Raw genomic sequence first — 144,179 nt, forward strand, 5'->3', positions numbered from 1 at the left:
TGACGATGTGGGCAGATTTGAATAGTCATCTGGCAGACGGATATCAGCACAGGTCATTTCCCGCAACAGAGGCAGCTTGTGCAAATCACGTCGAGTCACGTGATTTTCAAGATGTGCTATTCTAGAAGGTGAGGGACCTCATGGGACACAGAAGGAGGCAGGTAGGTGGGGATCAAAACTTGGCGGACCGTGTAGACCTCTATTGCAATGCCTGTGTATCCTGGTCCTGTTTTTATTTAAAGACCATCTTGTGACTGATGGACCAAAATGAAAGATACCAGGTTACAAGATACAAGGCAGAGACCAGAAAGCCAAGAAAAACAATGGCAGGGAAGGGAGAGATGAGGGTGCAGGGTTGGGACTGTTCCCAACAGGTCAGCTGGAAAGGAACACATGGAAGATGCTGGTGGGCCTAAAAAATTACAGGTATTGATCAATTTGGATGAAGGGACAATTGTTGAGTGCAGCTAAGAAGCTGGGGAAGTGACCAAGAAAGCACATAGAGAAAAGAAAAGAGGGATTTGGTGAGGTGGAGTGCAGATTAATTTATCTGTAGACAGTGAAGTTTCAAGAAGTTTTGAAACACTCAAGACATGAATTTGGTTGACTCCGTCTCAATGGGGGAAGGGTCACAGGGAGGTTAAGCTTTGCTTCTTCCTAACATGCAAGCTACCACCTCTGCTGCCTTCCTCACAGCACTGAATAAAAGCCGTGAATATGTGTCTGGTATTCTCAAGATCTATAAAATATAGGCCTTTTACTTCGGAGGGGGTAGAAGTGAAAATGTTGAGGCCTAGGCAGAGCAAGAAGCAGCAGAGGCAACAGAGAAAGAATGGAGCCTGAGAAATTGCAGTGTAATTAGGACTGTGTTCCAGACCCACAGAGACGAGACGCTCTAGGGAAGAACTGGTAAGTGGCTCCTCTAGCCAGGGGCAGACTCCTGCAGTGTGAAGTGAGAGCAACCAGAAAAGCATAGAGTTTCCCAAAGGAGAGTGAGTGAGGCCCTGTGCTCAGTAGATCACAACAATCACAGGAGCTGAATGGATCAAACATAGAGGTGATACTGGCATATGGGCACACATGGCCCACTGGGATTCCTTGAGTCATTTAAAATAATGTTTAAAATGGAGTTACACACAAAAATCACAGGAAATTTTGTTTTAAATAACCGAATAACTTAATAACAAGCTAGACCCCAAGAATTCTGAGGCAACTGTTGGGGTAACCCGGTGTTCTAAGGAAGGTTGGGATGGTATGAGTTTATGTGTTGAGAAGAAACAAAGATTCTGCTGACAAGCAGAGTGTGACAAGACCTCACTGTTATTCTCAAGTTCCTAGATATGCTAGACAAACTAAAGAGGAAACTCCCCAGGGAAAGATAGATCATGACCCGTCCCCATCTTCCTCTGTCTCTGTCTCTGTCTCTGTCTCTCTGTATCTCTCTGTCTCTCTGTCTCTCTGCCTCTCTGTCTCTCTCTATCTCTCTCTCTCTCTCCCTCCCTCCTTCCTTCCCTCCTCCCTCTCTCTCCCTCCCTTCTTCATGACCACAGCCTTCAGCAAAGGTAGAGAAACATTGTCATGAGAAATGGGAACTTCTACCAGCCACAGCGACCTTCACCTCACCTTGGCCACACTTGCCTCTGCCCATTGGCACCAGATATCCATCAGACACTGAGTACCTTCACTCTGCCTTTTTCTCTGCGTTCAGAATCAAAAGAACAGAGGAGAGCAGAACTCACATGCATGCTGTGTATCAGCTGGGGAGAGGGCGATGTGAACAATCTAGAAAAAGAGGGCACCTCCATGTGGTGGAGCTGAAGACAAATGCTAGCAGAGAGGTCAAGCATGACACAGAAGGCCGCAGAACAATGGGAAACATTTTAAGCAGAATTTTCACTTTGAATTGTACCTTAGTCTAGGTCAATAAACATCCCCCCTCCACTTCCTCATAGACTCATCATCCTCTCTCTCTCTCTCTCTCTCTCTCTCTCTCTCTCTCTCTCTCTCTCTCTCTTTCACTGCTAAGTTGGGGCCACATGATGAGAAGAGAGGGGATAAGGATGAGGACAGGCTGCATTACAGCACAGCCATGCAGAGGGATGGAAAGCATCTGTTGCTGGCTTAGAAGGACACCTTTCCTGGGCTCCTCCTTTCCATGTAAGAAACTCAGTCAGTTGGCTGTCATGGCCTCGCCCACTCCGATATGAGGAGATGTTTTAAATGGAAACAAATCTGTTTCTGAAGCCTGTCTGTTGTCTCCTAGAGAATCTGGTCCAATAGAAACACTGTGTCATTCTGGTTTCCTTCTAGAAAACTGCAAAGCACAATTTTTAATTTCTTCAGGGAACTGGGTAGCTCCCCTTTATGAATAATAAATTATAATGTGGATCTAGACATAGAGCAACAAGGAACTTCAACTGGCTAATATGCAGACATGGCTAGGATCTTCTCTGGAAGATATTCACAGTAAAGTAAAACACACATACAAACACACACAAAAACACACTCTGAGTAAAAGTCAAGAAAAGAGGGAGCAGAGACAAGAAAGGAGGGGAAAGGAAAGAAGGATGTAGAGGGAGAGGGAGGGGGAGAGGAACAGAGAGGGACAGAGGGAGAGGGAGAAGGAGAGAGGGAAAGAGAAAATCACATACCTAGGCTTTTTTGTATTGAATCATAAGTTAATAACCACAGCTTCCTCTTCACAGTGCTCCCATATGACAATGAGACAACAGAGTTCAAGAGGCCTGACAGAGCTCCTGGGATGAGGCCGCTTGCCTGTGGTCACACAGCTGCAGCACCTCAGGTCTGACCCAAATCTCTGCACTTCTGTGATCCTGCACAGGCTACGTGTCTCTGTTTATAGTTTTGGCCCTGTATCAGAGCAGAACTATTTGGATTTTTACTTGGGGCCCAGAAAATGTCTGAGACTTACCTGCTGTGTATGGAGTAGTATTTCTTGTGAGCAAAGCTTCGCTGATCAGCAGAGGCAGAGGCATGGACTTTGGAGAAGACCAGATCTGCCACTCTTCCCTTGTTCACTGGGGAACCTGAAGCAAGGTACTTTACTTCCGAGCCTCAGTTTCCTAATCTGGAAGGTGGCTCTGGTAGTAGCTACGGCCTCGTTAAGTTGTCAAAACTATCAAACTAAGTCAAGCACACTTGTAGGTGGTAAACTGGTCACTCCTCAGAAAAGGTTTGCTCTCCTCCCTGCTTCAATTTGAGGAAATTACAGGGGCAACCACAGGAGCAGTGACTGCACCTCACACACAGAAGCTAAGCAATGACTCCAACATAAAGGCCGAGGGGGTAAAGCTATGCTTCCTTTTGACTGGGAGAGGGGGACAGCAATGAAAGCCAGGCTTCCTTTGGGAAAGGGTTTCCTTCGTTGGTGAGTATCAGTTCTTCAGGAGAACCTGAACAATGCCAAACTCTTTGGTAGGGGAAGGAGGCTGCGACTAACAGATATTTGAGCTATCCTTATTTTTTTTCCTACTGAACTAGGTAATAGATTTATCCTAAAGCCAAGTTACTAAAAGAAAATAAGACTCTCTCCACAGCAGTGCAATGGTCTAACAAGAGGATTTCTCAAAGCCTTGCCAGTGGCTAACTGATTGGAAGCTCCTGACTGGAGCATTCAGGTTTCTCTAAGTTGACTCTTCTCTGCTGTGTGGAGTCATTATCTCTGCAGAGGAGAGAGATCCAGTTCTGCCCCTAGGAAGTTAACTCACTTACTCCGGCCAAGAAGACTGTTGTGACTCACATAATCCCATTACTTGCCCTGCGGTGCTTATCTGGCCTTAAATGGGAGCTCAGGGAACTTAAAGCATGCTCCTGGAGAGCAGCAATGCCCTATGCCTCAAGGCTCGGCCTTCAAGAGTGTCGGTGTTTCAAATACCACCACTCTGGGTTCAACCAAGAAGGTTACCCTGTCACTTTCCGAAAAATAATGAGTTCTATGAGGACAAGAACATCACTAATCATCTGTCCTTCAGCTGGAGAATGATCCGCACACAGCCCACACTACAGAAGAGATGAGAGAGAGAGAGAGAGAGAGAGAGAGAGAGAGAGAGAGAGAGAGAACCAAGATCATGTCTGCTGAGCAGTGGCCTCATGCCTGGCAACAAACAAGAAGGGGGCATTGCAAGAGGGACAGTGAAGCTGAAATTAGCTGAGAGTCCTATCTTTAGTGTTGTGTATGTGATCTTGATACCAGTGATACCAGATATCACTTTCAATGGACAGAGAACATCAAAAGATATAGCCAAGGATGGATGTGTTTGGACATCATGTTCTGTTGCTGTGATACTTAATGAAGGCCATCAGCAAAGTAACTGATAGAAACCCACTAATTACTATAGTGGCCACTTAATGAATGGACAAACAACGTTTCAGAGGCGAAGTAATTTGCTGAAGTGATTTATAAGCATGTAAGAATGTATTTGGAACAGTATCTTCTGAGTGTGTGCTGTTTGCTGGGTATTTAACAGACATTGGCTCTTTTGATATTTGGATCAACCTCATTGAATGAGGTTCACCTACCTCACAGAGGGGGATCGTTACTCGGGGCACATTGATTTGCATCTTAATCTCATCCAAAAAATTCCAGAAACATTGATTAGAAGCTCTATAATGGTGCACACCAGAAGATGCACATAAATGAAAAGAGGCGTGGATTTCATGGAATAGAAAACTTACTATTGCAATCAGGTCTATAACCATAAAATTCCTTTACAGAGTCAATGCAATTCCATCACAATGGCAACAAATGTTTTTCACAGAAATCAAAAACAATCCTAAAGCTCACATGTATCCAAGATATACCAAAAATCAATAAAGCAATTATGAGCAAAAAAAATATAACCGGAAGTATTGAAGTACTATAGTATGTTTTGAGAGCAAAACATACTATAGAGCTATAATAACCAATACATCATGGCGGTAACATAAACAGGACTTACAGGTTGCCCAGAAATAAATCCTTGTGTCTACAGTCAGCTGCCAAGAGCATACAACTGATTTTCCCTAACAACTGATTCTGGTAGAATGGGGTATCTACATGCAGAAGAAATAGAGTGTATCTTTATTTTGTCCCATCTACAGTAATTAGCTCAAAATGGATTGAAGACTTCAACCTAAGACCTAAAACTGACATTTTCCCGGAAGCTTTGCAGAAGAAAGCATGCTGACTTAGGCCATGGTAAACGTATGAGGAGGACTTGACACCAAAAGCACAAGCCACAAACCCAAAACTGTCAGGGACTACACAGAAATGGCCAAAGGGACATAAACACCCCTCAAATTCACTTAGAATTCAAAGGCAAGTTAAAGCTTCAGGCATTGTCTCACATTTGTTAGAATGACTTTTATCAAGAAGACAGTGTAGAGCTGGAGAGAGATGGTTCGGTGGTCGAGAGCACGTGTTGCTCTTTCTGAGGACTTGGATTTCCAGCACATATGGGATGGCTTACAACCATCATTAACTCCAGGTTCCGAGGCTCTGAAGTCTACTCATGACTTCCTAGGGTAGCAGGCACATACCTACATACGGGTAAAACATAAAATAACAAGTCTTAGCAAGGTTATAAAGAACAATGGCCTGTTACATTGTGGATGTAAGTGTAACTAAGTTCCTCCTTTTTGGAAAGCAGTACTGTGTCTTCCAAAACCATTAAAAAAAAAAAACAAGAACCATCACTTAATCTCATAATCCCACCACTGCACATCTATCCAAAGACATGCGGTAGGAAGGATACTTGGAGAGCAGGGGAGTTGGAAGAAAAAGGGGACGTTTCAGCTGGTTCCACCTCAACTGGGAACATGAAGGCCAGCCAGCCAGCTGGTGATGACTGAGCTCTGTGTGCTCTCACAGACACACACAGGCATGCACAATTGTGCCCAACACGATCCATGTCCTCATGTCAGCCTCTGGCTTCCCCACACTGTGTATTGTTGGCCTCCTCAAGAACAACCATGTTTAGGAAGCTGAGGGAACCCAACAGAAAAGTAGTAACCATAAGAAAATACATTCCTGCCATCCTGGGATTGAAAAAATAAATAAAAAAAAACCAAAAGACGGTGTTTTTGTTTGTGAAAATGTGTTTATTTCAAGCTGGTACGATGCTGGAGCCGACGCTGTAAGGGTAAAACTTCCCACAGTAGAGGTTGCTGCAGACCGCTAGTCCACAGTTTGCTCCAATTCAGTAAAGTGGGACGATAAGGAAGGGGCAGCCCATGCAAACCAATAAATCTCCCTGGGAAGAGGCCTTTTATCTATGAAAAAGGAGGCTAGGAAGGAAATACATAATTTGAAAGCAGTAGCCTGGTGCATTTCCTATAGATAACTGAATTTTCCAAAGACGTAGCATGAATTAATTGAGTGCTCACGCTTAAAAGGCAGATGTTACCTCCAAACCGCTTCTCCCCACTTAAGATTTAGAAATCACGACGTTCCCAGTAAGAATCGAGATAGGTGCGTTGCTAAAGTAAATCTATTCAACAACTGCCAGACGCTGAAACTCTACCTGTTCAGCTACCACTTTGCAGACAATACATCAAGGGGACGACCTGAGAAGGTTCTAAATATGTACGCTTTCATTGTATTTAATGCCAAACAGAACTCTGAAAGAGACGGCGAGGCCATAATTCATCTACCAACCCGGGTGTCTGTTCTCCAGACATTCTCACCAGGAACTGTGCAGTGACTGTGCACACATTGTCTTTATACCTGTCTATCTACTCGTTTCATTTGCATGATTCGAATGTTTATAAATTTGTAAATTTATGGCCTACAGACACAAGTGCAGCAGTGAGCTGCTGATAATCCTCCTGCATCATCCTCACAGGGCGTGACAGGGCTAACTTGGCTTTTAGCCAATACCTCCCAGCCTGCATTTTGCAATGTTGATAAGCATTTTTTTTAACCAGTACAAGAAGGAAAGCTAAGACATTATTGCCATCGTGTGAAAAGGGACCAAAGACTTTTTTTTTAATTATTTTTTGAGATTATAATTTCCCCTGTCCTTTTCGTCCCTCCAGGCCCTCCCATACACTCCTCCTAGATTTCACACGCATGGGCTCTTTTGTCACTAATTGCTACGGCTACATATACATTTATGTCACACACACACTTACACACACACACACACACACACACACACACACACACAAGCATTTCTGAATACATAGATACAACCTGTTTCGCCTGTCCATGTAGTTTTCAAGGCGGACTGTTTGGTACTGAAAAACGAATCAGTGGGCTCTTCCCTGGGAAAAACAATTCCCCAGTTCAGCAGTCCTTTAGTTGCCTGTAGTTTTTTGCGTAACATTGATGGCTCTTGATCTCTCCTCCAAAGTCTAACATATCTGTTGTTGTCCCTGTTCAGCTCTCATTTGGGTACCATGTTGGTGAGACTGAGTGTAGCTTCTGACATTCCTAAGAGACGGTCTCACAGCAGACTTTGACTCTCACAGTCTTTCTGATTCCTCTTCCCCAGTGATCCTAGAGTCAGTCGTAAGGGCAAGTAGACATTTCCCTCAGGAAGAGGCTCCACATCCCTGCATTTTGATCTAGTTTTCTGTAATGGCCTCTGACTGTTGCAAAGGGAGAATTTCTTGATTAGGAATAAAAACTATACTTTAGGTATATGGACAAATATTTAGAACATAATTAGGGCTGATTTAGTGGAGTGGCAGTTGTAAGTTCTTCAAGATCCATGACATCACTAAGCCTGAGGAGTTAGCTAGGCTGCCAGTACCAGAACTGATTTTTCTCTTGTTCAGAAGGTCTTGAGAACAAGCAAAGAGTTGTTGATTACCATCAAGATGTGTGTGCCATTACTGTGCCTTTAGGGTTATCTTGACATGCTGGTCACTGTTATGGTTCTTAGGTATCATAATAGGGTAGGAATTTTGTTTGCTTCCCTTTGGAAGCTTAAATGGCATCTTCAGTTACCAGGCAAGCTAGTCCTCAGGGAGGAGGCTTTTAAGTCAGTTCCAGTTCAGTGTCCTCTGGGTCCTGTGTGTAAAGTAAATGATGTTGTCAAGAAGTAAAGGCTTACTTTCCACATCTGGGGCGCCAAACAAGGTCAGTGCTATAGTCTATAATGTTTTGGGAGTCACTTAGACAACACCGACTAACAACTCAAAAGAAGGCTTCTAATGCATGGTGTTGGACTTTTATTAGATTGCACCTGAAAGGAGCAATGTCAGCCCAGAAGGGAAAGTTTCATTTAAACTATCTACGTATATTTGTGTAGATAGTTAGCAGTATAATTCCTTATGATGTTTTTAGAAGTTGTTGTGTTTTTTTAACAGTCCCCTTACCTTCCCTCCTGCCCAAATACAGCCTTCCTAAACACCCAATTATTTGCACCCTACCATTCTCCTCTCTATTTTCCCCCACTCCCACCCTGCAATGGTCCTTTTTTACTTTTCTGGTTCTGCAGTTATTCTAGACCATTTACTCACACCTCAAAATTTGGATCTAGGAGCCTCTTTTAGGAGAGAACATGCTATGTTTGTCTTTCCAGATCTGGGCTACTTCACTCAATACGATGTTTACTAGTTCCATCCATTTACCTACGAAGTTCTTTATTCTATTTTTCTTTACAGATGAATAGTACTCCATTGGGTATATTTACCACATTTTCACTATCCACCCTTCCGTTAAGGACATTTAGGTGTTTCCATTTCCTGTCTCCTGTGAAGAGAGCAGCTACTCTCTTGGCTAAGCAAGCATCTGTCAAGGTCCTTTGGGCAGATGCCAAGGAGTGGCACAGCTAGGTCATACGGGAAGTTCATTTTTAGCTTTGTGAGACCTCTCCACACTGATTTCCAGAGTGTATCCATTTGTAATTCCACCAACAGTAAAAGAGGGTTCCTTCTCCTCTTATCTCCACCCAGTGTTTCTTGTCAGTTGTATTTTTATTGATTTTGCCATTCTGACTAGAATGAGATGAAATCTCAAAGTTGTCTTGATTTGCATTTTTCTGATTGCTAGAAGTGATGAACATTTTAAAAGATATTTCTTAACGTTTTTTCTTCTTTTGAGAAGGGGTCATTTGGGATTTTTGAGTTATTCATATATTCTAGATATTATTTCTCTGTCACGTATGCAGCTGGCAAAGATTCTCTCCCATTCTGTGGCCTTCCTCTTCACCTGATTCTTTCTTTAGCTGTGGTGAAGCTTTTTAACTTTATGAATCTTGCTTATCAACTATTGGCCTTAATTCTTGGGCCAATGGAGTCCTTTTGAAAATTCTTCCCTGTTTCTGTTTTCTTCCAACAGCTTCAGTGTTTCTGGTTTCCCATTTCGGTCTTTGGTCTATTTGGAGTTAATATTTGTGCAAGGTGATAGATATGGGTATAATTTCATTCTTCTATATGTAGACATTAATATTTCCAGTATCATTTGTTGACAATGACTTATTCTCTCCAGTTTTTTGTTTTTGTTTTTGTTTTTTTGTTTTGTTTTTTTTTTGGTTTTTTTTTTTGCAACTCTGTCAACTATTGAGAGGCTGAAGCTACATGAGTTTATATTTGGGTCTTTGATTTTGTTCTATTGTTCTACATGTCTGATTTTTGCTGGTGACATATTGTTTTTATTGCCATGTCTCTGTGATACAGTTTAAGACCTAGAATAATAATCTCTCCAGCACTGTCTGCTTTGCTCAGTATTGTTTGCACTCCCTGAGGTCTAGTTTGAGTCCAAATGAATTTGAGGATAGTGTTTTTCTATTTTTGTGAAGTATGAGATGGGCCTTATCATTTTCAATGAAGACACAAAGAAAAACCTCAATGAAGTTAAGGAGCATAAACCCGAATGATGCCCAAGAAAGCACAAATATAAACCTGATAGACAGGATGAAGACAATCCAGGGCTTAAGAACAGAATTTGGTAATGAAAAAGAAGCATTGAAGAGAACACACTGAAAGAAAGATGGACTTGAAATACCCAGCAATTCAACTAGGAAACCCAAAGGAACAACTTAAAAGTAGATGATTCAACCAGAGGACAGAGTATCAGGACTCAAGGATAAAGTAGAAGATCTAGGATCTAGACCAAATAACAAGATATACAAAAATTAAAAATAACAAAAACTCAGAAAGGCAACATGCAGGAAACATAGAACACCATGAAATGACTAAGCCTTCAAATTATAGGCATAGATATGGGAGAAGCACCCCAAGATCATAGAAGATAGAGATTAAAAAGATGCTAGAAAATGGTAAGATATTTTATGCTCATGGATTGGTAAAATTAATATTGTGAACATGACCATTCTACCTAAAAATAGTTACATATTCAATGCAATTGAAATGGAAAGTACCCAGTCAAATGTTTCTGCATAAGTTGGTCTGTTCCTTTTCTCTTCCCTTTGAGATTCTCCCATGGCAGAAGGGGTTCCATGAGTCCACTCCTTGGAGCAGGTCCAACCATTACTTTTTCCTCCAGTCAGCAGTATGACCAGGTCTAATGACCCTAAGCAGCCTGTTTTCATCTTCAACTTCTTGGATGTGATCACCTCTTTGTACTTTTTCAGATCAAGGCAGGAACTGAAGCAGAAAGCTTGGAGGACTGCTACTTGCTGGCTTTTGTCCACTAGCTTACTCAATTTCCTTTCTTACATAGATGTAGTCAATCTACCCACGAAAGTCACCATCCCGCAATAGACAATCTCCTTTCATCAATTAGCAATCAATAAAAGGCCCCATGGACATACGCACAGGTCAACCTAGTGGTGAACATTCCTCCATTCAAGTTTCTTCTTCCAATGCCTCTCTTGACACAAACTTGACACAAACTAACCAGTGTGCTCCTCTACATAGTGACATCAGACTACAGCTCTGACCTACAAGGTCTGCAAAAGAAATGGAAGCCACATTGACTCTCAGAATCAGAGACAATGAATGCTCTCTCTATGCCTCTTCTGGTTCTTACTGGCGTGTGTGTACATGCATGTGTGTTTTATGTGGACAAGGGAATTTTCCTTAGATCCATGGCAAGACTGATGTTCATGTTTGAGATTAGAAGATGCAGTGGCTACAAACCTTTTATTTTGCTCGGATTCAGGCTTCCACTTGTGAAGGACCCCTCGTAATCCCAGAAAACATTCAAAGGAAACTCCCCCTGAATCTCTCTACTTCAGAGTTCATAAAACTCTGTTCTTTGTAGCAACATATGTAGTCAGTGTCAGGGCATGCATTCCACATGCTGGCAAGTGTATCAGCTATGTTGGCGTGCCCATGGATGCATATCTGTTAGCTATGCTGCAAACAGTGAGAGTCAAATGACAGTCCTCGGGAAAGGAGTTCTCAAGAGTCATTTCCCAAAAATGTCCTTACTGCTGAGAGAGCATTTAAAAGGCCTACTGAGTACCTACTGAGTACCCTGTGGAAGGTGTATTTTAGGAAAATAGCAGAATTCCCAGAGAAAGGGCACTCTGGAACAAAGGATACACATCTACCTTCCTAGGAAGCTGTCATGGGCCTTAATTTGGTGGCTCCTAGATTGAAAACCCAGTGAAGTTAGGGCTCTTTACCCCAAACCAAAACAGTTTAGATGCATAGAACTTGGATTGCTTCTATCCTGCCCTGTTCTTCTTGTCTTCTAGTTAGATTTCTTTATAGCAAATCTCTTTTTAGGAAATGGGCACCATCACAGAAAACCATAACTGACCATAACACAGAAATAAACAGGTCATGAAGAGCCCGGCCTCAAAAGACACATTTGTATCAGCTTCTGTAGCTATGACTCAAGGGACATCACAGAAGGGGAGGCAGAAACACTGTAATAGCCAGAAAACCAGGAAGTCTGCTGTGAATCAATCTCTCCAGAAATGGCTGCATAAACTAAACTGGAACAATACTGCTCTCAATCTACATGTAAATGGGGAAGGGGGAAGTTTCTCAGGCCCTACACCTAGACAAAAAACTACAGCCAATTAATGACTGCTAGGAGAGGGAGAATTAGCATATTAGTGGCTCGCAGGAATGAGCCCCTTTTTTGGTTGCCTAATGCAGAACGGTCAATCATGAAACTATATACATACAAACAACTCAGCAAGTTGTGTGTGTGTGTGTGTGTGTGTATGTACATATGTGTGTAGGTAATGATAAAAAACAAAGAAGCATAGAGTATGCACTTGAGAATGCACATGGATGGGGTTTGACAAGGGTTTGGGAGGAGCTAGAGGGAAGAAAGAGTGAGAGGAAAGTGATGGAATTCTATTTCAGGATTAAAAAAGATTTCTTTATAGCAACATCAGTGTCGGGGCATGTATTACACATACTGGCAAGTATATCAGCTATGTTGGCATGTCCATGAATGCATATCTGCTAGCTATGCATCTGAGAATTGGGGAATACTACATAACGTATTTCAGCATAAAGATAGTTTAGAAAATAGCCATACTGACAGGAAGGCAAGTTCACACCCTTGGACTTACTAGTCTTGCTATCTGTGCCAACCAGTCTTTACAGATCCACTAAGTAAAGGACATTTCTCAGTTCTGAGACTTCACACAGACGCAAACCTGATAACATCAGCAGCATCAAAACGGTACTGACACTATGTATAGAACACTTATTGGATACAGTGATTAATTTGTTAGGAAATTTGCACCGCTTGTAGAAAAATCAAGACCAAGGTTGAGTTGGGAAAGTATGTGCACAGCATTCACAAGGTCCTAGATAAAATTCCCAGCATGCACTCAACACACAATGCCACAATACCACCATGCCCTCATGCACACACATGTGCCCGCACACAAAGTCAAGCCAATTAACACATATAATAAGTATTTATTTTATTCAATGATATATATATATGCCTATAAACTATGTGTGTACAATACTCATGAAGGCCAGAAAGAAAATGCCCTGGAATTGGAGTTACAGACTGTTGTTAACCACCATGTGAGTGCTTGGAACCAAATCTGAGACCCACAGAAAAGCAACAAGTATTCTTGACCACTGAGCCATCTCTCTAGACCAAACACATTTTTAAAACTGTCTAGATACACAGATCCTTAGAATTAGTGTAAAATTGGCAATGTTATTTCTAGAAATCCAACATTAGAAATTGTGTCCTGGCCATACCACAAGAAGATCTACACAGTCAACTAACCAGGGCCCTTCGGGGCTCAGAGAGACTAAACCACCAAGAGTATGCACAGCTGGACCTAGGCACCCTACATGTTGGTAGCAAATGTGCAGGTTGGTTCATGCGGGTGCCCTAACAATCGGAGAGGGTCCGTCTCTGACTGTATCATCTGCCTCTGAATCCCCTTCCCCTAGCTGGGCTGCCTTGTCCGGCCTCAGTGGGAGAAAATGTGCTCAGTTCTGCTGCAACTTGATGTGCCAGGGCAGGTTGGTACCCATGGGGGCTTCCCCTTCTTTCAGGAGAAGAGGAAGAAGTATTGGGAGAGTGGTTTGTGAGAGTGGGACTGGGAGGAGAGAAGGAAGGGGGGCCTGTGATCAGGATGCAAAGTGAACAAATAAATTAATGAGAAAATAAATAAATAAATGACTGCCAATGCTGAAAGAAAAGAAAAAAGAAATTGAATCCTGCTCATCACTAAAAACTTAGTAATCAGTATAGTATAGTATAGTATAGTATAGTATAGTATAGTATAGTATAGTATAGTATAGTATAGTATAGTATAGTATATTCATTATGGGATAAATGGTTTGGGATAGTGCAAAGGAGGAGGATGATAAACTTAGGGCTTGTATATGTCAGACAAGAATTGTACCACTCCCTGAGCTGTATTCCTAGATGTTTCCTAGACAGCTCCATGGAAAGGAACAAGCATGGGGGTCAGGGATGGAGTTGTAAATTCCACTACTCTAGCCATGCCTCCTCCATCTAATGACCAACCCTTTCCTAAGGTTGCCTAGGACTCCAACCATTAGCCTCATTAGCATACAAAAGGCATTGTCTTTACTTCAGAGCCCTCAGAGGTCCTCTAGGACCTCTAAGCTTGGGTCAGGAGTCAAAACAAAATTGTTTTCTTTCACTCTGATTACATGGAAACTCACAGGACTTCTAGAAGCTCCCAGTCAGAAACTGGGGAAGAACAGGGTGAGACAATACTTCTTATTGTGCCACTTACTATGTGGAGGCTTAAAGACATAACACTTCCTCAGGAAACCCGTGAGGCTGATCCTCAAGCACTGTGTAGAGTTAAACAGACTTCGGTTGGAACAGGCTGGGTTTGCCGCTGTGGGTTGATAGTTCTCAGAATTTTCTGAAAGCAGGAGAAAGGCAACATGAGCCCATCTTCTAGATACAACTCAAGCAATGTAATTATAACTCACAGGAAGTTTGATACTTGTATGAGGTCCTCCAACTGCTCACATCACAGAGGACTAGGAAATTAATGCATGTCTTGGGAGGCAGAGACTGAATGTGATAGACAATGTCCTCTCCCCAGTGAATTCCAGGACTATGATACTTAGAGATATCTCCTTCCTTAGCCATGTCCCAGGGGAAGGCTTAGCAGCTTGTTGGCAGCATCCTTCTAAGACTGAGAAATTTCTGAGGCTGCAGTTCCCAGCTCTGACATAAATCCGTTAGGAAGGCAGAAACCCACTGAGGCCCACATCACATCACTCCGTGGAATTAGTGGAGTGGGGTTGGCAAAGAAGACAGTTATGACATGCTGTGTCACGTGCTAAAATCTACCCAAATGTACTTGGGTCATTGTTTTCCTCTCTGACCAAGAAACATTATTAGTCCCTTCAGCACTTTGATAGCTACCGAATGACTTGTGATAAAAGTTTGTGTTTCATAGATTTGAAGATTTTACAATCATGAATGAAGCATCATTCTCCACTGATAATAACTTACCCTTTTACTTCACTCTGTCCAACCTTTCCCCCTTTTTATTAATCCTCTTCCTGCGTCAGCGTCCTTTTGTTTGTGTCCCTCTGGGTTTAACCAAAGTAATCGTTTGCTTTTTGGATTGTAACTGTCTGTTGTTGTCTGATGTGTACATCAATGGTTACACAACTGAAGACAGTGGGTCGGTCCCCTTTCCCAGAGTCTATCAGTAGCCTAGAATTCAGCAATAAGAGCTAAGGTCCCATGAAACCTTACCCGACCCATGAGTAAGGCTGACAAGGCCTGTCTTGTGCAGGCCTACTAAGAATAAACACAACTGCTGATCATAAATGCATTGATTGTGTCTTGTAGAGACGATGGGATTGTGTTACCTTTCTCCCCATCCTCTGTATTTTATGATCTCTCTATTCCCACTTCCATAATATTCCTTGCTCTATGGACTTATTTACAATTAGCCCCTCATCTGTCGCTTTTCCTCAGCATCTTGGGCAACCACGAGTCTTTGTATTCACTGCCATTAACTCCATATAGAAACGTTTCTGGTTAGGATTGAGAGTGATATTTGTGTAGCTATTTAGAAGGCAGTTACAAGGGGTTGGAGGTTTAGCTCAGTGGTAGAGCACTTGCCTAGCAAGCACAAGGCCCTGGGTTCAATCCCCAGCTCCAAAAAAAGAAAAGAAAAAAAAGGAGGCAGTTACATCTACTTAGCTAAATACCAGTAGTAATATTCCTCATAAGGGTCTATGACCTGTTGACGTATTAATTTTTTTCCAGACTCACAGTACCAGGCATATGATTCTTTCTGTGGAACAGGTCTCAGAGACATTAAGAGAGCAGTTGGTTGTCACAGTGGTCTACTGTTACATATATGGGTACATTATGTGTGGCAGATTGGTGCTGTGGTCATTGGGTTCACAGCAGGGTCACCCTCCCCAACATATGTGCTTAGCATTTTCTGGAGCTTTCAAAGTGAATCTCAAACTTTAACAGGTATGCTCACTCAATCTAGGGCAAAACTGCCTCTGACAGGTGTTGACTTCAGGAAAAAAGTCTGCCAAGATTTTGACTGAATGCTGATGCTCCAAAGACAATAGAGAGAACGGGGCTTGGCTGGGCTGTTTTTCCAGTCAGACATTCCTTCTTTCCAAGGAGAAGCCAGCGGAACTGTACAGTAGAGCATCTATCACATGGACCGGAGCTGCAAGACTCAGCAGAAAGTATTCTGTCCCTCACCAGAACACTATTGGTCTAAATCAGACACCATAGAGTATTCTGTCCCTCAGCAAAATGCTATTGGTCTCAATTAGACACCATTCTCCTAGTCCTCAGCCTCCCAGCCATGCTTCTCTGACAAACTATACCCAGAAAGCAGCTACCTCAAATAACCGACAGTGTTGGGCCTCACCCACTGACTATAGAGATCTGACATCAATCCTAGACCACTTCCCTCTCTACCTGCACATCTGGTAGACACCACAGGAAGAATCACTTAGAAGTGGCTCTGTGGGCCTCCTCCATGCCCTGACTGTCTAAATTGTCTATCTCTTGGCAAAGGCAGCAAGAGGCTTAGTCCCACTAGTTGTGGTTCTCAAGATTCTCTAACCTCACTGCTTCTGCCTGCTTCAGGAAAGTTCTGGGATTTATTCACACTGATTTCTGAGAAATTGAGAAAACAACTCCATGTCCTGCACTGAACTTCAGTTTTATTATAACAAAGCTAAAGGCTGCATCCGTTGGAAGAATCAGAGTTTTCTGAGAGATGGCCAGAGTAAGAGGCTTCTCAGAGTTCCCTATGCACAGCAATGTGCAGAGGGCTTTGCAGGAACTGTGTCTTTGAGCCCATGCAAGAGGACACACTGTTATTACCACTCATCAGCAACCCTAGGCTCTGTTGAGTTAACCCAATGAAAGACACACAGCTCCACAATGCTAGAACTGAGCTGGAGAATGATTCTGTGGGTCCTGTAGGACCTGGTACTGCTTCCAGCCCTCCTGCTGTGCTTGCATAAGGATCTTTCAACAATACCCATGCTGATCCGTGCAGATCTCTTGCTGTTTTGAGTTTATTTTCCTGTTGGTAAAATGGAGTTGATGCATTCTTTTTTTTTAAAGATTTATTTATTTATATAAGTACACTGTAGCTGTCTTCAGACACACCAGAAGAGGGCATCAGATCTTATTACAGATGGTTGTGGGCCACCATGTGGTTGCTGGGATTTGAACTCAGGACCTCTGGAAGAACAGTCAGTGCTCTTAACCACTGAACCATCTCTCCAGCCCAAGTTAATGCATTCTTGCATTGAAAAACCATGAGGATTTGACCCTGTGATTGTAGAACTGGACACAGTCTGGAAAAGTATAGCTCACACAAAATAGATGAGAGTATAAATGGTTCCTGTAACCATTCGTGGAACCTGTAAAATATAAAGAAATGACATAATTCCCAGCCCTGCCTCTGCCTCCTGTGCCACCCTGGAGAGGTCAGTGTTATCCTAATTCTTCCCTTGATGACTCCCAGCCAGATGTTGGCTGAGCCACCATCATTGTTTCACCCGGCCTTGAGGGTAAGGAAGCCCTGGCCTTCCAGCCTGCAGAAGGAGAACCCGTTGGCACCCACATTTTCCATTTCAGAAATAGCCATGCCTTCCCAGTATGTCCTGAGCAGCGGTGTGAGACTGCTGTGTGTATGTCCTGAGTGGTGGTATGAGACTGCTGTGTTTTGATTTCAGCAGCGAACATGCAAAGCTACTTAATTCCCCCACTTAGCAAACACTCTCCCTTGGCTGACTTCCTGAGTCTAGAAAGAAGAAAGATTTTAGGGCAGCCAGTGAGTCATTTTGTTTTTAAAATATATGCTGACAGGGCTCTGGCAAGAAGGAACAGGAATTCGGTTTGGGTTTAGGAACAAAACCCACGTGACCCTCATTGCATACCAGACACACAGTAAGGCTTCCTCCCTTCCTCCGCCTCCCCATCAGCCAAGGAGGAACCACTGTCCTCTGACTACTGCATAGGGGAAAGGAGCATGTGAAGAGGCTAAAGGCTCTGCCGTGGGCTTGCAGATACCATGTTCTAAGACTGGAGTCTGAAATCGCCTCGCACATCAGTAGCCTGTGATTCCAGGGCACTTTGCTTGGCTGGATGACCAGCTTGATGAGCAAAGAACAGAAGTGCCAGCTCTTTACATTTTTATCTTCGAAGTGTCCGTGGACATGGCAATGTTCTGCCATGGTAGAGAAGTAGTGAAGGGGCATTGACTTTTCTACCTCACCATGCATAGCATCCAGCAAACGCCTTAGAAACAGATACAGCTACCCAATTTCCTTGATCCATTTGTCCTCAGTTGCTCAATTGCTTGTACACATGATGATGCTAAAATGGGAAAGATCTATATTTCAGGACGAGTAGGTCACTTACTAGAGGGCATGCCTCTGAGCCTGTGCCCACCCTTGCTATTAAACCAATGCCCTTCTGGGAGGAAGGCAGGTCCTAAAACAGCAGCCACAGGCTCAATGGCCCTGCCTCTACAGCCTTCAAGGAATACCCCATGAATATTTTCCTTGCTGGAGAAAAGTTATTATCCGAAAAATATTATCCGAAAGAATAAGGAAGGAAGATAATGAAGGGAATGAATCATTTATGTAGGGAGAATGGAAACACAAGTGACAGTCAACTCCTTCTTTTTGCAGGTAGTGGTATTGTTGTAGAAAGTACAAAGATTGTGTTATACAATCTTTCATTCATAGATAGATAGATAGATAGATAGATAGATAGATAGATAGATAGATAGATAGATGAGATGAGATGAATAGACAGACAGATAAACAAATGTCACATCACTGGGTACTTGGTATATGGTAGTCATAGGTCTGTCCCTCCACTTGTATTATGTGGAATGGGGTTCTCATTCCAACCAACACTGTCCACACACTGATGCTTTAAACGAGTCATAGTAAAATGGAAAAATAAGAGGGAAAAAAGGTAAGAAACCAAATTCTATTCATTGCGCATACATGTTCCAGATGTAGATGTTAGGCATGCTACAGGCACTATAGCAGCTCTTATCATGTTTAGCCAGCAAGCCATGGATAAGCATGATTATCCCATATGACGGATGAGGAAGCCATAGCTCTGATCATTAGCTTAGCCATGGTCAACTGCTAACCAATCAGCTCGCTGACTTGGTTCGATACTGATCAATGGGAAAAAACATTCTATGAGGGAGAGAAGAGGATAGTTAGTTTGGTCCTGGAATAACAATTTACTATGGCAATAAATTAGAGTTGTCTTATGTTACGGGGATATCCACCCTCCTTATGAACTTTGGTATTTTGGTTTCAGGGTCACATGTATGTAAATCTGTAATACCAATCCAGGTTATTTCCCATCTATTAATATTTTTGTACTTTGAACAGAGATCTAGCAAAGTCAAGTCCTAACCCTAAAATTCAAAGCATTCCCACAATAAACACTTCCTAAGAACAGAGCAGCACCCAAATTCTGGAACCCTACCTCCACTTCCTTTCAATCACTCTCTCCTCAGAGTAGCTGTGTTTCTAACTTCTAATGTTGTAACGTTTGCCCATCTCTGAATTTTGTGCAAATGAACACGAGTAGCATTTTGCATGACTTTTTTTGATCAGCATCATTACTGGTAAGATTCATGCGTATTGCTAAAGGGGAGGGGTTAACAGATGCCACTGCTTACTCAGGAAAGTGGGTATAAAGTCAGAATCTGGCTGACCACATGTCTCCTTCCAATACCATTTGGCTTTTCCACTCATAAAAGCTCAGTCACTTTCATGCAAGCCATTTGTGGGTTGCCTGATAAAGGGAGATGAGACACACTAGTTATCTGGCAATCTTTCGTGCTGTCACCCATGTCCCCATTGGAACTGCTACTCCCTTAAAACAAATCCCAAACTTCACTACTCATTGAGATGCCCCATCAAGGGATTAGAGCAAAATCAGGGAAGGTACAAGTTAGGCATGTGTAAACTGTAAAATCTGTAAAATAAAAACAAAAGCAATGCCAAGTTACAGGCACCCAGCTGTCTCTCAGAGCTGTGGATCTGTGATGGGTGACAGAATGGGTCTCTGGATCCTTAGTGTGTGGCAAGCCAGCAAAGTGTGGCACACAATACTCACATGTAAGTCAGACTTAAGCCAAAATCTGCCTTCATTCTGCTGTGGTCCCACATGGCTCAGGGCAGAATTTCTCAACTGTGAGTAATGTGTGACTTGTGTTCGAAGTTATCCACTGTCTTAGATAAGGTTAGTATCACCATGACCCACGTAACTTGGGAAGGAAATTTTATTTAGTTTACATATCCTGAGGAAAGTCAGGACAGGAACTCAAGCAAGGCACGAACCTGAAGGCAGGAGCTGATGCAGAGGGAGGGCATGGAAGTCTGCTGCTTACTGCCTTGCTCCAAGTGGTTTGCTCAGCCTGCTTTCTTATGGATCCCAGGACCATTAACCAGGGATGGCACCATCACAATGGGCTGGACCTTACCCATGAATCACCAATTAGGAAAATGCTCTGCAGCCTGATCTTGTGGAGACATTTTCTCAGTTGACGTTTCCTCCTCTTAGATGACGTTAGCTTGTGTCAAGATGACAACACACTAGCCAGCTCACCCACATAGGCAGTGCAGATGATACATATGACCTATCTGCAGCTCACACTCAGATCAAGGGAACGGAGCCAAGTTCACGCTTTGCCTGAAATTCCATGAAGTGTTTTAGTAAAATGAAGTCATACAGGGCACAGAGTTTGGATGACAAAAGGTATGTGCGCATTCCTCAGTTATGACCTAGACGCTTATTATGTGCTAAACATAAGTTTATGGTATGGGGGGAGGAAGATAATAAAGTTCTATTTGGTTTTGCTTTTTGCCAAAGAAGTCACTGATCGGAAAATGCCTTAAAAGTAGCCAAATCAAAGGGGCAGACAGTAAGACAGTTGGATAAACTGTAAACAGTGTTTGAAAACTAAAAACAATAATGCTACTGAGGCACAAGAAGAAAGTGAAAAAATTGACAACAAGTGATAAAAGCTACTAATCCCCTTGCCTGACACCAGTGAAAGGCTCCAGACAGGTTCCATGGGATCATGTGCATGCACAAGTGCTGCTGGGAAAAACCACATGGAAACATATAGTCATGTATGTATGTTGTATATAACATCCATGTCGAGAAATGGAAGGCAATGCTTTGCACACAGACTTCCTGATGCAGGCGCCGTTACCATTATCATGTATCATTTCTTCAAGTCAGCATTTTGATGAGTCCGCCATGAACTAAGTAAGACAATAGATGACCAATGGTTTTCTCTTACTCTAGGACACAGTAGTTTAACAACAGGCCTTTGTCACTACCATGGGAAGAAAAATGTCTTTGTGAACTATTCCACATCCATGTTTTAAAAGACCTGGGGAGAGTTCGTGTAAAAACTAACTAGAGAGTTACTGTCTAGGGCAGCTGAATTCCATTTAGAAAAGGCAAAAATCTAGGGATAAATCCTGAGATATCTGTTGTTCACTGAGATAGCTTATCTGTGCAGTTGACCCTCTGTACACAGGAGTTCTACAACCATGGTTCAACCCAACTTCAGTTTAAAAGAAAGTTTACTATTGTGTTTTAAGTGAACACATACTTATGTTTCTTTAGTCATTTCCCCTAAACAGCATAGTATAACTATTCTTCACACAAAATATCTAGCCATGCTGGGTATTATAAACAGTTTAGAGATGATTTAAAGGATAGGAGAAGATGTTTAGGGTACACACAAACTCTATACACTCTACATATGTGGCAAGCATTTAAGGATTTTGCAGTTCTTGGAGGAGGGGCTTTTTCTGTCCTTGGAGGAGGGGCTCTAGAACAAACTTTCTTACACTGAAGGATGATTTGCTCAATAGTCCTATGCTGTTTCATTTCTTCAGAGTTTTTATTTATTATTATTTTTCTACTCTTGTTGTAGTAACTATAGAAACTTTCCATAACTTTATAAGTAAACCTTAACTTGAGATCAACACAAACTATAAATTATAATCAGAGGTTAAAAGATCATTGCACATAATTAAGAAGACCTAAGACTGCAACCAAGTGGCCAGATTTTTAGCTTTCGCAAACTCCCTCTGTATTCCTCTGCAAGGCTTTTGACCTCTTGAGTGGAGTCATCTCATCTACAGAATAAAGGGCTCTCAAGAGCCGTATTTGTCTCTTCAAGATATAGCCCTTATGATGCTTGTATATGCCTGGCCCAGGGAGTGGCACTAATAGAAAGTGTGGCCCTGTTGGAATAGTCATGTCACTGTGGATGTGGGCTTTAAGGCCCTCATCCTAGCAGCCTGGAAAGTCAGTACTCTGCTAGCAGCCTTCATATGAAGATGTAGGACTCTCAGCTCCTCCTGCACCATACTTGCCTGAATGTTGCCATGTTCCCACCTTAATGGTAACAGACTGACCCTCTGAACCTGTAAGCCAGCCCCAATTTAATGTCATCCCTAAAAGACTGCCTTGGTCATGGTGTCTGTTCACAGCAGTGAAACCCTAAATAAGACAGCCCTCCATTAGTACCATGGCTATATGATTTCGGCTTAGTTCTGTATTACACAAGAGACTGTCTGTTACCCTTTGCTGGCTCTCCAGATCCAAAGACTTGTTTTCTATCACCCATCACAGATCAGGCTGGAGAGGTAAGGCTGATTCTCAGACTCTTTAGCACTTATATGGAATGGCCATGTAACTGCATGCTAGACAATATCATGATGTCTCGAGAAGAAACTTCCAGAAAAGCAGGCTCCACTTTGGTACCCCTTTACCCATTTCTTCCTCTTTTGTCTTCCTCTTTATGACATGGCCTTGATCCTGAATCCTCAGTCTTTGATGGTGAGGGACAGGTCTGAGGACTAAGGCTATAATATAATCTGCTATGAAAGAACAGGAGCAATGGAAAAAACTGGACTTGCAAACATCTCTCTGGGCCATTCCCACAGATCCAGATGGCGACAATCACTTCTGTTATTCTAACCTAATGAATCTCCACCTGTTGGAAGCACTATTGCAGGCTTTTATAGGAGCTACAAATAAACGCAGCCCAAGTAAACCCCAAACATAATGATTCTTCTGGGACAGGAATTGTTCTCAAATATAGTTTATTAACTTTGCCAGAATGGCCAGCCTGCACCCTGTGGCTTATGTGCAGCCCAAGGTGCCTATGAACTTGGCTCAACACAAAATTCTGAACTTAAAACATCAGGAGAGCTCTACTTACCCTCCCCTTCAGATTCACTCCTTTTTTGTCTCTCATTAGAAAAGAATAGGTGAATCTTGGATTGGCTCCCCATTCCTCAGCCCACAGCTCTCCCTGCCACCAGGGAGGACTGCTCCCACCAAGGACAACCAGGTGAGATACCCACACTCCAATCCCCTTTCAGAGTTTTGTCTTCCTTCAAGACCATAAGTCTACCTGCAATTGCAGATCGATGCTACAATCCCCAGCCCACAGCTCTGCCTGCCTCCAGACCTGCTCCCACCCAGGAAGCTCCAACTTCCATATCATACCTCTATATGTAATCAAGGATCTACACTCCACACCCCAGCCCACAGTTCTACCCGACTTTTGGGAGGCTTGCTGCCTCTTGGGACAACTGCTCCCAGAGGCTTGCAACTCTCAGACACTACCAGTCCAGCCAACACCAAAGACAGCCAGATGGCTAAAGGCAAGCACAAAAATACAATCAACAAAAACCAGTGCAATATGGCACCATTGGAACCTAACTCTCCTACTACAGCAAGCCCTGGATATCCTAACACATCTGAAGAGCAAGACTATGATCTTAAATCTCATTTCATGGGCTGGAGAGATGGCTCAGTGATTAACAGCACTGACCACTCTTCCAGAGATCCTAAGTTCAATTCCCAGCAACCACATGATGGCTCACAACTATTTGTAATGGGATCCAATGCCCTCTTATGGTGTGTCAGAAGACAGAAACAGTGTATTCACATATATAAAATAAGTAAATCTTTTTTTTAAAAAAAGACATGTTAAATCTCATCTCATAAAGATGATACAGGCCTTTGAAGAGGTAATAAAATGCTTTAAAAATACAGGAAAATATGATTAAATATGTAGAATCCCTTAAAGAGGAAACAAATGAATACCTTAAAGAAATACAGGATGGGGTTGGGGATTTAGCTCAGTGGTAGAGCGCTTGCCTAGCAAACGCAAGGCCCTAGGTTCAGTCCCCAGCTCCGAAAAAAAGAAAAAGAAAAAAAAAGAAATACAGGACAACACAATCAAACAGGTGAAGAAAATGAGTAAAATTGTTCAAGACCTAGAAGTGGAATTAGAAGCAATAAAGAAAACACAAATGGAGGCAATCCTGGAGATGGAAAACCTAGGAAAGAGAACAGGAACTACAGATGCAAGCATCACCAAGAGAATACAAGAAATGGAGGAGAATCTCAAGCATAGAAGATACAGTGGAAGAAATTGATGCATCAGTCAAAGAAAAGGCTAAAGTTAAAAAGGTTTTAACACAAAACATCCAGGAAGTTTGGAACACTATGAAAAGAACAAACCTAAGAATAATAGGAATAGAAGAAGAAAAAAATCCAAATTCAAAGGCCTAGAATATATCTTCAATAAAATCATAGAAAAAAACTTCCTTAACCTAAAGAAAGAGATGTCTATAAAAGTACAAGAAACTTACAGAGCATCATATAAATTGCACCAGAAAAGAAAATTCTCCCACCACACAATAATCAAAACACTAAAAGTACAAAACAAAGAAATAGTATTAAAAGCTGCAAGGGGAAAAGGCCAGGTAACATATGAAGTCAGACTTATTCAAATTACACCTGACTTCTTAACAGAGACTCTAAAAGTCAGAAAATCCTGTGGGGATGTCTTGCAGACCCAGACTTCTATACCAGGCAAAACTTTCAATCATCATAGATGGATAAGCCAAGATATTCCATGACAAAACTAAATTTGAACAATATCTTTCTACTAATCCAGCCCTATAGAGGAGACAAGAAGGAAAACCCCAACACGAGGGTAACTACACCCAAGAAAATACAAGAAATTAATCATCCTACAGTAAAACCAAAGGGAGAGACACATGGAAACAGGTACACACACACACACACACACACACACACACACACACACACACACACAAACAACCAACATCAAAATAGCAGGAACTAGCAATCATTGTTCATTAATATCTCTCAATATCAATTTATTGCTCATTAATATTTCTCAATATTAATGGACTTAATTTACTAATAAAAAGACACAGGTTAACAGAATGGAGACATAAATAGGATCGGATCCATCATTCTGCCGCATACAAGAAACATACCTCAGTAACAAAGATAGACAAAACATGGACCTTAGAATTAAAAAAAAAAAAAAACAAAGATAGACACTACCTCAGAGTGAAATGCTAGGAAAATGTATTCCAAGCAAATGGACTCAAAAAAAAAAAGAGGCTATAGTAGCCATTCAAAATAGATTTTCAACCGAAAGTAATCAAAAGAGATGAGGAAGGGCACTTCATAGTCAAAAGGGGAAAAAATCTACCAGCATGATGTCTCAATTCTGAATATCTATTCCCCAAATGCAAGGACATACACCTTCATAAAAGAAACATTACTAAAACTTAAACCACACACCAAACCCCATACAATAAGAGTGGAGGACTTCAACACCCCACTCTCACTAATGGACAAGCCATCAAGTCAGAAACTAAACAGAGAAATAATGGAACTAACAAATGCTATAAACCAAATGGATCTAACAGATATCTACAGAACCTTTCAGCCAAAACCAAAAGAATATGGCTTCTTCTCAGCACGTCATGAAATCTTCTCCAAAATTGACCATATAGTCAGGCACAAAGGAAGCTTCCATAGATACAAGAAGGTTAAAATAACCCTTCGCATCTTACCAGATCACCATAGATTAAGGCTGGACTTCAACAACAACAGAAACAACAGAAAGCCTACATATTCATGGAAACTGAACAATTCTCTACTGAAGAGGAATAAAGAAAGAAATTAAAGACTTTCTAGAATTCAACACAAATAAAGGCACAACATATCAAACTTATGGCATACAATGAAAACAGTTCTAAGAGGAAAGTTCATAGCACTAAGAGCCTTCATAAAGAAACTGGAGAGATCTCATACTAGCAACTTAGCAGCACATCTGAAAGCTCTAGAACAAAAAAAAAAAAAGCAAACACATCAAGAAGAGGAGATGACAGGGAAATAGTCAAACTCAGGGCTGTAATCAATCAATGTGAAACAAAGAGAGCAATACAGAGATTCAGCAGAAGCAAGAGCTGGTTCTTTGACAAATCGACAAGATAGACAAAGCCTTAGCCAAACTAACTGAAAGGCACAGAGACAATATCCAAATCCACAAAATCAGAAACCAAAATGGAGACATAGCAACAAAAACTGAGGACATTAAAAAATCATTAGGTCTTACTTCAAGACCATACTCCATAAAATCTAAATGAAATGGATGATTTTCTAGACAGACACGACTTACCAAAGACAAATCAAGATCAGGTAAACTACCTAAACAGTCTAACCCCTAAGGAAATAGAAACAGTCATTAAAAATCTCCCAACCAAAAAAAAAAAAGCCCAGGTCAGATGATTTTAACACAGAATTCTATCAGACATTAAAAGAAAAGCTAATACAGATATTCCTCAAAGTATTCCACAAAATAGAAACAGAAAGAACTCTGGCAAAAATCATTTTAAGAGGGCACAGTCACTCTAATGCCTAAACCACACAAAGACTCAACAAATAAAAAGAATTTCAGACCAATTTCACTTATGAACATTGGCACAAAAAAATCTCAATAAAATTCTTGCAAACTGAATCCAGAAAGACATCAAAAACATCATTCACCATGATTAAGTAGGCTTCATCCCAGGGATGCAAGAATGGTTTGTTATATGAAAATCCATCAATGTAATCCATCATATCAACAAACTGAAAGAAAAGAAATTACATGATCATCCCATTAGATGCTGAAAAACCCTTTGACAAAATCCAATGCCCCTATGTGCTAAAAGTCTTGGAGAGATCAGGGAAACCAGTTGCATACCTAAACATAATAAAGACAATATGCATCAAGCCAATAGTCAACATCAGATTAAATGGAGAGAAATATAAACCACTAATATCAGGGACAAGACAAGGCTGCCCACTCTCTCCCTATCTATTCAACATGGTACTTTAAGTTCTAGCTAGAGCAGTAAGACAACTAAAGGAAATCAATGAGTTCAAATTGGAAAGAAAGAAGTCAAAGTATCTCTATTTGTAGACAATATGGATATATCCCAAAATTTCAGCAAAGTGACTGGATATAAAATTAACTCAAAGAAATCAGTAAACCTCCTTTAGACAAATTAAAAATGGACAGAGAAAGAAACTAGGGAAGCAACACCCTTCACAATAGTCACAAATAATATAAAATATCTTGGTGTAAGTCTAACCAAGCAAGAGAAAGATCTGTATGACAAGAACTTCAAGTCCGTGAAGAAAGAAATGATAAAGGTGTCAAAGATCTCCCGTGCTCATGGATTGGTAGGATTAGGATAGTGAAAACTGCCATCTTACAAAAAGCAATCTACAGATTCAATGCAATTCCCATCAAAATCGAAATTTCAACACAATTTTTTACAGACCTTGAAAAAGCAATTCTCGACTTCATATGGAAAAGCAAAAAAAAAAAAAAAATCAGAATAGCCAAAACAGCTCTGAACAATAAATGAACTTCTGGGGAAATCATCATCCCTGATCTCAAGCTGTACTACAGAGCAATAGTGATAAAAAAAAAAAATGTATGGCATTGGTATAGAAACAGAGAAGTTGATCAGTGGAATTGAATCATTACCCAGAAATAAACCCACAGACCTATTGTCACTTGATTTTGGACAAAGAAGCCAAAACTATATTATAGGGGAAAAAAGACAGCATCTTCAGCAAATGTGCTGGTCTACCTGGATGTCTGCATGTACAAGAATGCAAATCGATCCGTATTTATCGCCCTGACAAAACTCAAGTCCAAGCGGATCAAGTACCACAATGTAAAACCGGATACCCTGAAACTCATAGAAAAGAACAAGGCAGATAGCCTGGAATGCACTGGTACAAGAGACAATTTCCTGAACAGAACATCAGTGGTTCAGGCTCTAAGATCAACAATTGATAAATGGGGCCTCATGACACTGAAAAGCTTCTGTAAGCCAAAGGACACTGTCACTAGATCAAAACGGCAGCCTGCATATTGGGAAAAGGTCTTCACTAACCCTAAATCTAACAGAGAGCTAATAATCAAAATATTTAAAGAACTCAACAAGTTAAATTCCAAAAAACCAAATAACCCAATTTAAAAATGGGGTACAGTGCTAAATAGAGAATTTTCAACAGAGGAATCTCTAATGACTGAAAAGCACTTAAAGAAATAAATAATGTCCTTAGTTATCGGGGAAATGCACGTCAAAAGCCATCAGAATGGCTAAGATCAAAAACTCAAGCAACAGCCCATGCTGGTGAGGATGTGGAAAAAGGGGAACACTCCTTCATTGCTGGCGGGATTGCAAACTTGCATAACCATTCTGGTAATCAATCTGACCATTTCACAGAAAATTGGAAATAGTTCTACCTATATACCAGGCTATTCTGCTCCTGGGCTTATACCCAAAAGATGTTCCACAAGGACATATGCACCACTATGTTCAAAGCAGCTTTTTTTTTTTTTAACTTGAGTATTTCTTATTTACATTTCGAATGTTATTCCTTTTCCCGGTTTCCGGGCAAACATCCCCCTAATCCCTCCCCCTCCCCTTCTTTATGAGTGTTCCCCTCCCCACCCTCCCCGCATTGCCACCCTCCCCACAACAATCACGTTCACTGGGGGTTCAGTCTTGGCAGGACCCAGGGCTTCCCCTTCCACTGGTGCTCTTACTAAGATATTCATTGCTACCTATGAGGTCAGAGTCCAGGGTCAGTCCATGTATAGTCTTTAGGTAGTGGCTTAGTCCCTGGAAGCTCTGGTTGCTTGGCATTATTGTTCATAAGGGATCTCGAGCCCCTTCAAGCTCTTCCAGTTCTTTCTCTGATTCCTTCAACGGGGGTCCCATTCTCAGTTCAGTGGTTTGCTGCTAGCATTCGCCTCTGTATTTGCTGTATTCTGGCTGTGTCTCTCAGAAGAGATCGACATCCGGCTCCTGTCGGCCTGCACTTCTTTGCTTCATCCATCTTGTCTAATTGGGTGGCTGTATATGTATGGGCCACATGTGGGGCAGGCTCTGAATGGGTGTTCCTTCAGTCTCTGTTTTAATCTTTGCCTCTCTATTCCCTGCCAAGGGTATTCTTGTTCCCCTTTTAAAGAAGGAGTGAAGCATTCACATTTTGATCATCCATCTTGAGTTTCATGTATTCTATGCATCTAGGGTAATTCAAGCATTTGGGCTAATAGCCACTTATCAATGAGTGCATACAATGTGTGTTTTTCTGTAATTGGGTTACCTCACTCAGGATGATATTTTCCAGTTCCACCCATTTTGTCTATGAATTTCATAAAGGTGTTGTTTTTGATAGCTGAGTAATATTCCATTGTGTAGATGTACCACATTTTCTGTATCCACTCCTCTGTTGAAGGGCATCTGGGTTCTTTCTAGCTTCTGGCTATTATAAATAAGGCTGCTATGAACATAGTGGAGCATGTGTCTTTGTTATATGTTGGGGCATCTTTTAGGTATATGCCGAAGAGAGGTATAGCTGGGTCCTCAGGTAGTTCAATGTCCAATTTTCTGAGGAACCTCCAGACTGATTTCCATAATGGTTTTACCAGTCTGCAATCCCACCAACAATGGAGGAGTGTTCCTCTTTCTCCACATCCTCGCCAGCATTTGTTGTCACCTGAGTTTTTGATCTTAGCCATTGTGACTGGTGTGAGGTGAAATCTCAGGGTTGTTTTGATTTGCATTTCCCTTATGACTAAAGATGTTGAACATTTCTTTAGGTGTTTCTCAGCCATTCAGCATTCCTCAGCTGTGAATTCTTTGTTTAGTTCTGAACCCCATTTTTAATAGGGTTATTTTAATAGGGTTATTTGTCTCCCTGCGGTCTAACTTCTTGAGTTCTTTGTATATTTTGGATATAAGTCCTCTATCTGTTGTAGGATTGGTAAAGATCTTTTCCCAATCTGTTGGTTGCCGTTTTGTCCTAATCACAGTGTCCTTTGCCTTACAGAAGCTTTGCAGTTTTATGAGATCCCATTTGTCGATTCTTGATCTTAGAGCATAAGTCATTGGTGTTTTGTTCAGGAAATTTTTTCCAGTGCCCATGTGTTCCAGATGCTTCCCTAGTTTTTCTTCTATTAGTTTGAGTGTATCTGGTTTGATGTGGAGGTCCTTGATCCACTTGGACTTAAGCTTTGTACAGGGTGATAAGCATGAATCGATTTGCATTCTTCTACATGTTGACCTCCAGCGGAACCAGCATCATTTGCTGAAAATGCTATCTTTTTTCCATTGGATGGTTTTGGCTCCTTTGTCAAAAATCAAGTGCCCATAGGTGTGTGGGTTCATTTCTCGGTCTTCAATTCTGTTCCATTGGTCTATCTGTCTGTCTCTGTACCAATACCATGCAGTTTTTATCACTATTGCTCTGTAATACTGCTTGAGTTCAGGGAGAGTGATTCCCCCTGAAGTCCTTTTATTGTTGAGCATAGTTTTAGCTATCCTGGGTTTTTTGTTATTCCAGATGAATTTGCAAATTGTTCTGTCTAACTCTTTGAAGAAATGGATTGGTATTTTGATGGGGATTGCATTGAATCTGTAGATCGCTTTTGGTAAAATGGCCATTTTTACTATATTAATCCTGCCAATCCATGAGCATGGGAGATCTTTCCATCTTCTGAGGTCTTCTTCAATTTCTTTCTTCAGAGTCTTGAAGTTCTTATTGTACAGATCTTTTACTTGCTTGGTTAAAGTCACACCGAGGTACTTTATATTATTTGGGTCTACTATGAAGGGTGTCATTTCCCTAATTTCTTTCTCGGCTTATTTCTCTTTTGTGTAGAGGAAGGCTACTGATTTATTTGAGTTAATTTTATACCCAGCCACTTTGCTGAAGTTGTTTATCAGCTTTAGTAGTTCTCTGGTGGAACTTTTGGGATCACTTAAATATACTATCATATCATCTGCAAATAGTGATATTTTGACTTCTTCTTTACCGATCTGTATCCCCTTGATTTCCTTTTGTTGTCTGATTGCTCTGGCTAGAACTTCAAGAACTATATTGAATAAGTAGGGAGAGAGTGGGCAGCCTTGTTTAGTCCCTGATTTTAGTGGGATTGCTTCAAGTTTCTCTCCATTTAGTTTAATGTTAGCAACTGGTTTGCTGTATATGGCTTTTACTATGTTTAGGTATGGGCCTTGAATTCCTATTCTTTCCAGGACTTTTATCATGAAGGGGTGTTGAATTTTGTCAAATGTTTTCTCAGCATCTAATGAAATGATCATGTGGTTTTGTTCTTTCAGTTTGTTTATATAATGGAACACGTTGATGGTTTTCCGTATATTAAACCATCCCTGCATGCCTGGGATGAAGCCTACTTGATCATGGTGGATGATTGTTTTGATGTGCTTTTGGATTCGGTTTGCCAGAATTTTATTGAGTATTTTTACATCGATATTCATAAGGGAAATTGGTCTGAAGTTCTCTTTCTTTGTTGGGTCTTTGTGTGGTTTAGGTATAAGAGTAATTGTGGCTTCATAGAAGGAATTCGGTAGTGCTCCATCTGTTTCAATTTTGTGGAATAGTTTGGATAATATTGGTATGAGATCTTCTATGAAGGTCTGATAGAATTCTGCACTAAACCTGTCTGGACCTGGGCTCTTTTTGGTTGGGAGACCTTTAATGACTGCTTCTATTTCCTTAGGAGTTATGGGGTTGTTTAACTGGTTTATCTGTTCCTGATTTAACTTCGGTACCTGGTATCTGTCTAGGAAATTGTCCATTTCCTGCAGATTTTCAAGTTTTGTTGAATATAGGCTTTTATACTAAGATCTGATGATTTTTTGAATTTCCTCTGAATCTGTAGTTATGTCTCCCTTTTCATTTCTGATTTTGTTAATTTGGAAACACTCTCTGTGTCCTCTCGTTAGTCCGGCTAAGAGTTTATCTATCTTGTTGATTTTCTCAAAGAACCAACTTTTGGTTCTGTTGATTCTTTCTATGGTCCTTTTTGTTTCTACTTGGTTGATTTCGGCTCTGAGTTTGATTATTTCCTGTCTTCTACTCCTCCTGGGTGTATTTGCTTCTTTTTGTTCTAGAGCTTTTAGGTGTGCTGTCAAGCTGCTGACATATGCTCTCTCCTGTTTCTTTCTGCAGGCACTCAGAGCTATGAGTTTTCCTCTTAGCACAGCTTTCATTGTGTCCCATAAGTTTGGGTATGTTGTATCTTCATTTTCATTAAATTCTAAAACGCCTTTAATTTCTTTCTTTATTTCTTCCTTGACCAGGTTATCGTTGAGTAGAGCATTGTTCAACTTCCACATATATGTAGGCGTTCTTCCCTTATTGTTATTGAAGACCAGCTTTAGGCCATGGTGGTCTGATAGCACTCATGGGATTATTTCTATCTTTCTGTACCTGTTGAGGCCCATTTTTGACCAATTATATGGTCAATTTTGGAGAAAGTACCATGAGAAGCTGAGAAGAAGGTATATCCTTTTGCTTTAGGATAGAATGTTCTATAAATATCTGCTAAGTCCATTTGGTTCATGACTTCTCTTAGTCTATCTACATCTCTGTTTAATTTCTGTTTCCATGATATGTCCATTGATGAGAGTGGGGTGTTGAAATCTCCTACTATTATTGTGTGAGGTGCAATGTGTGTTTTGCGCTTTAGTAAGGTTTCTTTTACGTATGTAGGTGCCCTTGTATTTGGGGCATAGATATTTAGGATTGAGAGTTCATCTTGGTGGATTTTTCCTTTGATGAATATGAAGTGTCCTTCCTTATCTTTTTTGATGAATTTTAGTTGAAAATTGATTTTATTTGATATTAGAATGGCTACTCTAGCTTGCTTCTTCCGACCACTGGCTTGGAAAGTTGATTTCCAGCCTTTCACTCTGAGGTAGTGTCTGTCTTTGTCTCTGAGGTGTGTTTCCTGTAGGCAGCAGGATGCAGGGTCCTCATTGCGTATCCAGTTTGTTAATCTATGTCTTTTTATTGGGGAGTTGAGACCATTGATGTTGAGAGATATTAAGGAATAGTGATTATTGCTTCCTGTGATATTCATATTTGGTTGTGAGGTTATGTTTGTGTGCTTTTCTTCTCTTTGTTTTGTTGCCAAGACGATTAGTTTCCTGCTTTTTCTAGGGTGTAGCTTGCCTCCTTATGTTGGGCTTTACCATTTATTATCCTTTGTAGTGCTGGATTTGTAGAAAGATATTGTGTAAATTTGGTTTTGTCATGGAATATCTTGGTTTCTCCATCTATGTTAATTGAGAGTTTTGCAGGATCCAGTAACCTGGGCTGGCATTTGTGTTCTTTTAGGGTCTGTATGACATCTGTCCAGGATCTTCTGGCTTTCATAGTTTCTGGCGAAAAGTCTGGTGTGATTCTGATTGGTCTCCCTTTATATGTTACTTGACCTTTTTCCCTTACTGCTTTTAATATTCTTTCTTTATTTTGTGCATTTGGTGTTTTGACTATTATGTGTTGGGAGGTGTTTCTTTTCTGGTCCAAGCTATTTGGAGTTCTGTAGGCTTCTTGTATGCCTATGGGTATCTCTTTTTTTAGGTTAGGGAAGTTTTCTTCTGTGATTTTGTTGAAGATATTTACTGGTCCTTTGAGCGGGGAGTCTTCACTCTCTTCTATACCTATTATCCTTAGGTTTGATCTTCTCATTGAGTCCTGGATTTCCTGTATGTTTTGGACCAGTTGCTTTTTCTGCTCTACATTATCTTTGACTGTTGAGTCGATGATTTCTATGGAATCTTCTGCTCCTGAGATTCTCTCTTCTATCTCTTGTATTCTGTTGGTGAAGCTTGTATCTACGGCTCCTTGTCTCTTCCTTTGGTTTTCTATATCCAGGGTTGTTTCCATGTGTTCTTTCTTGATTGCTTCTATTTCCATTTTTAATTCCTTCAATTGTTTGATTGTGTTTTCCTGGAATTCTTTCAGGAATTTTTGTGATTCCTCTCTATAGGCTTCTACTTGATTATTTATGTTTTCCTGGAATTCTTTCAGGGATTTTTGTGATTCCTCTCTGTAGGCTTCTACTTGTTTATTTATGTTTTTCTGTGTTTCTCTAAGGGAGTTCTTCATGTCTTTCTTGAAGTCCTCCAGCAACATGATCAAATATGATTTTGAAATTAGATCTTGCTTTTCTGGTGTGTTTGGATATTCTGTGTTTGCTTTGGTGGGAGAATTGGGCTCCGATGATGTCATGTAGTCTTGGTTTCTGTTGCTTGGGTTCCTGCGCTTGCCTCTCGCCATCAGATTATCTCTAGTGTTACTTTGTTCTGCTATTTCTGACAGTGGCTAGACTGTCTTATAAGCCTGTGTGTCAGGAGTGCTGTAGACCTGTTTTCCTTCAGCCAGTTATGGGGACAGAGTGTTCTACTTTCGGGCGTGTAGTTTTTCCTATCTACAGGTCTTCAGCTGTTCCTGTGGGCCTGTGTCTTGACCAGGCAGGTCACTTGCAGCAGAAAAGTTTGTCTTACCTGCAGTCCCGAGGCTCAAGTTTGCTCGTGGGGTGTTGCTTATGAGCTCTCCGCGGCGGCAGCAACCAGGAAGTTCTGCGCCACCCTTTCCGGGAGCTTCCATGCACCAGGGTTCCAGATGGCGTTTGGTGTTTTCCTCTGGAGTCAGAGATGTGGGCTGAGTGTAGACTCTTCTGGTTTCCCAGGCGTGTCTGCCTCTCTGAAGGTTTAGCTCTCCCTCCCACGTGATTTGGGTGCACAGAACTGTTTATCTGGTCGGTCCCTTCAGGTTCCGGCGGTGTCTCAGACGCCGCAGCTTTTTTTCATAATAGAAACTGGAAACAACCCAAATGTCCCTCAACTAAAGAATGTATACAGGGGGTTGGGGATTTAGCTCAGCGGTAGAGCGCTTGCCTAGCAAGCACAAGGCCCTGGGTTCGGTCCCCAGCTCCGAAAAAAAAGAAAAAAAAAAGACATTTAAAAAAAAAAAAGAATGTATACAGAAAACGTTCAGTTACACAATGGAATACTATTCACCTATTAAAAACAAGGGCATTATGACATTTGCAAGCAAATGGATAGAACTAGAAAATATCATCCTAAATGGCCTTGCCAGGCTTCAGTGGGAGGAGATGCCCTTGGTCCTGTCAAGGTTCAATGCCCCAGTGTAGGGGAATGTCAGGGCGGGGAGGTGGGAGGGCATGATGGCGGATTTCTGGAGGGAAAGCAGAGAAAGGGGATAGCATTCGAAATGTAAATGTAAAAATATCCAATAAAAGGGGAAAAAAAGAAAGAAAATATCATCCTGAGTGAGGTAGCACAGACCCAAAGGACATGCATCGTATGTACTCACTGACAAGTGGATATTATCCATAAAGTACATGATACCCACAAAGCACACCACAGACCCAAAAGAGCTAAATGAGAAGGAAGGCTTAAGTGAGGATGCTTAAATCTCACTTAGAAGGGGGAATAAAATAGTCATAGGAGGCAGATGCGGGGAAGAAACTGGGTGGGAGACAGATGGGATGGGGGATGGAGGGGTCAGGATCAGGTGTAGGGAGACAATAGAGAGGGCCATCTGGTCAGGAGAATGGACAGAAAACTACAGCTGGCAAGGTCAGGGCATGTGGAGAATTTCTAGGGAGTGCCAGAGACTAGGACTGGGGAGGATCCCAGGAGTCAATTTGGGTGACCTTAGCTGATATGCATAGCGATGGGGATATGGAACCTGAAGAGGTCACCTCCTGTAGCCAGGCAGGACCCCAGTGGAGGAATAAGGACACCAACCCACCCACAAAACTTTTGACCCAAAATGTGTCCTGTCTAAAAGAAAGGCAGCGGCAAAGATTGAGCAGAGACTGAGGGAACAGCCGACCAATAACCAGTGCATCCTGAGACCCAACCCATGGGCGAGCACCAGTCTCTGGCATTATTAATGATACTCTGTTATGCTTGCAGACAGGAGCCTAGCATAACTGTCCTCTGAGAGGCTCCACACAGCAGCTGACTGGTACAGATGCTAAGACCCACATCCAAACATTAGATAAAGCACAGAGACTCTTATGGTAGAGCTGGGGGAAGGACTGAAGTCCCTGAAGGAGATTAAAACTCCCACAGAAAGCCAACACAGTCAACTACCCTGGGCCTTTGGGATCTCTCAGAGGCTGATCCACCAACCAAAGAGCATACATGGGCTGAGACCCCGGCACATACGTGCAGCTCAGCCTCCCAACAACTGGATCAGGGGCTGTCCCTAAAACTATTGCCTGTCTGTGGAACCCATTCCCCAACTCGGCTGCCTTGTCTAGACTCAGTGGGAGAGGACACACCTAACCCTGAAGAGACTTGATGCATCAGGGTGGGGAGATACCAAAGAGAGGGCTCACCCTCTCTGAGGAGAAGGGGAGAGAAGTAGGGAGGGACTCTGTAAAGGGGAGACTGGAAAGGAGTAGCATTTGGGATGAGATAGATAGATAGATAGATAGATAGATAGATAGATAGATAGATAGATAGATAGGGAAAAAAAACACTAGGCGATTTGGGGGAGGGGTAAGTCCTGTGTAGGTCTCAAGGGTGAATTTTGCTATTGACAGTATCATGTCACAAAGTCAAAAGGTTAAACGAGCCTGCAAGTTTAGGATGAATCCCCTTCCTAGGATTCAGTCTCCATTACAAGAGACTCCTTTCTTGCTTACAGGACCTATAACTTCCTCTGAGGACTCAGGACCCTGATTAGTCCCTTGTCCAAGCAAAGCCCACAGCACCTCTGTTCTCCAGGCACTGTTTGCTGCTGGCTCCAGAGCCTTAGCTCTGTTACTTGGTCTTGCGTTCACCACTGTCGAGCCTTCAGAGGACAATCAGTGTCTTTCCCCACTTTGTTTACCTCCAACCTCCTATTTTTGAGCCTGGAACATACAGTTGATACCTATTAGTTTAATTAGTTAATGTTGGATAAACACAGTTTATTATTTTCTTACCCATTTGGCAAGCATGAAAGTGACTATAGACTCAAGCTCCTGCCGACCGTCCTGGGCAGACTGCCATGCTGTGTAGTTCTATACCCACGGCGTAATTACCACGGTCACCTCCACGCGTTATATCCTTACTTCTACCAGCTGTTTCTAGCATGAAAACCTATGTGCAGCTCAGCTTTCCTCAGACCTTTTATGGTGTGTAAAATAGCAGTAGAGTTGATCCTGGATTGGTTTGTTAATTTAGGGGAAATAGGAGGTGTTAAGATACTAAAAGTCACAAAATGGGGAGCTTTTCACAACCAATTCCTAATAAGCATTTATTACACCCAGGAGGCATGTGCTTATGCCTTCCTGAGACAGCCTGCACCACAAGTGGAAGATAGAAGAGGATGGTAATTCACCCTAATCAATTGATTTCTTCAGCCCGACACTGGAAGAAGACATTGAGAGCTGCAGATTGTGTGTTCTTAAGGCAAGAACTATCCTAAAAGGGTCAAAAAAAGTAATTAAGATGTAATAGGATTGCTTGAAATTACATTAAAGGCTGCAATTATTCAGTTTATTACATTTTGCTATGAGCCACTAAACTGCCCATCTATCTGGCAAACTGAAGCTGAGTCAGTTACATTTAGACTGTGCAGGGTGCTCCCATGACCCTCACTCCATGATGCTATGGCTCTGTTTGCTTTCTTGAAGACAATAGTCCTGCCTTGAGACGGGAAATCTGCATGGGAGAGTCCCTGAAAGAGCTACATAGGAAATCCAGACCTTTCCCCACACACTTATAGTGAACTGACATCTTTCTCTTGGAAGCTTAGTCTCCGTTTTCATTTGATACTTATGCAAATTTGCTTTAAAGAGAACTGTAGGCTTCCTGCCATAAAAGTGTGCATGTATGGTGTGTCTGTCTGTCTGTCTGTCTGTCTGCCCTACAAGGCTTGATCTTGACTTTTCTTTTAAGAACCGAGAGTTTCTAAAAGTGTTTGAGAATGGAAGGATAGTTCCTCCATAACCCATGTGTCTAGATTTCATGACCTCCTGGATGCAATGAACAAAACAACAAAAACAAAAGCAAAGTCATTAAAAAGTCTAAGTATTAGAAAAATATTGGCTCTAAATGAAACTTTTGTTGTTAAAAGTGTTAATGAGAATGAAAATAATCTTATCACGTGTCTACATACCAAATAAAGTCCTTTTAAATACCATAGAATATAACTCCCGCTCCCCCTACAGCTCAGCAAGAATGACATAATAGAGCAAGATTTTAGAGTTCGACTGAGCTGGATGTAAACTACAGGGCACCCACTTACAAGCTCTGTTTTCTCTTTGTGCTTCTGTCTCTTCAACTATAAAATTTCCAAGTGTCGCAATGGTATCTTAATAATACAATGGTATAATTTACTTTTCAAAATCTTGCTATACTGTGAAGATGTTGATAGTGTATCTTGAACTGTTTTTAAGTGGTTTTATATGTCAACTTGACTAAACTGAGCATTCCTGCCAGAACCCTTCTGACTCAGGCCGTCCCAAGAGATGATTTGGTGTGAGAGACTAGAACGGAGAAACAGATATGTGATCTTCACAGTTAGGCGGCGGTCATAGGAAAGTCACAGTAAAAGACTCTTACAAGCATTTCTACCCATGAAAATAATAATGCAAAAGCCCTCAGATAGAGAGCAGGCGTGAGTGCCACATCCCCATTCAACTCACTGACTCCAGTAATCTCTTGGTCCCCTGCCCACTGCCATTGGTGTGGCAAAGATCATTTTCTCTATGCATTAGTGAAACCAAAAAAAAAAAAAAAAAAACATGGTTTCCTTTCAGTTAATAAAGCCAGCAGTTTCCCTGAAATGTTCTGGTACCTGGGATTACCTACTCTCCGACCCTGGTGTACATAGAATTTGATCATATTTTTCTTGCTATCGCCTCATCAACCTTGCCTGGCTCTGGTAAGCAGGGAGAAATGCCTATTCTAAACAAAATGCTAAGATGCTTGTATGTTAGGGATAGAAAAAAAATCAGGGACTTTTGTAGTTCACTGAAAGCTTGAGGGGTCCAGTGTCTATATATTCTTCCCAAGTTGAAGGATTTGTTATTGTCCCTGCAGGACCTCTTTGGCCTATAAAACAATTAAACTCATTCATTTAGGCATCTTACCTCCTTATCTGGCTTTGGTTGGGGTATAGAATAAAAAGCAACTCTACAATAGGTCCAGACTGCTCACTGGGGACACAGAACCCTTAAGAATCAGTGATGCTTGAAGTGCCAGCGTCAAATGGGAATGGAATCTGTCATCAGATAAAACCAGCTCACAGGTCCTAGGTGGGCTGATGATATGGAATGACTGGATGTGAGGCTGTGGTTTGTCTTGATTGGCACTCTCTAATGCTCCACATCCAGGCCATTAAGGACTCACGGCACCCTTTACTCTAGCAACTGCTGACCACATTGGTTCACAGGAGAAACCAGAAAGTGAGAGCAGTTCCAACATTGTACACATTCAAAAAGTTGAAAGCCACCTAGCTGTTATCAGCTTTGGAGGTCTGACCCTGAACTCCACACTCATAACTTGGCTATCTTGTGCTCTCTTGTTCTCCGGCGTTCGTTCAATTGTATTATAGAATGCATACAAAAGTACAGAGAAGTCAGTGTTGGCCCGAGGTGTGCGTGCGTGCGTGCATGTGTGTGTTTCAGCCTGATCTGTGGGTGCATGGTGGTACCATTTCCTAAGGAAAGAGAAGAGAAGTATGGAATGGGTCTTGGTAGGAAACAGTGTATTGTGATTCCGGTTTGAAATGTTCCCAAGTGAGTTGAATCAGTTTTCATTTACAAGTCTGGGAAGGCTAAGGACAAAGTCTCTAAAAGTTCATATTGTAGCTTTTTGTGGAAATGTTGCCTTTTATTTTACAATTCTGTCTCTTTAAACTAATATAGCTACTTTGTTTGAGGGTTCTGCATGGGATCTTCTTCTATCTCTCTCCCAACAATATCTTGTCTAGCTCAGCTCAGCTCCTTGTGGTTCAACTGTCATCAACTGTCTTCTCAGTCTGCTAGTCCAATTTACTTTCAACTGTCTCTTATTTTTCACTCTTCAAAATCTCTACTCTTTTGTAGTCCTACTCCATCCTCTTTCTTCTTCTCTGGCCTACGCCTCTGTCTCCTGGACCCTACTTCTGCCTCCTCCTACTTCTTTCTCCAACCCATAAGTCTTCAGAGAGAGGGGGCTGGGGGGATGCTTGACAAAGTGCACAACCTTAAGGGTTATTGCATACAAGAGACCAGCACCCAAGTAGTCACTGTATTCTTCACTCTTGGTGATGTTTAAAATGTTTTACACTGAAGCTTGACATAGGAATTCTTCCCTGGGGCTGCAGAAATTGCAAGCTGGAGTTACCAGACATGGGTGCTAGGAACCGATTATCTGGATGAGCAGTAAACCATCCTAACCCATGAACTATTTTCCCGGCCTCCGCTTAGTCCTGTAGAAAGAACCTTGAGGAAATGACTAAAAGTAGGGATAGGGATTGAAACCCACCTCTTACTTTGCTCATGGGAAAGATGGTCCCATTTCATCTACACCAGACAGCTCTGCTGCTGAGAAGGAGGGAGCACCTCAGAAGAGATGGGAAATGGGAGCAGGGAGGGCCATGTCACGCTACGCTCAAATGCTTGGGATAAATGAACACGGGAGATGCTGGGCATCTTAGCACCTAACACTCACACCTTGGTGAGCAGCATCCCACTACCCTGATTTCCCTTAAATCTGGGCGTTACCATGCTTCCTTTTCTTACTGTCAATCACAGAGTTGCACTGCTGAAGGGAGAATTTAAGCAGTGTTGCATGGATATTCTGCTGTGGTTCAGAGAAGGGAGATCTGTGTTCAGCTTCCTGACAAAAGTACTTCACAGATCTGAGCGACTGAAGAAGGAAAAAGACACAGCTGGCTTCAGACTGCGTGTGTTCCAAGAGACCAGGTTGGCTGAGATGGACTGAAGACAGACTCTATTTCCCCAGAGTGAAGGGGTTTCTCCAGCCATCCACTTTTCTATCAGGAATACATCAGAGAGAGCTGGATCCCAGATGGCCACAGACACACAGGAGCCCCAGAAGGCTGCAAACCCAGTCCCTGACCATGGCAAATGGGCCAGCAGTAGATTGGGAATGTCCTGTAGTTAGCATGATCTGGCAATAGACGCTGAGAGGGGAAGAGGTAAGCACAAGCTTCGGGACTGACCCAGTGTTTGGAATGTCATGGATGATGCCTTCGTAAGAGGCTGGAATGTTCCTTGCATCCTGGCTACTCCAGAGTTACCCTCTCCACTTAGAACACCCCTTTATGGAAATGCTGATGCTCCCTGCACCCCTTAGTACAAATTACAGTGCACAGCTGTGGGAGCAGCAGAAGCCCAGACTCCAGGAGAGAAAGTCTGGAGGACTGAATAGGACAGGGCCAGGACGGAAGCATCTTAGAAAATCCCATACGTCTCAGAGAAAACAGTCCAGTTCTCCCTCTCCCTTCCCCTTCCCCCTCCTCCCTCCCCCTCCCTCCTCCTTCCTCCTCCCTCTTCCTCTTCCTCCCTCTTCTGTCTCCATCTCTCTCTGTCTTTACCTCCTCTGTCTCTGTCTTTCACCCTGCCCTGTCTCTGTCTCTTTCTGCCTCTTCTCTCTGTGCCTTTGTCTGTCTCTGCCTCCCTCCCTCCCTCCCTCCCTCCCTCCCTTCCTCCCTCCCTCCCTCCCTCAGTCTCTCTCTCCTTTAGATTTCTATCCTTTTCCTTTATCTCTATCTGTCCTTTTTCTCCCTCCTCCCTTCTCCTACATCTCTCATTCCCCTTCAGGGTCTCAGGGTCCCAGTGTGTCCCAGGCTAGCCTCAGACTCACTGTATAGATGAAGTCCCAGTGTGTCCCAGGCTAGCCTCAGACTCACTGTATAGATGAAGTCCCAGTGTGTCCCAGGCTAGCCTCAGACTCACTGTACAGATGAAAATGACCTTGGTCCTCCTGTTTCTTCTTCCTGAGAGCTGGGATTCTATGCACCCACTCCACTGCCTGGTTTATGTGGTGGTGTTAAGCTTCCTGCATGGTGCTAGGTAAGTACAGTACTAACAGAGTTACATCCCCAGCCCCAAGAATCCAAATGCTGCCTGTAAACTATTATTAGCTGCCAGAATCCTAGCATTCTTGGGACTTAAAAGGCAAGCAGTCACAGTTTACTAATCAGCTGAAGGAAAGCAGGACAGAGGAGAAATGTGGCAAGATCCCCACAGACCTAAGTGTGTCTGTTTGTCTGGTATGAGAACTAATCCTCTCTGGGTGACCCTGAATTAGGCTCACAGGAGAGAGGCATCCTGCCTGGCCTTTGCTTTGACCTGGAGCTTGCACACCACCAGGCCAGGCAGGGCCCCGGAGCTGACTCAGGGGTGAAGCCTTCCTATCTTACCCCATGTGAAGAAAGCCTCGTTGAAAGGTATGTGTTGAGTTTCAAGAGAAGTTGTTTAGGTTCTGAGCCTAAACAGTCCACTGTGAAATGTGTAAATCATGGTGGAATTCAGCTGTGGTGTTGGTTGGGCTAAGCATACCCTATCTACATAGCACAGAAGTTGATATGGACACATAAACAGGCTGTTAACTGATGTCAGGATAAGGGAACTGCAGATTTTCCATAGTGCCGCTCTGCCGCTGGAAATCAAAGCTACTCATGTAGCAAGGCGTGTGCATTTTGATTTGATATTGACGTTAGTGAAGCAGCAGTTATAACACATGTCCCCAAACATTATCAAGAGAAGAAACTACCTAGCTTTTTTTTTTTTTTTTTTTTTTTTTCGGAGCTGGGGACCGAACCCAGGGCCTTGCGCTTCCTAGGTAAGCGCTCTACCACTGAGCTAAATCCCCAGCCCCTACTACCTAGCTTTTTGTTGTTGTTGTTGTTGCTGCTGCTGCTGCTGCTGCTGCTGCTGCTGCTGCTGCTGTTGTTAAGATAAAACAAAACCCGTCATATCGAAGTTGGGCAAGGCAAACCAACAGAAGAAAAAGAGCCACACGAGAAGGCACAAGAATCAGAAACCCACTCACATGTTCTGGAGTCCCATTAAAGTGCTAAGCTGAAAGATATGATAGCTACACAGAGGACCTGGTACAGACCCCGGCAGGCCCTGAGCTCACTGCTTCAGTCTCTGTGAGCTCATACAACCTTTGCTCAGTTGATTTAGAGGGTCTGGTTCTCCTGGTGTCCTGTGTCCTCCACACCTCTGTTCTCATGCTCCTTCAGGTTCCTCTGACACTGAGTTCTCTGAGCCCCAAGGGGAGGGGTTTGGTAGAGACATCTCTTTAAAGCTATCGTGCTCTCTCTCTCTCTCTCTCTCTCTCTCTCTCTCTCTCTCTCTCTCTCTTTCGTCTCCTCTCTGTCTCTCTGACTCTGTCTCTCTCGTGTATGTCTCCTTCTCTCTTTCGTCTCCCCTCTCTCTCTCTCTCTCTCTCTCTCTCTCTCTCGTGTGTGTGTGTGTGTGTGTGTGTGTGTGTGTGTGTGTGTGTGTGTCCTGGGACATTTTGCAGGCAGGACAGATTTTAGACCAAAGGTTTTGTGGTCTGGTGGGTGTTTACATTTCTCTTTTGACAGCCTGCAAAGTACCTAAACATACCACAGTCACCAGAGATGCGGTGAAGGCTCTATGTAGTCACCAGCTCTACCTCTCCATGCTCCATGAATTGTGTGGGTGTTGTCTTCAACAGTGGGTCCTTACTGTTAATTTGTAAGCTATTGTCTTGGCAACAGCCTGGGTTCTTTGGGGATTCCCGTGGAACCCCTTTGGCCAACAATTAGATGAAACCCAACACCAATAATGGAAGCTTTCTTTGGTGGCAGGAGATGATCAGTTGGGATAACCTCCATTTTTTAGGAGACCTCACTAAATTCATATATTTTAGCAACGTTTCAGTGCACTGGGTTACCATACCGTCCTCAAACATCCCTCAGTTCTAGCTGTCTCTCCTCACATTCCTTCAACCCCTTCTCCCCTTTCCCTTCCCCAATCCTTCTGTTTCTGTCCCGCCCCCTTGGAGGAACTTAGCCAATCAGGCCCCGCTACAATGCTGGCATATGTGCCTCCCTGAGACATCCTAGAATCCGTTGGCACAGCAAGAGACTGCTGATGGAGAGAGCCACTGAGGAAAAGACAGCACCACATCTGGCTACCTGAGAGCCCACGAGATCCTGGGGGTGAAGGTATCAGGTTCGTCCGGTTCCTGTAATAAACGAGTCTGCTTTTTCCACTTGTCCAACTCCCAGCCTGTGTCATTGACTGTGCACCTTCCCACCCCTGCTCCAAAGGGTCCTGGTTGGGGTTACAAGCAGCACCCCCTCACCAGCCCAAGCCCCAATCCACCTGTAAAATTTCTTCTATTTCTTCCTCCCAGGGAAATCTACATTTCCCCCCATCCTCTTCCTTTATCGCTAACCTGTCTGAGTCTACTAATAGCCACATGTAAGTCAATACATATCATTTTTATTTTTCTAGAACTGTGCTACATCAATCTGGGTTTTTGTTTTTTTTTTTTTTTCATTCCATCCATGTGCCTCCAAATTTCATGCCATCGGGTTTTTTTTTTAACAGCTGGGTAATGCTTTGTTGTATAAATGTACCGTACTTTCTTTATCCATTCTTCTGTTGAGGGACATTTAGATTGTTTCCAATGTCTGGCTATTTTGAATAGAATAATAATAAACATGAAAGGAACCACCTTGCTTTTTAAACAAGACAAGGTTTTTTAAATGTTACAGAGTTTTAGAAATAAAAAAAAAACCACCGCCAGGCTCATCCCTCTACTAAGGCAACGGTGTCTTTCTAAGGAGGCCAGATTGCTCTCATTTTTATCGGTGCCTTCTGCTTCCCTGTAGCATACAGTTTCCAGACAAAGATCTCTGTCTACGGTGGACGCTGCTTCCATCCACAGCTGAAAACTCAGCCTTAAGCACCAGACCCCTTCGTTCGCTGCCTTTCGACCATCGTCGGTCTAGCTGTCCACTCTGCTCCTTTATTGACTAAAGGTGATGCAGGATTCTTTAGTGTGGACCAGAGAAGAGGTCCCCCTTTACACAGCTTCCTCTGTCAGCACAGGGAGACCACACCATCCATTAGCTCGATACACATCTCTACAGTACGTTCAGAGACTGGTACTGCATGCTATGCCTTTCTTTGAATCCACCCAGGATCTCTAACTCTGTGAATCAGTCTCATATTAAAATCTCATCCTGACACTAATTTCTGGTGTTTTCCTTTAAAGATAAGCAAGCCCAGAGGCCTAAGACACCAACGTTTTATAAAACTAAGCAATGCCTGACTTGCGTTACCGTAAATGGGCAGATTGGTATTCACTTCCTACAAGACACAAAATGCCACAGGTTGCACAAATCTTGTTATTTCCCAGAGACGACTCCTCCTCTCACACCCAGGTGAATTATTATAGAATCCTGTAGTAAATGCCTAACCCTCTCACAACCTTCTGACAACCTGCTCCATCTTGCCATGCTGGCCCGCCATCTACCAAAGCAGAGAGTTACCCAGACAACTCTCTGGAGCTTTTCAGTCGGAGTATAATTTATGTGCCAAATCATAATATCTATCTTGAAAATATTTAAAAAGTCAATATAGTGAAAAGCTTTCCCTTGTCTCTTTCTTGAAATTCTTCTCCTGCTTAACCCAATTTTCTAAGTCACTTAGAGGCCTTTAAACAAAATGAAATCTTAATGACGGCTCTTCCATGAATAATTAATTGTTGGTGTACAATCATCTCAACAAAATCCATTCTCATTAGATTAGAAGTTCCGCCAAGATGCATGGGTGCGTTGTAGGCATTTCTACATCTTTCTTGTATCTCCCCTTCTTTCTATTTCTTGTCTGTGTTTGGGACTCGTAATTCCATCCCCCTGACAGCTTCCAAAGAGAAATAACTATAAGACCATTAAAGGCCCTGGGGAAGTGTAAGCTGCATCCCTGCTTTGAAATACAGTGGCTTAGCTGAAGACAGTAGCAGTGGGGAAAAGCTTAGAACTGCTGCGGTCGGAAACCAGGGTTTGTTCTTTCAGAGGGAGCAGTGTCATGTGCCTAACTCCCTTTGTACAAACTGATTTCTCCACTGACCAGATGCCTGTGTTTTCTGTCCTCTTGATGAGCAGAAAATTTGGATAGAAGGGAACACTATAACAAGAGGTTCTTGAGAATTCTTTTCAGGTGACACTGGGCAACGTTATGGTCACAGCGGGAGACACTAAAGGTCATTTCCCACTCAGGAAGCAGAGAGCTGAGACCCTCACCTGTAACAGTTGGCACCACTGTCTCCATACCTTAGTGCCTTTTCCCCATTCCTCCTTAGTCCTTACACATAAATACATTCAGGGGTTCCAACGGATTGCAGAATCTTATCTCATTAAATCTCTGCTTTAAGTTTTAAAAAGCTAATCCAGAAGAAGAAAGATTGTATATATAACCTTAAACACGTGTTTACATTTTTTTCTAAATGGGTTGCATGACTTTTCCCTACAGTCATGGGAACAAGTTTCCATTCACCAAACCCAAGGCATGAGCAGCAGAGCAAATAAAGGACTCCAGTCAAGTCCAGGATGGAGAAGTAGAGTTTATTGGACGGACTTACAGGAGCATGGGTGAGGAGCTGCCTTCAGGAGCTTGGGCAGCTTCGTACCTGAAACGCCCACCCCAGCATGGATGCCGTCCAAGGAAAGCTGCATCTCTAGACATCCTCACCCACCTTTCGGTCACCTCCACTTCAAAGTGTCATCTCCACAGTGTGTACTGCTTAGACCACCTTGGAGAGGCACTTCAGAATCTTGAACTCTCCGTCCTTTCTGAGTTTCCTAAGTTTCTTAGCTTCCTAAGTCTTCTGAGCTTTCCTTCTCACTCCAGGAGAAAATAATTCAATCCAGGGGAAATAGCTACACAATGAGGCATCTACGTTTTGGAGTATAACTTGAGCACTGTTGTTTTTCAGAGCAATGGTCTAAGGAACACCCGCTCTGGACTGGATGTGGCAGTGGCAAGGGCTTTTGCTTCATCGTGATCATAAGTAGTAATAATCCTCTTACAGAATATCCTTGTATACTGTTTCCCCTCATTTGGTCTCATTGCCGTCTCTGTGGTGGCATTGAGGTCTCTACAACGGTGACTTAAAAGGCTGCCAGGTAACTCTGAGTAGATGCGACCCAGCAGCCACTTCTCTCTCCACTTCTCTCTCTTTTTTAGATTTATTTATTCATTATATATCAGAACCCTGTCAATGTCTTCAGACACACCAGAAGAGGGCATCGGATCTCTTTACAGATGGTTGTGAGCCACCATGTGGTGGCTGGGATTTGAACTCAGGACCTCTGGAAGAGCAGCCAGTGCTCTTAACCACTGAGCCATCTCTCCAGCCCCTCTCTCCACTTCTTACCACTGACGGTACTGTTGCAGGTGAGCATGTTTCTGAGTGAACTTTTATTCATTTGTGTTCCTAGGTTCAACTATCAGAAACAAAAATCATTCTATAAAAAGAGAACCCTTTTTGACAGTTTGTGAAGGTTTCCATAGAACCATTGTGCTAACATGTGCTCCCCCACGTTCTCAGATGCACCCAGATAAAATAGGCCAACCAACCCTCAGCACCATGTACACAGGAGAGTAGACTTGTGGTTTTGTGAAATGCAGAAGTATTTGAAATGTATTAAATCCAAAGAACAATAAAATTATACTCATGTGTACATTACCCCGGTTAAGAAAAAGTGTAGCATGACTACCTCAGATGATGTACATAGTATATAGTACATACATCATTGCTATACTGGGGCAGTCACAGACAGGTCACACAATCTCCTTGACTTAAAATGCCAAGAACAAAATGTCATAATAAACCCATTCCTATGTTAAAAAAAATAATGTATGGTAATAATTTTAAAGTACATGCAAACATTGGGAGATACAGTTCACAAACTCTAATGGAGGCCTGAAACAGTATATAATACCAACCCATATAGAGCTGGATTCTGATGTTTGAAGACTGGTCCCACATGAAAGACAGAAGACAGGCAGACAGATCTGGAATTACACAGAACACAGTTTACCAGAGGATGACCAAAGCATAGTCCTAAGTAACAACAAAACCAGTAGAATTCCCAACATGTGAATCAGAGAGATGTATTTATGGATTAGACAAAAGTAACTGTTTGATCTCTGGGATGTACCTGGCTCATGTTAAGATGATATTAAAGGGAGAGACAGCTCTGGAGAGAGGGTCTGATGGTAAAAACCTACACAGGACTCCGAGGACTTACATAAGGTTTTGTCAATTTGTGTTTTGCTGCACAACCATGTAGACAAGCAAGCTAGGACTACTTAAGGGCAGTCCTGGTAGGGATGACTCAAGAAGGCTGTGGTCATGTCGAGCTGCATCTACATGACTAATAAAAAAAAGCATTACGATATGCTGCAATGGAAGTTGTGTGGCTGTGCTTGCTCAGAGTGTCCTATTGTTCCGTTCTTGCCCTGCCTACGTGCTGATGTGTGCTGACATACCATCTCCAGGATGGGTGACGCGGGAAGGGGGTCAACAGACATTGTGAGGTCCCCTTAGGCTGTTACAAAAGGGTCATTTGAACGCTACCACTGCAATGACAGCATAGAGCACAGTACGGCCTGAAACTCGTGCTTTGTTCATCGGGGGACGCTCACATTTAATATTCTCTGTGCACAGTAACCGAAACCACAGAATGCAGGATGTCTATCACAGGCCACACAGGCCTGCCTTCACCCCAGGAGTAACTCCAGGCAACTCTGAATCGCTTCTATCTTATGATTTGATCACTTTGGAGGGTTCTTTAAAAAATTTATCAAAATTAGGATGAATAAAAAACAGCACAGAGAACCTACACTGCTATAATTGCCTTTTCCACCACACCCACTTCCTTTATTGGGAAGAACTGCCACAAGCTGTCGCCTCTACCCTGAGGAGGCTGGCAGCATGGCCCTACCCTTGCACAGGACTTCCCATTGCAGGTGACCACTGTCACGGTGCCCCATTTCCCTAGGAGATAACCATCCCTGCCTCTACTGTTAGTCCTCCCTAGCTTGTCCGCACGGTTTAAAGACTATGACTGAGAAGCACATGCCTATGGAATATGAAGGAAGCATGATCACTATTACAAAGGCACGCATCGAAAGACGTAAGATGGCAGGTTGTCTAGGTGACAACTGACTTCAGGGTCCCTGAGGATTTACAAGCCTTTTTAGGCATATCACTGGGCAAGGCCACGAGTGAGCCTTGGAAACCAGAGGTTATCAACGTGGGGCATTTAACAGAACAGTAATTTGGGTAATTGGCCACATGTCTATCAAAGGGAAAGAAATGCTTTGTATTTTCTTATAAATTCAGAGAAACCATCTAACAGGCCTAAGAAGCTATTTAAGATGAATCCAAATACCAAGGAGGAAGTAAGGATTTTAACGGTACATCATCGGCAAGTGATGAGAGCATGGACTACTTTTATCAGGTCGCTTCGCCTTCATGTGTGAGTATGGCACTGAGGCAGCATCTTGGAGTGGGCGGTACTCAGTGTGCAGTGGCCATCTTCTTTGTGTGCTTGTGACAGCCATCCTGGGGTCTTCCCTCACTATGCCCAGGGGCAGTCCCTTCAACTCCCCCACATAAATCTCCTGGTTCAGCCACTATGGAAATCACCGTGGCAGCTCTTCAGGAAGTTGAGAATTTCTCTACCTCAAGAACCAGCTGTAATATTCTGGGATGTCCACCCACAGGCTCTCCATCCTACCACAGAGATGCTTACTTGTTCATCCATGTTCACATCTGCGCTATCCATAGTAGCCAAAAGTTGGAAATAGCCTAGATGCCGCGCCTGCAGCAGAGATAACCGAGCTCCAGGGCAGACATGACTCCTGAGTGGGAGCCGGTTCGAGGGTTCGCACCACACGTGGTTAAGCCCCCTGCTTGCATGCGGCGGACTCCAAGAAGATGTGCACCTGGACTTGCCCCCTGCTGCAAACTTGGCTCTGGGCTGATGGGCATCTGGGTCATGGGAAAGATCGTTGTCAGCACTTATTTCTTTATTTTTTCTTTGTTTGATTCTGAATATGATCTTGGCAAGACAGAGACTTCCTTTAATAATAGGACAGAAGGTCGTGATCTATTTTTGATCACTAATACCACAAGCTTTCCTGCTTCCTCTTTATAGCAGACAGAGCCTCTGATGACAGGGACTCCAAGGTTGCAGATTATGTCTTCTCTTATAGATAAGGAAATATAAGATTTAGCAAAGAATTATACTTATAAGGATAGTGATGCTTCTTCTATTAGGTGTTGGTAGAACTGTTGAGAAATGATTCCTTGAGCTTTGGGTCGGCTATGAATATTTTACAGAGTATAGAAACAGGTGGTGGCAACCAGGTACTTACAGGGGACCATATGTGCATTGACCAACGGATGCTCCATTACCATATACTGGAGAATATGATTTGAATTTTGATAGGTGGGTTACTAAGGATGGATATAAGGTCAGGTATTTGTCACTGCCTTGGTCAGAAAGATTGGCAAGAGCCCGTCCTCCTTGGTGTGTGCTCTCAGAAGAAGAGAAATGGGAGGTAAGGTCACAGATCATCAGATACTTTAGACAGGGATCAGGCATGCAATATTATTGCCCCAAGCCTTGGATGTACATCTATAGGACTAACAAAGATGGGATCAAAGGGTTAACTAGAGCGATAGAACTAGATGCACAGACCTGATGGCGTAAGATATGCCAGACTTGCGGTCCCCTGAAACTTCCTCCTTGATGTGACAAACGGAAAACTAGACTAGGCTGGCTGACTGTGGCTCGTCTGAAAAAAAAGCAAGCTATACCTTTTTGCAGAAAAATCAAATGTTCTTGGCCATGGTCCAAGATTGTTATGCAATGAAAATTGTGTATAAATGTCTGATGCTCTCTCAGTAAAGTTGCAACAGCTGACCACACTCTCTCTGTGTCTGTGTCTCTGTTCGCCATCCCGTCTCCGCTCCACGCGTGTCCTCAACAGGGGTCTCCCCGCGGATCCTTGGAACCTCCAAGATTGCCGACCGCGGCACCTAGATGCCCATCAGTTGATGAAAGAGTAATGGAAATGTGGTACATTTACACCGTGGAATAGTATTCAAGTGTTAATAAAAATGAAATTATGAAATTCACAGGTAAATGGATGGAGCTTAAAAAAAAAGTCTTCCTCAGTGAGGTAATGCAGACTGCAAAAGGCAAATATTGCATGTTTTATGTATGAATTTTAGCTTTAAATATGTGTGCTACAATCTCCATAGCTAGAGAGCTTAGGTGTCTAGTTAGGGGCCAGGGGAAAAAGAGGATGTCTTGAGGAAGAGGAAATAGAATATAGGGTTATAGAGAGATAAAGGGAAAACTAGAATTATGAGGATTAAGTGGGGAGGAGATGTATCTTAGTTAGGGTTTCTATTGCTACAGTGAAACACCATGACCACAAAGCAAGTTTGGGAGGAAAGGGCTTATTTGACTTACACTTGTATATCACTACTGTTCCTCATCAAAGGAAGTCAGGGCAGGAACTCAAGCAGGAACCTGAAGGCAGGGGCTGATGCAGAGACCATGGAGGAGTGCTTTTTGCTGGCTTGCTTTCCACGACTTACTCAGCCTTCTTATAGATCCTGGGACCACTAGCTCAGGGATGCAACCATTCACATTGAGCTAGGCTCTCCCCCATCAATAACTAATTAAGAAAAATGCCTTATATGCAGATCTTATGGAGGCATCTTCTCAGTTAAGCTTCCCTTCTTTCAGATAACTCTAGTGAGTATGTCAAGTTGACCTAAGACCAGCCAGCACACAGTGGGACAGCAGGGTAAAGGAAGGAATACATCAATGGATAAGTGATACTAAAGGCCTTTTGAAAATCTGTGTGAAAACTTACTACTATAGAACGTTTAAAATACATATATAAAGGTAACCTAAGTGACACCCTAAATAACAAAATAGACAATGCCCAACTAGACATTGTATGCCACCAACCAAAACCTCCAGTGCCAGGAATGGGTTATATCTTGTTGAGTCATTGGCCAAAGGTCCCATGGAACCTCCTCCTCTGTGATGGTTTGTATATGCTTGGTCCAGGGTGTGGCACTATTAGGATGTGTGACCTTGTTGAAGTAGGTGTGTCACTGTGAGTGTGGGAGTTAAGACCCTCTGTCCTATTGAACTACCTGAAGACCCAGCTATACCTCTCTTGGGCATATACCCAAAAGATGCCCCAACATATAACAAAGACACGTGCTCCACTATGTTTATAGCAGCCTTATTTATAATAGCCAGAAGCTGGAAAGAACCCAGATGCCCTTCAACAGAGGAATGGATACTGAAAATGTGGTACATCTACACAATAGAATACTACTCAGCTATCAAAAACAATGACTTTATGAAATTCATAGGCAAATGGATGGAACTGGAAAATATCATCCTGAGTGAGGTAACCCAATCACAGAAAAACACACATGGTATGCACTCACTGATAAGTGGATATTAGCCCAAATGCTTGAATTACCTTAGAAGCACAGAACACATGAAACTCAAGAAGGATGACCAAAATGCGAATGCTTCACTCCTTCTTTAAAAGGGGAACAAGAATACCCTTGGCAGGGAATAGGGAGGCACAGTTTAGAACAGAGGCAGAAGGAACACCCATTCAGAGCCTGCCCCACATGTGGCCCATACATATACAGCCACCCAAATAGACAAGATGGACGAAGGAAAGAAGTGCAGGCCGACAGGAGCCGGATGTAGATCTCTCCTGAGAGACACAGCCAGAATACAGCAAATACATAGGCGAATGCCATCATTAAACCACTGAACTGAGAATGGGACCCCTGTTGAAGGAATCTTAGAAAGGACTGAAAGAGCTTGAAGGGGCTTGAGACCCCATATGAACAACAATGCCAGGCAACCAGAGCTTCCAGGGACTAAGCCACTACCCAAAGACTATACATGGACTGACCCTGGACTCTGACCCCATAGGTAGCAATGAATAGCCTAGTAAGAGCACCAGTGGAAGGGGAAGCCCTTGGTCCTGCCAAGACTGAACCCCCAGTGAACGTGACTGTTGGGGGGAGGGCGGTAATGGAGGGGAGGGGAACACCGATAGAGAATGGGAGGAGGAGGGGTTAGGGGGGATGTTGGCCAGGAAACTGGGAAGGGGAATAACAATTGAAATGTAAATAAGAAATACTCAATAAAGATGGGGAAAAAATGGTTTATTAGGTCCCAAATGTCTCAAGCTAAGGATAGCAGGAAAAATGTTGAGTGGTCATGTGTGGCTCTGTATTAGCTTCATAACTTCATTGTAACATTTTTAAAACTTCCAGAATTATAAATTCAGATTGTAAGAGCTAAAGGAATGACGTCAAAACAGCACTTAGCAATTAAGATCATCTTGGTTTAGATCTTTTGGTTTCAGGCAATAATGATTAAATCCCTGAACTATGGAATCAGAAAAAGAAAGAAAGAAAGCTATTCTCTAAAGAATAGCTAAATGGGCATAAGGTGTGGGATGGAACCTCAGTAAACAAAAGCTCAGAGCGTGAATAGATCGGTGCTATTAGAGTCTCTCCAATACTGAAATGGCTCTCGCCTGGAAAGCAATGGTCCAGTCCCACCACCAGGAACTGATTCAGGATGGAGAGAGCCTCAGATAGTCGCAAGGAATGGCCAACTCTGCCGAAGGCATTTCATTAGCACCTGGAGCGCCCTCCTCTTCTATCTAACACCTTTGAGTCACCTGTACAAGGACCAACTCTGTTTTCTAATATACTATAATCATGTGAGAGTAAAATTTTATACTTTTATGCCACTTTCAATCTTGAAACAACTTCAAAATTTACCATGAATTATAAACTGCACTGAAAAGAAAATCCCTGTATACTACTTACCCATCTTTTCAAGACGCTAATATTGAAGAAAGACACAGTACAATAATCAAAACTGCGACAGGACCTTTGGAAGCATCACTATTAGCTAAGCTACAGGCTATATTCGATTGCTAATAGTTGCCCCACAAATATCCTTCATCTGAAGTCCTAGGTGCAACTAGCTACCCTGGCTCCTTATTGCCCCCAATCCCTCACTGACAAGGTAGATTCCCAGTCTTCCTCTCTCATAACCGCCATCCTTCTGAGAAGTGTCATAAACCCGGGAAACCCCCGGAGTGGCTTCATTCAAAACATCTCTGTGGTTAGTTCCAAGGTGTCTGGATGAACTGGCTTTTCTTGCAGGAAGAACTGCAATCACCAGCAAGCCCTAGAGTAGACAGAGGAGGGTGGGAATACGGTTGGTAGGTGCAGGCGTGCACCGCCCCCCGGCCCATGCCCACCACCCCTAGCTTACTGATAAAAGGAGGTTTGTAATCTCTTGTCTCTTTGAACACCTGCCACAGTGCGGAGCTGGTTACCTAGACATCCCCCTCATTCACAAGATCTGCTGGGAGCATGGATGCCTACATGGACTCGTCAGGGCTGCTTAGGACCAGGAGTAATTAGTAACAATGGTTTCCAACCTTCCTTGAAGTTTTACACCAAGACCACATTATCAAGGTCAAAGGTTTCCTCTCTTACATGCTTTTTCTCCTTAAGGTAAGGTAGCATCCTCCCGACCAGGCTCCCCAAGAGCGGAGGAAAAAAAAAATGTCAACAGCATAGATAGTGTGGTACTACATCACCACCTAGTGTTCAAAGTAACACAGTGCAGCCTAGACCTACCTCTGCCGTTCTGTCCATCACTGGGAATAATTGGTTCACAATCTTCAAGATACACAAAAACTTGGCAAGCTTGCTCTAAATTTCCAGCGTGACAAGCCAGATTTACCAGGGAAAAACTCTGGAGTCTGGCAATCCCTCCTCTTGTTTTAGCAAGCTTTGTTCAGTTACTGACCTTCCTAATACTTTTTTTTTCCCCCTACAAATACATGAGTGCTGAATCCATACCAGGCCCAATAAACGTGTTCCCTTTCATCCCCTACACCACTGGTTTCTCAACCATGAGACCCCACAGGGGTGGCATAGCAAATATCCTGCCTATCAGATATTTATATTGCAATTTATAACAGTAGCAACATTAGTTATTAAGTAGCAACAAAACAATTTTGTGGTTGGGGGTCACCACAACACGAGCAGCAGCGTTAAAGGGTTGCAGCATTAAGAAGACTGAGAAACATTGCTCTGTATCTTTTTGTAAACCAAAAACCTTCCATATCACCCTGAAATGACCAGAGGAGAGTTCAGAAAAGGCTTCTGAACTCTTACTTTTGTTGCTAATACGTCTGCTCGTCCCTAACATCAGCAGGTGCCAATCATTCTCCTCAGCTCTGGAGCACTCGTCTCTGGCAGCCCTGCGATCATGGTAATAAATGTTTACACCATGACTTTTCTTGTTTTCACAACAGAAAGCTTGGTGCAAAACAAGCTCACCCTACTTTGCTTCAGAGCTAAGAACCCCACATGCCTTGTTCGTAAGACTGGACTGTAAATGTTGAGAGTGCACAGTATGAAACGAACAGAATGCTATGATGTACCACCTGCAGGGTCTGGAGCGAGTTACTTAATTAAGTGTGGTGTTCTCATCTGGGAAACAGAAGTAACACTTGGAAGTTACAACCCTGAGTTGTTTTGAAAACATTTTAAAATGATGGTGTACAATTAACATAGAATAGGTATCCTGTCTTGTTTTGTCAACTTGATACAAGCTAGTTATTTGGGAAGAGAAATCTCAACTGAGAAAATGCCTCAGTCAGACTACCTGTAGGCAAGACTGTAAGGTATTTTCTTGATTAGTGATTTATGTTAGTGCACCTAGCCAATTGTGGGCAGTGCCACCCCTGTGCAAATGGTCCTGGGTGATATAAGAACGCAAGTTAAGCAAGCCATGGGGAGGAAGCCATGGGGAGCAAGCCATGGGGAGCAAGCCATGGGGAGCAAGCCAGTAGGCAAGAATCTTCATGCTCTTCCCTTTAGTTCCTGCCTCTAGGCTCCAGCCTTGAGTTCCTACCCTGACTTCCCTGCAAGGTGAACTTTCCTCCCCAAGTTGCTTTTGGTCACGGTGGTCATCCCAGGGCAGCAGGAATATGGCATGTGTTTAAACATCAGCCTTAAAGTATCTATTATGTGACTGGGCAAGATGGCCCCAAACCAGCCTCTTCTGTGCTTCTTCCATGAGAATGGCAATGGGTGAAGACCATGTGTGTTCATGGTTTCCCACTTGCCTCTTGTAGCCTTGGGTCACTCGGAGAGACTTGAGCTGCTGCACGTACTCCACGAACAGTGTGTGCAAGCAGTGGTCTGCAGTCAGTGGAAGAGTCCGAATTCAGCAGGACTGGGAAGTGAGTGTTGACAAGATGACTTCCAAATGGCTCCCCAAGACTGGGACCTCCAGGATGTACCCAGAGGACGATTCTCAGCAGGCTCCATGGGGTCCTTTAAGCACTGTTCCATATTCCTGTTCTGCATGTTTCCTGATGCTTGAATATCGGAACATCCAAAGTATAATGAATATAAAAGAAATGAGGCACAATAAATGTGCTTTGTGCCCACCAGAAGGCTGCCACACCTTGCAGTCCCAAGGGTGGACCTTCCGCCAGTGGAGATGAGCCAGCTAGCCGCACTGGCTTCCCAGAGCCTGGCCCACTTCTACAGCTCCAGTGCCAGCATTGCAGAGTCAACAAGATTCAAGGTGACCGCAGTCCACTAAACTGTGGATATCGAGCCTAACTATGAGGGAAAAATTAATCATGGATTTAAAAAAACAAACCTGCCGCTGGACTACACAACTGTGGCTCCAGAACTGGTCTCCAGCCCAGGGCCATCTCAGCAGTGATGGTGGGGAGACAGCGACGGCTTAGTATACTAGGCTGTGGGGTCACGCGACAGAGCAAATGTCTCCTCTCCCCTGCCCTTGAATCGCCCTTCTTTGTCCACACATAACAGAATCTTTCACTGGAGAAAACCTCATCTTCTCTGTCAAGTGTAAGAAATAGAAGAAGTCCTTAGAAGCATTCTAGAGAACATGGTTCTGGTTGTCACTAGTCACCAGTGGCCTTCGGACCAGTCCCCCGACTTCTGTATACCCTCTTTCCCTATCTGAAAACCATCTTTAAGCAGCACGGCTGTTCGGCACCATCAGGCCCCTCCAAAACATGGCGGACACCTGACTAGTTTGTTTTTACCAAGACTTACTAAAAGTCAGGCTGGTGTGATTAAATTAACAAAATAGAGATAATAAGTAAAAACAGGAACACATTTACTATCTCTAGAACCTATAGCTACTCCCCTCTCAGGCAAACCTGACCAGCATCTTCCTCCTGAGGCTCGGCCTGAGACACAGTATCCTGCAGTGTCCCTGTAACTATGGCACTTCCACAAAAGTGCCCCCAAGGTGCTGCTTCTCAACAAATCCCACAAGGCTTCTCGCTAGCTCCCAACAAAAGGAAATACACTTATCAGGAGTTCCGATAGCTATGCGTTCCTCTGCTAGAACTGCAGACTTTTCTGTAGGAGCCTCAGGTCCCAGCCCGGGGAGCATATCTGCCAGCATCAGTTGGCCTGAAAACTAAGAGGTGCCCTTTGGAATGGAAAAAGGCCAAACTGACCTGAAAGACATTAAGTCTTTCAAAAAAAACTTGTAAAATTTAAATATACTTTTGCAGGTAAATTAGTATTGAAGAGCTTAAATAAGTATCCCATAAGGCTGTTTATCATAATTGACTTTTTATTTAAAAAAGTACAGGGAGCAATTTCCAGCATATTTTATAAAAGTACTGCCATATCAAACATTTTGTGTCACTTAATTCCAATGAAGAGCTGCCTTTTTTTCTTTTAAGGTACTAATTCCAACTGATGGGACATGTGTCCTTAAAATAGAAAGTTTCCATCATTTATTCAAATGTCAAAATTAATATTTTTGAGAAGTTTATTGCTTTATGGGTGGGCAAGATGCTACTAGCACATTTTAGGTAAATAAACTTTATTAAAAACTATGAGGTCATTTCTGTTTAAAACTTTCAGGATAATTCACAGAAAATAGATATATTTATTCAAAGTACACACTGAAGGGCTGGCCATCTAGCTATGAACATTTAAAGTGTAGCAGCTCTTTAAAGAAGTAACACACAGTGGTTCTGCTCAGCGCACTACACATAATTGAAATGAATAAAACTGGAAGACCAGTACTGTTAGGCTATGTTCTGTTAGGATCTTTAAACAAACAAAGAGAAACCACAAGCTTAGTAGTCCATTTGTGCTTAAAATATTCATATGCATGAGAAGCTTAAAGAAAAGACCTCTGTACATGATCATCAAAAAAAAAAGTTATACATTTTTTTTAAAATTGCACTGTTATTTAAACCACTTTCCTAAAGTCAAACCCTCCTTTGCAGCTGGCACAGTTTTTCAGGTCTAATTGGCAACTTGGGGAGGCCCCTCTGGTATCAGTGAAGTAAAAAAGGTGGTGATAAAAGACCAAGCGGAAGCCATTAGCCCAGGCCTTTGAGCTGCACTGGCATCTTCACCTGCATCTTCTCCACTCTCATCTTCGAGTCCATCATCCATAAGGCGCTCCTTTCAAACAACACAAACATACTCCTGAGTACTCGGTACCACACACAAGCCTATATTAGCAGAGGGCTAACGCTTTCTGTGGCTAGAAGAAATCTGAGTGTGTCAGTAGAGCAAATGGTAATCCAGGGCCACTAGAAATCTCTGCGAAGTCTAAAATCCATAAATTCTGCAGTGTGCAAATAACTGACAATATAATACATCTTTACCGCAGGCATAATTTCCTTTCTAGACTGTGTTTGGAAGCTAATGCTTCCCATTTGTTCTAACATACACTATGACTAACTCGGGCATTCCACGCCCAGTACCCAGATGAAACCACCCCAGTTTCTACGCTAGCTTTCTCTCCGTGGGCCTTCCACAGGTATCTATGGGACATCCAGGGTGTATCATCGTGTCTGTCCCATGTAGGGCTAAGGGCTATCTGCCTTTAAAAATCCACTCAAACCTCCATAACCTACCATTTCTTCAAGTTCTAGGTTGTTTGCATTCTGCCCCTCGTTGTTAGCGTCAACATTGTTGGGAGCCTGTTGTTGACCGCCTTCTTGCCTGAAAGGAAACCATCCAGCTTGGTGTCTGTTCAGTGAAACAGAAAGAAAAGAAGCCACAGTCACTTGTATTTGTAACACAATTAAGTAGTGTCCCTCAAGAAAAGTAAACTACTGGAGCTATTATAAAAGATAAAGAACAGGTATCGTCCTTCAAGCTAGGGGATTTCTCAAGGTAATGCCGGCAAAACAAAACCCAATTCAACCCTGAAAGCTTATATTGCACATAACTGGCTCAGTGTGACACATTAAATCACAAAACCTTTGGGACAAAAAAAAAAAAAAAAGAAATATAACTAGGTATATTTCTTTGCCTCTTAAAGAGAAGGCACAGCCAGGAAAAAAAAAATCTACTTATAGAAAAGTATGACCTATGTTTCTAAGATCATTATTGATAAAACATAACTTTAAAGAACAACCTTATGAGAGCACTTATCATATATCTGAGTTCTAAATAACTGGGTGTCTGTGAATCACGGGATTAAACATTTATATAAAATACAATAAACAAAACCTCTACTTTAACCAGGTCTGATAAACTCTTACACAAGACTCTTGTCCTCACTCTTGGGTAGCAGAATATGCTAGACACATGAGGGCCTACATTAAAACTCCTCCAGTCAGCACTGCTGACTGTCATGCCAGCCTATGGTAAACAGTTTCAAAAGCAACCGAGAGAATCACAAACAGTTAATACCCATCACTCACAAATAAACCAGCAGCATGGCTCCCATTACCATGATAAACCGACTAAAGGAAGAGTAGAAGTATACGATGCTGAGGAGGACGGCAGCTCGCGAGAACGTGTACACCCAGTCCAGCCAGTCGCGGTTGAAGTCTTCTTCATTTAGCACTGGGCCGCCCTGTGCATTCATTTGAACATTCTCAGGCCCATTTTCTTGGGCCACTAGGTTGGGAGCTGGTGGGGGCTCTTCTCCAGGAACATGGGCCAAATTCAGAGGTGACGATGCAGCATGCTGGGCTGAGCTGGCACTTGACGTGGCCTGAGCTGTAACTGCAGCTTGACTGAAATGGTCATCAAGATAAATAATTAAAAAAGAAAAAAACCCTTTACCATACTGTGTATTTTTTAAAGATTTATTTATTTAATGTATATAAGTACACTGTAGCTGTCTTCAGACACATAAGAAGAGGGCATCAGATCTCACTACAGATGGTTGTGAGCCACCCTGTGGTTGCTGGGATTTGAACTCAGGGTCTCCAGAAGAGCAGTCAGTGTTCTTAACCACTGAGCCATCTCTCCAGCCCTACTGTGTATTTTTAAATGTCTTTGGTACTATAAATTTTATAACGGTAATGTCCAGTACCACACTCTTGCTCTCTATTTCCTAGAAAGCAGTTTCCAGTGGAACAGTAAGCTAGTGAAGGGCCTTCTCTTAGCCTGGCCACCTAAGACCACACAGAGAGGAGGAAGAAATAACCAAATATTCTGGTTAAGTTGCTTCCAAGCTGAATTTACTCTTTCAATTAATTTTATTATTCTACGTGGGATAATACCTCAGAGCTACCAAATTCCTCTCAGGCCACACTTTGACATGTTATATGAGTCTTGGGGAGAGAAAAATCACTCCTTAACCTCAACTCTGGTTTTTGGGCAACTCCATTTGAGAATCACTGGCTCCTGTCACCTTAGAAATAATTGTGTCCTGAAAAGTGCAGATAATGTGACTGTGTACGTCAAAACAGCGTTAGCAAGATGGCCACCAGGGTGCAATCCCTGGAACTCACAAGATGGAGGGAGAAAAACAGTCCCACAAGCTGTCCTCTGCTTCCATGTGTGTGACACAATATGTCTGCACACACATCCACACACACAATAAAAATAAAACATAATTTTGGGGATGTAGCTGAGCTGGTATAGTGAAAGCCCAGGGCTCCATGCCTAGCGCCATATAAAACTGGGCACGCACGTGCCTACGTCCCTGCACTGGGGAGCCAGGGGCACAAGCAACCACTGGAGGCCATGTTTGCCTAAAAAGTCATTCTGAAGCCAACCTTGGCTACATACAACCCTGTCTCACAAAGAAAAATAACTTTCCCTCAGAAAAATAATGTGTCTAGGATTTGCATTAAATTATAACAAAAAGGGGGAAGGAGTTGTAGAATAAGACTGACATGGTTTTGTAAATACTGGGGATGGAACATGGATGCAACACAGGGATTTTTTTTTTACTCATTTTTTTTTACTTATTTTGTATTATGTACTTTGTTTTACTACTGAGTATTTTTAAATGCTTAGACTGTTTATAAAGCTAGTCAAGGAACCTATGGAATATTAAGGAAATGGTATTCCCTAGACTATAAATTCCAATTTAAACAAGGCTAAATAGGACCTTGTTTCTAAATAAGCCTTTTTGTTTCTAAAGCACTTACCTCGTGACCACTCTGAAACATGGGTGAGCTACCTTACAGGTAGGAAGCTGAGATTCAGAAGTGAACTGATGGGCACACAGTGATCTCATTCATCAGTAAGCTCACTGAAGTCTTACTTATGTCACATGGTTTGCATGGAGGTCACAAACAAGTAAAAGGTGGAAAACAGTACTAAGTACAAAGTCATCACTACAGCTGACCATGACAACATGGCCTCTCTGAAGCTGTGTTTATGAAGGAGCACAAAGCCATCATGCCTCAGTGATGACATACCTCCCCGGCCACAGCCAGGAAGGATTGTGGCGACCGCATGTGTCACACTGAGCCCTATACTTCCTGTGGCCCCTTTCCCTTTGACTTTTTGTCTCCATGTGGATCTGCAGCCTCTCAGGGAAACTCTCGTTTTGGACTTCTGTATCATTTTTGAAAGTATCTGAATACTGCTAACTGCTATCAGGGGCATGAAGAAGGGGCTAAGAAAGCCCCTTGTCTGATGTAAAACAGGAAAGTTCTGTCCATTTGCCAATTAACTTAAAGTAAGTATCTTCTGAGTTTATAACTCCTTCCTGGTAACTCTGAAGTAACCGGGTGGTGATAGCAATGCGTGCGATCCCAGTCCGACTTGGCTCCGGTGAGAGGACGTAAGAGTGAACCCAGACGCACTTACTATTGCATATAATACTGCTGAGCGTACATCTGTTGCCACCACAGCATCTGCAGGGGGCTGAACGCAGGGTACATTGGGAACCCAGGGGGCACGCCTTGCCCAGGAAACTGGTGATCCACATTTCTGCAACAAGGAATAGATTAACTATTAATTCATAACTAATAAATAAACGTGTAAAAATCTAAAACAAAACATTTTTCTGAACTGATTTGTGAACTGTAAGTCAATCACTTTTTTTTAAATCTTACTGAAAACATATTGATTTTCAATATTCTTCAAATAACACAATACATTTTACCTAAGTTGGCCCTGGGCCCAAGTATATATAGAGAGAAAAGAAGTCATCTACAAAAATATGTAGCAAGTGTGAGCAAAGCCAAGAGTACTTTGATTTTTAAGTATATTCCCTTTGAGAATCAAAGCTATCAAAAAATTTCATGACATATTTTGAGGAAAGTTATAGCCAAGTAATAAAATTTTATTAATAATACAGCAGCCAAATAATTTAAACTAATATAAACATCCAAATACAAAAATTTCAAATATAAACTGTCCTTTATGGTTTCAAAATAAGTTAAAATTCTATTAATTTAACAAAACTTGGGGAAAGTCACCATTAACTTCCTAATGCTTCACTTTCCCTAATTCTGAAATGGAATCCTCTCAAACTCTGCATTCGATAAACACTAGTTTTGTGATTTGAATGTAAAATGCCCCAGGCATGATCATGAAGAGTTGGTCCCCGGCTGGTGGAGCTGTTTTATGAAGTTTTGGAACTCCTAGACGGTGCAACCTGGCTGGAGGAAGTAAGTCAAGGGGAGTGTCCTAGCCGCCCACTTCCCTGCTTCTGACCCACTGTGACCAGCTGCCTCACACTGCAACTGTGCTTTCCCCACTCCAATGCTGTATCCCCTCCAACTGTGAGCCAATCAAGCCCTTCCTCCCTTGTCTGTCAAACATTTTATCATGACTTTGTCATGAAGAAGAGTTACAGCTAACTAGCTCCGCTTTTCTTCCCCAGCCCTTAAGTAAGATGGTAACTCTAAAATATGTAATGTGAGACTTAGCAACAGAAATGACACTCTGCCACACTCCCAGATCAGTGTCTTCTGCAACCATTGTCAGAGGCTGCTGCAGATGGAGACAGAGATCCACAACAAACTGCAGAGTGAGAGACCTCGGAACACTCAGTCCTAACGGGGCTGTCTCCATCAAACCCTACCTCAGAGCTGAGGAAACTTATGGAGGAGATAGGGAGACGGTTATGACCCAGTGGGGATAGAGAAGGTCAAGGACACGGGCTCTTCCTAACACGCCAGGACTAATACACACAGGAACTCAGAGACATGCCTCTAACCCAAATGGGGTCCCAGTGTGGGAAGGAGAGGGCACAGCCCTACTCCTAATGCAAAAGCGATCTTCTTCAACTGATAACCACGCACAGATGAAAAGTTAGTCTGTTCCAACGGCGTCTCATTAGATAGTCAAATAACTCTTAAAGCCAGGCCCACGCCCAAAGGTAGAGAGACAGCCAACAAAAAACAAACTCAATGATACTTGTGGAGGTTCCTTGTTTCATAATGATTTGTCTGGGTACTATTTTTATTTTTTTCCCTCCCTCCCTCCCTCCCTCCCTCCCTCCCTCCCTTCCTTCTTCTTTCTTTCCCTTTTTTCTTTTTTTCCTTATAGAACTTTTGCCTATGAATTACAGTTTTTAGTGTTTTTATAGGATTTTTTTGTGTGTTAATATGTGAGTCTCTCTGTGAAGACAGCTTTTTTTCTCCTGGTAGTTTTGTTTGTTTCATCCTATTCCAGTTTGTCTGAGGCGGCTGTTGTTTATCATTATGTTGTTATTGTTGTTATTGCAATTATTATTTTGGTGCCTGTTTGTATTCCAATGACACAGAGATAGGGTGAGTAGGGAGTAGAGAAGGACCTGAGAGGAGTTGGGGGAGGAGAAACTGTGATTGTATGAAAACCAAAAATCTATTTTCAATTTTAAAAAATTCTTAAAGAGATATTGTACAAATCAAAACAACTATGGGGTATATACACCAATCAAAAGCACTTGTGAATGTGTTCTTTTCTTTTGTCTGTTATGTGTCCACATGTGTATGCACATTTGTTAATACTAGATGTGCAGGTGCAAGAGGGGGAGGGAAAGGGGGGAGAATACAGAGAAGCCAAAGGTCAATGTTGGGTGCCTTCCCCTGTTACTCATCACCTTGCTTTTCTGAAGAAGGAAAGGGGTCTTCCACTGAGCCTAGAGCAGCCCACAGGAATCTGCTCATCTCTACCACCACCTTGGCCAGCCGCACTCCCAGAGCTGGGCATACCCTCTACCGCCACCTTGGCCAGCCGCACTCCCAGAGCGGGCATACCCTCTACCGCCACCTTGGCCAGCCGCACTCCCAGACCGGGCATACCCTCTACCGCCACCTTGGCCAGCCGCACTCCCAGAGCTGGGCATACCCTCTACCGCCACCTTGGTCAGCCGCACTCCCAGAGCTGGCATACCCTCTACCGCCACCTTGGCCAGCCGCACTCCCAGAGCGGGCATACCCTCTACCGCCACCTTGGCCAGCCGCACTCCCAGAGCGGGCATACCGGCTTTTATGTGGGTACACGCAATCTACTCCAACTGTCTTAGCTCTGAAAACTACAGACTTTGAAAGAGTAGCTCTTTCCTTCCCTTTATCTCAGAGAGAGAAAATCCAGTGTGTCATTCTCAAGTTAGCGTACAGTAAGTTTAAGGTTGTATTTCTTATTGACGGTAGGAATTCATGGAGCTCTATTTCCAGGTACAATATATGTACAATATATGCTATACTTTGTGTTAGAATGAGGAAAATATACTTGAATACATATATTATATGTAAAGGTACATATACAGAAGTATCTTGAATTTTCCACCAAGAAGCAATGGAAATTAAACTAAAAAACAACGAAGACAATGTAAAAATATTTTAAGGAAAGAACAGGAAGGAGATTGAAGTAGGCATTGAAATATGTCTGAATAGTAGACCCATAAAATCATTTTATACAACTGAAAAAAAAAAAGCCACCACATAAAGAAAATACAGCAAGCTGTAATAGCACGCAGAAATAAACTTTTATATCAACTTGATAATGTAGCCCTCACATAGAATTATGGTTTAAGTTTTTTAAATTTTTCTTAGACTTATTTAAGTGTATCAATGTTTATGTATACAGTATTTATGTATGTGTACTACACATGTGCCTGGTACCTGCAGAGATCACAAGAAGGCATCTGATCTGGATGTGGAATTACTGATGGCTGTAAGCCACTATGTGGGTGCTGGCAACTGAATCCAGGTCCTCTGTAGTTGCAACGAATATTCTTAACCACTGAGACATCTCTCCAGCACCTAAAACTATATTCTTAAAAATATTTCTTCCACTGCCAGAGACCGTAAACATCCTCCTGGTCAGTTATTTGGAAGCAATTCATGTAATAAGTAAACTTGACTTTCATTTGGGAAGAGAAACAACTTTTTCTATATTTGCTTGTATTTTTGCTTTAATATCTTCTACAGAAGATTGTCTGGTGTCTTGGGAGCTTTTTCTTGTTTTGCTTAGATTCTTGCCTTTTTTTTTTTAAATCTACTTTCTATTTGATTTGAGGTGGGGTTTTTTGTTTTTGTTTTTGTCTGTTTGTTTGTTTTGGCTGGAGTATATCATGAATTTCTTCAAGCTTCTATAGTATCTTCATCAAAATCATCACTATAATCCAGATGACTAGAAGAGTTTTGTACCCTCCACTCTATCTTGTGACTCAACACCCCTTTCCACCCACGACAGCTCCTACACTATGTGCTGCCCCCATGTACAGTGAACCACAGTTTACCTTAACAGCACAGGTGGTACAATCATAACCTGGTTCTACTGCCTCATCTTCCCTCACCACCATGCCTTCCACCCTTGATGGGTATTTTCTCCATAAGCTATGAACCAAAACAAGTCATTACTCTGTGTGATACTTTAACCAGGTTTCTAGTGCAGTAACAGAAAAGTAACTACAGAAAATTGGTACCAAGAAGCAGGGTCACTGCTCTGACGAACATCACCACGTAGTACATAGGTTTGCTAATGAATATGGACAAGTTTCCAGCTATAGGCTAAGAAGCAACAGAATATTCCAGTATGAGTTCACAAGATCAAAATTTTAATAGAAATACAGACAGGGAAGGTTGTGCTCATGAGGTTTCTGTGAGGACCGAGTGCTCTATCGGGCACTTTGTGATATATTGCTGAGATCTCATAGGTGCAGCTTCCCTGTTATCCACAGATGACGCTATCTCGAAGCAGATGTCCTGGTCCTCTGGCTCCTACAATCGTTCTGCCTGTTCTTGCACAGCATTTCTCGAGCCTTTGTTATGGGGTGGATTTACAGATATAGCAGTTGGGGATGAGAACCTATGGTAAGTTGTTCTATGCATTCTGACTAGCTGTAGCTCTCTTTAGTGGTCTCCAGTTGGTGCAAAAACAGCTCTGAGGAAAGGTGAGTGTACATAAGTGGTCAGATTACAGTTAAAAATCATATTGGTTTAAGAAAGTAGCAGTAGTAGGCTCTCCTTTAGGGTCCATGTTTTCACCAGCCACAGGCAATGGGCTAGGTCTGATGTACCAGGCATGAATTCCTTCTTACGGAGTGGGTCTTACATCCAATAGGCAGCTGTTGGTTACCCCCAAGATATAAGTGCCCTTATTGCACCTTAGGGATAGCTTGCTGTTCTGATCATTGTTACAGTTCACGGGCATGAAAACTGTTAGGACTACTGACTGCAATTTCCTTGGCAGTTTGCATTACACAGGTCCTCTGACACTATGAAAGCTAGTCCTCAGGAGGCGGCTTCCAGGTCAGATCCAGCTCAATTCACAAAGTCCTGGGTCCAAAGAGTGTGGTGTCTTCACTGTAAGTACCCTATTACTTTCAAATCTGGAAGGCAGGTAAGAACAATGGCAATCGCCTATATTTTGGGGTGAGTCTCTTAGATCCATCTGAACAATAATGAAGGGAGGTTTTCCTTGCCTCCCACTGGGGTTGTGTTAGACAGTCTCTAAAGTTTAGGGGATGGAGGGCATTGTCAATCTAAGTAGTATACCTTCATTTAAAAAATAGATGTACCTTGAAATTAGCCATGGTAGGAGTATTTATATCACAGGAATGTCAATACTTCACAACCTTAGTGCTACTGAGAGTTCATGAGACTACTGTTTAGTCAAACAGTAATAAAATGTTACATGCACAAGACTAAAATGAGTTTAGGACTTAAGTATATACCCTTACATCCCGAGGAATTACTGACATACCAACAAAGAACATGAAACAGACCTAAACTCAATCTAGAGCCTGAATTCAGCAGAGCTGTTCTAGGTGACAAACAGACCTGTGACCAAGAAAATAAAATGTCTTAAATATATTGAGACTTTAAAGTAATATGCAACAAAGACAAATAATATGGTTTGCCTCCGTAGAGTAGCAAACAAATTAATATAACCTAATAATGAAAAGCCAGATAGAATTTATATAGATCTAACATATTTCTAGCCTGTGTTTTTTAAGTTTATAAACAGAATAAAACTTATGGTCTTCCAATTTTAAATGTGTACACAGAAAAATGCAGAAGTATAATTGCAAAAACTTCAGTAAAGTTTATTTCTGAGTGGTGGACCACAGATGGATTTTCAGTTCACATACAAACATCAAAGCTGTTACTAATTCAGAGTAACTGACTTGATGAAGGTGAGTGTCTAATAAACTAGTCAGCAATATCTGTAGTCAAATAAATATGACAGCACAACAGATGAGTCTAAAACCAGTCTATGTAAACAGGACCTGTAAACCACTATTTACAAGACAGCATGTGCTTCTGTGCTCTTCTCATGTTTCCCCAAGAGCAAAGGGAGCTCTAATCACCAACCCCAGGATTTCTCAAGTCAAGTTCACCATGTATGGTGGGTAAATTTAGCAGGCTTCTGAGAATCATCTAAAAACATGAAGCTCCAGGGAGTAAGACAAAGAACCCAGCCACGTTAGCAAGCACACCTGAGACAGGGAATGGCTGCTATGTGGTGGGTAACTGCAGACTAGTTAAGGACTGCTGTTAGAAAAAGGAGAGCAGAACTTTTATTTTGGTATTAAATTTTCCAAAGTCACTAAAGCACTGCTCCTGCACATTTAAGGCGAGAGCTCTGTTAAAGCGGGCCGAGATGCAAGTGCTGCTTCATTGGTAAAATCGTGACAGTGTATGTGAAGAGAGGGGAATAAGTGATGGGGAAGAACAGCCCACTCAGGCCTTGGGTACAGAGTTAAAACAGAACTTACGTACTGAACTTCGTTCATTGTTGGTCACAAAAGCACTCTTGCCCACTAAGAGTCTTATTTTTGCTCGTTGGCGTCATTTGAATGTTTTACAGTACTAGGCACACTGGCTGAATATGCAACACTGACCTACAGCAATGCATTTGTAAGTTACTGTTTCAAACACTTTACATACATTAATCTACGTAACAATCCTATAAGATAATTTCTAACATCCCTCAGGTAAGGAGTGAGCTAAAGCATGGCGAAGAGACTGTTCTAAAGTCTTATTTCACAACCCAGTTTAGAAAAGTTACTGACTTTTACAGATGTGTGTGTATGCGTGTGTATGCGTGTGTGTATTCTGAAAACCTACAATATTATAAACTTCTTGTTTGTCTGGATGGGTGGTTACTTAGTTCACTGGTTGGGTGGCTGATTTGGAGACAGGGCCTTACTATGTAGCCAAGGCTGACCTTGAACTTGCAAGCTTCCTATCTTTGCCTTCCAAGTGCTGGGATTACAAGTATGTGTCATTATGCCAGGCTCACAGCTTTCTTTTATTATAATATATTCACTACAATCATAAAAAAGTAAAAAAAAACTATCAAAGATAACAGCTGTTAATGTGTTATTATTTGACGGATGGTGGCTTGTACCTTTAATCCCTGCACTTGGGAGACAGAAGGAAACAGATCTCTGAGTTCAAGGCCAGGCTGGTCTACAGGAAAGTTCCAGGACAGCCAGAGCTACATAGAGAGATCCTGTCTTGAAAACCCAAAATAAAAAAAGTTATTATTTATCCCTCTAGGTTCATTTATGACACTCTCACTCACTATTACCAAATGAAATCAATAATATCATTCACTATACACTGAGATAAACTGAATTGTTTTACCATAAAAAAGTCACTGTCATAATACAGAATATATTTTAAGCAATTCTTTTATTATGGAAACTCTGAGGATACTGCCTTTTACAAATAACTACTGATTTATTGGTTCTTTTTTTTTTTTTTTTCGGAGCTGGGGACCGAACCCAGGGCCTTGCGCTTCCTAGGTAAGCGCTCTACCGCTGAGCTAAATCCCCAGCCCCATAACTACTGATTTATAACAATCATTTTAAAAAATATTTTAGAGAGAGAGAGCACGCACCACGTGTACGTCCATAGAGGCTAGTAAAGGGTGGTCTGCCTCCTCTAGCTGGAGTTAAAGGTAGTGGACAGCTCCTTAACACAAGGTGACAAGCAGTGAAGCCGGGTTCTCTGCAAGGGCAAGCACTCTTAACTGCAAAGTCACCTCTCCAGCCCTAGTAATCATTTTCTTAAGACAGAGGGTTCCTAAGACACTTTAGAGAACTCTAAAACCAGCTTCCTCTTAACACGACAGGAAGTAGGAAAGACTTCAAGAAATATGAGAGAAATGGGGTTTGTTGTATTTTACTATCCATCTTTGCTTTCCTACATTAGGAAAAATGAATTTTGATAAAAGTTCTAAGCCATATGAACTGTTTCTGCTGTCCTGTTTACCAGACCTATCTTTGGTCATATCACCCCATTACCACCTACCTTTTCATTTTCAGCTCCATTACCACTGTAGGGCCAGGACCGTGGTTTGATATACAGTGTTACAATGTACAACAGTTATCACTGTTACATTCAAAAGCACACAATGAAAACAGAAGTACCCAGTAATAGATTCTGCTTTCCTACACCACACAGGCTCAAACAGTGTTCTCCCAGATTTTGCTCTCCGAACTGAAAGATGTGTTTTACCTGTGACTGTTGGCTACATCTCCTATGGAACTGCCTCACTAAGGAACTTGATGTAATGGCTATACATGAGGTTTCCACAGAAAGGTTTGTAAAAGGCTCCCTCCTCTGTGGATTCTGAACAGCATGAATGTTTGGCATAACCTGAAAACAGCGTGGTTTTACACACCTCAGCTCCAAGGACTCACTCATAAGAAACGTGTGGCGCCTTTTAGAGAGTGATTATGGAGTAGAAGCAGGGACAGTCTGGAGAGATGGGTTAGCTGCTAAAAGCACCACTTGCTCTTTCAGAGGCCTGAGGTTTGATTACAAGCACTCACATGGTAGCTCACAACTGTTCCTAATTCCAGTTCCAGAGAATCCAATGCCCTCTTCTGGCTTCTGCAGGTACAGACTCACACATGAAGCACAGACACACATGCAGGCAAAATACCCATACACAAATTATAAAGTGAATTATAAAGTGAAATTTAAAAATTAGACTGCTGGGCTCAACAGTAAAATGATTACCATCCACTAATATAGTCTGATGACCTGAATCAGATCCTTAGAACCCAGTAAAGGTGGAAGGAAAGAACCAACTTCATAAGGATGCACTATGGCCTCCAACCCCAAAATACTACCACTACTACTACTACTACTACTACTACTACTACTACTAATAATAATAATAATAATAATAATAATAATAATGTTATTATATTTTTATATTTTAAATATAAAATACATTTATTTAAATATAAATTAATATTAATGTTTTTCCTTTTGAAAATTATTTGAGTATAAATAAATGTCCTATACATTAAATATCAAGAAATATCCATTGTTCATTACAAGTCAGGCTATTCTACTGAGGGAACCATGGAATCAATAACTCATGATACAGTAGTGACAGTTTATTCCAACAGTAGACGGAGTAATGACTTACTCACGTGACACAACAAAACCCATCAGAGGATGACACCACTTAAACCCATCTGCAATGCCACAATAGACAACGGTTCTGAAGTGTAGTATCAGCAGTCTCAATCTCATCCATAATCTTTATCTTACCAATAGATCATCATACTACCAGAGAATTTAGAGTCTCGTCTCCTTGGTTTAATTTCAGATTATTCTTTTTTTTTTCTTCAGAGCTGGGGACCGAACCCAGGGCCTCTACCACTGAGCTAAATCCCCAACCCCAGATTATTCTTAATGAATGAAAACAAGTCATACAAAGTCAAAGGTACTTTTCAGTTAATCTTTCCTAAGAGAAAAAAAAAAGAATCAAATTTTAGTAAAGACAGCTTCCTCCAAGCAATGAGTTCCTTAATGGAAAAAAATAAAAAGACAGGAGCAGTGTGATTAGCTTTTCCTTCAAAGAAAGGAAATCTGTTTGGTAAACTGGGAGATAATTCCTAGTCCCAGAATTGTTTTGTTTTGTTTTGTTTTGTTTTGTTTTAATCACATGCAGGAACGCTATGTCTATGAAGCTGGAATCTGTGGCAGTCCAAAGTCAGCCACCAGCACTCCATCCTTGTTTTCTGTCAGTGGGAGCACCTTCTGGAACTGCGTGCGGGTGCAGAAGCTGCTGTGGCCTCATCTAGTTCTGGGGTGCCGTAGGTGCGGCCCAGGGCTTCCTGGGTCCCGTTTGCATCTTCCACCATGTCTTCCAGCTGGCCTTGTATATCCTCAATCTGGTCGACTCTGACTTCCTTGTAAGCCTTCCTCATTCCCTTTACTCCTAATTTCATGGCATCAACCACGGTCCTGCTGTCCTCCAGTGACTGGATGGTGTAATTAGCTTGCTCCATATTAAAGAACTGTTGGGCAAGGGTGTCTCGCTCAAACATCCACTTTTGCTTCAAAACCCTCAGAGCTTTCTGTTCGACCATGTTCTTAGCAGGACCCTCTCTCATCTTCTTGAGCTGATCCTTATACCTCACTAGTTCAGCATCCAACCTGGAAACTTTTTGTGAATGGATCCTGCCCTGCTATCCACCGTCCCAATGCAGTCAGGCTAGGTGGCGGAGCCTTGGGTTTTGCTTTCCAAAGAATCGGTTCATCTTGGCGGGCGGCGAGGAAACCCAAACACTAGAGGAATGCCAGCTAATTTATTTTATTAATCAAGATTTCTAAACCCTGTATTCTTGAAAGTGCAGTCTTCTTCACCCAATCACTCTTCAGAAGAGTAAGTAGTTCTATTGTGAGAATGAGTAAGCCAGTAAGATGGCTTAGTGGTTAAGTGTGCCTGCTGCCAAGCCTGACAACCTGAGTTTGATCACCAGAACTCACAGGATAGAAGAGAACTAACTTTTGCAAGTTGTTGCAAAAATGGAAATGTTGTAACTTAGATGCTTGCTATTCAAAGTGAACCCAGTAGTACCTGAACCCTGTTCACAAGATGCAGAGACCTACTAAACTAAAGCCCGCAGATCAATAAATCGTCCAGGAGACTGATAAATAGGAACATTAAAGATTGACATGGATGCCCTGATAATTCAGATATATAATATACTTTCTTTATTTTTTTTTCACGTGGAGAAGTTTAATGAGAGAAGAAGAGTAGAAGAGGAGAGGAATAGAGGCCGGCCATGGGCATGTGGGGGGAAGCAGGGAGGGAATGGGGAGAGAAGGGCTATAACATATTTTCTAAAAAGTACTTTAACCCTATAATTCTCAAACTATAAAAGTAGGTACATATATAAATTGCAGGCCCAGCTCCTGCCACGGTCAAGTAAGTGCTCCCCAGGCTTGAAGCACTCAGTCCAAAGTCCCCTCATCCTCCCAGTATATACCCAAAAGAAAAAAATGAGATAATCAAAATATAGCTGACATCAATAAAATAGAAAAGAAAAATAAATACAAAGAATCAATGAAAGGAAGAATTGGTTGGTTAAAAAGGTAAACAAGAGCAAGGCCCTGGGTTCGGTCCCCAACTACTAAGAAAAGAAAAAGAAAAAGAAAAAAAAAAAGGTAAACAAGATTGACAAACCTTTAGCCAAATTAACCAAAATAAAGAGAGGAGACATTATTATAGATAACAATGAAACTCAGAAAATTAAAAGAACCTATTTTAAAAGCTATATTCAATGAAATTGGGATTCTAAAAGAAATGAACAAATTCCTATATTCAAACAATGCATTAACACATTAAAAGTAAGCCAAGATTAAATAAATAATTTAAACAGATCCAAAATCAGCAACAAGATTATAAAGATAATAAGCCCCACCCTTTACTGCCCAACACATATGCAAAAAAAAAAAAAAAAAACCAACCTATGAAATGGAAGATTTACTGCAAAATTCTACCAGAACTTATAAGAATTAATTAACATTAATGCTGAGACCAGCATGGTCAAGTGTAAGGGACAGAATGACATGGTTCCAACCCCTGGAATGGAACCAGCAGGGCATGGGCCTCCATAAGTGTTGGTGGTTGCTGTGGGCATAAGGCTTATTTATATATTAGTGTACATATTTTCACATTCCTCCTCTCTTCCAAGGTTAATTGCTCCATGATAATCAGAGTCCAGGAGACCAGGGTGTGTCTGTTTCAGCAAAACACTGTGACTGACCTTCAGGACAGCCTTAAGGCTGTGGGAAAGAATGCTGAAAACATGAGTATAAACATATATAATTTCTCAACTATGCAAATATAAGGACATAATATGAACTGTATAAGGAGCATCACAGATCTAAAGGGACAGAAGCAGCTACACCGTGAGCCAGCCTGTCAGAAAGATACAAAGACAAGCAGATACAAAGGTAAGCAGATTCCTGAGTTCAAGGTCAGCCTGAGTCAGAGGGAGTTTAGATACAGGACAGGTGTGTTGTGGTTTGCCCTGAAGTTATCTGTATTTTGATGTTTATTTCACTGCTCCAAGGACAGCTGCCTAGTCAAGAATCTGGTGACTTCACCAGAACCTCCTCACTGAATTTGTAAAGTACAGGTGAGGGGTAGGTACAGGATAGAAGGAGGCCTGTCATTGGAGGAGAAGGAAGGATGGGCGGGAGAGAAGTTTGAAGGAAGAGGAGGAGACTAGAGGAGAAAGAAAGAGACAGGAGAGAGGAGAGGGTGAGAAGCCATGGCAGGTGATGTTAAGATTCTGCTCTGTGGGGCTGGAGAGATGGCTCAGTGGTTAAGAGCACCCGACTGCTCTTCCAGAGGTCATGAGTTCAATTCCCAGCAACCACATGGTGGCTCACAACCATCTGTAAAGAGATCTGATGCCCTCTTCTGGTGTATCTGAAGACAGCTACAGTGTACTTATATATAATAAATGAATAAATAAAAAAAATTAAAAAAAAAAAAAGATTCTGCTCTGTGTATCTACAGGTTGTTATTAATGTTCCTAAGGGATGGATGGTACCGGGCTTTGTATGTTTAAGTGGGCAATTATATCTTATCAATTGGGTCAAAGATTATTGTGTTATGTGTTCTTTTATGTGAGGGTTTGAGTATGGGAGAGTGTGGTGGCTGGAGACACTGGGCCGCTGCGGAGTTGGTATGTGTTTCTGCCAAGATATCTAGCAGATATCTTGGGACCCCGCAGTGCGGACCTAGCGAGGGAAAAGACAGCTATACTTTTTTTATTTTTATATTTTTACAACAACACAGGTGTAGTAGGAATGGTAATTTCAGGGCTGAGTCCTACCCAGCTATCTTATTGTTTGCACTTGTGCTTTCTGTCTCTAAGAATCAAGGGACTAGGATCACAGGATGAGATAATCAAAAGAGAACCTAGAGTAATGACTGAATTGATATGTAAATTAAAAACTGGGTTTGATCTGCAAGAGATGAGCTATCCAGAGAGTTTTTAGAAGAGCAAGAGAAAACTGTCTCAAGCAGAACACAAAGAGAGATCAGTCTGGAAAGCAGAACATAGGCTCTCAGATTGAACCCACAATTTGACTTTGAGTTGTTTGTTTTACTGCTCCCAGACGCCCTTCTCTCAGAATCCCTCTCCAAACCAAGGCTGGTCCTTAGCATATCAATGCTACTCAAGTTATTCTATCAAATAGAAAAGGGTCCCAAAATATTTTATGAAGGTGATATTACCCTGATATCAATACCAGATAAAGACTGTACAAAAAATAAAAAAATTATAGACAGAACTTAGAACTTTCCGAAGAACATATGTGTAGAATTTCTCATTAAAATGCTGTCAGGCCAAATTCAAATTCGTATCAAAAAGCTCATCTGTCAACATCTCTTTATGACAGAAGTCATGGAGCGTGTAGGATGAAGGAAGCACGCATAGGTCAACATCATAAAGGCTACACAACAAACCACAGTGAGCACTGAAGGCTACACAACAAACCACAGTGAGCACCACGCAAAAGGAAACCTTAGCGATTCCACCTAAAATGAGGAAAAAAAAGCAGGTGTCCACTCTCTCACTCCTATTCAATAGAGTACTTGAACTCTTAGCTAGAGCAAAGGACAAAAAGAGATAAAAGGAATAAAAATAGGAAAAGATATTATGATAATCATGATAGGATCCTTAAAAAGAAAAAACCCTAAAGGCTCAAATTAAAAACTTCTTAGAGCTTATAGATAATTCAAACAAAGTGGCAGCATTACAATTAACACACAAAGACCAATACCCTTCTTGTATTCCCATGGAAAAAAATCAGAACTATTCCCATTCATATTAGTCATAAAAGGGTGGGGGGATGGACCTAAACAAGGTAAATAAAGACTTCTATAATAAAAATTCTTTACAGCACTGAAGAAAGAAATTGAGGAAGATAATACAATAGGGAAAGACATTTTGTGTGCATGGATTCAAAGAATTAATATTGTGAAAATAACCATCAAAGCTTATCTACAGAATCAATGATCCCAATCAAAATTCCAACATTATTCTTCACAAAAAAAAAAATCCAAAATTATATATGGAGGCACAGAAGACCAAGAACAGCAAAACAATCCTGAATGAAAACAGTGATTCAGAAAATACTACTATCCCTCATTCTAACTACACTACACAGAGAGAATGACAAAAACAGTGTGGTACTGGCAGGAAGAAAGACCAAAGGAACATAACCTTGATTCCCTGATGTAATTCCAAAAAACTTAAGTTATCTGATTTTTGATAGAGATACCAAAAATATACATCAGAGAAAGGACAACATCTTCAACAAATGGTGCTTGAAAACTAGACTTCAACATACAAAAAAATGAAAGTAGATCTTTATCTCTCACCATGCATAAAACTCAACTCCAAATAGATCAAGGACCTGAGCATATGACCAGCTACCCCAGCTGCTGGAAAGGAGAGCAAGCTTCAACTCAGAGGCACAGGTATGGACCTTTTCAATGAGGTCTCAGAGTCACAGGAAATAAGACCAACAAGCAACGGATGGGATTTCATAGAACTGAAAAGCTTCATTACAACAAAGAAAACTGTGAAGCAAGTGAATACACAGCCCACAGAATGGCAGAAAATCTTTGTCAGCTCTACACTCAACTGAGGATTACTGTCTAGAATATACAAAAACAAAAAGCAAAAACCCTTTAAACATTAAGAAAATATTCTTAAAAATTAGCTATACAACTAAACAACAAACAAAAAACCAATGTCTAGGCATCATAAGAATACTGGACTTTCTTAGACATAAAGGAAATACAAATTAAAACTACTTTGAGAATCCACTTCACCCAATGAGAATGGCTGACATCGGGAACACGGTACAATAAATGCTGGCATGGATTGGTGAAAGGGAAACTCTTATATTTAGTGGGATCATAAAACAGTGTAACTGCTTTGGAAATCAGTTCAGAGGTCCCACAAAAATCTAGAAATAGAACTGCCCTTTGACCCAGCTACACTACTCATGGGCTTATACCCAAAGAACTTTATATCCTACCACTGAAACACTTAAAACATCAATTCTCTACTGCTGTATTCAGCCAGAGAGGAAATGGAAACAACCTACCATCAACAGATAAATAAATAAGAAAAATGCAGTATGTACACACAATGGAACACTACTCAGTTGTAAAGAAAAACAACATGAAATTTGTAAGTAAACATATGGAACAAGAAAAAAATATATACTGAGTGAGGTGAGGCAGGCCCAGAAGGACAATGCCACATGCTCTCTCTCATCTGACCATCTCTTTTAGTTTGTGTACTTTATTTGAAACACAAGTGGAAGCCAGGAAAGTAGAAAAAAGCCTTGGGGGAAGAGGAGATACCGTAAGAAAAGGAGGGAGAGTAGAGCAGAGGTGAAAGGGAAGTAGTGAGGGGAGCAAGGAGAGTGTGGAAATATAGAGAACATCAGGGGAGAAAGGAAGGGATGACCCAAAGGAGGGGATACAGAAGCCTACTATCACAAAAGCCAACTTTAATAAAATGTGGAGGGATAGTAGGACACATGTGAAGAGAAAGGAGGAATACTGAATTGAAAAATTAAGCAGGGATGGGGTTATGGAACAGGAGAGACAATAATAGGTGGGCTAACCAAAATCAAGGATGTATGAAGAAGTATTACAGAAACTGTAGTGAGAATTTTGGCTTCTTTGAAATCCCAGTTGTGTTATGTATGTTTCTGTTTCAATCCCAGGTGTGGGATGTTGGGCTGCTTCAGAATGTCCACAGACACTAACTATGATTGTCTTGTGCTGCAGATGGGGGGCATGGTTTTTGCCAGCTACAGATGCTTTAATTCTGGAGACTCTGAAGAAAGTATAAATGAGAGTGCCCCTAGAGGGAAGGACTGTGGCAGCTGCTGCCTCAACTGCTGCCCATCTGCTGCTGCTTTTACTGGGTTGCTGGGTTGCTGGTTGCAGATTACCTGATGATAGAGACTGGAGATTGGACTTGCACTTAGGAACCCAATGGCCCTAATCAGCAGGAAGTAGTCTAAAGAAGTCTATGCCCCCCTTCCCCTCTAACCTTCTTTCTCTCCTACCTTGTGTTGGGGAGTTGAAAGGGTGGTAGATACACAAAAGTCAATAAAGAAGTTAAAAAAAAAAAAGGTATGCCAACAGGAGACGCACTGGTTAGTAAGCTAATTTCGAAATACAACTTCAAAACAATAAGAATTCAAATGGAATGAGTCTGCAAGGATGAACAATGTCACCCCCAGAAGAAATGGGTTACTACGTGTACTTTTCAATAGAAAGCATGAGATACCTTCCTACAAGTTATTGGTCAAGGAGGACCAAGTGGTCTCCAAAACAACCCAAGCTACTGCTGCTGCTCTTAATTACCACCGTAAGCACATGGTAAGGCCCTATTGTTGAAGGTACCAAATAACCTGGTTGTAGATCTACAAAAATCAATGTCAAAGTAACCAGGAGACTTCCTCGTGGCCTGGCTAACTTTCATAGTGCCCGAAGGTACAATGGTCTTTTGAACCCTGGGCCGTGGACCCTGCATAAAACAACAGAGACCTGTCAGAGAAACTACACTCTGGCACAATAAAGGCATGACTGTTAGGGGGCAATTAATTGTTTTGTTACTGGCTTGAGGCCTTCTCCACAAGAGAAAGTCTGGTCAAAAGTCCATGGCTGGAGAGGTCATGGACCCTAGAGTAGAACTTGCTATTGTTATTTTGCTAAATAACCATGCTGTCAAATTGCCACTGTGGTGGTTTGAATAAAAAAGGTTCTCAGAGATTCCTATGTTTGAATTCTTGGCCACAGAGAGTGGCAATACTAGGTGTGGCCTTGTTAAAGTAAGTGTGTCACTATGGGGTAGGCTTTGAGGTCTCCTATGCTCAAGCTCCGCCCACTGTAAAATGCAGTCCTGCAGATCAAAATGTTGCACTCTCAGCTCCTCCAGCACCATATCTGCCCGCATGCTGTTATGTTTCCTACCACAATGATAATGGACTGAACCTCTGAAATGTAAGCCAACCCCAAATAAATGTTGTCCTTATAAGAGTTGTCTTAGTATGATGTCTTTCAAGAAATAAAACTCTAAGACACCTAAATATTTATGTGTGTACACATAGTCCTAGGCTGCTCTTAACAGTGGTCAGAAAAACATTTTTCAGTCAATTCAGCCAGTGGAGAGATGGACAAAGTGCTGAGAGAAAAGTGCTCGCCAGGACCAAGGCTAAGGGGAAAGAAGAGATAGAAGGATGTGAGTGCCTGGGTGAGGTTTGGGACTGCTGTAAAACAGTCTTCGTGGCATGATTATTATAATAATCATGACCTCACTACAGCTGTGTTACCTGCACAAGACCAGGACGTACACAAGAGCAACCCAACCAAAAGACCTCCAGGCAAAACCCCTTAGGAGGGCCTGACAGTGAAGAGTTGCTAGGGAAACTCTTTTTTTTTTTTAACTGTTTGAATTATTTTTTTACATTTTTTTATTTTATTGGATATTTTTTATTTACATTTTAAATGTTATCTGTTTTCCTGGTTTCCCCTCCAGAAACCTGTTATGCCATCCCTCCTCCCCTTGCTTCTATGAGGGTGCTCCCCCACCCATCCATCCACTCCCTCCCACCTCCCAATCCTGACATTCCCTCCCCTACATTGAGGCATGGAGCCTTGAAGGACCCAGGGCCTCTCCTCCCATTGATGCCCAACAAGGCCATCCTCTGCTACATAGGTAGTTGGAGCCATGGGTTGCCCCATGCGTACTCTTCGGTTGGTGGTTTAGTCCCCGGGAGCTCTCGGGGGTCTGGTTAGTTGATGATGTTGTTCTTCCTATGGGTTGCAAACCCATTCAGCTCCTTCAGTCCTTTCTCTAACTCATGCACTGGGGACCCCGTGCTCAGTCCAATGGTTGGTTATGAGCATCTGCCTCTGTATTTGTCATGCTCTGGCAGAGCCTCTCAGGAGACAGCTGTATCAATCTCCTGTCAGCATACACTACTTGACATATGCAATATTGTCTGGGTTTGGTGTCTATATATGGGATAGATCCACCAGGTAGGGCAGTCTCTGGATGACCTTTCCTTCAGTCTCTGCTCTACACTTTGTCTCCATATTTCCTCCTCTGAGTATTTTTGTTCCTCCTTCTAAAAAGGACTGAAGCATTCACACTTTGGTCTTCTTGAGCTTCATATGGTCTATAAATTGTATCTTGGGTATTCTGAGCTTTTGGGCTAATATCCACTTATCAGTGAGTACATACCATGTGTGTTTTTCTGTGATTGGGTTACCTCACTCAGGATGTTATTTTCTAGTTCCATCCATTTGCCTAAAAATTTCAAGAAGTCATTGTTTTCAATAGCTGAGTAGTGCTCCACTGTGTGTCCATTTTCTGTATCCATTTCCCTGATGAGGGACATCTGGGTTCTTTCCAGCTTCTGGGAAAGCCATTTTTTTTTTTTTAAGATTTATTTATTTATTATATATAAGTACACTGTAGCTGTCTTCAGAAACCAGAAGAGGGCATCAGATCGCATTACAGATGGTTGTGAGCCACCATGTGGTTGCTGGGATTTGAACTCAGGACCTCTGGAAGAGCAGTCAATGCTCTTAACCACTGAGCCATCTCTCCAGCCCCAGGGAAAGCCATTCTTTATGAGGATATGGCCACTGCTAGGTTTCCCATGCTCTAGCAAATGCCCCACCTCATGCAAATATGGGAAGCACTAACTGGACTTGGTGAATTTTTCAAAAAGCAAAACAAAAACATGAAGTTGAGGAAGAGGGCATGCTGGGAACATGGGGGTGAGTTATAGGGACAATATTTCATTGTATAATATATGAAATTTGGAAAAAAAATAAAACAACTTGTCTATTCATTCAGCCAAACACACTGCGGTTATATAATACATTAGTCAGTATTTAATATTTTGTTGCTACTTTTTTCAGCGTCTCATTTTTAGTAATTGCCTAGTTTTATTTCTATTTCCTCTGTTTATATATAAAGCATATGAGAATACTTGAAAAATAAGTAAGTTTCAAATGTACTTTAACAAAGTTAAAAACTATCATGAAAAATCAAAAGGAATTTTTTTAATAATTTTATGGGTTATAATTAATTAAAACCCATAATTTCACTTACCCTTGGATTACATATGGAAACTGATGACTCTGGGCTGGGTCAGTCTGTGCTTGTGGAAGAGTACGGTGCCTCAATCCTTCTGAAGAACCAGCAACTAGTGACAAACTCTCTTGACTGGGTGATGGAGTGGTTGAATCAGAATGATCTGAATTCTACAAACAAGCAAGCAAACAAAGTAATTATGTCTTGCCAAACATGTATTTATAAAATTCCTCTGAATTTTAGAAACTGATTTGAATCTCGTAGCCAATAAAACATACTTTAATTTTAATAAAACCTTAACGGTCAGAAAGCCAAGGTTGTAATAGTATTATTGCATTTATCAGTTAGACAACAGAATAACAATCTATAAAAATATACATATGAAACTATGCAGATTAAACTACAGCACAAAAAACTCCTTTCCCAATGCCTAACACATAACAAGTGTTAAATAGTGCCACCAATTCTAGTCTGTGAACTGTTACTATAGCCAGATATCTTGTACCGTACGTCTGTACCAGTGTTAGTAGAATGAGGAACAGCAGGGATCTAAACTTCCGCAGTATCTGACACTAACCAAGAGTATAACCTTAACAAGCCATTAAAGGTCTCTCTATAGCCTCCCTCTCTTAGAAAAACAGGACTGCCCGACATTTTCAGACTGTTTTCAACTCTAAACTTCTATCACTTTAATATTTTATTTATTTATTATATATGAGTACACTGTAGCTGTCTTCAGACACACCAGAAGAGGGCATCGGATCTCATTACAGATGGTTGTGAGCCACCATGTGGTTGCCGGGATTTGAACTCAGGACCTCGGGAAGAGCAGTCGGTGCTCTTAACCACTGAGCCATCTCTCCAGCCCTAAACTTCTATCACTTTATGAATGCCACAAACAATTTTGTTTTTACAAGCCAACAAGATGCCAATCAGGATTGTAGCCCTCAGGCAATGATCGAATGGTTCAGTAAGTACAACTTTGAAAAGTTCCTCAATGAGTAACTGTTAGAAAATTGGCTTTCCAGTGTTTTATATATTTAAAACATAATCGCATTAATTATAGCAGTCTCATCTTGAAGTTAGATACAGTGTTATTTGTAAGTCCTTCTAAGCTTGTTACAATTAACTGCCTCCTGGGGCACAGGCCTCTGATCCTAGGAACTGGGAAGTAGAAGCGGGTAGATCAGCAGTTCAAGGCCAGCCTCAGCTACACAACGAATTCAAGACCAAACAAAGTTACATGAGACTCTATCAAAAAAACCAAACGATGATCAGAAAGAAACAAACAAACCTATCAACACCAAGTGTTCTGTCTTTTTATTCAGGTTAGGTTTTTTTGTTTGAATATTTGTTTTCGTTGTGGTAAGGACTGAACACACAGCCTCACCTATGTAGGGCAAGTGCTATACTGCGGAACTATACCCCAGCTCTCTATTTAGTTTTCAGAGCAGAAAGAGAATCTGAAAAGTTTAACTCCCCTCAAAATAACTCACAGAATTGGTGCTGGATGCCAGTGCTCCGTGACTTTCTCCATCGGTGCTGGATTTTGGAGAACTGGGAGGACTCCGAGAAGCACAGACTAGATGAACCATATGATACTCATCTTGCTAAAATTAAAGAAGATCACATTTAAAGAAAAATGTACAGTACAAAAGTCACTAGCTAAGCTGAACTACTTAAGACTTAAATTCCTTTCCTTTCTAGCCCAGCCATTTTGTTAGCAATAAATTGATCAGTGTTTGCAGGTAAGTTTGCCATTTTAATACTTCAAGGCCTTCTGAATTCAGTATTTTCTCTCCATGCTTGAAGAGTTGTTTAAATACCCAATAATTACTATGTTAACAGTACTTGACATATGTAAAGCAGACTTGAAGCAACAAATAGTACAAAATTTTATCAACACAAATTGTTATTTCACTAGGAAAGCATGTAGTATTGCACTAACAAAATAGAGGCCCGACACACCTTTGGACAGACCTTTGACTGGTTTCTGAACTTTGATTACTTACATATACTCGGTCTCATTTGCCTTAATTTTAGCAAAGTGAAGTACAGCTTTTTATTGCTTTCCAAATTAAGCCGCCATTTTCATCTATAACATTTACACACAGGTATAGAGCATGTCCTTGAACTGTATTCTACATATTCTGAATTATTTCCACAAACGTACAGATGAGGGAACGCACTCTAACTACTGACTGGCTTGGTCTTCAGGCTTCAGTGAGGCCACATACACATTTACAGAAGACAAAGCTGATAAGCTGGAGAGCAACTAAGAACAGCAGAGAGTGACCCAAGTGATAGAAGACTCTTACATGCACATGAGCAGGACGGGTAGGCAGAGTCAAGAAAGATCTCAGAGTGAGGAGTGGGGAGGCTTGATCAACTTCCAGGAACCTTAAAGAAACTTAGGACACGGCTAACAGACCAAGCTAGCGTACTGGGACACAATGACGGACATATGTCAAAGTCTTCTGCATAAAACTGAGAAGCATAAACCACAATTGCTTTAGGAGCCTAGAGGATGAAGTTCTTAGGGCTATGCAGCTTACAGAAAGGCTTCAGACAGACAGCATGAGGTAGTGTTTCTTAATATATAGAATCTCTCTGCTTCTGAGCAGGAAATACTAAAAAATATATATCTATTGTGTATCCCTATAAACCCAGTGCCAAAAGATCATACTAATAATGGTTAATCACAGCCCACATTCACCTTCAGGGATACATCTATAGAATATTTTATAACTAAACAGTGTGCAGAGCCAATGGCAACATTTTACAAAACAAAACAAATAAACAAACAAAAACAACTTTAAGAGAAACAGTTCAAAGAACTATTTAAAATGTAACATGGCCCTTGACAAGGTCTACAACAATCAAATTCTGAGAGTATTAATGTGTAGGTTTTAAGCTATTATTCAGAAAACAATGAACAATAAATGCACCTGTATTTCAAAAAGCAGACAGCATTAACAGTTTTCAGCAGGAAAACAAAACAACTTTAAGGCTAGCTCAGTGGTAGAGCTATACTAGCATGTGCAAAGTCCTGAGGATGATCCCAGGATCACAAAAGAAACCAAGTGCAAACAATAAACAGGGGAGCATGGTTTAGAACTAGTCTACATGATACCATAATGGTGGAAACAGATGAGACATTTGTCAAAATCCATGAGACATACACCACCCAGAGTAATTAACTCTGAGTGTGCATAATTTAGAGTGAGAGTGTCCACTGATCACAACAGATAACTAAAGCTGGTGGTCACACCTGGGGGAGGCTATAGAATAGGGGGAAAGTGGATGAGAGATCTTTGTGCTGTAAACACACTGAAATATTACTTAAGCAGAAGAAATACATTGACACTCTATTTTAAACTTCCTGTGCCAGAGCGAAGTGTCAACTGTTAAAGGCGAGGCACACAACTGAAACATATTTATTAGGTTCCCACAGGTGAGTATAAACAGAGGAGAACAGGTCGGGAATACCTGCATCTAGAGTTATGTTAAAAAGCCCAAGCACTAAATGTAAAGCTATTCAATATTGTGTAGTCACAAACAAAAGGTAGCATGTCAAGAGTACAAGGGACAGTGAAGTAAAAGGTGGCATCAACTAACCAGCAGCCAAGCTGACTGTCAAAACCTGCTCTGACCCATACCCAGCGCTGCCTGAGCATCAGCACTTACACTGGGAGCGGATATGGCACCGAGGCAACTTCCTACTTCCTGTCCTGAAATTAAACTGCTAACTCAAACAATTTTTATTAAATCGTTACATGGCCCGACTGAAAATGGGTTTAAAGAGATGTTCTTTAAATTTAAATTTTTCACTGCTGTAAACACTATTCCTGCAGTCCTGAAAAACCAATGTTTTCTTCTAAAAGACAAAATGCATCTGAATACAAATATGTCACCCCACGTCAGACTTAGCTCAACGGGCATACAGAACTGTTGGCCAAACAACCTCTGTGTCCTGTTGTTTTGTTGCTTGTTTTACTTATTTTTCTTTGTTCTGCTACCCACAGGGGTTGATGAACTACACTGGCTAGACAAACCCTGAGAGGCGGCTTTTCTCGCTCTTCTAAGGTAGAAGGAGAGCTTACTTTTCTGAGAATGTCTTTCAGCTGCAGATGGTCAGGAAGTAGTCTGCCAGAATACACCAACCTCTGGTCTTTTGTCAACTAGAAATGGGATAGAAAAAAGAAGTCAGCCTTTTAATTACGTAAATTTAAGGTTAGGGATAACATGACTAAATCTGGATAAAACTAAGCTCTCCTTGGGGGACAAATAAACAGAAAACACATATTTTAAGATTTTTTTTTTTAGCCCAGGTTCTGCTGAAGGCGGTTAAGAACTGAGTAAACGGCTGCACATCCATAAACAAAATGTAGGTCACCACCATAAAGCTTGACAAACAGGTAAACTAGAAATCTGTTTTATCAGCTATAATGTAGTGCTCTTAACTAAAAGCCTTCAAGCTCATATAAATGAAAAAGCAAAGGACTTCTATCACTAATTAACAGAAGATGCCTTTTCAAGATCACCAATTATTTTGAACTGTTTTTGTCAGTACTTTTTAAATATGAAATATACACAGATTTAATTTCTTCCCTCCAAATATAACACGGAAAAGCTGATTGGTCTTAATTTGAAAGTCATTTGCATCTAAAGGCAAGTTCCATACCTCCTCTACCTTTAACTGTTCCTGCCACTCAAAATATCTACACACACTTAAAACAGCAAAACCAACCCAACAGAAAAGCCAACCCAAGTCCATGGAGATTCACCTCTGCAAGTAATGCATAATAGAAATGTTCTGCTTGGCTCTGTTACACATTGTACTTCATGAAACATCTGCTAAAGTTCACATTGTTAGCACTATTTAAAATGAGTGTGTTTGGTAGTCCCCATAAGGCCTATTTGCAAACCATTCCTTGAATTCCATGAAAATAATTTATTAGCCATATCAAATGTCAAATCCCAAATCCAATCCAAGCTATAAATATAATGTTTAACAAACTTTATTTTCAGCATGGCTATGGTAAGTCATATAACTAAAAGTCTTAATAGATATTGTCATGCTGAGTGAGATCTATAGTTCAGGCACTCTAGATACTGAAGACGCAGTTATCCTTTCAAGAAGTTTAACTGATAGACATGATTTTAGTGTGCTATATCTAACATGTTACATGTAAATTCCTATATTAAACACAAAGTTTTTTTTAATCCCAAATCTTGAAGCCTATAACCAGTACATAAAAACTCAATAGAGTTCTATGACATTAGAAAAACATATTTGGTCTTCATCTCATTTCCTGCCATTTAACCTCTCTGTAATATCCTTACCCTAGAACAGTAATCCTCAACCTTCTTAATGCTTCAACCTTTTAATGCACTCCCTCATGTTAGAGTGACCCCTAACCATAAAATATTTTTCATAGCTACTTCATAACTGTAATTTCGCTGTTATGAATCATAATGTAAGTATCTGATATGCAGGATATCTGATATGCAAACCCAGTGAAAAGGGGTCGTTCAGCTCTCAAAAGGGGGCACACCCCACAGGGTAAGAACCACTCCTCTAGATTTTGTTTGCTAATGAGATAACCAGTATCTAGAGAGAAATAAATAGTCTTGGGATAAAGCTTGGTTTCCAGGGGAACCATCCCTGGGATTAGAGTTGTCACTTCCTGTTTCGATCTCCAGAAAGAGGGTCCAGTTTGAGTTAACAGATGGTCAGTGACTTAATCAACTATACTTATTTCCATGAAAGACCAAAAGGATTGAGTTCCAAGAGTTTCTGGATGGCTAACAGGGAAACAAGTTGAGATGTGCAACATGGCTGGAGATCATGGAGGACCTAAAACTTCTTCACTGCCTTTCATCCACACATACTTCACCAAATGCAGCATGCCCAGCTAGCTACCCAGCAGCATCCTTTATCCCCTAAGGGCAAGTAGGTACGAGAGTTTACGGCCCATCCAAGAATATTTTGAGCAGCATAATTTGGTCTTGAAGGGCTTAAAAAAAAAAAGATACAAAGTTGAGTGGGTAAAGAGGAGGGGAGTGGATGTGGAAAGAAATAGGGGCTAAATATTATCAAAACACATATGCAACTTGAAATTTAAAGACTAATAAAATTTCTTTTTTTAAAAAAAAGTAAAGGTGTATAGAAATTCACCAAGCTCCCTTCTCCCGTATTTCACCCTGTGCAGCTCTTCAGCTAAACCTTTGTCCTTCATAGTAACTGTTTAAGTAACCCCGTCTGAAGAGGGAAGACAGAGGGACAGACCAGTGGTACTTAGACACAGGATCTGACAGTTCGTCTTCATAAATAAGCTGAATTAGATGACATGCAGCTAGTGTCTTCGGAGAAGTTTTCACAGGTAGTGACTAGAAGTTACAAAGTATTTTGAATTGAATGCTCTGATTCTAAGAGAAAGCAAGAGTTTCTTATTCTGCAACCTACAGGCAGTGAATGGTAAATTATTGCATAAGTTCATGCTAGATAAGTTAAGCAAGGAGTCAATACTGATCAAATGAACCCTAGAGAAGTTCATTTTATAAATATTATAGCATTATAAATCATCATTTTCCCACCAGCCTCAACGTTTCATTAGAGACATTAGTGTGTTATACTATCACTTGACCTAAAGAACAGTCCTTGTGCAAATTCTCCTGCACGAAGTAGATGGAATGAGAAGAACCACTATCATGTTAAAAAAACCTCTCAAGTATTCATCATCAACTGACAGTCTATAGTTCTTATCCTATCCCACTCCTCCCTACCCAGACAAAACCTCACCTCTAGTAGAGTACATTAAAGCAAATACATCTCTCTTTTCACTTGGTTTGGTGCAATCACTAGTGTTTTGTTTGTTAATAACTGTAAGACTGCCACATCCAACCATGAAGCTCAATGTTTCTCACTACTCTAAAATTCCTTAGAGATTGTTTGACTCAAACAAGAGCCTCATACAATTGATATGATTGGGTTATATCGCTTTACTATTTTTATGTTTTTGAGACAAGGTCTCATGTAGCCTAGGTAGGTCCCAAGCTTTCTACACAGCCACAGATGACCTTGTGAACTCAGCCTCAGGTGCCCTATATTTTGCTACAAATGAGCTTGAACTTCTGGTTCCCTTTTCTGCACTTCCCAAGCAAGCACTGGGATTACGGATGTGTGCCACCATGTCACAAATGCTGGCCCAGACCTATAACCCCCAAACATTTCCAGTTTCTTTTCATTTGTCCTGTGTGCTTTTAAAAGAAGTCATCTCATCTTAGTTACATTCTGTCCTGTTTGAGCCACATGTATCCCCTGGCAATCCACAGCAGTAGTTAGTGTGAGAAGGTTAATTGGATTCAGATTAAGGTCTTTGACAGAGTACTTTGTAATAGTGCCATCATCCCTGCACATCACTGATTTTGGCACATGTAGATTAGGATGGTGACTTTGAGTGACACTGAGCTTGATCGGTGGTTCTGATGTTGCCAGACTGATCTGTCCCTTAAAAATTTACTATCTACTTTACTAGTTACCTACATAGTTGCTGAGACCCATTCTTTCATTAGGAGTAGCAAACTCCGTTTCCTAATTCCATAATTCCTTCTGGTTTTAGTATGACGTTCCAGAACTTTATCTTATTAACTCTTTTATTATTCGGTCTCTATGAAGAAAACACCACAATGTACAACTACTGCCTTTGTCAGCTTTCAGAGTAAGTGCCCCACGCAACCTCCAGAGCGACCAGTGAGGTGCTAATTTTTTCCCCTTTTGTATCTTGGTGCGTTCACAGAATTTTTGCTTTGGAATCCTAACTCTTGTTTTTCCCAGTTAGCCTCAGACCACTCCATGTTTGACCATTATGGATCCCTTTAAAGTCCCTTTAAAGTCCCTTTGACATAATCTGTAGCTGCTCTAACAGTTTTCTTACTGTCAGACACAAAATGCCCTTAGGTTCATTCAGCTTCTACCTTTTCCGATGAGGTAACTTAGGACTGCCACTGATCAGGCACCTAATTCTTTTTCATTGAAACTGTACTGAAAGACAGAAATCTGAGAATTTGGAGTACTTACTCTTGTCTTCAGGAACCAAAGCTACAAAATCAGTTCTTTATTTTTAGGGGGAAAAAACCTTAAGCCCTGAGTTCAGACTTATATTTTCTATTTCGCATTTTCACTTATTTGTCTCTTCCCTCACCTTTAAAAATATACTTGATAATGGCATTAATATGCTATCTGAAAATTGTTTTTATCTATTTATAATCTCAAAATAATAACCAAAGCTGTTTACATATGATCTGAATGACGTCTGTGATTCCTGATAGTCCCCTCCGTATCCTTAAGATAAATCCCAGTGACTTGCATCTGAGAGCTATAACTCCAACTTGCCAGACAAAATATACCGGTTCAATAGTGGCATGATCGCTGGAGCTTCAAGCAGTTAACTTAGACTCATAGCTTGTCAAAAGGCTGAGAATACAAGATTGATGAGAGTTCAGTCTGAAACAAGACATCTATTATCACCTCCCTCCAACATGACTCAGGAAAACACTGTAGGAAAGGATGCACAGCATGCAAACGCTAGAGAATGGAAAGAAGTGTGAAAGACTATCTTCTGGACGTGAGATGGCTAGTCAACCACAATTTATTCCACTTAACAAGGCTGGGCCTGGGGAGGGATTCATTGGCCCACTCCTCCTGAGGAGCTATGAGCAGTTAGTTAATGGTTGCTGGTAAGGGGGCAGCATATTCCTAAGTGCTATAAGCATTTATAAGTGCCCCTTGTTCAAGTAAATAAAATTTAAGTCCACTTGTAACAGTGTATCCCTTCTCATTATATGAATACACATACATAGTTCTCTTTTCCTTCTTACATAAAAGGCAGGAAACCAACGGTGCTTGTTTTCTGATGTCATGCTTTCTCAGTATATCCTGTAGGTAACACCTTAGGCATACACAAATAGCTTCCTAATTCCTCTTGACAAGTTTATAACATTCTACTGTACCTAAGTGCCAATAAATTTATTTATATTTATTCAAATGCTCCCAGGCTTCTAATATACCAGAGACCTTCTCCTCCCACATTAGTCTATTTATCGCTGCATTCCTTGCAAAGCATCCTACAAAACGATCACTAGGAATGCTAGTGAACATTGTAACATAATGTAAACAATCTTGGTAGAATAACAGCTATATCCCTGACCTCAATCTATACTATAGAGTAATAGTGATAAAAACTGCGTGGTATTGGTACGGAGACAGACACACTGACCAATGGAATAGAATCAAAGACCCAGAAATAAAACAACATACACTAACTAATATGAGCCCCCCAACATATATAAAGCAGAGGTTCCTGGTATGGCCTCAGTGAGAGAAGATGCACCTAACCCTCAAGAGACTTGAGGCCCTAAGGAGTGGAGAGGTCTGGTAGGTTGGGGGGTGGGGAATGGGTACATCCTCTTGAAGATGGGGGAAGAGGAATGGGATGCAGAACAGTCTGAGAGTGGACCAGGAGGGGAATAAGGACTGTACTGTAAAATTTAACTAATAATATTAACGACAACAACACTGTTACCTACATAGTGGGTCTGTTCATACTTGAACAGTCTGAAATGTGTGTACTAATGCACTCTGTCTCATAACTAAAACAAACAAACAAACAAACCCCAAAACACTCCAAACCAAACCTAACTGGAACAGACTCAAGAGGAAAGAACAGCAATATAATGAAACAGTAATTATATAAAACTAAAAATGCACTTTGCCCCACAGGAGAGAAATACATTGTATTTTCAAGAGAGATGGATTATTGAGAAAGTTAGTTCCCAATTTTTTTTTCTTTTGTGGTTTTTTGGCTCTTTTTCTTTCTTCCTTTCTTCTTCTTCTTCTTTTTTTTTTTTTTTGTATTTGTGTTTAGAAAAAAATATTTGTATGCCAAAAGAAGAGTCCAATAGAAAGAAAAAATTGCAGAATAGAAAACATAGAATACCAAGAGTAACATCATTGATTTGTTACTAGAAACTGGGAACTGGGGTCTTGTGTATAGGGGCTGGACTCACAGAATATAAGAGAGGGGGGGGGAGTGTGTGTGTGTGTGTGTGTGTGTGTGTGTGTGTGTACACAAGTCAGGAAATGTGTACAAGATCCTACAGTCACCACCCTGTGCCTGGAATTTCTAATCTACAAAAGGAGGATAATAATAGTATTTACTGCATAGGCTGAAGTCTAAGAACAGAAGATATAGCAACCTCTTAGAACAAAGCACAACATTCAGGGATCCACAGATATTAATTTCTGGTCTCTGTATCACGTGGTTTCATGACACCCTACAGGATTCTGTGAAATTGTTGGGAGTTGTGTCTAGCATTAAAGCAAAACGTTCAGGATACTCAAGAATACAACTGACACACACCCACACACAAACTTGGCCTACAACTGACTGAACAAGAAAGTCTTGACCCATACTAAAGTAACTTCCCAGTCTCGGTTTCAAATGACATTTCTAATAACAACACAGGTCTTCAGTCTCCTCTGTATGAAGAGAAATACATTTTGATGTTGGCAAAACATCCATGTCCAAAGCGTAAGTCATTTAACCTTGGGTTTTTAGTGGAAAACGGTTTACCAACTGCTTCTAAGTAAGTGACTTGTGCATTATCTACTGCAATTCTGAATAGAGTACCTCTACATTTTAATTAAAACTGTAACAGTAATGGATTAATCAGAAACTACTGCTTCTGAGAAAGAAATAAAAATGTTAGAATATGCAGCATTAAGGATCACTGGCACACACACATCCAGTATAATCCACTAATCTATACAATGTTAATAATACATATTAAATACACTGAAAAATCAATTTTATAATTTAGACTGAGATTAAATTTTCCCAGAGGCAATAGCTTCAGACACTTCAGTCTTCAGAAGCACATGCTTGAAAACCTTGCAATATAAGTTACAACACATTCAGCAGTATTACTCATTTCAAAACACAAGTCCTAGGACTAGGGAGACGGTTCAGTCAGTAAAATGCCTGCCCTTCACGAATGAGGACCTGAGTTTGGATTCCTAGCACCCACAAAAATCCAGGCACGGTAGCAAACACCTGCAAGCCCCATGTTCAGCAGACAGACAGGTAGACCCTGGAGCCCCCTGACAGGTCTACAGGTTCAATGGCGTCCCTGTCTCGTCAGCTGGGCAAGCGTCTCAGCTATTAGACGTGCATGTTGCTTGCATCAGTTGCTTCACTACTGCTGTGATAAAACACTGACCACACAACCCGAGGAGACAAGGGTTTAATTTATCTTACAAGCACACCTGTCACTGAGAAAGTCAGGGCAGGGACCTGGGAGTTGGGAATTGAAGCAGGGATTATAGTGAATGCTGCTCACTTGGCTTGTCCTCCATGCCTCGTTCACTTGTTTTCACACCACCTACAAGCACCTGCTCAGAAGTGGCACTGCGCACAGCTGGCTGGGTCTTCCCACACTAGTCTTTAACCAAGAAAGTGTCCAGACTTACCTATGGGCAACTGTCTCTCATAGAGACATCTTTTCAATTGAAGTTTCTTCTACCCAGGTGACCTTAGCTTGCATCAAGGTAATAACAAAACAAACAAACAAAAAACAAAAACAAAAAACAAAAACCCTAACCAGAATACAGCTTTTGGAAAGGACCAAAGTTCTGTTCCCAGAACCTACTTGGATGTCTCACAGTTGCCTATAACTCTAGCTCCACAAACACTCAAAAAATTTTAAATTAAAAAATAACCAAAGTAATAAAATTTCATAACTAAAGTGATCATCCAGACTACTGATAATAACTTTTATATCAAAGATAAATTTTCAAAATCAAGTATTTTGAGAATTCCTAGCTCCCAATCTATGGGTCTCTCATGTGAAAGTATGCATAATTATTAAATTTAAGAACTAAGCAGTCATAACAATGCACATCATTAATCCCAACACTCAGGAGGCAGAACCAGGCAGATCTCTGAGTTCGAACCCAGCCTGGACTACAGAGCAAGTTCCAGGACAGCCAAGACTATAGAAAGAAATCCTGTGTCAAAAACAAACAAATAAATGATCTAGTGCACATCCCATTTAACTTAAACAATGCTATCTAATGACTAAGTTAATAGCCCGGAGAGAATGCCTTTCCCCAAAAACTCTTCTTAAAGCTTATCTACTGAACAGAAAAATGAACAATGACTAACTAATCTTTTAACAGACTGAGGGTAAGACTCAGAAGTATCCAACAAAAGGTTCTGATACTTACGAGACGGTATCATAGCCTCCCCCATTTATACCACTGCAAGACAGATTAAAGGGTCTGTTCTCATTTCAGTAGTGTCACTGATCTTTGACCCTATGGCCTTTTGCTCAATTGTCTATCCAATACCCAAAGTCCATTTTCTCTTTCCATCCAGGTGCTTTGTTTCTCTCAGACTGAGACCCGTTTATCCAACTGCTCCCATATGTGACAGGTTCTATGTTTTAACTGGCAACTCCTGGGTAACACACCAACAATGAACGCCAAATGCCAGGTCCTCCTCTGGGGCTCTTTCTCCTTCCCTATGCCACTGGTTCTTAAAGTGAAATACCTGGGCATAGCCAATCCCTCTTTGATCTTGCCTCCTATATGTAACTGGCATCAGATCCCTTAAGGCTATCTGCTCAAGTCTACCCTTTCCCTATGTCTACTGTTCAGTGCCTAATACGAATCATTCTCTCTTGGCTATGCTTTCACAAGAGCCTCTCAGCTCATTTTCTTGCTTCCACTCTAAAGTCAGGAGCTACAGTGATCTTTTAAAAACACCAATCAATCCTGATCCATTCTAAAACACATAGGATTTAATTCTAATTCATAAAAAGAATGTATTATTACTATTATGTGAGTTCACAAGGGTGGGAATCGGGTGGACAAACGCCTTCACCCAAAGCTATCTCACAGGGCTATTAGTTCTGATCCCCTAATTGTGGCTAGTCCTGACTTCTTATTTCTCTCCAACTTCCTCGAGTAGTTTTTCCTGATCCGCTCTCTAGCCAAGCTAGCATTCACTCAAATTCCCAAGTTCTCTGCCAGCTTGGACACTCGAAGCCTAATTTTAGATCCTGACTTTAAAACAGCCTTAGCCAGGCCATCCTGACTTACCAACTCAGTAGTTTCTCTTTTCACTCATCCTCTTTCTTCCTGTCCTGAAACAAACCACAACCACTAAGTTTATTTACATGTTTGTGTCCATAAAAGAAATACAAATGTTAAGAATGAAATGGTTCACTTGTGATCCTACAGTCTAGCACTGTGCAAAGTAGACACTAAATGAAATGTTAAATGAAATACTGAAAGCTCAAAATAGTTTGCACATCTTTGGGGGGGGGACTTCATTTTTATCATTATTTTACAAGTAATTAAGGAATAAAATGAAATATCCCATTGATCACATTACCTACTTTGAAACACCAGAAGAAACCCACTTTGCTAATGTCTACAAATGACACACTAATATTAGCAGATTATACAAGCAACTGTGTGTTAGTACTTTAGCATTTCCATCTAAACAGTGGTTCACAGCAAGAAAACTATTCAGAGAAGCAGAACACAAAAATGTAACAAAATCACAAGGAAACCTTCTAGAATATGTGGAACAAAAGCAAATGCAGACACAGGTATAGGGTGATTAGAACTCACACATCACTGATGGTGTAAAATGGTGTCACTACTGTTGAAGACTTTTGCAATTCCTTAGAAGTGAGAAAAAGTAACCCTAAGACACAGCACATACATCCAATTACATCCCTAGGTATATACCACAAACAACTAAAGTCAAATATCCACATCAAAACTTATGTAATGGTGGGGAGGGCGGTAATCGGGGGAGGATGGGGAGGGGAACACCCATACAGAAGGGGAGTGGGAGGGGTTAGGGGGATGTTGGCCCGGAAGCCGGGAAAGGGAATAACAATCGAAATATAAATAAGAAATACCCAAGTTAATAAAGATGGAAAAAAACAAAAAACTTATGTAATGTTCATAACCTCATTGCTGATAATGGCCAAAATTAGAAAGAACCCAAATGTCAATCTACTACTGCATGAAAACAAGCATACACACATACAATGACATATTCAGCCCTAAGACATGCTGATTCATGTTATAACACACGCCACTGTGATGGTAAGTGAAAGATACCAGATATAAATAAAATGTCTTACATTTATGTTCCCTTTACATGAAATGCCCTAAATAGGCCAGACGATTAGTGGTTGCCAAGAGGTTGGAAACAAAGAAGAGGAAGTGACTATTAATTGGGTAAGGATTGTATTTGGGAGGTAATGAGAATGTGCTGCAGGTAGGCAATAGTGATACCTGGAAAAATACAAAAGGCCACTGAGTTGTATAATCTAAATGACAAATTTTACATTATGTGAATTATAATTTGGTAAAATATTGTTGCTCTCAACTGAATATTCAAATGCATTCAGATTATCCTAAGTTTTAAAAGAAAACTGAATTGATTTTGAAAACAGAAAAAAATGAGTTTTTCATATGCCTAAGTTAAGTAAGTGACTTAAAACTTTTCTTTGTTAAAAATTATTTCAATTTAAGTACCAATGAACTGAAGCATGAGGCAAGCCAACTGACAGAATATTTAAAAAAAAAATACTACTCTGGAGAAAGTTTTCCTTTTTAAGAGGTTTGAACAGAAATAGATTGAAACCACAGAACCAATTATATAGGACAGAAGCTCCTGAGCTCAGAATTCTACACTTCATCCTATGAAGTTCACACTGAACCTGGCTACATTGACTGTTCAGTAAACCTAGGAATCCTCCTGTCTCTGCCTCCCCACAGCTAAGATTACAGGTATGTGTGACTCTCTGCCCAGCTTTTATGAATATCCTGGCTTGAATTTGAAATGTCTCTGAAGATCAATGCACTAGATTGGTTGTCAGCTGATGGGGCTTTGGGAAGTGATTAACTTGTGATGATTCTGATAGACTAACCTACTAATTAGTCAGATTGATGGTTTTACTGAAATACAATGGGAAGTTGGATGTGGGACATCATTTGGGCAGAGGTCTCTCAGGGTATGTGCCCTGGAATGGTGTGCATCCAATGGTCTTTTCTGACCTTCTTGAGCACATATGGTACACATACATGCATAAAAATCTAGAAAATTAAAATATTTACAACAGCCTGGCACACATGAATTTATCAAACCAACTATATTTTCATATTTCAAAAGAGTCACTATTATGGAAAGATTGAAGTTTATATATGTGTATATAGGTATGAATGCATTTGTGTGTATATATATGTGCATGTGTGTGTATGTATATAGACAGGTAGATAGAGGACTAAATTGGTCTCTGACATATGACTTATAAAAATCATGTCAAACTCAGAAACAAGACCCACACATTTGCCCTCAAATGTGGGTCCTAGCATATAATGTATACATGTACATATGTTAATAAGTATCCCTGTAGGTATAGTGTAAAGTTTTAAAAGGAGACCAAGAAAGCTATAGGTAATAAAGAATGATAGAATGTAGGCAAAAGAATGGTCATTTTATCTGTATAGTAGTTTACTGAGATATATAGAGTTTGTAACTGGCCAACTGTTTGTGTAATTTCTTAAACTAGCTATGTGATCCTTCTATTTGTACATTAGTCAGAATAAAATGACTTATTTTAAAAAAAGACCCTGTCTCAAAATAAGAAAAAAAAAAAGAAAGGAAAAGAAACAAAAACAAAAACAAAAACGTCTGACCTAAAAAAATCATACCATTATACCCAACTTTGGCCTAAGCAAATTCCACATAATTTCAAACTTTAAATTATGTGAATTTTTTAAATATGCTAATTCAATGAAAGTTCAATCCTCAACTGACTGGTAAGTTCTAGGAAGTAGCATACAAGTACTTTTAAAAATAGAAACTATAACATTTCATTTCCTACACAGCTCAGTCATGAGCGGTTTAAGTGGCTTTCAAGAGGTTACCTAAACAGCCTCTAGCCCCTATCAGATCCTCTGCAAGAGAAACAAGTACTCTTAACTGCTGAGCCATCTCTCCAGCCTCATACATCTTTTAAAGTTCACTTCATTATTTTTCTGTTTATAGGTATATGGTTGATAGTCAAGTCACATGGCAGCCTTCATGTCATTGTACATAGCCCTATGTGGGGGGTAGGGCAGGCAAGTGTGTATGTGGGGGTGTGGATTAGGGTGTGTATGAGCGTGGGGGGGGGGGAGGCTAAGGGCCTTGCCTTTCAAGTCAAACCAACTTGTGTTCAAATCCAAATTCTACTTGAGTTCTATGCCCTTAGACAAAAGAATCAAGTCTCTGTTTCTCCACCCATAAAAGGGCTAACATCACAAGATGTCTACTACAAATAAACATTACAGAACACATCAAGTATTTAGTAGAATACCTGGTTTAAATGGCAGTTTAAAATCAGAGCAAATAAAAACATTTTAGACAAATCAGGATTACATAAAGAGAAATTTCAACTAAAACCTCTAGAACCCCCAAAAGCATTAATGTATTATTAAACAAAATTTCGCATTTTATTTTCCCAAGAAAAAGACAAGATGATAAGACTACAAAATACTGAAGTAAATTTTAATCAGCAGCATTAAAAACTCCTGTTTTTATCATCATCACATTAAATCTGATAGTACCATTTGTTCACAGTGTTTTTTAAAACCTAACCCATGCTACTAGATGACATGAAGCCCTCTTAAATTTATAAAAATGATAAAAGACAACTGTCTTATGATGCAAAAAGTATTCATGTATGTGGTCTCTAGCACCTCGAAATCAAAGGTCCTGAGGTGGTCAAGCAACTAAATTTTTAAAATGACCTAAGTAAGGTAATAGGGAATTATAAATAGCAAACAAAAAAGTTTCAAGAGCTACAAAAACACTATTTCCACTGAAGAAAAGAACATTTTCCTTCTTTCTGGATTGCAGAATGTTAAATTCTCAGAAGGAAATCAGTGCACTTGGTTCTATTCTTGCTTCTCTAATTTCAATAGAACATTAAAGTAAAAGAGCAGCGTGAAAAGACAGCACAGCCTCCTGAGCCAATCAGGGAGACAGCAGGCCTAATCACTGAAAGTGAATAGTTATGCACCACCACAAACAGCAAAGACACAGGTACCTACCCAGAGGCAAGACACACAATCACAAGGCACTTTGACACCAAGCACTGGAAAGGTTTGCCTTCAACATCAAATTTAGGGTAGGTCAACTCCATGTCTAGCTACCATTTGCAAATAAGAACAGTTAAGTATGTGCCTAACCGGGCTTTGGTGAACTCTATGTATTTTTAATCTTTATTGGATTGTACATTCTACTGAACATGCAAAGTTCAACCATTTTGGTACTTACGTATCTGATAACTAAGTCCAAATTCAGACTAGAATCCAACACTCAAGAAACAGTGACCTTTTGACAGGTATTTTCAACACCCTGTAGCAATTACTGAAATTTAAGAATCATTATTTCACACTTCAGGCCAATTTTAGGACTGAAAAACTAAACCCATCAACAATAGCAAATGTCCTATTAAAATATACTTTGTAATTATCTAAAACACTATGACCATGAACTGGTTCCCAATTCCTAAACCAATTATCAGTATCTTTGGAAGTTAACTGAGTTCCAAAAGCTCAATTCCACATAGGACGTTTTTAATGATTTATAAACACTTTTCAAATATATAAGACAAATGTCTAAATTCTTAACTAAAAATTATCTTCCCCTCCATGCCCACTAAATAGCCAGTCTTTTTAATTATAGCTGTATTGCTGATTATTATAGTACTATAAAGTTTAGGGTCATTAATGCAACATTAACTCTAAAAGAATGGTCAAGTTGTGGGGGTGGAGGAAGAGGGGAAAAGGAGGAGGAGGAAGAGGAGGAAGGAGAAAGAGGAAGAGGAGAAGCAATAGCAACAAAGTAGAGTAATGTATACCTATAGTCCCATAACTTGGGAAACTGAAATGAGAGAATCACTTGAGCCCAAGAATTTGGATCATGGGATATAACATAGTAAGACTTTGAATCAGAAGGAAGGTGAAACACGCACACATGTGCATATACATGCAGGATACAATACTTAAAACATTTAAAGAGCCAGGGTAAGTCATTGTGGGCAGTCATAGGAATCTAAATTTCTGTTATAATCTTAACTACAAAAATGTTTGGATTCTATTATTTTAATTTTATTTAATCTTTTTTTAACACTCCGAATTTTATCCCCCTGCCAGTCCACCCTTTGTTCTGTATCCCATGCCTCCTCCTCCCGAGCCGTCTCCGCAAGAGTGTCTCTACCCACTATATAACCTTACAAAGACAATGTGTATGACTCCCAATTCTAGAGCTGATGTCTTCTATAGCTACAGGATACCACTACTACAGTTACACAACAACTGTGATATTGCAACGTAATCTCAAGTGGTAAATCTCAAGTCTAATAATTACACAAAGTTTTCAACCTAGAAATGAACTTGACAGGATTACAATCCACTCAGAAAACTTGCTGGAGAAATGTTAAAAGGTTAAGTCATTAATGATAGTATGTGGTGCAGCCTCCAAAAGAATTTCCAGTTTGTCTATGAGGCAGACAAGTCAGAAAAGACAGTCTAGCAAGTGATCTCCTCAGGCAGGAGTGTCCAAGGTGTTTCCACAAGAACCCCACTAGTGACTAGTGACTACCTGTGCAAGTGAAACCCTCCAACCTCAAGAAGGCTCATCCCAGGGCATATAAGACAAAAGGGCTTCACAATTTCTATCTTACAGTGTTTTTGCTTTGAAGAGAAAAGTTTTAGAATAATATTAAATTTGTTTTGGTTTAGAGGACAGGATCATGTTATCATGTTAGCTTCAAATGACTCTGAAACACTGATCCTTAGCTTCTAGCTCAAGTGCTAAGACTACACATTAGGCTTAATGCAAATTCTTGATCCACACACCAAAGACCAAGAGTCTAACTGTGCAATAGTATAACACATAGATCTCAACCAAGTACATACCATACAGGTGTACACAGTCTTAAAATGTATTTTAAAATATTTTATGGTCTACATAAAAGTGTATATAGACTTAAGAATGTACTTTTAAATTTTTGGGCTGTGTTATAAACTGTACTGTGGAAATGTATGCCTTTCAAGTACAACTATTCCCTCAAGGTATTTTCTGTTTTTAAAATGTGGGAAATCAAAAACATATAATAGAAAACTCTCATAAGTCTTAATTTCTTTGTGAATTGTTATCCTCATTGTGTAAGTCTTAACTTTGAAACGTAGGCTTTGAATAAGCAAAAGCTCTAACTTTGTAAATACTTTGTTCCAACTACTTGAGTAACTTCGTGTTCCCCACACACAAAAAACTATTTGTGTCACAAACTGAGCTAATGCCAAATGAGTTTTAAAAAAAAAAAAAAACAGCTTTTGCAATAAACCAATCCGGTGGTTATTCTGGAAGTCTAAATCTTAAACAATACTACAACAGACAAGGTTCATAAACATCTTAACAAGTTATGATCAAGCATCTTCCATACTGCAGAGCACAGAGCAGGACTAAAAAGCAGTTGGTGCACCATCAACCAGCTAGTGACAAATATGCCAAAATATTTCCCACCCTAAATTGCAAGCCTTTTTATTACTTTAAAATAAGATTTAGTAGTTGAATACTAGATAGTCAAGAATGAAAAAGTTATACGATACAGAATATGAAAGTCTCACTTTAATATCCTCTATATGACATAATTCTCCAAACTATTCCAAGACTTACTACCTCCCTTCAAATCTGAATTAAGAGACAAATGGCTCCATTCTGTTTATCTTTCCAATACCAAGATAGAGTTAAGAACTAGAAACAAAGCCACACTGATTTGGGACAAACAGATGATACCACAGAAAACAAAATAGGCATCAAATGACTGAGGTATGTGGAAGGACTGAACTTGTCTCAATGTCTGTATCCTCTTCAGGAGAAATGGGAGGTGGGAGACAAAGTGAATCTGCAACTTAGACCAGTGCAATGAAGCGATGGTTAAAGTATAATTTTCACTAAGTCACATACTTATTCCAAGAGGGGGGAAAAAAATTCTCTTCACCACGAACCAATTTCTGAGCCTAGAAAGCAACAGAAGTTCTAATATGGACAGTGATTCTTTATCTGAAAAACAAAAATAGCATCTGACATTGACATTTGATGACTTTAAATTCCATGGAAGACGGTCCCTTTGCTGTAACTGCAAATTCTTGTCTCTTGGTATTTCTGTATACTCACTAATTAACTGAACCTCATTAGGAAGATAATGATGGATCACTCAGGAGACACCTGCAACCTCAGAACCAAAAGTATTTCGAATGAAGACCTATTTGCCCAGGAAGGGGCAAGCTGGGAGAAGGGAGGTACCAGGTTCACAGGCAGCAGGTCAGAGCAGCTGCACCCAGCTTTACACTTACTGGTTTGCTAGGGTACACGTTAGATAGATGCGTTTTTAGTTTCCCCACGGTCCAGTTCAAGAAGCAGCTAATAGTCTGGTCACTGTATTTCTGATTCGGTGCTTTAATGATGAGAGTAACAGGAATCTCCATCCCACTTTGGTCCATGGTGCTCCCAAAGTCGGACAGTCTAGCGGCGCGGCTGCTAAGCCCAGTGGGCGGGCACGGCTGGGATGGGGACAGAAGTGAGTTCTCAAAATTCCAGGTCCAAATCAGTCACAAGCACATCGGGCGATACGAAGGCCATTGCCGGTACCAACGATGGACGGTGGCGGTGGTGGCGGCAGGCTCTGGGTGCCGGGCCGGGTGCGCAGCTGTCCCCGCCAGGTCTGGGCTCCGCCAGGCTCCGGACTGCGGAGGAAGGCGGGCAGACGACCTGGGGAGGACGCGAAGGGGAGGCCGCGGCGGACCGCTCAGCGCCCCGCCCCTGCGGCGACCCCCGAGCTGAAACGCAACAAGGCCCCACGCGAGCACCCGCGCAGCCTGGGCGGCTGAGGGGCGGCGGCCGGAGAGCGAGCCTGGGAGGAGGAAGGCGGTGGCGGGGAGCGAGCCTGGAAGGGGGTGGCAACAGCCGCAGAGCGAGCTTGAAGAAAATGACGGCGGCCGGAGAGCAAGCCTGAGACAAGCAAGGCCGCGACCGAGGAGCGAGCCTAAAGGAAAAGAAGGCCGCGGCCGAGAGCGAGCCTGAGGAAAGCAAGCCTGCGGCTCAGAGCGGAGCGAGCCTGAGGGGAGGAAGGCCGGCCCAGCGCCGCGCCTCCGCGGGCCGCTCCCTTCCTGCTCCGCGGCGCTCGCCCTCCTGGTCTCGCGGGGCGGCGCGGTGACTGTGGGCTACGGCGGCCGGCCCTCCTGACTGCGGCTAGGCAGTCCCCGCAGGCGCGGCCGGGCGGCAGGTGGCAGGCAGGAGGAGGGCGGGGACAGGCCCGCGGCGCCGCGCGAGCGCCCGAGATTGTTGTTGTGAGGAGGGTCGGGTCCCGGGTAAGCCGGAAGGCGCGAGGCGGAAGTGCGTCACCCGCGGCTACTCCCTTTCGCCTGGCGGGGTCAGCCCCGCCTGCGAGGCCTGCTGTGCAGCCGAGAGGCCAGCGAGCCAGCCAGTCCCTCCTAAAGCGCCACCGCTGGCGTGGCTGGCAGTAGTGCACCCCGCCTCCACCACACCCTCGAAAGCGTTGGAAGTGCTTCGTCCCACGAGCCGGCTCGGCAAAGTTAATAATAAATCTTCACCCTGGTGCTGAGTCAAACTTAGGCTAATTTCCCTGGGTGTTAGCTGACTGCAAAACACTGCCACGTGTCCTGTAAGGAGCTCAGGCTGAGCCAGGGCTTGGGAGCAGTTCCTGCCCCAAGAGTAAGTGAGCTGGCAGTGGAGAGCCAAGCATATGGAACATGGCTGTCTCTCAAACTTCAGTCTGCCCCAGTTCCCCTAATTCTCCCAAAATGTATCAAGTGGGTGTGAAGGTGGATGATAGTGTTCGTTTCCTGATTTGCAGGTTTACTAAAACTTGGCAATGCAAGGGTGAATCCACTGTTGCTCCCCTGCCCAGTTCAGTTTTTTGCACTAGTTTAAGGATCCATTCAGTAAATTGAAGTTTGTTCGATGTGCGTTTTCTTAGATTCAGGCTTCCACTTGGAGGGAGGGGTTTTCAGAAGCTGGTCTCTCCCTTTTTGTTTTGTTTTGTTTGGTTTTTTGTTTGTTTTTTTTTTTTCCCCCTTCAGAAAAGACTTCAAGCTACCACTGGATAAGTGACCAAGGGGAAATTCTTCTCTGTAATTAAAAGTCCAGAATCCCTTAAAGCAGTGGTTCTCAACCTGTGGGTCATGACCCCTTTCTTAGTCACTGTTTATCAGATATTTACATTGTGATTCGCAATAGTAGCAACATTACAGTTAATGAAGTTAGCAACAATAATTTTATGGCTGGGGATCACCACAACATGAACTGTGCTAAAGGGTGGCAGCATTAGTAAGGTTGAGAAATCCTTCTGTACACCTTCCTTCCCTATACAACCTTGTATTTATGTTAGGATACCCTAGATGGCATAGGCTGTACTGTCTAAATTCTATTCTTTAGTAAGACTGAAGTTCCCATATCAAGTCACCGTGACCATAAGCCCCTATACTCAAGGTCTTCTCTAAGGCTGTTCTTTATTTACCAAAGTTACCACTGTAGAACCTTAATTCTAGATAAAAATCCTTTTTCAGGCTTCCTTAAAGCTAGTGGCTATTGGACTTTGAACAGCTTATGTGTTCATGATGTACATGAAGCAACAAAGAAGAAGGAAAAGAAAACAAGAACAAATAATGGAGACAGGGTCTTTATGACATTGTGATGTCTTCGCAAGATTGTTTTACGTCAGAATCCTGTTTAACCCAGGATCTCCCTATAACCCCCACCAACCAGTTCTGTAGCTCCTTTCATGTAGGCTTGTGACTCAAGCTTCCAAGAATCCTTTAGAGCTGATGTAACCTTCTCACGCGGCACTATAAAATGTACATTAGCCACAAAATGTTCCTAATTATTAAGACATTCAGGCATTTCACAATGGTAATTAGAGTTATCCAAGGTTTACTAGCAGAAACAAAAACATTAAATCAAAACGATCAGGAAATCCAAATATCTGGGGTAATTTTAAACCTTATAACCTCTTGTATTAAAGGGGGTTCCTAAAAATAATTCTGCTCCTGTTGAACTGGGGCACAATGTGCAAATGTTCTATTTTATTAAAATCTGTAGCTATAGAATGATATTGGGAATGGTAGTCTCTGGAATATTGGTACTCATTGGCTTTGAATTTGGGATGTTTAAGTGGTAGCAGTTGGTGAAGGGTTTCCAAGGTACTGATATGCCTGTTGAAATCTCTACATGTGGCAGATAAAATTTGAAAATGCAACAGAACAATTGTACACTTATAATTTGTCACTAAAGACATTCTAAGAAAAACACTTGCTTTTCAGTTATTTGTGGTTTGGGTTTTGTTTTGTTTTTTGCTTGTTTGGGTTTTTTTGGTGGGTTTTCCTTTATTATTTGTCCCCATTGCTCTCTTAAGAGTACTGTGGTAGCAGATAATGAAAAATTTGATTGTTGATGAGTCTTCTTCAGCATTATTAACTTTTCTGTATGGATAAGCTAGCGATTCAGGTTTTTTATCCACAGAGTAGTCCTTGTTTAGAAAAAAAAACAGTAAAAGAAATATAAAGAAAATTATTCTAACAAAAAGGTAATTTCCAGTATTTGTGGAATTTGCTTACGTCTGGTTCTTTTAATCAGCAAGGTGGGGGAAAGGCAGAAAAAAAATAAAGTTTCATTCTGTGAGATTCTAGCTTCTTCTAAAAATTCAACGAAATCTAGGCACTTTATCTGAAATTTGAAGAACCGTCTAAGAACCTAAAATTCTTTCTGGATGTTGTCGGCATATGCTTGTTGGTTGGTCATTTGGCTGATTCGTTGGTTGATACATTTGTTACCATCTTGGGACCAAAGCCTTTGTTAAGTCACTTTGCAGTGCAGATGTGAAAGGTGATAATGGCCACCTGATTCTGATTGGTCCATTTTCTTTCATCACCTGTGACATCGTTTTTATTATGCCATGCCACAGAATAGCTGAGCAAGTCTCCATCAAGTGTAGTGCAATTTTCAAAAAAACCCTGAAAACCTGTGTACTGGAAGCCTATGAAAATTAGCTCGTTTCTGCACTGTTTTTAAAAATCGAATTGGTCTTGGATGTTTGATTATAAACCATCTTTTAGAAAATGGAAAAGAGTTATCCCAGTGGTACATACGTACAGTGGTCCCAGCTATGAAGCTGAGACTGAAACAGGAGGATCAGTAGAGCTCAAGAGTCCAAGACCAGCCTGGGCAACTTAACAAGACACCATCTGTGGTAGTTGGAATGTGCTTGGCCCAGGGAGTTGGCACTGTTGGGGGTAGGTTGGCTTTGTTGGAGGAACTGTGTCACTGTTTGGGTGGGCTTTCAGACCCTTTCCCTAACTGCCTGGCGGCAATCTGTTCCTGGCTTCCTTTCCATTAAGATATAGAGCTCTTGGCTCCTCCAGCACCATGTCTATCTGAACACTGCCATGCTTCCTGCCTAAATGATAATGGACTGAAACTCTGAACCTGTAAGTCAGCCCCTATTAAATGTTGTCCCTTATAAAAAGTTGCCTTTGTCATGGTGTCTCTTCACAGCACACAGCAATGGAAACCCTAAGACACTATCTCAAAAAAAAAAAAAGAAAGAAAAAGAAAAGAAAAGAAAAGAAAAGAAAAGCTTTTCAAAACAGCTTGTTAGAAGCAGCTAGATAAGCCTTTCAAATACCATGGTCAGCCTTCCCATGTTTCTGAAGGGCTAGGAAACATTTGCAGAGAAGAACCAGAGCATGGCCAGTTGGATTAAACACCCACAGCTGTTGGAAATGAGTTAAAGTCTGCAGTTTTAGCATTCATCCTTAGGCCTACTCTTCCCCCTTGATTAATTCAAAGTATGTTTATTCTTGCTTTTTTATCAGTGCTACAGGGAGGGTCTCCTACATGCTGGGCAGGCATTCTGCAACTGAACTACATCCTTGAAACAAAAAAAATTTGTTCTTTTTAAATTCTTTTCACATTTATGATGTGGAAAGTAAGGGTGCAGATTCCGTCCTCAGAGATTATTGATTTATAAGTATGGAGTAATTATAAAACAAAATACTTGGGGCTGGAGATATGGTTCAGAGGTTAAGAGCACTGACTGCTCTTCCAGAGGTCCTTAGTTCAAGTCCCAGCAACCACATGGTGGCTCACAACCATCTACAATCAGATCTAGCGCCCTCTTCTGGCCTGCAGGCAGAAAGCTTTATGATGTATACATAATAAATAAATAATTAAAAAAAAAAAAAAAACCAAAATACCTCCAAACACAGCGTGTTAGAATTGGGGAGCTATTTGTGACTTGTAATGGCATTGCATCAAGCTTTTGGCTAACACTCAGTCATCTGCAAACACAGTAAGCAATGGAGGACCTACTTAGCAGGTTCCTGACTCATACGGCTATTAAGTTGTAGCTGATTATTGGTTATGTCTAAGTTCTTCTCTGTTCCGCCCCTTTACAGGACAGAGTGTCCCACACATGCAGCTGGGTTTCCCTAGAAGAAGACGCCCAAGGGACCACTAGAGAAGCCATAATGCCTGTTACGACAACCATGGAAATCCTTTGGTCACCTCTCTTGGGCTGTGCTGGCCACATTAACTACCCCTGATGTGGGAAGAGGAGTATAGGCATGAGAACCAGGAAGTAGAGCGTGCCCCTCTCATCCCAAGCAAGCTGTCATAATATACTTAACTATAGCACAGCAGATCACAACAGAGCTTCTAACCCTGCTGTGTACGACTGTCCAAGAACAAGTCCCAGTGACTCCCAACTGCTCGCCCCTCCGCTGACAGGCTTTCAGAGCTTTCCTAGCCCTACATTTAGAACTACTGACCATTTCTCCAGTGTCTGTTATCTTCGTTGCTGAACAACATTCAAATAAAATTAAGACTGTGGCATTAAATTTAAATAAATCCGAAAAGGAGTTGTCAGCTTAACCTGCAGCAGGGAGGCAGTTGTTAATCTACCTTTGGAGATAGGCACGCAGGATACACGAACCTCTGAATTGTCTACAGGTCTGTGTTTGTATGGACATATATCCATTTATCTATAGGAAGAGTCCCGGGCTTATTTGCATTGCTTTTCAGAGGTCCAGTGAGATACAGTTCTCATTACAGGATTTTGTTTCAATGAAAGGAAATAGATAGTTAACACTATTACTGTAAGATTCCAAATATACCCTCCTTTGCTTGGTTTAAAAAATAGTTAAATCATATCACTTTGCTAGCTGACATGAACTTAAGCTGTCAATAGAGGGCATTGGAGAAACAGCAGAGGAGAAACTCTCTACTTGGTAGTATATTTTGCTTCTTTTTCCTTTTTTTAGGCTTATTTATATGTCTGTATATGTGTTCTGCTTGCACTTATGTATGCGTGTGTTGTATGTCACATAGGTGTCTGAGGAGTTCAGAAGATGGACCCACTAGAACTGGAGAAGGCGCTCCCATCCAGTAGTATGTTTCTTTTAGACAGGCTTTTTCAGTGCATGAAATCTGCAACCTTTTCAGCACAAGGTTTCACAAGTGGCAGTGTCCATTGGTACACCACACCTCTCACACAGCTAGCTAGCTATCCAGGGGTCCCCAGAGGCAAACTCCACAGTCAGCTTCCTTGCACCCACTTACCTGGCTTCCTAGAAGAACATCATGACTGTATCTCCATGAATAGCAGCCCCTCACAATAATAAGTGGCTTTGCATGTTGTAGAGCCTCTGACATCCAATGGGCCACACTTGCTGGAGTTGTTCTGTGTGACTGAGTCATAGTCCTGAAGGGAGTGACGGCCTGCCCTCTAATTGTATCATTCCTGTATTCTTTAAGGTTTTGTTTGTTCCTTCCTAGCCATCCCCTTGCTGCTCTATGTCCTTCTGATAAGTAGCAAACTGAACCCTTGTATTCAAAGTAGCGTATGATTTGTCCTTTTTTATTTAACTTGGGCTAATACAGAATTTAATTTTCAGGACTGGCCATATCTTTTCACTGACCCTTTTCCCAGTAAGATGTAGAACTGGAGATCTATGGTACAGGGGTGTTGCCGTTAGATTTTCTTCTGAGTGGGATGGTGAGAAGATGAAGCAGGTGGTCACATCCTGCACTGGATCACGTCAGCCATTATGGTGACAGTAAGATGAGCTCTTGCAGAGACAGAGTGAGAGGTACTATTGAAAACCTAACACAGATTTTACTCTTGGTCTGGGTATGGTTGCTGCATTGCCTGAGCTGCTCTCAAACCCTTGAATTCAAGAAGTCCTCCTAGTGTGGCCTCCACAGTACCAGGAATAAAAGCTACCACCCCTAGTTTCAAGGTTTTAAGAGTTGCTGATTCACTAATTGGGTGCACACTCGTGTCTTCTTAGTCAGGGTTTCTATTCCAGCACAAACATCATGACCAAGAAACAAGTTGAGGAAGGAAAGGGTTTATTCAGCTTATACATTCACATTGCTGTTCATCACCAAAGGAAGTCAGGACTGGAACTCTCACAGGGTAGGAAGCAGGAGCTGATGCAGAGGCCATAGAGAGAGAGATGCTACTTACTGGCTTGCTTAGCTTGGTCTCTTATAGAACCGAGGATCACCAGCCCACAGACAGCATCACCCACAATGGGCTAGGTCCTCCCCCCTTGATCACTAGTTGAGAAAATGCCTTACAGCTGGGTCTCATGGAGGCATTTCCTCAACTAAGGCTCCTTTCTCTGTGATAACTTCAGTTTATGTCAAGTTGACACATAAAACCAGCCAGTACACATATCCAATTTGGGGTGTGAAAATTAGGCCTTGACTATTAGAGAAGAGGCATCTGCTTGGAACCATGTAAAACTACCAATCTTGAAACTCCAAGTCACCCTAAGCCTCTAAGATTTTCCTACTACCAAAAGTGGCTTTCCCACTGATTGACTGAACTCGAACTCAGCAGTAGCCCACATTTACGACAGCTTTCCTGGCATAACAGGGCTAAAGGAAATGATGTTGAGCTGTATGCATCTCAGCTGCAGGCTTAAAGGACTTCCTTCAAGAACAAGGAGGGTGTTAATGAGAGCACCTGCCCCCTGGGGAAGCTCTGAAGTTGCTCTCCTCTCTAGGCCAGATGAACCTCCTGATTATGGCTGAAGTCAAGAGACAGCAATGTTGAAAGATGAGGATTTCGAAATCAAAGGAAAGGTTCTCTTTCACACTATAAAGTATGAACTTTGAATGAGACAGGTATATGGGCTCTAATCAGTGTCAGTGTTTATGACAGTCACTGTTACAAAAATGTAAGGAGAAACACAGTCCACTTCCTTTCCAGAAGTTTATCGTCTTCTAGGAGAAAATGAGGCAAGCACCCAGTGACTATAAAAACAAAATAAAAGTAAGGGAGGTGTCCCAGGCCCTTCTGCATTGCCAGCCAAGAGCAGAATTAAGTGAGGAAAAGCATGTGATCTAACTCACTCTATCTATCTATCTATCTATCTATCTATCTATCTATCTATCTATCTATCTATCTATCTCTCTACATACATACATACATACATACATACATACATACATACATACATACATACCATTAATTCAAGTGAGCTGTAGCCATTTTCAAAATGTAAACAAGAGTTTGGCATAGTTTTTCCTTCACACGCTCTTCCACAATTTCTCCCAAGTTCTGAGTTAACGTATCCAGTGTCTTTCTTCCAACTCAGGTGAGATTCAGTTTGGCCTGTCAGGAAACAGACCCTGTAAAGCACAGGATCTAGGATGAGCCCACGTTACTAGGTGTCTATTTCATACCTGCTGATTCCTGTTCTTCCTTTTCTTTTATAGAGGCAGGTCTCACTATGCAGCTTTAGCCGGCATGCAAACTCATACTCATGCCTACTTACTCATGGCTCATGCCTGGGCCATCAGCAGCTCCACTGTCACTCTGGAGGATAGCCTCATCCTGTTCTTCACTTGCTTGGAGACTGCCTCCCATTTTACTTGTAAAACCCACTGCAATTTCTTTATGTTGGTATTGCTTTCCTAGCTAAATGATTTTAAAATCTGACACTAGGTCAGGCATGATACCACAAGTCTCTTGACTACAGAAGGCTCGCCAAAAGTTCAAAGACAACCTGGAATGCATCCTGAGTTCTAGGCCAGCCAAGGGTTACATAGCAAGACACTGCCTCAAGACAAAAACCAAACTGTAAGGCCAGGTGTGGAATCAGGAAAATATCCATTAGTGTGACTGACAGAGGAGAAGACAGGGAAATGACAGGTCCGGTGTGACAAGTACTGTATGTGACAAGTACTGTATGCTATAAGGATGTATGTAATAAGCCTTTCCCACTTATTCATTCAGATCATTTAGTAATCCAGACATATCCTTTACGCTTTGGTACCTCATCTTGAAAACATTTCTAAAACTATACACCACGTTTCAAATATTTACATAACTAGTCAAGAGAGAATGCCAAATCTTTCAGAGAACAATCTCAGCTGAGTTCATGTAATTCACTTTCTTGGTCTCTTTTGTATGGTGCTTTTCATGACTCCCTAGGATTTGTAAACTACAAACCCTTTGAAAATTCAAGTTAGGGAACGCTCTCTGAATTCCAGGCATTAGAAGATTCTGGGCCAGCTTATGAACACTGCCTTTGCAATATTCACTCTTCAGAACTGCAGGAGTTTATCCCCAAAGGGATTTATGTTTCACAACGTTGATGTCTAGTGGGAAAATGCTCAGTTCTGCTGCAGAAATGGATAACCAAAATCACTGTCAAATGAAGACAAACACATTATAGAACCCCTCTTTCACTTGTGGAGTGTACTGGGTATTATTACAGGATAATCTCTTGGAATACCTTCCAGATAAACCCTGAACACCATGTTCAGACTCACCCTCACTACATCCCGAGAGCTTCCATGTAAAGCAGAATTTTTCATTAACTCTATGATAGTTCACTAATATGCCTGAGCCATACTAGGCTTTGGTTAAATATATTTTAACCTCCTTTTCCAATGCTCCCACATAATTCTTTTTGCACTATAGCAATAATTTTGTCAATTAAATGATACTTATTTTACATGGGCTATAGAGAAATGAGCATTTCACTTAGGACCAACCACATAGTAATTAATAGAACACTTGCTACAAAAAGCCTTGTGGTACTTTGAATACAAATGCCACCATAGGCCTATAAGGAGTAGCACTATTAGGAGGTGTGGCCTTGTTGGAGGAAGTGTGTCACTGTGGGAAGGCGTTGAGGTCTTAGATGCTCCAGCCACACCCAGCGTGGCATTCTCTTCTTGCTGTCTGCAGATTCTGATGTAGAACTCTCGGCTCCTTCTCCAACACTGTGTCTGCCTGCATGCTGCCATGCTTCTCCATGATGATAATGGCTAGAGCTCTGAACTGTCAGCCAGCCCCAATTAAATGTTGTCCTTTATAAGAGTTGCCTTGGTCATGATATTGCTTCACAACAACAGAAGTCCTAAGACAAGGCTTACAATTTTATGTTAACCATTTGTTTCTGTTTTACATCATTCTGGCCTCAATCATTCAGTGCTTTTGTACAACCACGTTGTGGTCTATGTCCTACATGATGATAGACAATAGAGTGGGAACGCCTTGACCATGTTAAGATCAGGTCACACAGTTAAGGGAAAGGACCACAAAATTGCCACATGGACAAAGTTCCAAAACCTGGCGTAACATGTTGCTTTGTAGACATCTATTAGGAGTCTCAGGTGTCTGAAAACAGTATCCTGATTCACAAGGAAAAACAGCCACACAAGATTCTGCATTCTACCCAATTCTTATCTCTTATGCATGTTTTCATTTGACGATCGACCTTAATGGAACCCATCTTCCTGCATCTTCCATGAGGAACAGAACGTTAATGTAGTAACATTGTTTTACGTATGTCACGAAACATCTGTGTCCATGAAGGTCTCTCTTTACCACAGCCAATTTTTATTCATTTCTATAGCAAATTGCAGCTCACTTCTTTCTTCAGAGACTCGAAGCTCGTGTCATGCAGAACTTTCCTTGCTTGGCTAGAGTCACGCCGAGGTATTTCATATTATTTGTGACTATTGTGAAGGGTGTCGTTTCCCAAATTTCTTTCTACAATTTTTAACCTAATTAATAATTAATAATTAATTTCATCAAACTAAGATAGCAACTCATTTTTTCATATTTTCTAGTTGGCATGATATGTACTTATCTCTAAGTAATTCATGTACATAAAGAGTTTTTAAAGTGATAATTGTCCAAACAGAATTTTAGAAATGTCTTTTTTAACCTAAAAGTGTATTTGTAGAGTCTAGAGAGATGGCCTAGTGGTTAAGAACACTTCCTGCTCTTGTAGCCAACCGAGATTCAGTTTCCCGTGCCCACATTAGATGAAGCTCTGGCTCCAAGGGATCCGGCACCCTCTTTTGATCTCCACAGGCACTGTCATGCAGGCAAAATTCTCATATGTGTGAAAATTTTTGAACTATATTTGTAAGTTCTTACACAGATGCACACATGTATATGCCGCAGTTCTACAGCTTACATAGTTTGGAAATCACTGTCCCATACCAATAAAAGAACTTGTTTCTGACACTTGGAAATTAAACTCACCAGGCTCAGTATCAGTCTGCTGCTAGAGTGAGCAGTTCAAGAGAGGAGAAGCTGATTGACCATTCCTGTACTGAGAAGCAAGTTGAGCCACTTGCCTCAGCCTTTCTGGGCTGGTGGAGCTCCCATAACAGGTCAGTGGATGCCAACAGATGCCTCCTCCCATGCTAAGTATCATAATGTTTAGTCCAGTAACTGGATTAAAGACACAATTTTAGATTTCAATGTGACATTTGATAAAATTTGATCTACTTTTTTACTACTGAACACAATAAACCGTTGTAAACGTGTTTTGGCTACTTAATTAGGTTCTTTAACCTACCACCCTTCTCCATCCCAATCCCTTCTGTTCCCCCAACATTAGGTCAGAGGAAACGAAGGTTAGAGGGAAAGTGGGGTGACAGTCTTATTAGATGACTTCCTAATAAGTCAAGTTCCTTGGGACAAATCTGATCTTTGCCATCAGGTTATCCAATTCCTTCTTCTCTTTGCTGTCTCTTTGCTCACAACCACCTGACTGACTGCAACAACAGCAACCTCCTCACCCACCCTCTTGGGGCTCTGGCAGCTAACCTCCACTGGCAAAATCATGCCCTTGCCAGAGCACAGGACAAGGCATAGTCAGCTGCTGTGGGCCGTCTGAAGCAGCCCTATATCCCACACCTGGAATTAAAACAAAAACATGCTCATAAAACATTTCTAAGTTATTTAAAGAAACCAACATTCTCTTTACAAACTATAGTTACTTTGTGGGTCATTATATAAACAGGATGCCTGGCGGCTGGAGAGATGGCTCAGTGGTTAAGAGCACTGACTGCTCTTTCAGAGGTCCTGAGTTCAACTCCCAGCAACCACATGTGGTGGCTCACAACCATCTGTAATGGGATCCGATGCCCTCTTCTGGTGTGTCTGAAGACAGCTACAGTGTACTTATATATAATAAATAAATAAACCTTCTATTGAGTTGGGGTTTTTAAAAAAAAAGAAATTGAAAGATTAAACAGAGACCACTAAAGAAAAATCAAACAGAAATCTTGGAGCCGAAGAAGCCCTTAAATAATAATTCTAAATGCTCTTAAGAGCCTTGGAAAAATTTGCATAACTATCTAGCAAAAATTATTTAAAGAAAAAAATTAAGGACATCTATGAGAGAGAGTTATGGACCACGGTCAAAAGGACACACTTATCCGTGTGCACCTGGCCAGAGCCATAAGACGAGAGAAAGGAAGTGACCTGGATAGCACCAGAAGGAGAAGTGACCTACAAATTAAGAAGGCTAACAAATGTAAGGGCAGCATACAGACTAACAGGGCTTTATATCCTGGCAACGAAACTCCTGAGAAGGGCATCGGGAGAGCAATCTGATGCATAATAGTAATAGGAAAATCTAAAATACCTGGGAAAAATTAGAATCCAGAAGTGGATGGCCTCGATAGCGGAACTTATCCACTACAGGCAAAAGAAAATGAAAAGGGTGCCAAAAACCAAGAAAGACACTGTGTTAGTGGATTGAAGAATTATTTTTATAGGAACCTATTTATTTTTATTTTAGGTGCATTGTCTGTACATAAGTCTAAAGAAGATCTCGTGAAACTCAAGTTACAGACCATTGCGAGCTGCCATGTAGTTGCTGGGAATTGAACCCAGGTCTTCTGGAAAAGCAGTCAGAGCTCTTTTTTTTTTGGTTCTTTTTTTCGGAGCTGGGGACCAAACCCAGGGCCTTGCGCTTCCTAGGCAAGTGCTCTACCACTGAGCTAAATCCCCAACCCCATCAGTCAGAGCTCTTAACCACTGAGCCATCCCTCCAGCCTTGAGTTAACACTCTTAAAATGTCCTAAATGGCCTTTTCTTATGTGTTTGTTCTTTTGAAGTAGGGTGCCCTGTAGCTGTCCTGGAGGTCACTGTGTAGCCCAGGCTAGCCTCATCATCTGGAGGCGAATCCCAACATCTAACCAGTCTTTCCTAGCTCTCTCCTAGTCCCACCAGTCACTCTCATGTTGCTTGTAGGGATGTTTTTAGGACTGATCACTTGGTGTTGGACAACTAGTTAAGGGGTGATCATCCCCTGAAAAGACTGATTATGCAGACAGTTTTTTAAATATGACCCCAAGACACAGACAACAAAAGCAAAAGTTGACCCGTGATATTCTACCAAACTCTAAAGTTTCCTACAAGAAAAGGTTCAATACACAGGCTACAAAGACATTCCTAGAACATGAAAACCCCTGTGTATTGTTGTCCTGACTGTGAATCCACAGATCTCAATAGCTCGACAGCAAAACACAGGGGATCTCACTTAAAATGCACATTTCTTTAGAAGGCTGAAAAGATCCAAACTTGAGAATCTTCATCTGAATTCATCTGGCCAACCAGCCTCAGGTGCTAGTGGAGACTGAGCTGGATTGGCTCTTGAATCTAAGTTGATCTCAGTGGGAACTGGGGTCCCAGACATTGCCTGCAGGTTAAGCCAGGTTTCCATTTCTCCCTTCATCCCAGCACAGACATGACCCTGCAGTCCTGTGCACCTCCTGCAACACCTCCTGGCTGGATACAATCTCCGTGTCGTCACAGATTCAAGGCAAGCAAGGACTTGATAACAAGATTCGGTCTTAAAACCAAAATCACTGTCACCACATAACTGTATATATTATAATCTGGATTGAAGGAGGAGTAGGAGAGGGAAGAGAGGAAGGAGGAGAAAGAGAAGGAGGAGGAGGTTAAGAAGGAGAAGGAGAGTAGTTGGGGATTTAGCTCAGTGGTAGAGCGCTTGCCTAGCAATCACAAGGGCCTGGGTTCGGTGCTCAGGAGCTGCTCAGGAGCTCAGGAGCTCAGATTAGGAATAAGAAATTGCCTTACAGCCAACGGCTGGACAGGGAGACAGGGGCAGAACTTTTAGATCGTGTGGGCAGGGGACTGAGAGAAGGGAGAGAGAACACCATGATGAGGGAACAAGGAGAGCAGAGTTAAAGATCCACCAACAATGGAAGGATCCAGGAATATGCTGTAGGGGCCACTCCCCCTATTGTGTCTGCAGTAGCAGAGATGAAATACAGATTTTGAAAGATGTGAACTGAGGAATAGTGGGCAGAAATGCGTGCTCGTCGCAGTCAGGTTTAGTAGTGCTCAGCCATTCAGATAGTCAAGGCCTACCAATTAGTTGGTGTGTGTGTGTGTGTGTGTGTGTGTTTCATTTGAGAATCCAGATCTCTTGGACAGGTGCAGAGGAATCATGTGTGCCTCACCAGGAGCTTAAAGTCAAGTCAATATTCACTGCTACAATGTACTTTACAAAAACAGTTTTTTCATAGTCTTTACATTTTTATATATTAATACAATTTATATAACGACAATTTCAGTGGAGTTTACAGAGGCATTTCCCAGTTTTAAATATCTTGTGTCTGTACATATATATGCATGCTTATGAGTTTGCATGGTATGTAGGTTCACATGTATATGCAGGTACATGTGTACATGTGTGTGAACATGCATGTGGATCTCAGAGGTCAACTTCATGTATCATTTCTCAGGGCCATTCACCTTGGAGGGATATTTTGTTTAGTTTAGTTTTTAAAAATTTTTATCTATGTATGATATACGTGTGTGTGTGTGTGTGTGTGTGTGTGTGTGTGTGTACACGCTTACTCGAGCACCACATGCATGCCTGTTATGTGCACAAGTCACAGGTATGGACTGAACTCCTGGAACTAGAGTCACAGGTGGTTTCAAGCCATTATGTTAGTTCTGAGAACTGAACCCAGCTCTAGTTCTCTCCAAGAGCAACAAGTGCTTTTATGCATTGAGCCATCTCTGAAGCCCCATACACCTAATTAAAAAAACAAACAAACCAGACACTGGGATATAAGGCTTGCCAATTAGGCTAGGCTACCTCCCAGCACAGGGATTCCAAGAGAGTTACCCAATGGTTTTTCATGTGGGTCTTAAGGATCTAGCCCAGGACCTTACTCATGTTGTGTTGCAACCACTTTACTACCTGAGCCGCTGCCTCCTCACCCTCTTAAATTTTGTTTTAATTTCAAGTTCCAAATATTAATTTCTTTAAAGAATTCTTCCCTAAATTACAATTAAAAATAAAGTATAATGAAATAATCTAAATTCATATTTAAAAATAATTTTACATCGTCCGGGTCAAGCCTCAGTTTTTTAATGGCATTAAAGCCATAGATTTATTATTTACTATGTCATTCTAGTTCTTCGTAGGTATATTTAATGTCTATTTTCAAGGGGAAATGTACGCACAGAAAACAGGAAGCGGCCATGGTGAAATGTGTTACTGCTGCATTAACCACACCAGCCACTGGGTGTCGCCATTGCGTCACCTCACTCACTTGCTGATGGAAGTTTCAATCAGGTGGAGAGGAAATTTTTATTCACAGAATTCTTTCTCTATACTTTAAAATGTTTATTTTCATATGTATGAGTGTTTTGTTTACCTGTATTTGCATCATGTCCATACCTGAAGTCCAGGGAGGTCATAAGAAAACATCAGATTCTCTAGCGATCTGCTGGGGCTGGAGTTAGAACTGTGGCGAGCTCTGCATGGGTACTGGGACTCAAACCCAGATCCTCTGCAAGAACAAGCATTCCTTACCGCTGGACTACTTCCAGTCACCTCACGGTTCTTAGTGAAGAAGACCCAGCACCTTCCTGTCAGACGTCCTGTTGAGAAACAGTTCTTTCTATGTTCCACATTTTCTTTCATTTTTAAAAGCTGGGCACTTCATTTTCCAAAGCAAAAAACTTTATTGCATCCACTTTGCAAACCTATTTTAATAGCTGTCATTTTCAGAGTCTAAAGCTCAAATAAGAGCCTGAGACCCCATGCAGTTCTTTTGCAGAAGTGGGGTTCTATGCTCCCTCACAACGTGTAGGAGCGTTGTGTTGGGGCATTGTGCACAGGAGAAAGCAGCAGCTACAGAGAAGGCCTCTGCTGAGGGATCTTCAAGACCAAACATCTTCAAGGCACACTGGAGGCACCTGGCAACCATCTACTGCCTGAAAAAGCTCCTTTTCCTGTTTCTCGTTTTGTTTTTGTTTATTTGTCTTATTTCGTTTAAGCTACATCGAACAGACAATTTTTGAAGAACATTGTAGTTTTACTTTAGCCCTGAATCATTCCATTAGAAAAAGGACATTCTAGCAACTACGTAGATGGTGACAGTTTGAAGTAACCCTAAGTATGAATACTTGCATTAGTAGTCCCAAATATTAGTGTTGGTCTCAAACTGATTTAACTATCTGTTCAGAGAAACTCATAAGTGAAGAAATCAGATGAAAAGAATTGGGAATTCGAACAGAAGTGAAAGCAGAATTCATTTTTCATTCTTCAAACTATAAATAGAGGGACTAAACACAATTCAGTGATGAGAGAACTCCAAGTGAGAAACTAGGATTTTAAATACCACATTTACCTTCTCAGGAAGAGAGAAGAGAGAAAATTCCACGTTGGATAATATGTAAAATCAAATGGATGAAGAAGTAATATAGAATACTAAGCAGTAGGATTGGGAATAATTTAATACCAGAGAACTCACAGAATCACTTTCAAACTAGTAGAATAAGGAGTCTGTTAGGTCGGTCATAGAAGGTGATTCACGACCACCATCTTACCCAAAAGGAGAAGTCCACACATAACCCTGGAGCATTGCTCATATAGGCTAGCCTTAGGATGGATCAAATTACTTCCTGGATGTTACATATGTCAATAGAATTTCAAATCCTGCCAGAAAAACAAAAGCCCAATGTGGCCAGAGTGTGGAGCAGGGTGGGTGGCCACATCCACATCCCGCCATGAGCTTCACCATCCTCAGAGGCCTCTGACATCAGACATGTCCTTATATTCAGATTCTTTGCAGTGGCTAGATTCCTTAGAATATCATCTGCGTTTAGGTTAAACAAATGTGGATGGGGCTAAATTGTATAACTTTTATCATAAACAAATTAGTAAAGCTTAAATCCAAGAATGTCTGCGTGTTCTTGAATGTCTAGTATATTTTTGTAAATATCCAGTTTCAAGGTCTGGAAGTGCATCTCGGTGTAGCAAATATTCAGTCCCTCCAACAGCAACTTGGTTCTCTCATTCTTTTTTAAATTATGAAATATTCCAAGGATGCTAAAGTGCATAAAGAATATTAAAATGAAATTCTCGTTAAGTCAGTATTTGCCAGAGCTCTCCACTTAATACTTTTAAGGCTTTTGAAGTATTTGTAATGCAGATAAAATCTGTCTCCTCTGCCAGGCCTCCTGCCCAACACCCCTACAGGTGCCACATCCATGGATTTGCTGGTTATCAGCCTCTGCACGTTTTATAGCCTGACAACATGTGTGTTCCTAAACACAATGTACTCATGCCACCGTTGTTACTCTTTTGGATGCTGGGGAATGAACTCAGGGCTTCGTGAATTCTAAGCACATACCCCAGTGCATTGAGGCTGCTTTCATAAAACCGCCACGGTATTCTAATAGCTCTGAAATGTGTTTTTCCTTTTCCAACAAAGTCTTTTTAATATTCAACCATGTCCTACAGTCACCATTCAGTTTGCTCTCTCTTGGCTCCAGCGCTCACTTTTTCCTCTGTTTGCTTATCCTCTGAACAGCTGAGACACGCAAATGTGTCCTCTAGTGGGGAGAATGAAGGGTTGGTTGTACACACATTTTAGAAAGTCATGGTTTTAATCTCTTCTGTTTCGTATAATGAGACGGAGTGAGGAACAAGCACATTTTCAGACTCTACCGCCAGATTTTAAAAGAATCTGAGCTATTTAAGTGTTTTCCCCAAACGTTTTCTATGTATAGTGAAGATGAGTGACTGGGAGCTGTGCAGGGAACAGGTAAGTTCCTGAGAGAAAGTGTATGCCTCAGACCCAGTGGGCATGGCAAAGCTCTGAGAAATGGCAAAACTCTCCTCTGGCCCAAACAGACGTGTTGATGAGCAATTGACCTTTATCTAAAACCAGTGTACAGAAGACGTCAACTGCAGCTTTCTCCTTCCTGATGTGTACAACCTGAAACCGCTCCCGTATGCAGACCTCCCACTAACCCCTCCTCCTCCTCATGTTGACATAATCAGCCTTTACATTACTGGTTGCATAATAGGTGTCCTCCATCAGAGCCAGCACAGCCTACTCAACCCCAGCTTTTTGGCATGTGTCTATCATTTCTTCTCTCCAGAGTCACCTCAGTCAGAGTTCCAGGACCAAGTTATTCAGGACACAGCATAGCCGGGGAGATGATCCAGTCAATAAAACGCCTGTCTCACAGATATGCAGACCTGATTCTATTTCCAGTATCCACCAAAGCGAGGTGTAGTAGCAGTAGCATATGCCTGTGATACCAGCCCTTGGGAGGCAAAGGATACCCTACCCAGTGAGCAAGCCCCAGCTACCAGTGAGAGATGCTGGCTCAGACAACGTTGACCCTGACCTCCATGAACACACACACACACACACACACACACACACACACACACACACACACACACACACAGAAACACATACATACCTACCTGAAATGTCCCTGTGTATTTGCATGTATTTCTCATCTTCAGACTATGTGATGGGCTAAGAGATCTCACACTAGGATTTATGGATTCTGTATTTAAGTCCTGACATTGCTACTGTAGGTGATTTAATTCACTTGATCTTTCTTCGGCTCTAAAGTTGCTCAGTTGGACCTTATGTTTCTGATGATAATTAATGTTGATCTCTAAAATTAATATAAATTATAAAGTCCCGAAATATATATATATATATTTTTTTATTAACTTGAGTATTTCTTATATACATTTCGAGTGTTATTCCCTTTCCCGGTTTCCGGGCAAACATCCCCCTCCCCCCTCCCCTTCCTTATGGGTGTTCCCCTCCCAACCCTCCCCCCATTGCCGCCCTCCCCCCATAGACTAGTTCACTGGGGGTTCAGTCTTAGCAGGACCCAGGGCTTCCCCTTCCACTGGTGCTCTTACTAGGATATTCATTGCTACCTATGGGGTCAGAGTCCAGGGTCAGTCCATGTATAGTCTTTAGGTAGTGGCTTAGTCCCTGGAAGCTCTGGTTGCTTGGCATTGTTGTACTTTTGGGGTCTTGAGCCCCTTCAAGCTCTTCCAGTTCTTTCTCTGATTCCTTCAATAGGGGACCTATTCTCAGTTCAGTGGTTTGCTGCTGGCATTCGCCTCTGTATTTGCTGTATTCTGGCTGTGTCTCTCAGGAGAGATCTACATCCGGCTCCTGTCGGTCTGCACTTCTTTGCTTCATCCATCTTGTCTAATTGGATGGCTGTATATGTATGGGCCACATGTGGGGCAGGCTCTAAATGGGTGTTCCTTAAGTCTCTGTTTTAATCTTTGCCTCTCCCTTCCCTGCCAAGGGTATTCTTTTTCCTCATTTAAAGAAGGAGTGAAGCATTCACATTTTGATCATCCGTCTTGAGTTTCGTTTGTTTTAGGGATCTAGGGTAATTCAAGCATTTGGGCTAATAGCCACTTATCAATGAGTGCATACCATGTATGTCTTTCTGTGATTGGGTTAGCTCACTCAGGATGATATTTTCCAGTTCCAACCATTTGCCTACGAATTTCATAAACTCGTTGTTTTTGATAGCTGAGTAATATTCCATTGTGTAGATGTACCACATTTTCTGTATCCATTCCTCTGTTGAAGGGCATCTGGGTTCTTTCCATTTTCTGGCTATTATAAATAAGGCTGCGATGAACATAGTGGAGCACGTGTCTCTTTTATATGTTGAGGCATCTTTTGGGTATATGCCCAAGAGAGGTATAGCTGGATCCTCAGGCAGTTCAATGTCCAGTTTTCTGAGGAACCTCCAGACTGATTTCCAGAATGGTTTTACCAGTCTGCAATCCCACCAACAATGGAGGAGTGTTCCTCTTTCTCCACATCCTCGCCAGCATCTGCTGTCACCTGAGTTTTTGATCTTAGCCAATCGCACTGGTGTGAGGTGAAATCTCAGGGTTGTTTTGATTTGCATTTCCCTTATGACTAAAGATGTTGAACATTTCTTTAGGTGTTTCTCAGCCATTCGGCATTCCTCAGCTGTGAATTCTTTGTTTAGCTCTGAACCCCATTTTTTAATAGGGTTATTTGTTTCCCTGCGGTCTAACTTCTTGAGTTCTTTGTATATTTTGGATATAAGGCCTCTATCTGTTGTAGGATTGGTAAAGATCTTTTCCCAATCTGTTGGTTGCCGTTTTGTCCTAACCACAGTGTCCTTTGCCTTACAGAAGCTTTGCAGTTTTATGAGATCCCATTTGTCGATTCTTGATCTTAGAGCATAAGCCATTGGTGTTTTGTTCAGGAAATTTTTTCCAGTGCCCATGTGTTCCAGATGTTTCCCTAGTTTTTCTTCTATTAGTTTGAGTGTGTCTGGTTTGATGTGGAGGTCCTTGATCCACTTGGACTTAAGCTTTGTACAGGGTGATAAGCATGGATCGATCTGCATTCTTCTACATGTTGCCCTCCAGTTGAACCAGCACCATTTGCTGAAAATGCTATCTTTTTCCGAAATATATATTTAAGTCATGCACTCTGGTAGAATTTTGTCTTCTGTGTAAAATAACTTTTTATTGAAATATTTTTATAAGGGAAGTGTATAATGTCAGAGAAAGCATGACTATTTAAATAGTTATGTGGATGCTTGTGACTCTTGTCTTTAGCACGTATTTTCACTCACACCTATAATAATCTGTTTACCTCTGCGCCCTTAGAGTTAATCTCTCCTCTGATTGTGACATCATTCGTGTGGACTAGGGCTCAGTTCCAGGATCCACTTAACTCACGGGTTCATTATCACATTTGTAGGGTCTCTGTGGACAAATTATAAAGGGTACTACTGTATAAATTAAAAATCACCTTGTAAGGGCAGGAGAGATGTCTAAACCGTTAAGAGCACTGACTGCTTTTCCAGAGGTCCTGAGTTCACCTGGTGTCTCACAACCATCTGTAATGGGATCTGATGCCCTTTTCTGGCGTGTTTGAAGACAGCTACAGTGTATTCATATAAAGAAAAATAACAAATCTTTTTAAAAAATCACCCTTCAAAGCCAGGTATGTTGATGCATGCTTTCAATCCCAGCACTCAGGAGGCCAAGGCAGACAGATCTCTGTGAATTTGAGGCCATCCTGACCTACATCAGGGAGTGCCAATTCAGCCAAGGTCATCTGGAGACCTAATCTCCATAAATTAGACAGACAGACGGACAGGCAGACAGCCTGCGTGCAGCTGATTTCGCCATTTTCCTTACTATTTCTCAGCCTTCTTATTGCAAGAACAGGGTTCTATTTTTAAAGCCAAAATCACAGAATGCCCCATCAATCCTTTCTCAAAAGCTAAAAGTCATTTTAACGAATTTAAAAAATTGCAATTATAGATATGAACCACTTAAAAATAGCTGAGCATAATAAAAAATAACAATATTGCATCCAGGCACAGTGGTGTGCCTTCACAATCTCAGCTCTTACAGTGCAGGTAGGGAGAGGAGAAACTCAAGATCATCTTTAACTATATAGTGAGTTTGAGGCTAGCCTGGGCTACAGTCACCCTGTCTAAAGCTGGGGACAGGGGTATATGTTCTGGATGTAGCTCAGTCGTAAAGCACTTGTGCAGCATTTGTTAGGCCCTTTGTTCTATTCCCAGCATCTCAAAAAAGAACAAAGGAAGCAGGACAGAGGGAAGAGGGGAGAGAGGGGAGGCATTCCTAAGCATCCAGGGCTTTATAGAATATCATGCTCCTCTCTCCTCCTCCCATAGAACTACTGACTGGTACCCATAATTCCAGGAGAAAAGCTTTAGGCCCATAAAATTTAAGCCAAAAACTTTATTTCCCATAAAATTTAAAGCTATGATCATGGACATAGACAGGTGTTAATTTATATGCAAATAAATCTTGATGATTATTCAAATGTCTAATCTCTCTTTTGGCTAATGCTGTTTGAGAAAAATACGTTTTTATGAAAACTCTGATTGTTGCGAGGGTTTGCTTTTGAGCAAGCTCCTCCTCCCACCCATACCACCCTCTGTCAAGAAAGGAAACCTTACTGTATAGCTAGGAGGAATTGTTCTATATTGCCTTATTTTCAAAGTCAACAGGACTTTCATGGAAACTGTCCCTATCGTGTCACCCTTCAGCACTTGGCTTATCAAACATTTAAGTTCATGAAAATCAGTGACATCGTCTACTGAGGTTTATGATAAATTCATGTTTGGAACGCATTAAAATTACTGGTTTTCCTTCCTTTTCTGTGTATCTACCTCACACCCATGGACTTTGCTACTTAATTTAAAGGAATCAGAACTGTCTTAGCTATTTTCATCAATGCCTCTGCAGTATTTACTCACAAGCTAGATTGAGACCATGTCTTTTGGAAATATAGGGCATGCTGCCAGTCAAATGTTAATGCCGAGTAGGCAGGACTGGTTGTCATACACTTTTATCTTAATACTACTACTAATATTATTACTATTAATAATGCTATTAATATTATTGATAATGTTATTTTAATGGTAGTAATAATAATATCTTGTTCCTACACACCTTGCTCTGCAGCTTCCTTTTGCATTTACCCTGGGCTGTGGACTTTCTTTGTTAGCATGTCCAAGAAGTGACGCAAGGATGGAGAGAAGACAGGTGGTGACAAGAACATCCAGGCAAATCTGGGCCAGGCTGGGGATCAGCTGAGCTAGTCTGGCTCTGTAACAATAACAAAAAGGGAGCACAGAGTAAGAGGCATCACTAGTTGTGAACTCCAAAAGCAAAAAAAAAAAAAAAAAAAAAAAAAAAAAAAAAAAAAAAAAAAAAAAAAAACAATGGGGAGAAGTGCTTCCTGGATCTCTGCCTCAAAAAAGAGAAGAGCACAGAGAAGAAAGCCAGCACTGGACTTCCAGGAAGATCAAGTATCAGTGACATGTTCCAAAGGGTCAGAGAAAGGGCCAGCATCAGTGTGAGAGAGCCTAGAGTTTACCTTGTGGTTTGGCCTCAGCAGTGTGCGGTAAGCGTGAGTACCAGAAGATAAGCCAGGAGCTGGCAGCCGTTGAGTACCACAGAGCGAGTGCATTACTGATCTGGACCCTGGGAGAGATAAAAGGAGAGGACAGAAGTAGACATCATGGGGGGAGGGGGGACCAGGGAGGTAGGGTTGGGGTTGAGGAATTGGGAAATAGGTGGCAGAACTGGCAGAAGCTGTTGTGCCTGTTTGGACATCATGAATGACAGACAAGGCTGGCACGGATTTGTGGTAGCTGCTAGGCAGGACAGACTAAGCAGACTAGTCCAACAGCTGAGATCATGTGGTGCCTTGACTGAAGAATGTAGGAACAATAATGAGAAAACAGAGACACCGGGTAGGCCAAAGCCAGGGCAAGAGTCTGGGTCCAAGTGTCTAGCAGCGATCGACTTTCTTATCTTCTGCTTTGCGTGTGCTTGTGTGTTCAGGTGCACGTGTGTGCTGAGGTGCACCTGACCACATATATAAACATAGACCCTGACACTGAGGTCGGGAATCTTCTTCAGCTGCACTAAACCGAAAGCCCCAAATAATCCAAACTGAATGTAGGTTAAGAGTGGACTTTTGGGGGCTGGGGATTTAGCTCAGTGGTAGAGCGCTTACCTAGGAAGCGCAAGGCCCTGGGTTCGGTCCCCAGCTCCGAAAAAAAGAACAAAAAAAAAAAAAAAAAAAAAAAAAAAGAGTGGACTTTTGCTTGTTTTGTTTTGGCCTGGAAATCACTCTGTAGCTCAGTCTAGCCGTGGACTCTCGGTTATCCTCCTGCCTCTGCTTCCAGGTGCTGGGATTACAGGAATGTGCTATAAGAGTCAGCAATGGCATTCTTAGTTCTGTGCTCCCTGGTGACTATAGATCAATAATGGTACCATCAGCGCCCTTTGCTCACTCTGGAACAAGGACAGTTACATTCCTTAATTTTGGTCTGCATATGTTCAAGGCAAAAACCATCAGAGTTTTTTTTTTAATAACATTAGTATAATAGAGGTCTCGAGGATATTTAGCTGGGAATATTGAGATCCATGTAGCCTTGTGTTGAATACTCACTTTCTAGAAATAGGTTATATCAGCTAATCCAGCTCTTATCCTACTGAAGTAATTTTACTCTAGTGTAAGTAACTCCTATTTAAGTATTAATGCTGTTTTCTTCATTCGAATTTTTTAAAAGCTCGTGTACACTCTTACATGTGTTAAGACTAAAAATTAAGCCTGGATAGTTAAGCTTAGGCTAAAACCCACTGCCTACTTCACAAATTAGAATTTATAATTTCACTGTAAAGCTGACCCAGATGCTAGTTTAAGTACGACTGTGTGTACCGCCAGCACATAAGAGGTTAAGTCGACTTCGACTGTAGCTGTGGATTTCAAATCTGGTGTCGTTTCCAATTTTTGCCGACAGAAAACTCATGGACTTTACTGAAAGCAGATGTTTCGAATGGAACGGAAGAGAAAGCACAGCCCTACTTGATTAATATCTTGTTGTACTTCTTTGGTATGATACTAACAAATACTCGGTTATCTGTAAGTCGATCTTAAGACCACTCAACATTATCATGAGAGCATAATTTCTTAAATGATTTGTTCAAAGTTTCTACCAATGTATCCTGGCAGCAGGGCCACATGTTAAAGTTATTGCTGTCTGGGTTACAACAGCTGCCCTGGGAGTCTTGTCTGAACAGCAAGTTAACTGCTGTTCACAGTAATATCAGGTCTTTCCCACCCCGAAATAGACACAAAGGATTTTTGTCATTCTTGGCCCTGGGCAGTAGAAGCAGTTGAGCGCGCCAGAAGAACTCTCCAGGCAGAATGTCCTTCCACCTGTTTATGCTGTAAGACAGACTCCCAAATGTGAGGCGCTGTGGAGAGCCGTTTCTTTGAATGGCAGCTGAATGTGCCAGCAGGACCCTTGGCAGTGATGCCTAGGCTCTGAAGCCGCCATTCAGGAGAGCTAAATAGAGAAAGGAAACTTGAGCGAGCCACTTCCTGGAACACTGAGGTCCTGAATGAGAAATTTAGACGCACCAGATTCTCTCTATTCTTACACCAGCCAAGGTCAGATTTCCAAGCTCCCGTTTATTTGAAGCTTTCCCTTTCAAAATACTGTGGCAACGGATGATGGTAATAAAAATACTTCCTTTTCCTTCAGAAGATATTAAAAGTTACTGTTTCGCTGTGCTCCTGTTTGAGGGTTGGTCTTTTTGTTAAACGTCCTAAAGTGACAGCTACACCACAGATGACCATGGTGGAGTCACTAGGAGAAATGTTCCACATCTCGAGGGACAGGTCTTAAAAGGGGCAGGTGTCACCGTGCCAGCTCGCTTGCGGCATCTTTTGATGTCTCTTAACAGAGCTGGGACTGGTCGTCCCTTGGAGAAGAGAGCTTGAGGCCAGACTATTACCACAGCTGAGTGCTCCTCACCGTGTGGAAGGTAAACTGATGGCGAAAATCTGTCAGCAGTCACAGGCCTTTACTAACCCCACGATCTCTGCCGGGAGCTGCCTGGAATGATGGTTTCTTTTCTTTTTTAATTGAATAATTGATTCTTAATTTTTATTAGTTTAGTGGTTTTGGGACAGAATATCACTCCACAGGCCAGACATGCTTTGAGGTCCTGGCTATCCTCTTGCCTCAGCTTCTGAAATGCAGGGACTATAGGCATGTGCCACCACACCCTGCTGCTCATGTCAGACCCAGACTCCTCAGGGTCCCAGCAGTTGACAAGAGCAATGGCGGCAAGTGTCAGAGGGGGTGGGGTAGACAGAGGCCAAGGATTCCTTTAGTTGTTTCCAGTTTCTCAGGAAGCCTAAAATAGTTTACTCAAAATACAGCCATTATGATTTTTGTGTTTATTTGAGACAGGGTTTCACATAGCCCTTGAGCTGACCTTGAACTCACTCTGCAGGAGGGGATGACCTTGAACTCCCGATCATCCTGTCTCTACTTCCAGAGTGCTGTGATTACAGGCATGTGCCACCACGCTGGGCTCCAATTGGTTACACGAAAGAAACCTCAGACTCCTTGGTTCATTCTTGGGAAGATGAAATTCATTAGTAGTTAACTAAGATGTTTGCTCAGAAACAAAACTCTTCCTGGGGGAGAATCTTGAAAGATTAGAAGAAATCTTTTTTGATGAATTAGAATTAGAAGAGAACCATGTAAGAGATGGAATTTTCAAGTTGTTTTCATAAAAGTTTACAAACAACGGCAGTTTTCAGTTATACTCCCTATCTGGCTGAAGTGCAAGTTTAGAGTGTGTTGGAGGGTTTGGGGGCGGGGGACTATGCTGTGTGGAGAGCCTGCTATTCCTGAGCTGCCTTAGTGATGAGGTAATAGACTCTACTTGCTTGAGTTGCCACAGCTTCAAGACAACTAGGATTCGTTAGCAGGAGACCATGCTGGACCTCAGGAGACTTCTCTTACAGCTGTGGATTATTCAAAGAGGTTTAACCAAAGTAAAGACATGAACTTTCCCAACTCCAAGAAAGGTGGGCAAGAAGGAACTCGGCTTCAGTGGCATTAACAATTAGCATCAAAGCATGTCTTTCACTCATTAAGTTCCTGACACAGCTCATGCCACATTGCAGGAATATAAAAAGGGATATAAGTCTCATGGGGACAGAACAGAGTGCCCAAACTGTTCCCTGGACAAATTTCTTTCTTCCATAGACCCCTCTAGGTCTTTAGGTGCTAGGTAGCTTACTTCCCTAGCCAAACTGCTATAAACTATTACTATTTAACTCCCGAATGATGTCGTCTCTTCCACAGGGCCGTTGTCATTCACATCCGGTGAGAAAAAGCAGCAAAGGAAACCGTCCTCTCCCTGGAATGCCGGTCCACCATCTGTCCAGCAAATAGTCTTGGCCCACTCTCTACTTCTCTTGTTTATTTTGGCCTTGCAGATTTCTCCCACGAAAGCCCATGGGATTTTGTGGAATTCATCCTCAAATCCCAGGTCTTGTTTTAGGACAGATGGTGAGCCCCAAGGCTGCTGTGCTCCAACTGCTGGATGCTACCACTGGGAAAGTGGGGTGTGGGGGGGAAACAGGGACCTCTCGCTCTTTCTTTCTACATCTTCATGGGAAGCTTTCACTATCTGAACATAAAAACTCTAGATTAAAAGCGGGCAAGTGTGTCCATATTGTGATCTTATTACTATGTCATTTTTTTTTCCTCCTGAAATTGCATAGTCAACCAAAACCCACACAGGACCACCAGCTCAAATTCTTTGACTTCTATGTACATAGACGTAAGCAGGTATATCAAGGCTTCCGGTGTTAGAAATTTGCTGGTTTAGCTGATGCAAGCAGTATGGAAACATGCTATATTTCTTACTATTAAAATAGATAAAAGGAGGCTTGAGGAGATAGTCCCGTGCCCCAGTGATTCGAGAGCCCAGCATTCCTGACGGAGGACAGACTCCACAGCCATGCTCGTTGTGCCTTGCCCTCCTCAGCATCCTGTGTTTTTCTTCTGTGAGAGAGCCCAGCAGTCCAGCAGCTCTCATGCCATGTTCCTCCTGAAGCTGTGAACAGTACCATTCATGAGTCTTGTTTTAACCGTAGAAAATACGTGGAGGTCTTCCCATTACTCTCCTTGCCCATGTTATGACGCTTTGTCTGCTGTTAGTTTTTTGAGGCAGGGTCACACCCTGCCTTCACTGGCCTGAAACTCACAGAGATCCACCTTAGGTTTTGAGACAGAGTCCCTCACTGAGCTTGGAGTTGACCAATGTGGCTAAAGCCAGCTGGGGATCCAACTCAAGCTTCATGTGTGTGCAGAAAGCACCAACCAAACCACCTCCCCAAGCCTCCTCGTATTTTCTTTTCATTGACCAAGATCGAGTCACAAGCATCTCCCCCAAATAGATCCCAAGCCAAGGACTGCCACTCCTGAATAGGGGAAATGATCACAACTGAGTTGGGGAGCCTACAGTCAGTGCTCTGCTCGTAAGAGCAGCAACGGGGTAGGTAGGTGGGCCATTACGCAGGAATCACGGTAAACGTTCAAGTCTACTAAGAGGCAATGGAGACAGCAGGCACGAGAGTGACCAGAATGACCGGGAAGCACACACATGTATAGCCCGCTCCTGAATTCACAGTATGGAGCATGATGGCCCAGCCTGTCAGGTAGGCTGGGAAAGCCTACTGCCGAAGTGCAAGGATGAGAGGTTGTTCGTCATGGCTGAAGCCAGAGAAAGAACAAACCCAGCAGGAGTGAAAACTTAGCCCAAGAGGCTGCAGAGGCTATACCTCCTGTAACTCATTCTGTTCTAGAAATTTGCTTCATTCTGATTTGCACAGCTAGTATGAGGTTAGGTTAAAGTGAAAATATGTTTATTGTTTGTGGTGATTTGAATGGGAACGGCCCCCAGAGGCTTATCTATCTGAATGCCTAGTGCCTAACTGCTGGAACTGTTTTGGGAGGAACTAGGAAGTGTGGCCTTGTGGTCACTGGAGGTTGGCTTTGAGTTTACGTGTTAGGCCCACCCTCTCTCCACCTCCTTCCAACTTTGTAAGTTCTCAGTTACTTCTCCGGGGCTATGCCTGCCTCCCTGTCTACTGCCATACTCACCAACTCCACGCCCATGTCCTCTGAAGTCACAAGGAAGCCTCTAATTGAATGCTTTCTTTTATTCATTGCCTTGGTTATATGTTTTGTCACAGCAATAGGAAAGTTCAGTAAGACACTATTTATAATAACTTTTTTTTGAGAAAGGGTCTCACTACATAGCCCAGGATGGCTTAAAAATAAACATACATCCAAAGATGACCTTAAGTTCCTGAGACTCCTGTCCCAGTCTACCAAATACTAAGATGACAGGCACAAGCTACTGTAGTTTAAATGAAGAACTATTCCCCATAGGCTCAGGTATCTAAATTGATCTGCAATTGGTGGCACTGTTAGGGGACACTATGGAACCCTTCGGAACTGGAACTTTGCTGGAAGACGTACATCAGCGAGCAAATTTTGAGAACTAGCCTTGCCCCATTTCCAGTTCACCCACTGTCTTCCTATGAGGCTGAAAGTGTGGCCTCCCAGTTTGCTGCCCCAGCTGCCTGCTGCCGTGCCCGCCTGCTATCTGGAATGAAAAACCAAAGAGCTCTTTGAGTTGTTCTTGGTCATGATGTTTTATCACAACAAAAGTATCTAATACAGGGGCTGCAGAGATGGCTCCGTGGGTAAGAACACTGCTGCTCTTGCAAAAGACCCAGGTTCAGAAACCCACAAGAGTTTTGAACTCACAACCATCTAAACTCACTAACTCCTGGGAGGTCAATGCTCTGTTCAGGCTCCAGTGGGAACTGTACACACATGGTATGCTTACATCTAGGTAGGTGAAACACCCATACGCATAAATACAATTTTTAAAAATAACTGACAGAGCCACCATGTCAGGCTAAGAAAAATCTCTATTAAATAAGTATGAGTAATGGCTGCCTTTCAGGTTATTTTTTCTTAGTCATCTAAGTTTTTTTTTTTTTACTCCAACTTTCTGACATAAGCATAATGCCCAATGGAAGGATCCAGGGTGACGAAATGTAACAGAGGGCAGGACAACATTGAGAGCACAGAGGAATCCCCAATGTAGTGAGATAAGGGGTATTTTCTGCACATACAAGGAGGCAGACTGACCCTTCCTCTACCGCCTCATTGCCTGTCACATAGCCCATGACAAACAGGTACTAATGGAGTTAATCTCATGTCTGTGTCTGTGAATACATGTCGGGCTGGTGTGTGTGTGTGTGTGTGTGTGTGTGTGCAAGTGTGTTTGCATATGTACACATGCATCTGTGGAACTAAGAGGTCAACCCCAAATGTTGTTCCTCAAGTACCATCCATCTTGATTTGGGTGGCTAGAGATTTCCTAAGAACCTGGGGTTCACAAAATAGGGTAGGCTGGCTGGCCAGAGAAACTTGGGGATCTTCTGTTCCTTCCACCTCGGTGCTGGGATTACTATTACATACAACTGCACTTGGGTGCTTTTTTTTTTTTTTTTTTAATTGTCACAGAACGTGTTTCATTATTGGTTCTTTTTACATTCCACTTGCCCCCCACCCGAGGCTAGAGCCCCCACACTGTCTTAAATTATGACAAACCATATGGTTAGGCCCAGGTGTTTATTTCCCTTATACGTAGGATGGTTCACAAACACAATACAAGGGCTTTGGCACTGCGGGGGAGGGGATATCCCAGGCCTCTAAGAGTAAGAGGATCTTGGCCTTAATGTACACTGAAATTCAGACCTGAAGACTCTGAATCTCTGCATCACACATCCAGTAGGGCTTGGGAGTGAAGCTAGAGCCAAGGCCATCTAAGTGACAGGCCAAAGTGACAAGAAGCCTACTTCCTGTGGTCCAGCCATGAGTTTCCATCCCAAACCAATGGAAGGCCGTTTTCACCCATTAGGGCCCAAAGGGACTGCCAGTTCTACTCCTTCCCCTCCTCAGGAAGCCATCTTGGTGACATATTTGATTTTACCCATTGTAAGTGGTAAAGGGATTGGCCTGGTCCCAACTATTATGGGGAGGTAAGAGGCTCAGGAAGGTACAGTATGGAATAGGTCACAGGATGGAGTTGATGATGTCATCAGAAGCATGTGACTGGCGGGAGCAGTTACTAAACTTCTGGGCAACCTGGTCCAGGCTACGCAGGAAGGTAGGGGGATGAGCAGTGCTCATTGTTTGGCATTGATAATGTCCACGAATTCAGGCTTGAGAGATGCACCGCCCACGAGGAAGCCATCCACATCAGGCTGGCTTGCCAGCTCTTTGCAAGTCGCTCCAGTCACAGAACCTCCATAAATGATCCGAGTGCACTGAGCCACCTCCTCAGAGACGTTGCACTTCAGCCATCCCCGGAGCTTCTCGTGTACTTCCTGGGCCTGTTGAGGGGTTGCAGTCTTGCCAGTCCCAATGGCCCATACCGGTTCATAGGCCAGGACCACCTTGGACCAGTCCTTCACATTATCTGCGATGGCCTTGGTTTGCTCAAAAACAACCTTCTCAGTGATGCCAGCTTCCCTTTCGTCTAACTTCTCCCCAATGCAGGCGATCACTCCGAGTCCCTCGGATAGGGCATGGTTCACTTTCTGCCCAATCAACTCGTCTGATTCCCCAAAGACGTGTCTTCTTTCCGAGTGTCCCAGCACCACCCAGGTAGCTCCTAAGTCTTTGATCATGCCAGGGCTGATTTCCCCAGTGAAAGCCCCATTGGTCACTTTGTAGCAGTTCTGTGCAGCCACAGCAATTTTGGGATCCAGCTTCTGCCTGGCGAAGTCGATGTAGGCGGTTGGCGGTGCACAAACCACCTCGGTGTCTGCCGGCATCTTGGCTGCGTTCAGGGTGCAGATGAGTTCTCCCAGGCATTTCTTCTTCCCGTTCATCTTCCAGTTGCCCCCGACGAAGAACTTCCTGGAAGGCGCCATTGCACAAGGATCAACTCTCTGAAGGTCCGTACCACTCGGGTGTTTTTTTAAGGTTTGTTCTTTGACAATATTACGTGTGCATATAATGTATTCTGAATACTCTCACTCCCCCACCCAGCCTTTCTTGTCTCCCCTCCATCCCTATCAACATCCTCTCTTTCTACCAATCTCTTTCTCTAATTGATGGCGTTTTGTTTTGCTTCTCTTTGTGACCCACTGTGTTTAACCAGGATTTGAAATGAGATCACAATGGGTCTATAACCAAAGTCAATGATTTCTTCTCTTCCAGAAGCCATCAGTAGCCAATGGCATCCTGAGTCCTTACCCCATTCAAGCTGGAATGTTGACAGGCCCATTGTTGTGAAGACACAGTGTAGGCAACTGTAGGTATTGTGAGTTCGTGGTGGCAGCGGCTGAATCCTGCCCAAAAGATGGCATCTTACAGCCTTGCTCCCTGGATTCGGGTTCTTAACACTCTTTCCATCCTCTCTTCTGTCATCACCCCTGAGCCCTAGAGAGTATGGTGTAAATGCCTTCTTTACACCTGAGCACTCAACTGCCACTTACGCTCAGTACCTAGAGCTTCTGGATTTACCACTGATCAATGGAAAAAGAGACTTCTCTGACTATGGCTGTGTGCTGGCCAGGGCTGTTTGTTTGTTTTGGTTTTTGTTTGTTTTTGGTTTTGGGTTTTGGGGGGTTTGTTTGTTTGTTCGTTTATCAACTTGACATATGATAAAGTAATCCAGAAGAAGGGACTTCAGTAGAGAAGATATCTCCATTAGATTGACCTGTAGGCAAGTCTTTAGGACATTTTCTTGGTTTATCAATTAAATCAATTAAACAAGGCTGGCAGTAGCATTTTTCTGTAGTTATAAGCATAACTATTTACCAAATAATTTGACACTATGACAATTTAGCTAAACAATACTAGTAAGTTCTTACTTAGGGCCTATGACCTTCTCAATAATGAGTATTTAACTGAGTTTATAGTACAAGGCATGAATTTCCATGTGGAATGGACCTTTTAGAGAGTGACTGGTTACTCCCATAGCACCCCTGCCACTATTACACAAATGTTCACATCTTTCCTCTTGCAGGTTGGTATTGTAGTTCAAAGGATTTACAGCTTAGTAAGATCGTTGCTGCCTTTTCTCTCCAGTGAACCTACATAGCACCACCTGGCACTATGAAAGCTAGCCAGTAAGAAGGAAATCATCAGCGCAGTTACAGTTTGACTCCTTCATATCTTACAATTACGGCATGTGCTATTTTCAGTAATGGTGTCTTGTTGTTTAGTTATAGGGGGAAACCAAGAGGAATAGCAGGAGCCTATATTATTTGGCGGGCTCTGCAACCTCCCTGACCAACAACTTATGAGGAGATACCCATGCCTGTCATCAAGATTTTTGTTTAATAACCTATAGCTTCTAGAAGCAGTTTATACACCTTTGCATGGTATCTCCATTCAAAGTTATTATTATATATTTTAACTGGATTACAAATGAGTACAGTTCCACATGACTATTTCATTCATCTTCTGTTCAATTTATCCTCTTTTTTTGCCCCTTCATTTCCCCACCCTCTCTTCCCTCCCCTGCTTAAACTCTTTCACTCCAGCTTCCTCTGTCTGCTTTCACATTATGTACATCATCCTATCCCCCTTCCTAAGTTATCCCTCTCATGACTTCTTTCTGTATTCCTAGCTTCTGAAGGTACAAGTTGAGCACACACAATTAGATACTCACAACTGGGATCCACATGTGAGGAATGGCACACGGCACCTGACATTTTGCTGGAGTTTTGGGGATCAAACTCAGGTCCTTGAGATAAATACTTTAGGACTGAGCTGTTTCCTCAGCCCTTGATTTAATTTAAACATTGCTTATTGAATATTACAGTACAAAAATCTACAAGGGTATATTCTTCCCAAGGAGACCCTCAAGAAGAATGGAAAAAACAACTGGGCATATGTCTCTGTCAGTCTGTCTTATGCTCCATATGTGCAATCTGAACCCCCCAGGTAAACTCTGTCAGAAGAGCTTCTTGTAGGGTAGCAAATGGCAAATGGAATTGAACCCCAGTTCCTATGGCCTTCTTCACCCATATACTCAAGGAAGGAGGAAACGGGACTATCATTCATCAGTGAAAATCCTGCTGATAAAGTTAGACGGTGCACTGCATCTCCTCACCTGTTTGGCTATGATGCCCATAACACTGGCTAATGGCTGTTCTCCCCTGGGTCTGGGCAAAAGGAAAGTGAACCCAGCTGATGAGCCCATCAACATTCCAAGGGGATGGAAAAGGGTTCCACTGTCCCTAGAGGACCTTCCTAACAAACATGGCAAGACCTACACAACTGTTTTGTTTTTATGGTTTTTAAAAATTCCCCATTTCCATTCTCTTCTCCTTTCTTGCTTCTTCTCCTTTCTCTTTGCTCTGTCTTTATGTTTCTTCTACTTTTTCTTCAACTTCCTAATCTTTTTCTACCCCTATAAGGAAATACATTGAGAATAAAATACATATTTCAAGCTTTATTGAAGGCTGTGGGGCTAGTGGAACTGTATCACCAGACAGAAAAACTGGTGAGGTCAAGCAGATTAAGGAACCCTAGTAATTCCCATAATTGAGGACAGCAGGTGTTTGAATCTGCTCCCGACCTGATTCCTGTCCTGGAGCGTGTGACCACCACACCCCACTAAGAGGACCATGGCAACTGGTCACATAGCACACAGCCCAGAGTTCTCCATGCTAATGAGATATCTAGATGGACCCTGAAGATTTAGTCACTAAGCTTCCCTTCCTGGACATTGCCTCCTGCAAAAGGCATTTTTACCTCTGGTCTACCCTGAGTAAGTTTGTATGCATCCATTTTTCCACATGAATAAACAAATGCATTAAAAATAAAGTACAAATTTCAAGCTTTATTGACGGCATTTGATTTTTCCATAGTTCTATAACCATCATAGAAATTATCTTCCCACCTTGAATTAAGTTCCATAATAGTCATCGGAAGGTTAAAGGATCCGGGTATCTGTAAGTTGAATACATTAAGAGAAATCAAATGTCAAACATATTAAAGTTGTTTAAAGATCAACATTTATACTTCCTGGCATCTACTCTTTTAAAATTGGAGATTAACTCCTTGCCATTTATGCTGGGAATTCCTACAATTACAAGTACCATCTGTTTTATGGGCTTCCTTTATCTGTAAAGACATTTCCTGTTCTGTTTTCTCTTTCCCTCAAGACCCCTTACAACTTACATGTTATTGGTTTGGGTTTTTCTTAGGGAAAAGGAAGGAGGAAGCCTTCTTTTCTTAAACTAACATAAATGCAAACATTTGACAAGTGATGGAAGAGGGAAAAAAGCCATGGTATGTGGGCCCTAAATTAGGTTGCCATATTTGCTTTTGTCTGACTGGCTGGACTTTAAATGAAAATGCCTCCCAATGTAACCAATTTACAATTAGTTTCTCACATGTTTGTTAAGAATCAGTTCTTTTGTGTCCAGTTAATGTGTAGCACACTGGGTAACCACAGGGCCATAGATCTGAGGCTAACAATGCCAGGTAACACTTCAATAGAAACTTCCTAGTGCTGGCACCATGTGACTATAAAACTGTGTGTGTGTGTGTGTGTGTGTGTGTGTGTGTGTCTGTGTGTGTCTGTGTGTGTATACGTGTATGTGGTATGTGTGTTATATACATATGTGGTGTGTGTGTGGTGTGTGTCTATGTGTGTCTCTGTATGTGTGTATGTGAGTGTATCTGTGTATCTGTGTGGTGAGTGAGTCTGTGTGTATGTGTGGTGAGTATATTGTGTATCTATGTGTGAATGTGGTGTGTATATATATATGTGGTATGTGTATGGTGTATGTTTGGTGCTTGTGTGTGTGTGTGTGTGTGTGTGTGTGGTGTATGTGGTGTGTATGTGTGTGTATGAGAGAGAGAGAGAGAAAGAATTCCATTTGACAAATATCACAGAAAATACATTTTAAATCAAAGGGACTTTTTCAGCCCTCTGTGCAGAGGTATGCTAGTTTGTGGATGGCTGGCTCTGTTGCTTTCGGTCTTGAGTAAAGTAAAATGTCATTGTGGGTAGAGCCTGGTGCAGCAAAGCCATTCATTCATTCATGGTGGTTGGTCAGGAGAGGGTGGAGAGAGGCTGGGGAAAAGGGGAAGAAATAGGAAGAAGAGGAAGAGGAGAGAGGGAGGGAAAGAGGAAAGAAAAGAAGGAAAATTCAGTAGTCCCTTCTTTTTTTAAAATTTTTTAAAAAAATTTATTATCTGTAAGTACACTGTAACTGTCTTCAGACACACCAGAAGAGGGCATCAGATCCCACTGCAGATGGTTGTGAGCCACCATGTGGTTGCTGGGAATTGAACTCAGGACCTCTGGAAGAGCAGTCAGTGCTCCTAACCACTGAGCCATCTCTCCAGCCCTAGTAGTCCCTTCAAGACCATGCCTTTAATGGCTTTTTCCATTGGAGTGCTTCTCTCAGGGTTTCTCCACATGATGGTAACTTTCCCACACATGAGCCTTTAGGGGACAAACAACACTACAGAGAAACAACCCTACAACGTTGATATTAAGATGACTTCCTCTACACACTGCTTTCTCACAGTTCTTTGCCTAAAATTAAGGTGGTGAAAGGGTTGGGCACTAGATGCCCACATTGTGTCTGTGGGCTCACCTGGCCCAAGCTTTGTGCTTCTTAGGGAGAGCTCTCTGAACCCTTCTCATATGTGTCTACCATTACTCTTAGTGACTCACTAAACCTTACAGTACCACATCCAACTACAGCCATGCTGGGAGTTAGGGATCCAGAAGATAAATTTGGGAGTTCCCTCCAGTCCACCACAGTAAGTAATCCTTGCCATTCTTCCAGGTTAAAGAGTTGAAAACCACAAAGGCTGAACAATCTGCCCATGGTCATCCAGCTGCAAAACAACCACACAGGGCTAAGTCTGTACATATCCCTAACCACCATACCCGCTGGTATCACCTAGCATGAGATTTGAAAACATAAGCACCATCATCAATCCAACACTCCGAGCCCTAGTTAGATGTTAAACCTGTTGTAGAATTATCAGAAGTTTTTCATAGCTTTAAATTTTTCCTATGGAAAATAATAATAATAATAATTATTATTATTATTATTCAATGTCAAATTGAAAATTTAAATTGTAATTGCTGCAATATATCTCTTAAAAGTGCTTACCTTCGGGGTTGGGGATTTAGCTCAGTGGTAGAGCACTTGCCTAGCAAGCGCAAGGCCCTGGGTTCGGTCCCGAGCTCCGAAAAAAAGAAAAAAGAAAAAAAAAAGTGCTTACCTTCTTAATGTAGTAGAAATACCTTCTATTTCTACAATTCTTTACTTAAATTCCTAAAATAGAATAAGAAAGAAGCGAAAGGTGGGGATGTAGCTCAGTGGTAGAATGCTTACCTGAGGAGCAGGAGGCCCTGAGGTCAATGTCCTACCCCAAGGGAAAGATAAAAGGCAGAAAAATTAAAAAGGATGTTAGGAGTCGAACAACTGCTGGAAAAACAGTCCTGAGACTTGAAGAACTCACCAGAGAAGACATTCAGATGCAAGGAAGCACACAAAAGATGTTCCCCGTCAGAACCATCAGGGAAGTGCAAAGGGAAGCAATAATGAGATACCACTGCGTGTCTATTAGAATGGCTAAAACTCAGACTCCCGGCAGCAGCTAGAGACACACGGAGTGACAGCAGGTGGCTGGTGTGAGTGAAAACAGCCACTTTGAAAGCCAGTTTGGTGGTTTCCCACAAAACATATTCCTATATTTAACCCTGGTGGTTGTAAATATAACTGGGGTAATTTTTATTAAAGATTGTACTGCTTTTGAAGGATGTAAAGCTTTTTAACTCGGCTTTCCATTCAGAGAAGTTGAACATTATAACTACGTGAGGTTACCTTTAGAATTCCTGCTAGTTAAAGAAAACCACTTTCATAGCAAAACAAAAACAAAAAACAAAAAACAAAAAACAAAACAAAAAAAACCCCTGAGAACTTTGCCATGTTTTTTTTTTGTTTTTTTTTTTTTTTGTTTTTTTTTTTTTTTTTTTGTTTTTTGTTTTTTTTTGGAGACGAGTACCGAACCCAGGGCCTTAGCGCTCTACCACTGAGCTAAATCCCCAACCCACCTTGTTCACCCACCTTGTTCAAGTTGAATGTGCCCCACTGGCATCTGGAATCTTCTGGATTCTAAAGCACAGAGGTGAGAGGACCAGTGCTGTGGACCAGAGTGAAGAGGCTGCAGTCTGCCGAGAGACCTTGTCTTGTGTGCTGAAGGCGTCTACTGAGTGTGTCCTGACAAACTATGCACTCGCTAAAAATCAATTTTATTTAAATTTCCAGAGAGAATGTTTTGCTAAACTATTAAAAATAACCCTGCCCCTCCAAATCTCTACCCCCCCACCCCCACCCCCGCCGCCAAATCTCTGGCAGGAAGGATGCATAAATGTGAGAAGAAGGCAGGACAGATGTCGTGAGAAGCTCCCACCACACCCTAGCCCTTCATTTACACGATTCATCGCAGCAGGAAACATCAGAAGCCCTGTTTTGAGGCAAACCCTCACACCAGCAAGAACACTGCTGGACCACAAAGTTGTGCTCTTAAACCTCAGCTACACAGCCCTGCTCGACACAGGCGCTGGGGAAAAGTCGTGCTGGGTTCTGACAACAGATGCTCAGCGTGCAGTTCCGTGAATCATAACGTATGTATTGGCTAGCCGAACATAATCTTAGCCTGTTCGCAGACACCTGTAACACGACTGCTCCAGACGCAAAGCTATCTGTGTGAATCTGTTGATGTGGATGGGGAATCTTACGGTTAAAGAATGGAGCCAAGCATAGTTACTAGGATGGCTAAGAACCAAAAGGAAAAGGCTTGAGTGGGGTTGGGGGGATAAGAATCAAAAGGAAAAGGCTTGAAGGGGGGCGGATTTCCGCCCTGTAATCTCCCAACTATTCCCCAAATGGGACTAGAATGTAGGGGACCAAGCAGCAAGAAACCCGGTTCAAAGCATCACCGCTTCAGATACCAGCTCAAACTTTGGGGGTTGGGGGGGGTCATTTCCACGGCCTGCACATAAAACCCCATTCTGTTCTAACAACCCCAGGGCTGGCAGGCTCAGCGCGCTCGGCGCTCGCAGTCCTGGAACTGAGTTCTTGGCTCTAGCAGTGCGGCTTTCACATTGAGCTCTGGCAGTGCTGAGGGCTTTTCAGTGTCCCTGCAGGATGCAGACACGGAGGAGCCAGAGCAAGAGGGGAAAGACTTGGTGCATCCATGCACTTACCACAGCTGATAATAGGTGTGGGTGGCATACCTTACTGGCAACACCCAGAAATAGCTAGAGGCCATTAAGGTCAAGCTAAAAGCCTGTTGTTGCCTGTTGTTACTTTTGTAACTCGGACATCAAAGGCAAATGTAACCTGCTTTTATATAGTCTGGAAAGCCAGGACATGCTATATCTAAACCATATTTGCAATTAGTAGACTACTTTACAGGTAACCTAATTTCATGGGGAAAGTGTGACTTACAATAAAATAAATCGGTGTTCCAATAAAAAATAAGATTATTGCCAACACCAAAATGTCTGTAATTGGAAAATTTGAGAGGAAAATAAACGAATCAGGCTATTCGGAAATAAGGAGGAAAATACAGAGCTTAGGAAGATTGAAACCTGACAATGGGATAGCTTTTTAGCACAAAAAAATCCTTCCCCAATCCCCGCAAGGAGTGCATGAATAGATATGTAGCTAGAAGACAGGAATTTCCCACAATGCTCTTATGTTACTCTCCTTCAGAACAGGAAGATAAAGCTGGAGGGGGTGTAGCTCAGGGTTCGAATACTTGCCTAACTTGCAGACCCTGTACTGGTGTGCACATAGGGGTGCTGGTTGTCCTTCTCAGAGGATTATTACTGGACATTGGCACCTTTGTACCAATGGGTCTTGTTGTTTGGGTGGCTTTGATGCTGATGGTACTGTGTTGCACTGAGGATTGAACCCAGGGCCTAAGCATGCTACCAAAGTAGCATTTCTACCACTGAGCTAGGCCTGAAGTCCAACAACCACTGTTGACCTCTCGATATCCTCAGCTTTTGAGCCACCTGATAGCAGTCTTATCAATTACTCTAACAGACACAGCCCTGGGGCTGGAGATGTAGTTCAGTGGTAGAAATGTGTGCTCAGACTGCACAAGGTACTAGGAGACCCTTCCTGCAGAGCCCCTGTATGCTTCTAGCAAGCTAGAATCCTATCACGGGCTTGCCCTGAAAGATGCCTTTATAACAACCTCTTTCTTGTTAGAGTGGTGTCTTACTTATGGCTCCTCCTGCTGTGAAGAGACATCATGACCATGGCAGCTCCGATAAAGGAGAATATTTAATTGGAGCTTGCTTATAGTTACGGGGGTACAGTCCATTGTCACAGTGGAAGCAGGGGAGCATTCAGGCAGAAACTTGGTCCTGGCAGGAAGCAGGAAGAGAAACTGTGAGCCACAGGGCCTGGCTCTGAGCTTCTGAGACCTCAAAGTCTACCCACTAGTGACATAACTACTTCAACAAAGCCACACCTACTAATCGTTCTTATAAGCCTATAGGAGTCCTTTTTAGTCAAACCACCTAAGTAGCTTCCCCGAGAAGAGGAAGGAAAACGACCCTTGGCTTTGACAATTCCCCTTCTGTCTGTTGATTTCCCTGAGTAATAAGGAAGGGAAATGGGACTCTATTAGTAAACTACTTCATCAAGGAAGCCTTACTTGATTAGGTTAGCCTTTTCGCTGTCCTTGTGCCTAAATAGTGTGAGTAATAGGGACTATTCACTCACAGTTAGCAAACGTCAGCATCACTGTATGTTTAATTATTCCAGATAATATGAGCATATATCATGCCTGGGGTGGACACTGATGTATAGTCAGGGCCCAATACAACGCCTGGCACACGATAAATAAATAAAATTTGCTAAGTGACTGAATGTTATCTCTGCACCACTTTCCCTACATGGCTTAAGATGTAAGCTAGTAAACGTAGTGTGTTCTCCATTTATGTTTTAATGTTTTTAACTTTATTTTTAATGTTATATAAACAATATGTGTATTATCCCCACTTTAAAAAAGCCAAGTCACATATGTGAACACATAAAAGTTACGGTTGTAGAAATGTGAATTGTTTGCAATAAAGCTAATTTTTGTTTATTTTAAGTGTGTGTGTGTGCTTGTGTGTGTGTGTGTGTGTGTGTGTGTGTGTGTTGCCTTCATGCATGTATGCACTGGCTAGTTTTGTGTCAACTTGACACAAGCTAGAGTCATTAGAGAGGAAAAATGCTCAGCTAAGAAAATGCCTCCATAAAATCCATAAAATCTGGCTGTAGGCAAGCCTGTAGGGGACTTTATTAATTAGTGATTTATGTGGGAGGGCCCAGTCCATTGTGGGTGATGCCATCCCTTTGTGGGTGGTCCTGGAATCTCTAAGAAAGCGGGCTGAGCAAATCATGAGGAGCAAGTCAGTAAGCAGCATCCCTCTGTGGCCTTTGTATCAACTCCTGCCTCCAGGTTCTTGCCCTACTTTACTTCCTGTCCTGACTTCCTTTTATGGTGAGCTGTGATGTGGAAGTGTAAGCTGAATAAACCTTTTCCTCCCCAAGTTGCTTGGATCCTGGTGTTTCATCACAAGAATAACCCTAACTAGGATGCACCTATGTGCACCATGTGTGTGCAATGCTCTTGGAGGATAGAAGAAAGAGCATCAGGTCCCCTAGGACTGTAGTTACTGATAGCTGTGAACTGCCATATATGTGCTAGCTATCAGACCTGGGTCCTAAGGAAGAGTAAGCAGGGTTCTTAACTACTGAGCCATCTCTCCAGCCTGAAAGCTATTAAAGGGGTGGGGTGGGGTGGGGCAGGATAGGGTGGGGCTAGGATTCCTTCTGGACTTCCTACTTACCTAGACTTATTTCTCTTTCTAGTTCCTATGGCTATTCTTAACTGTTTCATATATACACTGAGAGTTCTTTTTCTGTTTTGTCATGCATGTGTGTATACAGGTGTATCTGCAAAGACACATGGTCAGACATTCACATATTTGTTTTTCCCATGCATGTATGTAATGAACTACAAATTCAGAATATGATAATCCAAGAGTAAGAGGCCACAGAAGCCATGCTAGTTACTGCAGAGGGAATTTAAAACAGGTAATGGAAGACAGAAATGGCAACCAGAGTTGCAGAAAGCACTGTAAGTGGAAGACTGGAGGAGAAAAGTTATCAGGATCCGTAAGCTGGGATGCACCCAGAGCAGCGGCCTCCCTTACAGGATACAGCTGGAATGTATGGGACATGGCTGTCTTGCTAGGGATGGAGATACAGCAAAGACGCTACCATCTGAAGCAGGAGAAAGGAAGGCAAAACTTGGTTTCTGGTCAGCAAAATGTCTCAGTAGTAAAGGCACTCATGACCAAGTCTGATGGCCTAAGTTCAAACCCAGGGACCCATACTGCAGAAGGAGTTGCTGCACGTTGCTGTTCTTTGACCTCCATATATGTGCAATATCATGCTCACATGCATGTGTGCACTTGCAC

At 41.9% G+C, this 144,179-nt stretch overlaps 2 protein-coding genes, 2 long non-coding RNA genes and 1 pseudogene across 9 annotated transcripts; 2 read left to right on the forward strand and 3 right to left on the reverse strand.

The window, feature by feature from the left end:
- Nucleotides 1-43,975: 43,975 nt before the first annotated feature.
- LOC108351663 (uncharacterized) lies at nucleotides 43,976-59,573 on the forward strand. 2 transcript variants are annotated; one of them, XR_005488008.2, is made up of 4 exons: nucleotides 43,976-44,315; nucleotides 47,340-47,549; nucleotides 49,504-49,639; nucleotides 49,887-59,573. It is a non-coding gene; the product is annotated as an uncharacterized LOC108351663 (long non-coding RNA). The 2 variants fall into 2 exon arrangements; XR_001839276.3 differs by having other exon boundaries at nucleotides 49,504-59,573.
- On the reverse strand, nucleotides 57,872-102,875 carry Herpud2 (HERPUD family member 2). 3 transcript variants are annotated; one of them, XM_039081017.2, is made up of 9 exons: nucleotides 101,886-101,987; nucleotides 94,554-94,597; nucleotides 85,492-85,569; nucleotides 82,885-82,998; nucleotides 81,407-81,558; nucleotides 62,344-62,466; nucleotides 59,991-60,308; nucleotides 59,196-59,310; nucleotides 57,872-58,737 (listed from the first exon to the last, which is right to left on the reverse strand). In XM_039081017.2, exons 4-9 carry the CDS (start codon nucleotides 82,981-82,983, stop codon nucleotides 58,576-58,578), a joined length of 969 nt encoding a protein of 322 aa, XP_038936945.1. In that variant the 5' UTR covers nucleotides 82,984-82,998; nucleotides 85,492-85,569; nucleotides 94,554-94,597; nucleotides 101,886-101,987; the 3' UTR covers nucleotides 57,872-58,575. The 3 variants fall into 3 exon arrangements, with proteins under 3 accessions (XP_038936945.1, NP_001020159.2, XP_017451022.1); NM_001024988.2 differs by lacking the exon at nucleotides 94,554-94,597 and having other exon boundaries at nucleotides 101,886-102,875; XM_017595533.3 differs by lacking the exons at nucleotides 57,872-58,737; nucleotides 94,554-94,597 and having other exon boundaries at nucleotides 60,020-60,308; nucleotides 101,886-102,032.
- On the reverse strand, nucleotides 68,493-81,399 carry Chmp5-ps2 (charged multivesicular body protein 5, pseudogene 2; annotated as a pseudogene).
- Nucleotides 102,876-127,434: 24,559 nt separating the features above from the next.
- LOC120094096 (uncharacterized) lies at nucleotides 127,435-129,295 on the forward strand. Its single transcript, XR_005488010.2, has 2 exons — nucleotides 127,435-127,574; nucleotides 128,912-129,295. It is a non-coding gene; the product is annotated as an uncharacterized LOC120094096 (long non-coding RNA).
- Nucleotides 129,296-132,251: 2,956 nt separating this feature from the next.
- Tpi1l1 (triosephosphate isomerase 1 like 1) lies at nucleotides 132,252-139,900 on the reverse strand. Of its 3 annotated transcripts, none has more exons than XM_039081927.2 (4): nucleotides 139,756-139,900; nucleotides 138,796-138,960; nucleotides 136,557-136,606; nucleotides 132,252-133,558 (listed from the first exon to the last, which is right to left on the reverse strand). In XM_039081927.2, exons 3-4 carry the CDS (start codon nucleotides 136,580-136,582, stop codon nucleotides 132,823-132,825), a joined length of 762 nt encoding a protein of 253 aa, XP_038937855.1. In that variant the 5' UTR covers nucleotides 136,583-136,606; nucleotides 138,796-138,960; nucleotides 139,756-139,900; the 3' UTR covers nucleotides 132,252-132,822.
- Nucleotides 139,901-144,179: the final 4,279 nt, after the last annotated feature.

Source organism: Rattus norvegicus, chromosome 8 (genome assembly GCF_036323735.1).
Source record: "Rattus norvegicus strain BN/NHsdMcwi chromosome 8, GRCr8, whole genome shotgun sequence".
Lineage (NCBI taxonomy): Eukaryota > Metazoa > Chordata > Mammalia > Rodentia > Muridae > Rattus > Rattus norvegicus.

What these genes read in the sequence shown, in the direction of transcription:
- Herpud2 (NM_001024988.2), bottom strand. Translation starts at nt 102,032, where the DNA reads ATGGACCAAAGTGGGATGGAGATTCCTGTTACTCTCATCATTAAAGCA. An exon ending in GCCATGCTGCTGGTTTATTT is followed by an intron (nt 59,311 to 59,990) that starts GTGAGTGATGGG and finishes TTCACTGAACAG; the next exon opens with ACACCAAGCTGGATGGTTTC. An exon ending in ACCTAGAACTTGAAGAAATG is followed by an intron (nt 58,738 to 59,195) that starts GTAGGTTATGGA and finishes GTTGTTTGAAAG; the next exon opens with GAGCGCCTTATGGATGATGG.
- Tpi1l1 (XM_039081927.2), bottom strand. Translation starts at nt 136,582, where the DNA reads ATGACTATTATGGAACTTAATTCAAG. An exon ending in ATTATGGAACTTAATTCAAG is followed by an intron (nt 133,559 to 136,556) that starts GTGGGAAGATAA and finishes GGCGCCTTCCAG; the next exon opens with GAAGTTCTTCGTCGGGGGCA.